The sequence below is a fragment of the Trachypithecus francoisi genome, unplaced genomic scaffold (assembly GCF_009764315.1).
Source record: "Trachypithecus francoisi isolate TF-2019V2 unplaced genomic scaffold, Tfra_2.0 Lachesis_group21, whole genome shotgun sequence".
Lineage (NCBI taxonomy): Eukaryota > Metazoa > Chordata > Mammalia > Primates > Cercopithecidae > Trachypithecus > Trachypithecus francoisi.
Window position 1 is genome coordinate 44,518,104 of NW_022681467.1, and position 127,432 is coordinate 44,645,535.

At 43.9% G+C, this 127,432-nt stretch overlaps 1 protein-coding gene across 3 annotated transcripts; it reads left to right on the forward strand.

The window, feature by feature from the left end:
- The first annotated feature begins 4,002 nt into the window (after positions 1 to 4,002).
- ARFGEF2 (ADP ribosylation factor guanine nucleotide exchange factor 2) lies at positions 4,003 to 118,722 on the forward strand. Of its 3 annotated transcripts, none has more exons than XM_033186676.1 (40): positions 4,003 to 4,313; positions 21,434 to 21,464; positions 22,099 to 22,222; positions 31,828 to 31,974; positions 33,164 to 33,343; positions 34,005 to 34,239; positions 44,231 to 44,299; positions 46,228 to 46,379; positions 49,832 to 49,962; positions 51,489 to 51,723; positions 52,693 to 52,792; positions 53,515 to 53,654; positions 55,498 to 55,606; positions 56,746 to 56,929; positions 65,357 to 65,468; positions 66,008 to 66,213; positions 69,248 to 69,332; positions 69,436 to 69,607; positions 70,227 to 70,378; positions 70,498 to 70,626; positions 72,262 to 72,420; positions 76,328 to 76,475; positions 77,647 to 77,746; positions 80,079 to 80,119; positions 80,222 to 80,391; positions 83,782 to 83,933; positions 89,418 to 89,590; positions 91,450 to 91,610; positions 93,077 to 93,207; positions 93,344 to 93,473; positions 95,774 to 95,909; positions 97,068 to 97,206; positions 97,315 to 97,369; positions 97,522 to 97,545; positions 99,021 to 99,135; positions 104,653 to 104,783; positions 106,579 to 106,747; positions 110,553 to 110,691; positions 113,751 to 113,868; positions 115,055 to 118,722. In XM_033186676.1, the coding sequence occupies exons 1-40, from the start codon at positions 4,193 to 4,195 to the stop codon at positions 115,229 to 115,231; spliced, it is 5,382 nt and encodes a 1,793-aa protein (XP_033042567.1). In that variant the 5' UTR covers positions 4,003 to 4,192; the 3' UTR covers positions 115,232 to 118,722. The 3 variants fall into 3 exon arrangements, with proteins under 3 accessions (XP_033042567.1, XP_033042568.1, XP_033042569.1); XM_033186677.1 differs by having other exon boundaries at positions 46,231 to 46,379; XM_033186678.1 differs by lacking the exon at positions 97,522 to 97,545 and having other exon boundaries at positions 4,014 to 4,313; positions 115,055 to 116,919.
- Positions 118,723 to 127,432: the final 8,710 nt, after the last annotated feature.

Sequence of the window (127,432 nt, forward strand, 5' to 3'; positions counted from 1 at the left end):
TGGGCAACAGAGTGAGACTGTCTCAAAAAAAAAAATTATAAAATTAGCCAGGCATGGTGGCACACATCTGTAATCTCAGCACTTTGGGAGGCAAAGGTGGGAGGATCGCTTGAGCCAGCAGTTCCAGACCAGCAGGGACAACATAGGGAGACCCTCATCTCTACAAAAATATTTTTTCAAATTAGCTGGGCATGGTGTTGCATGCTCCTGTAATCCTAGCTATCCAGGAGACTGAGGTGAGAGGATCACATGAGTCCAGGAGGTCAAGGCTGCAGTGAGCTATGATCACACCACTGCACTCCAGCCTGTGTGATGGAGTGAAACCTTGTCTCAAAATACAGATATATATACACACACACAAACACACACACACATATATTTCCTTTGAATTGCAATGATATTTACATTTCTGGAAAATGTGGTGATGTTAAATCTACACAAGGGCCGGGCATGGTGGCTCACGCCTGTAATCCCAGCACTTTGGGAGGCCGAGGTGGGTGGATCACAAGGTCAGGAGTTCAAGACCAACTTGGCCAACATAGTGAAACCTCGTCTCTACTAAAAATACAAAAAAATTAACCAGGCGTGGTGGCAGGTGCCTGTAATCCCAGCTACTCAGGAGGCTGAGGCAGGAGAATCGCTTGAGCCTGGGAGGCAGAGGTTGCAGTGGGTGGAGATCATGCCACTGCACTTCAGCTTAGGCGACAGTGCGAGACTCCATCTCAAACAAAACAAAACAAAACAAAAAACAACAAAACAACAACAACAACAAAACCTACAGAAAAGAAACACTTTATATGTAAAGCAGATTTAGATTCTAGCCTCAGATCGTTATCAATCAGTTTTTCATCTCCAGGCATGTCCGGCCATGTGGCATACAGTGAATTGTTTGTTATATAGGATTGCTCAGCTCTCTGCAGGATGTGATCTAGCATTCCTGCTCCCTCTATTACGACAACAAAAATATCCCCCCAACAGAATTTCAAAATGCCCCTGGGGGTGGTACTGCCTTCATTGAGAAGCACTGATTAAGAGGGACGGAAACATGTAAGCCAAGCCTTTGATGGGAACAAAAAGGAGCCCAGAGTGGCCAGAGTCCTGAAGAAAAGGAGGAAGGAGATGAGATCAGAGAAAATGGCTGGGTCCCTATCACACCTTATTGGCTACAGTGTGATACTGAACTTGGACTCAATTCCAAGGGCAATAGGGAGCCTCTGTTGGATTTTCAGCAGGGCAGTGACATAGTCTGGCCTTGCTGTGTGTGTGTGTGGTGGGAGGGCAGGTGGGATGGGCTCAAAATGTGTGACTCAGCAGACTGCACTGTACTCTTTCCAGAATTTCATTCATTCATTCATCAACACACAAGGATTGAGGTGTGTTTCAGTGATCTATTGCTGTGTAACAAGCAAGACCCCAAAATGTATTGGCATAAAGTAACAATTTATTGTTTTCTGCTATTCTGTGGGTCAGCTGGGCAATTTTTCTGCTGGTCTCACTAGTCACTCGTGCTGCTGTATTCAGCTGGTGGGTCAGCTGGGAGAGCTGGAATGACTGGGCTCCCTATCTATGTACTCTTTCTTCTGGGGCTGCCACCATTTTGTTGTTGTTATTATTGTTTGAGACAGAGTCTTGCTCTGTCTCCCAGGCTGGAGAGCAGAGGTGCAGTCACGGCTCACTACAGCCTCCACCTCCTGGGCTCAAGCAATCTTCCCATGTCAGCCCTCCAAGTAGCTGGGAGTACAGGCAGGCATCACCACTCCTGGCTAATTTTTTAAATTTTTTGTAGCATCAGGGTCTTGATATGTTGCCCAGGCTGGTCTCGAACTTCTGGGCTCAAGTGATCCTCCCGCCTCAGCCTCCCAGTGTTGGAATTACAGGCATGAGCCACTGATCTGCCCGGGACTCCTTCTGAGTGTCATGCAGCATTCCCAGGCAGCAAAAGAAGAAGTGAGCCAGGGCTGTTGATGCTCTGGAACTTGTGCAGCCTCTTTTGTGTCACATTCTATTGGTCAAGACCAGTCACAAGGTTAGTCCAGGTTTAGGAGAAACAAACTCTACCTCTTGCTGGGAGTGACTGCGAAATCGCATTACAAGCAGTGGAACTTACAGAATTTAAGGCCATGAAACATTTAACGTGACTGTGGACCAGGCCCTGGGGATACAGCCTGCCCTTCTGCAACTGTGCTTCAGTGAGACAAGCAATAGTCAACACGTACAAAAGCTCAGAAAGTACTGTGGAAAACATCAGCTAGGGAGAGAGGGGGCTACTTGAGACAGGACAGGGAAGGCGGCTTCCCATAGACGTCTGAGCTGAGACCTGAGCACTGGAGCATGCCGGCCTGGGATGTCTCTGCCTCTGAAATTTCCAAGAAAGACAACTGTCTTTGCATAAGCCCATGGCTGCCCTTGGGGGAGGCAGGCGAAGGGGTCCAGGGGATACCACTAATCCTTGCTGTGATAGCATCATTGTTGTAGAATGGAGTGGAAGCTGCCTTGGGGCCAGAGTATCTGTCCTCCAACGCTCATTTGCAGGCTGTCTGACACTGGCCATCTGGGTTTCTTCCCCTGACTCCCAAAGCCCAGGTCCAGTTCACTGCACTGTGAGGGTTCACAGGTTTATAATACAATAAACTCCAGAGGGAGGTCAGTGCTTCCTGGTGGCACCATGCACAGCCGCGACATTCAATAAACAGAAGTTCACTGAACTGCAAGGTTACTGCTGCTGTGACAGGTGGGTCATATGGATGTGTGTATCTTGCTAGTGGCTGTGGTGAAACCCTGCTTGTGGAGAAGAGACATAAACACATCTTCTCTCTCTCCCTGTGTCTTCCTTTCACCTCCCCTCTCCCTCCACCCCTTCCATTTCCTCTTCTCCCAGCATGTTCTTTCCATTCTTCCTCACCTCCTTCCCCTTCACCTCCTTCCTACACCATTCCTTTTTCCATCTCTTTCCTCTTTTCCTAACTTCTGTTCCTCTCATCTTTTTCCTTCTTTTCTGCTCTTCCTCTGACAGCTCCCCTTCCTACCTCCTCTCCTTTCACCCTTTCTACTACTTTTACCTTCTCTCATTTCCGCCTCTTTCTTTTTCACTTCCCCTCTCCCTCCTGTCTTTCTCCTCACTTTTTCTTTTACCTTTGTGCCTCCCTCTCACCTCTTCCCACATCACCTCATCTCCTCCGTAACTACCTCACCTCCCTTTTTCTTTTCTTTTCTTTTTTTTTGAGACAGGGTCCCCTTCTGTGGCCCAGGCTGGAGTGCAGTGGTACCATCACAGATCACTGCGGCCTCAACCTCCGAGGCTCAAGTGATCCTCCCACCTCAGCCTCCCGAGTAGCTGGGACCACAAGCAGCGCCAGCAGTCCCGGCTGTTTTACTTTTTATTTTGTAGGGAAAGGGTCTCCCTATGTTGCCCAGGCTGGTCTCGAACACCTGGGCTCAAGCGATGCTCCCGCCTTGGCCTCCGGAAGCGCTGGGATTAGAGGCGTGAGCCGCCGCGCCGGGCCTCCCCCATTCCCCCGCTGCCGCCTTCTCATCTCCTTTCTCCCCCCTGACGCCTCTTACTCCCGATCACCTCTCATTCATTCACCAGCTTCCAGTCCTCGCTCCCTCACCTCTTTTCTTTCCTACTCGCCTTCTCCTCTTACCCCTTTATCATTTCTCCTTGTCAGCGTTCTCTTTTTTGCCAGTCCTCTCGTTCCCCTTCCTTTCCTCCTCCTCATCTCCTCTCTTACCAGGTCATCTCCATTCTCGTGCTCCCCTTCACCTCCTGTTACCCCGCGCTTCTCTCCTCTCATCTCCATCACCACCTCTCCTCCCTTTCACCTTTCTTTAGCCCCCACGTCCCCTATACCCTTCGCCCATGCCCGCTCCCCTTCCCACCTTCTCTTCTTCCCTCCACCCTCGCTTTCTGTCTCTTGCCCACCTGACTCCGCTCCGCCCCCAGCCGTAGGCTCCGCCCCGCTGGGGGTCACGCGGCCGACGGACGCTAGGCGGCCGTAGCGGCCTCGCCAGTCACGTGGTCACGTGACGCGCTCCAACATGGCGGCGCCGTGGGGCCGAGGTGTCGCTTCCTGACGGGGCGGCGGGGACTGACGCGGCCGGTGCCGGCCGGGACGCCGGGCACGCAGCCTAGCTCGCCATCTCGCTCACGCCGCCCGCCCGCGGGGCTGTCAGCCCCCGCTGGGCCGGGGCCATGCAGGAGAGCCAGACCAAGAGCATGTTCGTGTCCCGGGCCCTGGAGAAGATCCTAGCCGACAAGGAGGTGAAGCGGCCCCAGCACTCCCAGCTGCGCAGGGCCTGCCAGGTGGCGCTCGGTGGGTGAGCCCCTCCCGCCCGGCCCCGCGCTGGCCTCAGCACGCCGGCCGTTGCCCTAGCCCCCTCGGCCTTGGCCCGGCCTCCTCGCCTCCGCTTTCCCCCCGATCCCGAATTCCACCCTCCTGGCCTCCTCCTCGTTATACCCCTGGGGGAAGTGTTGCCCGGGCAGCTCGGGACTGGCCCAAGGTCACCTAGCAAGTTGGTGACAACCAGAGCTTGTTCCTCAGGGTTCCAACTCAGGACTTTTGTCACGATTCCTTGTCGCCCTGTTTCCTGATTCCTCCCCTCACCACCTCCAAGTCCTAGAAACAGCCCTTGCCCCAAGTTTTTTCGTTACCTGAGCTCTGCTAATTGGGGTTCCCCTAGGTGAACAGAACATGTAGGAAGAGCCGTCCAATTGGTTTAGGGAAACCTCTGATTCTTGTTTTAGAAGTGCCCGTTGGAAAATATTTTCCTTTCGTTTGGGGAATCTCCCATAGCTCTTTCCCTCAAGGAAGGATTGTAGAGGGTGTTCTCGATCTCCCAGTCATTGTAGTGAGCAAGACATCTGCCTATTCCTAGCAGTCCACTAAAATACAAGGCCTTTAGAGCAAAGATACTTGTCTGACTTATTCATTGCTGTATCCCTGGCGCACAGTAGGTGCTCAATAAATATTTGCTGATTGAATGGACCCTCCGATTATGGAAAGAGAATTCTAACTCATAAAGGCTTGGTAATTGATACCAAAATCACTATCCTATCTTTCAGTTTTAATCGTTTACCAAATATTTATCGAGTGCCCACTGCATACCAGGTACTGAGAATTCTGTGGGAAACAAGACGGACATGGTCCTTACCCCTATGGAGCTTATACTCGAAAAGAGGAGACAAAATAATTAAATAAGACAATAGATGAGGTGTTTTGGAATACTAATAAATACTGTTGTGAAAATAAAAGAGCAAGATGTAATAAAGAGGGCTTGAGGACTGTTTTCCATAGGGTGGTCAGGAAAGTAATCTTTTCCGGGAGGGTGACATTTGAGCTGAGTACTGAAAGGCAAGAACTAGCCACCATGTGGAGTTTCAGAAGAGAGTTCTTGGTGGGAGAATCCATACATTTGACCAGAGCTGTCTTCAACTAATTCACTGCCCCAAGGGCTTTGGTTTGGAATCTATAAAGACCTGTTTTTCCTAACAAATTGAGCAAATGGAAAGTTTGATTTTTAGTCACACAGTTTGAGATTGTTATCACCTTTCTCCCTTAAATTGCTACAAAGTATAGAGTAGTGTTCTTTTGGCATTTAGAAATAGGCTGGTGAACTTTGCACTTCCCTGGGAAGAAGGTCCCTTGCTTTCATCAGATTCTCAGAGGGGCCTAATTTCCCTCAGGGGCCAACTATTGATGCAGAAGTGGCAGTCTAGATAATCTGGAAACAGTTGCTAGTCCGTGAAATTCAGGATCAGTGGAAGGAATTTACTGAGATTTAGATTTTTGAAGCTTTTCTATTCCAATAACCAAGGCTAACTGTTGGGTATTGTTTTATCAGCAATGTGGGATAAGCACGGCAAAGCAGTTTGTTAGTTAGGCAAGAGCCTGGTATTTATAACTCCACGTTGAAATCCGCCTGGACTCTATCCTCTCAATATTGTTGTGGAGGTTTCAAAATAGTTATTTGGCAGAAAAGTTTTTTTCTCTTCAGAAAACTTCTTAACATAAAATTTTTACCAAAGTGTACATCGCATTATTGGAAGCTACTTATAAAAATTTCACCTGGATCATAAAGGGTCGTTAATGCTGAGAATTTAGTAGATATTTTCAGATCGTATCTTTGTTCAGAAGTTCAGATTTTGCTGACACAAGTTGTGGAATGCATGTTTTCAGTTTTTAGTAGTGAATTGTAAGAAATGGCCTAGATAGGAAGTAATTTGACTACAGGTTATATGAATCACAAATTGGGGTTGTGCCAATGGCATAATAGGAACTATCATAAGGGAACCGATGCATAATGTTAAGTGACCATCTTTTCAAAGAGAATAATTGTGTGTCATTGCTGTTAAATAGAAATGACTGCTTTTACTTAGAGTAGAACACATAGCATAATGCCTGGTGCTGTTTCACTCTGCCTCTCAAGACCCAGTCTTGTGCCCAGTAGTCCCATTTAAGAAGAGAAATTTGGGGCCGGGTGCGGTGGCTCACGCCTGTAATCCCAGCACTTTAGGAGGCCGAGGCGGACAGATCACGAGGTCAGGAGATCGAAACCATCCTGGCTAACACAGTGAAACCCCGTCTCTACTAAAAATACAAAAAAAATTAGCTGGGCGTGGTGGCGGGCACCTGTAGTCCCAGCTCCTTGGGAGGCTGAGGCAGGAGAATGGCATGAACCCAGGAGGCGGAGCTTGCAGTGAGCCAAGATTGCGCCACTGCACTCCAGCCTGGGTGACAAAACGAGACTCCGTCTCAAAAAAAAAAAAAGAAAGAGAAATTTGGAAAAATAGCTGAAACGAGCAAGTATATAAGGAGCAGCTATGTGGTATTTTAGAGATTACCATGTGTAGATTGTTGTTAATTGTGATAAGAGGAACTGTAAATGACGGCTCAAAGTTGAAATGCTTGGATGATAAAGAGCATTTACAGGAAACAGCTTCTGTGATATGATTCCGCCAACTGTAGCATATTGGGGGAGGGGATCAGGGCTGCAGGGGCTGTATAATGTAGATGTTAGCTAGAAGTGTATTCTTTGGGACTCTAGACTTCTGTGTTTAAACCTCCTGCCCTCTACTTGCTACCTTTGTGATCTTGGACAAGTTACTTAATCTTATACCTTCCTCATAGGATTATTGTAAAGATTAAGTTAATTGACATGTACAGAAAACTTGGCATGTAGTAGGTGCTCAGTAAATGCTTGCTGCTATTACTATTTGTTTTTTTATTACTATTTTAAGCTGTGACAAACCACAGAAGCTGTAAGTACTCAGGTTTGATGTTCTTTACCTTGGTTCCTCGTTCAGGAATGACTTACTGCTCTATTTGGTTTGTAGATGCAATAAATAAGAATGTGATTACATGATTGAAAGGCTGTGTTGCAGTATTAACTTACTAAACTCAATGAAGACAGGGGTTGTCCATCATAAAAATTGTGATAATCATGATGGAACAGATTTGGAGTAATCTCAATGATTCATCTGCACTATATACCAAAAGCATAGATAGGGACTGTCCAAGTAGGGGATAGTGTCCTTCCAACCTTTATCTGGAGAAATCAGGAGAGCCTGTGAGAGTATTCATCGCCCAAAGGACACTGTTGCTCTTTACCTTGTTAATGAAACTTTGATATATATTAATAATCTTCAACCTTTCAGCCCTCTGTTGGAGAATATAATTACATTCTTAAACCTCCCTTTTATAATTGTCTTATTTAAGACTCTTCTTCTCCCATGATGTCTCTTTAAGTTATATTTCTGCGCTTAAACTATATGAAGTTTGGAGGCTTAATAGGATAATCTATTTTAAAATTTGATATGGAAAAATGTATCTATGACTGGGCACTGTGGCTCATGCCTATAATTCCAGCACTTTAGGAGGCCAAGGTGGGCAGATTGCTTGAGCCCAGGAGTTTGAGACCAGCCTGTGCAACATGGCAAAACCCCATCTTAAAAAAATACAAAAATTACCTGGGGGTGGTAGTGCGTGCCTGTAGTCCCAGCTACTTGGGAGGCTGAGGTGGAGGATGACTTGAGCCTAGGAGGTGGAGGTTGCAGTAAGCTGAGATCATGCCATTGCACTCCAGCCGAGGCAACAGAGTAAGACCCTCACACAAAAGTGCTAAGTAATGGTTAAGTGCTCTATAATTACTAGTTGTCATTATTCTCCGCCATTATCAAGAAAATGTTAAAAGAATAGTAAACATACATATTTTCATATGAAATTGAGTGACTTTTAAAGATCACGTGTTGTATTATATCTGTGTGATATCTACTATGTACTAAGCATTTCTGAGTTCCAGAGACAGTAACATGGGCTTTTCATGCAATTTAGTTCTAATATTATCATCATTTCCACTGAGCCCCAGAGAAGTTAAGTTGGCCAGGGTAACTCAGTAAGTGATGGAACCAGGGTATAAACACAGGCAATCTAGCTCCATAGTCCAAGATCTTAACTGTTAACTACCATGTTTTCTTGCTTCTCCGTATGAAAGTTCTTATGTATAAAATACTCATGGAGTCTTTTAAACAATCAGTATACCGCAGTGGAGTTTCAGAAAAGAGACCGTATGTTCTATAGCTGAATTTTGAGATATATTTGAAAGCTTTGAGTCAAAAAGATAACAGCTCTTCAGGTTTTTACTGCATATATGCTCAGTTTACTTTAATTAGGGGCTAATGGAAAGAAGGAAATGAGAGTAAAGAGCTGATTTCACATAAGCTTCAATTCTTCTTTCTTTTTTTTTTTTTTTTTTGAGACAGGATCTTGCTCTCTGGCCCAGGCTGGGGTGCAGTGGTGGGGTGCGATCTCAGCTCACTGCAACCTCTCCATCCCTGGCTCAGGTGATCCTCCCATTTCAGCCTCCCAAGTAGCTAGGACTACAGGGACGCACCACCCACCCGGCTAATTTTTCTGTTTTTAGTAGAGATGGGGTTTCTCTGTTGCCCAGGCTGGAGTTAATCGGTTTTTCTAATTGATGATATCTCTTCATCAGCAGTAAACTCCCTCTTATTATTCCTTAGTTGTGACCTGTTATTAATTCTGGATTGTGATTCATTTCTTTGGGCACAGCAGGCAATGGGAGACCAAGGCTAAGGAAGAGAGCAGCTTGCCTGTATCCACACAGCTGGGTGGGGAAATGTAGCTGCAGCACATGATGTAGCTTCACATAGATCATAACATCCATTCTTAGATTTGCCCATCCGTTTAATATATGGGATTTAGGATGCGGATGGGTCATTGGTGACCTTAACTTAAGTTGTTTTGGTGCTGTGATGGAGGTGAAAACCAGACTGGCATGGGTCGAGGCGTGGGAGGTGAGGAAACAGATGGTGAGCATAGACAGCTCTCCCAGAGTTTAGTTGTGTTGTAAAGAGAAGGAAGGAGTGGCTCCTGGGAGTTGTTTGTTTATTTAAAGGTAGAAAAGACTTTCACTTTAAATATTGTTAAGGGATCCAGTTAAGGAAGTATATTCCTAAAGCTTAGTTGTATATGGGTGTGTATAAAACATACAAATGGGCATTTATCATATGGACATCTGTGTGTTCAGAAAAATCATTCTCATCATGAGGATTACTGTGAAATTTGAAAAATAAAAAAAACATGGCCAGGCACGGTGGCTCATGCCTGTAATCCCAGCACTTTGGGAGGTCGAGGCGGGCGGATCACTTGAGGCCAGGAGTTCAAGAGCAGCCTGACCAAAATGGCGAAACCCCATCTCTACTAAAAATACAAAAATTAGCTGGGCGTGGTGGCGCACACCTGTAATCCCAGCTACTCGGGGGGTTGAGGCAGGAAAATCGCTTGAACCCGGGAGGTGGAGGTTGCAGTGAGCCGAGATGGCGCCACTGCACTCCAGCCTGGGCAACAGAGCGAGACTCCGTCTCAAAAAAAAATAAAATAAAATAAAATAAATTGACATAACAAGACTTTAAATTGAAATGAAGAAAAAAGCCTTTAATTTTAGCAAATTCTAGTGCTTTGATTACACATTTTGTTTACAAGTGCTGTGTATCATAAAAATTTTGAGAAATAACAGTACTCAGGACCCTGGAAGATTACTTTTTGTTGGAAACCACTATGGATTCTTCAGGAGGAGGTTATCTGTCTAGAAGCAGCGTCAAAAAACTGGATTGTTGTTGATTATTTAAAAGCATTTATATGTAGGATTGGCAGAGAGTTGATTGAGAGTTTGAAACTTTGATTTGCTTATTGATAGTTCAGTGATCCCTTTTTGGGCTGCAGTTTTCCAGGGTGGTAAAGATAATAATAATACCTTCATCACAGAATTATTGCAAAGGTTAAATGAACTATTCATTAAGTAACTGGCACAGTACCTGGCACCTAATAGATGATCTGCTGAAATTCAGAGGCATTGGTGTCGCAATCTTTTTAAATTTAATTTAGTTTAATTTTTTTGAGACAGAGTTTCGCTCTGTCGCCCAGGCTGGAGTGCAGTGGCGAGATCTTGGCTCACTGCAAGCTCCGCCTCCCGAGTTCACGCCATTCTCCTGCCTCAGCCTCCCGAGTAACTGGGACCACAGGCGCCCGCCACAACACCCGGCTAATTTTTTGTATTTTTAGTAGAGACGGGGTTTCACCGTGTTAGCCAGGATGGTTTCCATCTCCTGACCTTGTGATCCGCCCGCCTCAGCCTCCCAAAGTGCTGGGATTACAGGCGTGAGCCACCGCGCCCACCCAGTGTTGCAATCTTTAAAGGAAAAGGAATTGAATGCTTGCCTTTCTCTGCTTCCCCTATTAGTTGGTTTATAGACCTTTTTGCAAGTCTCCAGCATGAGAGAAGCAGTGGTTGGATGGAATGAATTTAGAGTTCTATCCTGTACTTGTAAATCTCAGGGGAGAGTCTGCAAGCAGTGCTAGGGAAAACAGTAAGACCATTCTTCATGAAAAAGAGTGAACTTGTGAAAATGTGTACTTAATCAGCAAGAACATGGAGTATCCTATATAAATAGCTCAGAGCTGTGTTTAGCTCTCACCAGTTTCACCAGGCTTAGGGGGCCTGCCAGGAAAATACTTGACTTTCTTTCCAGCAAGGTTATCCTAGAAAAAATAGTTTTGCATTTGCTGATTCATTTCTGAAATCTTCCAGTGGGAAGCTCGTTTCTGTTTAGTGTCTTGGTTGTAAATAAGCCTTCTGGCTTGATATTTTATTAGGTTTTATACCTTTGTGAGAACAGCCTTGTTGTGCTAGGACACAAAATTCTTTTTTTTTTTTTTTTTTTTTTTGAGACGGAGTCTCGCTGTGTCGCCCAGATTGGAGTGCAGTGGCGCGATCTCGGCTCACTGCAAGCTCCGCCTCCTGGGTTCCCGCCATTCTCCCACCTCAGCCTCCGGGTAGCTGGGACTACAGGCGCCCACCACCGCGCCCGGCTAGTTTTTTGTATTTTTAGTAGAGATGGGGTTTCACCGTGTTAGCCAGGAGGGTCTCGATCTCCTGACCTCATGATCCGCCCGCCTCGGCCTCCCAAAGTGCTGGGATTACAGGCTTGAGCCACCGCGCCCGGCCGACCTAAAATTCTTAAGTTTTCCTTCCGTCCTAGGGAGTGGTCAGTGTATATTTGTTGTTCTGAATATAGTCCTTTTGCCTGTTGACTAAACCAGGCCCAACATTTATTCTGAAGATATTTATTTGGATTACACTCCTGATGTCATGATGTAGAGGGATCAAAACAAACAAGGACCCTGTTCTGAAGGAGTTTGCAGTTGAATGGGGGAGATGGGCATTGTTCAGAGGATATGCCCTCTAGGTCATAATAACAACCCGAGAAGTACGGAAGGAGAGATACCTGGTTCTGCAAGGGCAGTTAACAGAGGGGTGAGGGAAGACTTCCCTGAGGGAGTCTCACTCATCATTCATTGAGAATTAAGTAGTTGGGGGTGGGAGGCATTTCAGCAGAGGAAGCAGCCTGAGTGTAGGCTCTATGGCAGAGAGGAACACAGTTGTTGGGGAAACTGAAAGAGGCCAGTGTGTGGTTGGAACATTACTTGAGCAAAGAGAGTGGAGATGGAGTGAGAGATGTAGGCCAAGACCCCAACATGCAAGACCTGGAGGTCATGGCTAGGAGTTTGATTTTTTAGGTCAGAAGCAGTGAGATGACACGGAGGAGTTTTATTTTTATAATTAATTAATTAATTAATTTTTTGAGACAGAGTCTCGCTTTGTCGCCCAAGCTGGAGTGCAGTGGTGCGATCTTGGCTCACTGCAAGCTCTGCCTCCTGGGTTCACGCTATTCTCCTGCCTCAGCCTCCTGAGTAGCTGGGACTACAGGTGCCCGCCACCACGCCCAGCTAATTTTTTATATTTTTAGTAGAGGATAGGGTTTCACCATGTTAACCAGGATGGTCTCCATCTTCTGGCCTCGTGATTCGCCTGCGTTGGCCTCCCAAAGTGCTGGGATTACAGGTGTGAGCCACCATGCCCGGCTGACACTGAAGAGTTTTAAACCAGAAAGCAGGTGTTAGGATGACCAGGTGTGTTATTTTGGGAAGATCATTTGGACCACTGTGTTCAGAACATCTTAGGGGAAGACCAGAGGGATTGCCAAGGAACCAATGAAGAGACCATCTTAGTCAATTTTGTGCTGCTGTAATAGAATGCTACTCACTGGGCGATTTATAAAGAACAGAAGTTTATTTGGCTCACAGTCCAAGAGCATGGCACTAGCATCTAGCTAGGGTCATCCTATGGCGGAAGGCGAGAGAGGAAATGGGGGTCGAACTCATCCTTTTATCAGAAGCCCACTCGTGCAGTAACATATTAGTCCATTCATGAGGGCAGAGCCCTTGTGACCTAATCACTTCTTAAAGGCGCCACTCTTATACCATCACAGTGGCAATTAATTTGCAGCAGAGTTTTAGTGGGGACATTCAAACCATTACAGGCAGTTACCATTGTTTAGCTGAGAGATACTGGTGGCCTGGACTAGTGGTGACAATAGAAATAGAGCAAAGAAAATGAATTTCCAACCTGGTTAGAAGATGAAGCCAACAAAACCTTGTGATGGAGCGAGTAAGAGCATGGGAAAGAGGATTGATAAGCTTGACTCCCCGATTGCTGACTCACTAAGCTGGGTGGATGCTGCCTCTTTTTAAGATGGGAATGAACTGATACATAGTATGTCAAGGGTGATAAATCCTATGAAAAAAGACTAGAAAGATCCATCAGAGTAAAGTGAGAGAAAAAGCAGGTAAGGAGATACAGGGCGACAAGGGGGTGGCAGTATTAGGTGGTGAGGAAGTCCCGTGAAGAGGACATCGGAGCAGGGATCTGAAGGAAGTGAGGTGGTGAGCCATGGAGATGTCTAGGGGGAGGGAGGGCATTCCCAGGAGCAGGAATAGCTCCTGCAAAGGCCCTGGGACAGAAATGTGCTTGGTGTGTTCGAGCAAGTAGGCCAGGGCCAGGGTGGTAGAAGGCGAGAGCAGAGGTATAGCAGGGGCCAGATCACGTAGAGGTTTGGAGGCCAAGATTTAGAGTTTTAATTTTACGCGGAGTGGGATGGAAAGCTACTGGAGCATTTTGAGCAAAGGAGCGATGTGATCTGAATTACATTTTGAGGGCATCCCTCTGGCTGCTGTTAAGAAAAGCTGTGGGTGGAAGGAAGGATAATTGCTGAAGCATTGAGACCAGTTACAAGACCATTGTGATGGCCCAGGTGGGAGATAACGGTTGCTTGGTCTAGGGTGATGGTGGTGGCCTAGTGTGGTAAGAAGGGATCATCACTGTTCAATCAGGTTCTAGATATTATGGATAGTGTGAAGTTCCTGAGAAGGCAGATAGGGATGGGAGATGACAGAGGTGGAGGGGTTGGACACCCACTTCTTTATAGCAGGAGAGAGCAGAGAGCAGGCCAGAAGTAGGTCAGGTTGTAGGTTTGCTAATAGCAAGCTGAGGGAGTCTCCTTGTGCCCACTTCTAATTTCTGAGTGAAGTAGGAGGCCACTCCATTGGATGTGAGTAAAGAGGATGGCAGCGGAACAGTGATGATCGGAAGGGGAGAGATGGGCCGTTGAGGGTGGAGAAATGTGCAGTAGCCATCGTGGAGAGTGAGAGGTGACCAAATTACTGGGCAGCATGTCAGGTTTCATTCGTGATGGGTAATTGGGGCTCTGTAGGCCTGCCAACCTGCCCTGTTGTCAGAGGTCTGCTTAGGCGGAGACAGGTGAAAAGGGAACACTAGTACAATCTAAGTTTGGGATTTTGCCATAAGTTAAGACTAAAGGTCAGAGAGCGTCCAGGCTGTTGATTGCATGTCATCTGATAATAGCCCTGCTAATGAGATCTACCCTGGAAAATGAGGGAAAAGGAAAGCCAAGAGATTGGCCATCTCAAGGTTTGACAGGCCAGAGACAGGTTCTACCGGGAGCAGTTGAGAGGGTCAGCTGGAAGGAGAGAAGAGGAAGGAGCTGGAAGTGCCCCAGTAATATATGGGGACAAGAGTCAGTGTGACCCGCCTCACCAGGCTGGCTTGGAGTGGAGGAGGACGTGGCAGGTGACTGGGAGCTGAAGGAATTGAGGGGCAGCATTGGTTTCTGTGAGGGGAAGCCTGCTACAGACAGATGTCTGAGGAGGGTTGAAGGGTTACTGTGGGATCTGGGGGCATTGGCCACTGATGGGATTGTTGGGCAGTGCTGGATTTGAGGTTGGTGGTGGTCATTGTTGGACTTGCCTTGGGAGTGGAAGAGAGAATGCAAACCGGTGTCAGAGGTGCTGATGAATGGAGGTGTGTGACCCGAGCGGTAACATCCAGAAAGGATTTCCCGCAAAGACAGCACAGCTTTTCAGCTGCAGCTGCCCCAGCCTGCTCCAGTCTCCCTCATTTCCAGCCTGGAAATTGTTGCTAATTGCCCCATTGGCAGTTGGGAAAGCAACACCTGTTAAGATGTGGAGCAATAAAGTGGAGCAGGTATGCTGTGCCATATACGCCTCTTCCTGCACCGTCCTCCTCCTGTCATCGTTGAGTGGCTCAGGAGTGCAGGCCCTCCAACAGACTGCCTGGGCATGGATCCTGACTGCAGAGTAGCACTTCTGGCTATGATGTGGGCAGGTGGCTTAACCTCCCTGTGCTCAGACTCCTCACCTGTAAAATGGATGATTGTGGATGATTAAGAGTGTTCCTGCCTCCCTGGGTTGTGGTGAGGACTGAATGAGCACCTGCCACTAGGAGGCAATCAATGAGTCAGCTATCATCATCATCATCATCATCATCATTAGGGTTCCACTCATTTTCCTTTTCCCTTGGCTTTGCTTGATCCCACGGATGGCACTAGAGATTTTGCTTTAATACTGACTTATTTTAAAATAAGAGCAAGAGAACTGACATTTATTGACCACCTGCTGTGTGCCAGCCGCCGCCTTAGTCACCGCCAAGACTTCTCTCATTGGCGGTGTCGAGAGAATTATCTGCACTCTCAGTGCCTAGTTATGGTTTCTGGGGCATGTGGGGCCGGTTTTTTTTTAATCACGCCTATTTTTTAGAGTAGGAAATCAAGATTCAGGGAAGTTGGCTGGGCGTGGCAGCTCTGCCTATAATCTCAGCACTTTGGAAGGCCAAGGCGGGTGGGTCACCTGGGGTCAGGAGTTCAAGACCTGCCTGGCCAACATGGCAAAACCCTGTCTCTATTAAAAATATAAAAACTAACCGGGCATGGTGGCGCGTGCCTGTAGTCCCAACTATTTGGGAGGCTGAGGCACGAGAATCGCTTGAACCCAGGAGGTGGAGGTTGCAGTGAGCCAAGATGGCGCCATTGCACTCCAGCCTGGGCGACAGAGTGAGACTTCATTTCAAAAAAAAAAAAGATTCAGGGAAGTTTAATAACCCACCTGTGGCATCATTCAGCTAATAGATGTCCATGCCAGGACTTGAACGCAGCTCTGTCTCACACCTGTATCTTTTCTTTCTGCCACATCAGGCTGTGCCATGCTATCTGTGAGGCACCTGCCACACACACTTTTTCCCTGTTCCTTTTTCTCCCTCCTTTTTTTAAAAAAATTATTTATTACACTTTTAAGTTCTAGGGTACGTGTACAGAACATGGAGGTTTGTTACGTATACACATGTGCCATGGTGGTTTGCTGCACCCATCAACCCGTCATCTAGGTTTTCAGCCCAGCATGCATTTGATATTTGTCCTAATGCTCTCCCTCCCCTCAACAGGCCCCAGTGTGTGATGTTCCCCTCCCTGTTTCCATGTGATCTCATTGTTCAATCCCACTTATGAGTGAGAACATGCGGTGTTTGGTTTTGTGTTCCTATGTTAGTTTGCTGAGAATGATGGCTTCCAGCTTCATCCGTGTCTCTGCAAAGGACATGAACTCATTTTTTTATGGTTGCATAGTATTCCATGGTGTATATGTGCCACATTTTCTTTATCCAGTCTGTCATTAATGGGCATTTGGGTTGGTTCCAAGTCTTTGCTATTGTGAATAGTGCTGCAGTAAACATACATGTGCATGTGTCTTTATAGTAGAATGATTTATAATCTTTTGGGTGTATACCCAGTAATGGGATGGCTGGGTCAAATGGTATTCCTGGTTCTAGATCCTTGAGGAATCACCACACTGTCTTCCACAATGGTTGAACTAATTTACACTCCCACCAACAGTGTAAAAGCGTTTCTATTTCTCCACATCCTCTCCAGCATCTGTTGTTTCCTGACTTGTTAATGATCTCCATTCTAACTGGCCTGAGATGGTATCTGATTGTGGTTTTGATTTGCATTTCTCTCTTTTTTTTTTTTTTTTGAGACGGAGTTTCCCTCTTGTTGCTCAGGCTGGAGTGCATTGGCACGATCTCAGTTCACTGCACCCTCCGCCTCCAGGGTTCAAGTGATTCTCCTGCCTCAGCCTCCTGAGTAGCTGGGACTACAGGCATGCACCACCACACCCAGCTGATTTTTTTGTATTTTTACTAGAGACGGGGTTTCTCCATGTTGGCCAGGCTGGTCTCGAACTCCTGACCTCAGGTAATCTGCCTGCCTCGGCCTCCCAAAGTGCTGGGATTGGAGGCATGAGCCACCACGTCGGGCCTTGATTTCCATTTCTCTAATGACCAGAGATGATGAGCTTTTTTTCATATGTTTTTTGGCCACATAAATGTCTTCTTTTGAGAAGTGTCTGTTCATATCCTTTGCCCACTTTTTGATGGGATTGTTCCTCTTTTAATGGAAAAAAAAAAGATTGCATTATCCAAATATATCAAGAACCCAACTTTTAGGTTGGGCTATGTGAGACTACTGCTATTTGAGCATTTCCAGCCTGGGTGAGAGGCTAAGACTCTGTCTCCAAAACAAAAACAAAAACACAAACAAAAGGTGCCAGTGTGCTTCAGAATATGCCTTCTCTCCACCTGCACAGGCTCTGTCCTGCTCCAAGCCTCCATTGCTGCTAGCCTGGATTATTAGCAGTAACCTCCTGATTGGTTTCCCTGCTTCTGTCCTGGCTACCTTCCTCTTTATCCTCACAGCAGCCAGAGTGATCTGTCCGAGGAAAAGTTGAGTCAGGCCACCCTCTCCAGCCCCTCCATGGGCTTCCTCCCATCCCTTACAAAGATGCCATTATCATCTGGGCCCCTACTGGGCCTAGTGGAGAAGACTTTTCAAGAGTGTCTTTCTTTCTTTCTTTCTCTCTCTCTCTCTTTTTTTTTTTTTTTTTTTAAGATGGAATCTAAGTCTTTTTACCATGTTGCTCAGGTTGGTCTGAGCTCCTGAGCTTAAACTGATCTGTCCGCCTCAGTCTCCTAAAGCGCTGGGATTACAGGCATGAGCCACGGGGACTGGCCTCAAGATTTTTTTTTCTTCAACAAAGAGTAGTTTAGAAAGCGCAACAATTCCTAATTCTTGTGGGAGTACTTAAGGGTAAATTTAGAAAACTAAAGAAAATCTGTGAACATAGGATTTGCAACTGAAGTTTCTTGGGTTTCTGCAGTTACTCTTCCAGGTAGCAACTCTTTCCTGGTCACAGGAGAGGGCTGCTGTCTTCGGTCCCTGTGCCCTGCACTGCTCCTGCTGCCAGTCCTGTCAGCCCTTTCTCATTCCTGTCCCAAAACCGGGTTTTACCTTTGCTGTGGTCATGCCAGGCTGGAAAAGGGGTTTGGGAGATTTCAGAAGGCTTGTAAACTAGCCTTCCCAGCTGGGTGGGTTCACAGAGTAGTAAAACACCAGTGTTTTGAACCATGGTTGTAGCATTCATGGTTGGTATCAGTGCTATGAAAACCACACATTTAAACTCTTCTGCGTTTATAGTTTACAGAGTAATTCAATATGCTTATTTGAGAGTCAAGGTATCCAGGAGAACACAGACTCTGGAGCCTGATTTTCTGGGTTTAAGTCCTATCTCCAGTACTTAATAACTTGTAACCTCTGTGGATCTTGATTTTCATCTATAAAATTTATAATGGAGTTTGGCCTTGAACTTCAGTCCTCTGGCTCTTTAGTTCTTTGTTCTTTGGCTGGACAACATTTTGCTTATAGAAAACTTGATGTTTTGTCCTCATAGCACTGGTCACAGTCCTTAAAAGCCACTTGTATCCCCTGCAGGTACTTTCCTGCCGTCGCTGAAGCACTCTCCCCTCGGCTCTTCTCCATCCCTTAAAGCAGAATTGGCGAGTGGTGGCCTCAGAGCCAGGCAGCTTGCAAGCCAGTCTCATTTCAGCCGTAGTATTTTTTAAATGCATTTTTTATTGATACATGTAGCTGTACATATTTTTCAGGTGCATTGATAATTGGATGCTTTCATATAGTCAAATCAGGGTAACTGGGATATCCATCACTTTAAATATTCATTTTTTCTTTACATTAGGAACATTTGAATTGTTCTTTCCTAGCTATTTTGAAATGTACAGTTTGTTAATGTTAACTATAGTCATCATACCGATCAATCGAACACCAGATCTTATTTTTTCTATTTAATATAATTTAAAAACAATTGAAGGTGTTTGAATTGCAATCAGAGCTTTCACTTAAAATCTAGATTTCGACCTCTGGAAAAATCAGAACAATTAGCACCCGTGGGCTCAGGGACTCTAAAGATTCCAGTCAGCTGGAGCTGAGGAGCTGCCGCACCCCTTCCTGTACTGGGTGGAGAGGGGGTCCTGTCTTTCTTTGATCTTACACCCACCGTGTGTTTTCTTGACATTTCCCACCTGGCCTCCATGGGCCTTTGTAGTTGGTGTAACTTTTGTGTTTGGTTTGTTTTATGGTTGTTTTTTTTTTTGTTTGAGACAGAGTCTTGCTCTGTCGCCCAGGCTGGAGTGCAGTGGCACCATCTCGGCTCACAGTAATTACTGCTTCCCGGGTTCAAGGGATTCTCCTGCCTCAGCTTCCTGAGTAGCGGGGATTACAGGTGTGTGGCACCACGCCCAGCTGATTTTTGTATTTTTAGTAGAGATGGGGTTTCACCATGTTGGTCAGGATGGTCTCAAACTTCTGACCTCGTGATCTGCCCTTCTCGGCCTCCCAAAATGCTGGGATTACAGATGTGAGCCACTGCACCTGGCCTATAGTGGCATTTCAAAACAGATTGTTTTAGAGCTCACAGGCCGGCACCAACTCTCGCGAATACCTCATTGCTTCAGATAGGTTTAGGACTTAAACTTGACTCTAACAAGGTAACAGTGATTGGAAGGAAAACTTACATTTGAGTCTGGGCAGGAGCACCCAGCTGGCATGTCACAGAGTGACATATCTTGTCACCCAAGCAGAGCCTTAGCATTATAGATACAGGTTTCTAAAAGCTGATAGCGTGGCTGCCAGCCTCACGGGCTGGATCTCCCACAACTTCATGGGCCTCTGCTAGTGGAAGCTGGAGCATTTCCTTTGTGAATTCTTTTCCCTGAGGGGCAAGATCCATGCCACACGACTCTCTGACCCTGTGTGTCACAACCCTTATGGTCCATGAGCAAAATGGTTGCTATTAGTTATTTAGGCATTTCTCTTCTGTTTTCTTATGTGTGTAATAAGATATACAAAGTCAGGCTTGAAGGTTAGAAATTGCTACTTCCAGTGAGTCAGTTTACTTGGTTTTCACGTCTTCAAGTTGAGTCTAGAATGGAGTTATCTAAGAAAAGGAAATTTGCAACCTTCAGTACTGTGTCCTGGGGTTGCTAGGATAACTAGTGCCATATCCACACTACTGGCTCTCTAGAGATTGTGTTAAGGAGGGTGGCCTTTTGGAGATGATCTGAATACATGGTATTGAGAACAAACCTTCCCATGCCTGATTTGATAGTACGTGGGTTTGTGGGTCTAACATGTAGAAATACATTCAACTGAGTGGATGTGGGGGAATTCTGTGTATTTAGACAGGGTGTTTTGTTGTTTTAATGGCACAAAACCTTGTTTTCCTGGAAATAAGACTATCTCTGAGTTTGTGATTTCTGAAAAATGATGCTATTCCTGTAACCCTGCCAGTGTAGTTGTAACCTCTGTGGTTAAGATTTTAAAATTAATTTTAATTCAAAAAATTACATGTGCCTTACTTAGCACAATGTGAATGTACTTAATGCCATTCAACTGTAAACTTAAAAGATGGTTAAGATGGTAAATTGTAGGTTATGTATATTTTATTATAATTGTTTTTAGAAGTGCTGATTAAGAAGAAGTATATATGCTTATCATAGAAAATGTCGTAGTAGTAGGTCCCACTACTTAGACAACTTTCAGTATTTTATGCGTTTCAATACTTTGTTATATCGATTTCCGGTCTTCTATGCATATTTGCACACAGTTGAGAAATTGTGATATTACCATGGTATTGTGTCAGCTAACTGTCATGAACATGCATTCTGCAGAACAGGAAACAGGTAAGAACATGGGCTGTAGAGCCAGAAACCCTCGGTTCAAATTCTGGCTCCCCAGTTCTTGATATGCAACAGTAGCCAAGTTACCTAACCCTGCTGTGCCTTGGTTTCCTCATCAGAATCATTGCTTCTCATCAAGAGCAGTTTTGCTCAGGAGACACTTGGCAATGTCTAGAGACATTTTTGGTTTTCAAGATGGCAGAGGGATCAGGGGTGCTTCTGGTATCCAGTGAGTGGAGGGCTCGGATGCTTCTAAACATCCTAGAGTGCACAGGGCAGCCTCATAACAAAGAATTCTTTGTCCCCAAATGTCAGTGGTGCCAAGGCTGAGAAACCCTGCTCTAAATGAGATGGATATTATAATAGTATGGACCTCATAGGATCATTGTAAGGGCTAAATGAGCTAAAACACATACTCACAGTAATGCCTAGCCAGTCACTCCATGTAAGTGTTAGCTATTATTATTGCTCTTACAATTATTTCTTTCACTTCATATCAGCATTTTTGTATTTAAACATCTCCTAACATTCTTTTCAGTGGTCTCCAGATACCTTTTAGTAAAGTTTTCCTTTACATAAATGTTGCGTGTTCCTAATGTGTTTTTTCTTCCTTCCTTACCAGATGAAATTAAAGCAGAAATAGAAAAGCAGAGGTAAGCTATAGCACTACTTCCTTGCTGAGATACTGCGTGAAGGGAGTAGGTAGCAACTGGGGGAGCCCCTTTCTCTGCTTGTTTTCTCATATTTCTAATCCTCAGTGGTGGTACACACTCTGCAAGCATGGTGCTAGGCACACAGCACAACTCTGTATATATTTGAACTGATGCTAGGTTCAGAGGCTACTGCCTCAGTATTTGTATACTTGGAGGGAAGGATCAAGATTGAGGTAATGCTGTTGTATCTTTTCTTGACAGAAGAGGCAAAGCCCTTGTCTCTTGTATGGCATGCTTCCTTAGGCATGAGGACAGCTTGCTCCATGAGTGGCTCCTCCTGATCTTCATAGTAAGGAAGCCGGTTAGTCACATTTCAGAAGTATAGCTCTGGCGTGGCTGCCACCAGGATTTAGTCCAGGATGTTGTTAATTCAGCATGCCAATCAGAGAACTTGCTCTCTGCATGTGGCACTTTCGTGGTGTTTTTCCTAATGTGTGTGTTCAACTTTTAATGTCTAGCCCCAGGATATTGTTTGCAGGCACTTTTAATTAAATGGTTGCAGGTGGAATGGGAAGTTAGAGTAAGGTGTAGAAAATTCATTTCTCCTCCCGACCCTCTCTTGCTTTTCTCCTAGGCTTGGCACTGCTGCACCACCAAAGGCAAACTTCATTGAAGCTGACAAGTATTTTCTTCCATTCGAGCTAGCTTGCCAGTCCAAGTCCCCACGGGTAGTCAGCACATCCCTCGACTGCTTGCAGGTACCATGTTTAAACTTCGTGTTGTCAAGGGGGTTCTCTCCAAGCCACAGTTGGTCCTTACACAGAACTATGCTGGGGACCGCCCTGGCACTCAGTGCTCTCAGAGGCGATACAGAAAGGAGCAGTTTGATGTATTCTTTTTGGAGATCTCATGAGGGAGGGAAAAGAGAAAGGTGTGAGCTCTTCAGCTAAAACCAGAATTGTTTCCCCGAGAAATATCTTATTTGTTCATGTCTTGTGTATGTTTTTCTAAATGAAACTTTTAGCATTAATTGGAATATTTGACACACATGGGCACAAAAGGCGTTTTTATACAGCCTCTGTCTTATTTTTTCCATTTTGTAGAGATGCAGTCTTGCTATGTTGCCCAGGCTGGTCTTAAACTTCTGGCCTCAAGCAGTCCTACCGCCTTGGCTTCCCAAAGTGCTGGGATTACAGGCATGAGCCACCGCACCTGGCTCAACCTCTTTTCTTTTCTTTTCTTTTCCTCCCTTTCCCTTTCCTTTCCTTCTTTTTCCTTTCTTTTCGAGTTTTGCTCTTGTTGCCCAGGCTGGAGTGCAGTGGCGTGATCTCGGCTCACTGCAATGTCTGCCTCCCGGGTTCAAGGGATTATCCTGCCTCCGGGTTCAAGGGATTATCCTGCCTCAGCCTCCCGAGTAGCTGGGATTATATGCACCCGCCACCATGCCTGGCTAATGTTTTGTATCTTTAGTACAGATGGGGTTTCACCATTTTGGTCAGGTTGGTCTCAAAAGACTCTTTCTTAATGGCATTAAAATTCATATCAAATAGAAAGATAGAGACAGTCGAATCTGTTGTTTTTGGTAGTTATGTGCTATAAAGTCACCTCCCATACTGAATTAGCAAACATTGAATCTTTGTTTCTAGAGGAACTACAGGGTTAGGTTCCTGCAAGCCTTTAGTCTTCATGTGGTTCTTTTTAAAGAGACTATCTAATATCTATTGTCGATGCATTAACATTGAACTCAGGGGCTACAGTGCTATAATGCATGCCTGAACAAAGCTCATCTAACACACATAATTTCTCCATGAGGCACATCACTACCTTCTTGCTGTTAGGAACACTGGAAAGCATATCAGCACACACTTGGCGTCCATTGTAAATAGCAAAATCACCAACAAGAAGCACCAAAATGCAAAAAACACAGCACTAAATACACCACTTGAAAGATACTTGTTTGCAGTAGGAGAATGAAACCAGGAGGCATAGTGTTGCCTTGTTTGACCTCAGCTGGGAACATGAACATCAAGTGATTTCAAATTTTTTTCTGCTCTGTGCATGTCTACAAATGACCAGAAAAGCCCCAGAAGTATTGATTTGGGCTTAGAAATAGATTTTAGTGAGTAGGTGCATTTGCAAGTATTGCTGCAAATAATGAGAACTGACTGTATTTAGAGCCACAAGTAACTTTGTTGCAAATTATGTTTTACTGAAGAAGAAGCAAGGGTAGAGAAATTAAGGTGACTTGTCCAGTAATATACAGGTAATACGAGAAACAGGACTATAACTTGGGTTTCTTAATTCCTGGCCCATCATTCTTGTACTTTTGCTCAAGACCTACTCCTTAGGTTTCTGATTACCCCAAGGAACATTTATTCTCTTTTTTGTTTATTTCGAGTCAGGGTCTCACTCTGTTGCCCAGGCTGTAGTGCAGTGCCTTGATCATAGCTCACTAGAGTCTCTCAACTCCCGGGCTCAAACAATCCTCCTGCCTCAGCCTCCCAAGTAGTTGGGATTATAGACATGAACCACCACATCTGGCTCAAAGAACATTTATTCTTGACCTCAGTGGGCAGTCCACATCAGTGAATAAAGTTTAGTAAATTTTAAAAATATATTGAAGTGATCCACAGTTTGCCAGCACTTTCTAGAACAGGAATGGTGACCAGATTCTGTATTCTGATTGCTGTGTAGAAGAGGTGTCTGAAGGCTCATCCAGCTTTTTTGAGAAAGAGTGCTGTGATTGATTGTTTTATCTACCAAGGCACAGGACTGCAAAGTGGCAGTGGGCATGCCATGTTTTTGGCATCTCTGGTCTAATATTTACTCTATTAATCTCTCTTCTTTGTTATGTGTACTTGAGAATTGATGAGAATTTCTTCACAGAAGCAACTCTTCCAAATGCAAAACCATTTTGTTATTTGATGTAATTCTGTACAGATTGTCCTATGTGAGACATACAGTGAGCCAAGAATTGTTAATGGCAGGCTTCAGTCCTACTTCTATCCTAAAATATTTTTTGCTGTGAATGTGTTCTGAGGAAATTTGGCAGAAGTTGAATTTTAGTTCTCTCCCCATGGTAAGGTTTTCTTTTGAAGGGAGTGCTGATAATTAATGTAATTGACATTCTAAGAACAGTGGCTGACATGCATTGAGCTCTTAGCCTGTAGTGGGCCCTGCATGCTTCATCCACTGTACTGTGTGTAGACCCCTTGGCAGCCCTCTGAGGTATTTAACTCTTGTCCTCATTTTAGAATCAAAGAAACTAAGGCTTAGGGAATGAAGTGACCAGCCTAGTCCAAGGTAGGCTGGAGTGCAGTGGCACAATCACAGCTCACTGCAACGTCAAGTGATTCTCCGCGGGCTCAAGTGATTCTCCCACCTCAGCCTGTCAAGTAGCTGGGACCACAGGCATGCACAACCACACCCAGATAATTTTCTTTTTATATTTTTTGTAGAGACAGGGTTTCACCAAGTTGCCTAGGCTGGTCTCGAACTCCTGAGCTCAAGTGATCCTCCTGCCTAGGCCTCCCAAAGTTTGGGGATTACAGACATAAGCCACTGTGCCCAGCGGGTTTCTAGGACTTCTTGACTCTGTGTCTGTGTTCTTAACCAGGGGTCATCAGCTTTGGCCCATGAGCCAAATTTGGCCTACTGTCTGCTTCTGCAAATAAAGTTTTATTGGAACACAGCTGTCTTAATCTGCTTGGGTTGGTGTAACAGAATATCATAGACTGGATATCTTCAACAACAGACATTTATTTGTTACAGTTTTAAAAGCTGGGCAGTATAAGATCAAGGTACTGGCTGATTTGGTTCCAAGTGAGGGTACCCTCTTTCTGGCTGCAGACAGCTGTGTTCTCTTGTGTCATGGAGACAGAGCTAGGTCTCTGGTTTCTTCTTACAGGGCACTAATCCTGTCATGAGGGCCCTACCCTCATGACTGCATCTAAGCCTGATTATTTCCCAAAGGCCCAGTCTCCTAATACCATCACATTGCAGGGTTAAGGCTTCAACATACGAACTTTAGGGGGACACAAACTCTCAGTCCATAGCAACAGCTGTGCCTATTCGTTTATTATCTGTGGCTGCCTTCCTGCTACTGTGACCTAGCGGAGTAGCTGTAATGGAGACCAAATGACCCGCAGAGCCTAAACATTTAGTATGTGGCCCTTTATGGAAAAAGGTTGCTGCTCTTAACTGGCCCCTGCTCTTAACTGTAACTGTGTGGTTCTGGTCTGTTTAATAATAGAAATTGTTTGTTTCTGGGACTCCTTGTATCTGTGTATGATTTCAAATGGAAGCACTGACACCCTGCCTTATTTCAGCCCACTGCGAATCTTTAGTCTTATGGGATATGGTTATCTCTCTTTTTAGTATGGAAGTTCTGGTTGGGTGCGGTGGCTCACACCTGTAATCCCAGCACTTTGAGGCAAGAGGATCACTTGAGGCCAGGTATTTGAGAAGAGCCTGTGCAACATAGTGAGACCCCACCTCTACAAAGTAAAGTAAAAATAAAAAGTTAATTGGGCTGCGTGGTGCACACCTTTAGTCCTCGTTACTCAGAAGGCAGAGGCAGGAGAATTGCTTGGGCCCAGGAGGTTGAGGCTACAGTGAGCCATGATGTTAACACCTAACTCCAGCCTGAGTGACAAAGCAGGACCCTGTCTCTTAAAAAAAAAAAAAAAGAAAAGAAAAAAATACACACAGACAGGAATGGAAGTTCTCTGAGATGTAATAGGTATACTAGAATTTCTTTGTTTAGTATACAAAATGAATCATCCTTTTTATGACATGAGAAAGTGACTCGGTGCTCCCTGGGCTATTGAATGGGAAAAATGTGCTTCCCCTTGGTGGCTGCCCTTGCCAAGCCTGTTTGACTGGCTTTTCCCAGTGTGGGTAAGGTAACCTCTGTCTTGGAAGTGGAAGGGCAGTATCTGGGGGTAAAGTTTGGTTTGGGCAGAATTGAAACCAGCTGCAGATACATCCGTGCTGTGCCCTGCCATTCTTTGAGCTTGGCGCAGCAGTAGGAGTGGCAAAGGTGCTTTTGGGACTGATTTGCCATAAACACAGTTAGCCCAGGCTCCCTCTCCACTGGGAGAAGCCTGGAGACTTCCCCTGTGTCTTGCTTCTACCAAGTGATAAAGATTCTCTCTTCCCTTCCTCCAACATTTGGTCTGCTACACACTTCCCCACAGTCAGGGCTAAGTGTAAGGAGGGTTACGGTCAGTCATGTCTAAGCTAGTAAGTGGTCTCCAAGTTTTTCTGGTAATATATCAGTTATATATATATATATATATATTTGTTTTTGAGAGAGGGTCTCAGGTTTCATTCTGTCAGGCTGGAGTGCAGTGGCATGATCAGGCTCACTGTAAGCCCTACTTCCCCAGGCTCAGGTGATCCTCCCACCTCAACTTCCCAGGTAGCTGGGACCACGTGCTCATTTTTCTATTTTTTGTAAAGGCAAGGTTTTGCCATGTTGTCCAGACTGGTCCTGAACTCTTGAGCTTAAGCCTACCTCGGCTTCCCAAGGTGTTAGGATTACAGGCGTGAGCCACTGTGCCCAGTTTTCTTTTTTTTTTTTTAGAGACAGGGTCTCACTCTGTTGCCCAGACTAGAGTGCAGTGGCTTGATCATAGGTCACTGCAACCTCAAACTCCTGGACTCATGCAGTCCTCCCACCTCAGCCTCTCGAGTAGCTGGGACTACAGGTATGTGCCACCACAGCCAGCTAGTTATTATTTTTACTTTTTGTAGAGACCTGGGTCTCACTTTGTTGTCCAGGCTGGTCTTGAACTCCTGGCCTCAAGTGAATAATAAAACCATTTTTGAGGATATCCTCCCAATATATTAATATTTCTTTAATTTAAAATTATAGGTTAGGGCCGGGTGCGGTAGCTCACTCCTGTAATCCCAGCACTTTGGAAGGCCGAGACGGGTGGATTGCCTGAGCTCAGGAGTTCAGGACCAGCCTGGGCAACATGATGAGACCCTGTCTCTCCTAAAAATACAAAAAATTAGCTGGGTGTGGTAGCACGCACCTATAATCCCAGCTACTTGGGAGGCTGAGGCAGGAGAATCACTTGAACCCAGGAGATGGAGGTTGCAGTGAGCCAGGATTGTGCCACTGCACTCTGCCTCCAAAAAATAAAATAAAGTTATGGGTTGGGCATGATGGTTCACACCTATAATCCCAGTGCTTTGGGAGGCCAAGGTGGAAGGATTGCTTGAGCCCAGGAGTTCGAGACCAGCTTGAACAACATAGGGAGACCTCATTTCTACAAAAAAACTCTTTATTTACACATGTTACTGTTATTAAAGTATATATATGGCCAGGCGCAGTAGTTCACGCCTCTAATCCCAGCACTTTGGGAGGCCGAGACAGGCGAATTGCCTGAGCAATTTAAGACCAGCTTAAGACCAGCCTGGGCAACATGGGGAAACCCCGCCTCTACTAAAAATACAAAAAATTAGCCAGGCATAGTGGCCTGCGCCTGTGGTTCCAACTACTCAGGAGGCTGAGGTGGGAGGATCACTTGAGCCTGGGAGGCAGAGGTTGCAGTGAGCAGAGATCATGCCACTGCATTCCAGCGTGGGTGACAGAATGAGACCCCATCTCAAAATAAATAAGTAAATAAAGTACATATATTGTAAAGCATGCAAAAATATATCTTTGCAAAGGACAATTAGAAAAATATAAATACAATTCTAACATTGTCTTTTTACATCCCAGTGAAGGCTACAGGAAACCATTAATCTAAGCTGCCCTGTTTATACCACAAACATTATCTTTTAGCTCTGATTTTCAGAAAACTTTAGATTTTTTAAATGCACATCGAAAAATCAATTTTTAATTATATAAGTTGTGACTACATTCTCTGTTAAAAAGTTTTTAGGCCGGGCGCGGTGGCTCAAGCCTGTAATCCCAGCACTTTCGGAGGCCAAGACGGGCGGATCACGAGGTCAGGAGATCGAGACCATCCTGGCGAACACTGTGAAACCCCGTCTCTACTAAAAAAAATACAAAAAAACTAGCCGGGCGAGGTGGCGGGCGCCTGTAGTCCCAGCTACTCGGGAGGCTGAGGCAGGAGAATGGCGTGAACCCGGGAGGCGGAGCTTGCAGTGAGCTGAGATCCGGCCACTGCACTCCAGCCCCGGCGACAGAGTGAGACCCCGTCTCAAAAAAAAAAAAAAAAAAGTTTTTAGAACTTTACAGATAAAATGAAGTTCCTTGGGCCACCAGCCCCAAACCCAATTGCCTGTTTAAGTGTATAATTTTCTCTTCTCTTCTCTCTCTTTTTTTTTTTTAAATAAATGATATCACTTTTACAAGTTTCTCTGCAGCTTTTTACATTCAACACTGTTATTAGGCTCTAGCTATATTGCTCCATGTGGATCTAGTGCATTTCTTTTGACTGGCATATGGTGTGTCGTGCCACCATTTCATCTATCGCTCCCGTGTACGGAGGCATTCACACACAGGGTTACAGTGAACATCTCTGTGCAAGCCTCCTTGGAGACATGCCTCAGTTTCTGTGGTCAGAGGTGACTCTTTGGATTCCTATCACTGAGGCAAAATAAATAGAACCAACTTCAGAAGAGACCAGTGAGGTAGAAGATTTAATTTGTACCAAATATATTCATTCATGTGAATGGGATAACTTGTAATATAGCTTACTTACTCCCACCTCTATTTATTACTAACTATGTCCTATTCTGTACCAACAAACCAACCACATGGCATTTTCCTTCATGCAGTGAGTCCTATAAAGGCCTGTTATAGTGGTTTATATTGTCATCATCTTCCCCTCCATGGCAGAATGTCCCTGTATAAGCCCTGATTCATGTGTCAGTGGGCCAGCTGCCCAGAGGCCTCCCTCCCTGTCCCTCTTCCCACTGCTCATGGCGTTAGCAAGGAACAAGGTGGGGACATCTACCTGGGGGACAGTGGGAGATAGGGGGCAGTATCTACAAGTCACACACGGCCCTACAGGTCCCAGTCAGAACTTTGAGCTTTGGTGTGCCTCCCTGGAGAATGTAGACTCTATGAGAAAAATAATTACATTTGTCTTACTGCTGTGTCCCCAGTGCCCAGAACAGGGTCTGTCACAGAGAAGGATGAGAAAGCAGAACCAGAGATCCACAGGATACAGGAACTCTTCTTTCTCCTGGCCTTATCTCACTGCGCAGATGAGAGGGGAAGCCATACTTAAAACTCTTTCTGATTTGAAGGGTAATGTGCCCCTTAAGAAGTCTATAGAGGGGAGGATACTTTCTGTCCTTTTCATACTTTAGTTGAAGTACAAAAGTAGTAATCCATGTCCAGCTTGCTTTGTGGCATCAGTATTGGAGCCCACTTTTCAGCATTCACATTTGAGGAGTTCCTAGACCACCCCACTTGCAGTCCAGTGCACAAAACAGACTTGAGTCTGTTAGATGTAAGAACAAGCAATGTCAAAACCAGAGCTCAATTTCCAGGTAGACAGCTCTGCCCTCCTAGGAAGCCTGCACCAGCAGCAGCAATGTGAGGGGTGAGGTAAAGGGTATCTGGACTTGCCCTTCACAGGCCACACCCTCCACCTGGAGATTTGGGGGTTGGACTTGAGCAGCAGAGTGTGCACAGGCCTCTCTCCTGCTCCTTCAGTCGCTCCATCCAGTAGTATTGCATTTCTACTCTCAGCCACTCTCTCAATCCATTTTTCTTTCTGCTTATTGAGTGGTGACACTTCACTAGCTAAAGAAGGGGAAAAGCCCTTGAGAAACAGTGTCGGACCTCTGCAGAGTGGCCAGTCTTCCTCTCACAGTGGTGGCTGCTCTACAGATAACCTCAGGACCCTGAGTCCCCCTGGTATGGGCAGAAGCATGTGACCAGCTAGAAGCCAAAAGGAGAAAGAACAGAACAGCAATTGTAGGAGTCACCAAGTCACTGGAGGCAGAGAATGCCTTAGAGTTCACATGTATACGTGCCAGATGAGTGATTCTTTTATCTAATCAACCATCAATATAACCTGAATAGCTTGGAGAAAAACACTGATCTCTGGGCTCCACGTGGAAGTTCTACTTCAGTAGGTCTGGGTTGGAGTCCAGGAACCTGTGTTTTTATTGAGCTCCCTCAGGTGATTTTGTTTCTTAGCCAGACTTAGAAATCATCCTCCTGCTGACCTTTGAGGTTCCTTCCAGCTCTGTCCTCCATGCTGACATCCCAGTTGTGGGTGAGGTGGCACAGACCGATCTGTAACCTCTCAGAGAGGGCAGGTTCCAAGCAGCTGCTCGTGGGTGACACACACTACTATTGATGTAGGTGTGAAATGCAGTTATTTTTATGCAGATGAAGTTTTTACTTTAATTTTTGGAATAGAAAATACACTGACACGATTCAACATTGAAAAAAATGAAAAGATGTACTACAGAGTGTCTTAGTCCCACCCCGGGTCACAGCTACTTTGTTCTCCTCCCTCAAGCAATTATGTTATTAGTTTCTTAGGTATCTTTCCATTGAAAGAAGATACATATTCACATAAATATATATAAAAACAGCTTTTTGAGATAAAATTAACATACATACAATTCATCCATTTAAAGTGTAATTCAAGCCAGGCACAGTGGCTCACATCTGTAATCCCAACACTTTGAGATTACAGGCAGGAGGATCGCTTGACCCCAAGAGTTCAGGACCAATCTGAGCAACACAGGAAGACCCCGTCTCTACAAAGAATAAAGAAAAATTAGACTAGCTTGGTGGCATGTGCCTGTGGTTCCAGCTGCTCAAGAGGCTGAGGTAGGAGGATTGCTTGAGCCTGGGAGGTGGAGGCTTCAGTGAGCCATGGCCGTACCACATCACTCCAGCCTAGGTAACAGAGTGAGACCCTGTCTCAAAAAAAAAAAAAAAAAAAAAAAAAAAAATATATATATATATATATAAAATATATATACACACACACACACACGCAATTTCATGGGTTTTACTTTATTGATAGAGTTGTGCAACCATTACCACAACCTAACTTTAGACCATTTTTATATTATCACTGACAATCACTCCCTATGTCTCCCTACGCCGCCCCCCTAACTCGAGACAACCACTAATCTTCTCTCTGTCTTGAGTATGTATAGCTTTTAATTCCTCAGGTTTGTAGAGATGGTTGCATACTGGGGAGCACTCTATATCTTGCATTTTTCGTCAGACACTGTGTCACCATTGCAGGTATCTTTTGCTGTCAGGTGACAGGACGAGGGTTGTGGTCACGGAGCAGAGGACTCTGTAGGAACTGGAAGTGCCTCTCTTTTGCTATTGTGGGCTGCCACGGAAGGCCTCAGTCCTGGCCAAGCAGAAATTTATAATCTCTCTTCTTTCTCTCTTTAGAAACTCATCGCATATGGGCACATCACTGGCAACGCCCCCGACAGTGGAGCCCCTGGGAAGCGGCTGATCGACAGAATTGTTGAAACCATTTGCAATTGTTTTCAGGGCCCTCAGACCGATGAAGGGGTTCAGTTACAAATAATTAAGGTATACCTGTTTGTTTGCCTGTCTGGTTTTTAAATTAGAAAGCAAGTCCCTGTGGGAATCTGGATTTCTAATTTACCATGTATTGTCTCAGGTGGTGCTGAGGTGGACCAGAAAGATTTAAGCATCACTTAGATCTTTTGTTAGGTGTCAGAATTTATTAGCATGGACTGAGACAAGAAAAATGGAACCAGGTGTGTTTTCAAAGTAAATCTTTCAGCTAATAACAATGTAAATTGCTTGTGAACTAAATCGTCTTGAAATCCTCTGGTTAGCCTTGGATTCCCAGTCTGGGTTTCTCAGTGGGTCTTTGTTGATATTCTTATCTCTGACTTGCCTCTGTCCTATTTCCCTGTTCGATTTCTGCTGCCAAGAATGGTTTGGCACAGATAGTACCATCTGCTTGTCTGAGAAAAGGATCAGGACGGGTGTAGCCAAGGATCCAAATCTTAAGTCCTGAAAGTATTAGGATTATGAGGGGAGGGCTCCAGGCTTTCTTAAAGCCTCTTGAAAACCCACCAGGGAATTGGGAAACTAACCACCATCGAAACATGTATTTTCTGATTAATCTGGGTGAGATCACTTTGGAGTGTTATATGTCCTGAGATAATTGTCATATTATTCATTGTAGGTTTTTCAATCAGTATTAAATAAAATTCAGAAGTTTGGCTTTTTTTTTTTTGAGGCAGTCTTGCTCTGTCGCCCAGGCCAGGGTGCAGTGGTGTAATCTCGGCTCACTGCAGACTCCACCTCACAGGTTCAAGCAGTTCTTGTTCCTCATCCTCCTGAGTAGCTGGGACTACAGGCATGCACCACCACTCCTGGATTATTTTTATATTTTTAATAGAGTTCACTTGAACTCCTGACCTCAAGTGAACCACCCTCCCTGGCTAGAAGTTTGGCTTTTGAAAAAGTGAGCCAGTGGAAAGTCTGCTTCAACACAATTTAATCGTTTCAAGTGATTTGGATTTCATAGAATTGTTCGCTGTTTTTCACCTAACAGCCATAGGAGTTGGCTCTTGATAATAATCATCTAGTTTAATTTGCAGAGCCATCTTACAATTTATTTAAAAAAACACACACATACACACAAGAGAAAAACAAAACCAGACCCTCTAGAAAAGTGTGGCCATAGGAGGGCAGGAAGGTGATGTGCGTTCCTGATGGTGAAGGTCGCGGATTTCTGTTTTAGGCTCTTCTGACCGCAGTGACTTCCCCACACATTGAAATTCATGAGGGTACTATCCTGCAGACAGTGAGGACATGTTACAATATCTATTTGGCCAGCAAAAATCTCATCAATCAAACCACTGCCAAGGCTACCCTTACTCAGATGCTGAACGTCATTTTCACCCGCATGGAAAATCAAGTGGTGAGTGACAGCACTTAAGTGCTAGGGGCAAGACATCATTGCTCTCTGAACTGTCATGTGTGACCTCGGTGCCTGTGAAGATTTGCTAGCATTTTAAAGTTACCTCTTCTGCCTGTGGATTCTCTGTACTGTGCTTTTGTTCTTGCTTTAAAAATCAGAGAAACTAACGGGTTTTGAAATTTGTGTTCAGAATTTGTTTGGAGATTGTCAAAGGAATTTATTTCCTTTTAAATATGTTATCCTTGTGGCTGGACTTCTTTCTTTTTTTTTTTTTTTTTGGGGGGGGGAGAGGGTCTTGTTCTGTTGCCCAAGCTGGAGTGCGCTGGCATGATCATGGCTCACTGCAGGCTTGACCTTCCCAGCTCAAGTAATCTTCCCACCTCAACCTCCCAAGTAGCTGGGACTACAGGCATGTCCTACCACACCCAGCTAATTTTTTAATTTTCTGTAGGGACAGAGTTTCACCATATTGCCCAGGCTGGTCTTGAACTCCTGGGCTCAAGAATTCCTGCTGCCTCAGCCTTCCAAAGTGCTGAAATTATAGGTGTTAACCCCCGTGCCCAGCCCAGGAAATTTTTTAAGTAATAGGCTGGCATAATTTTTCTTCCTTACCAAAATGCTGAGACTATTTAGATTGTATCCCTCTTTTGTTGCCTTTTAGTTGCAGGAGGCCAGAGAACTGGAAAAACCAATCCAGTCAAAACCCCAGTCCCCTGTGATCCAAGCTGCAGCAGTATCCCCAAAGTTCGTTCGTTTGAAGCACAGTCAGGCACAAAGCAAACCAACAACTCCCGAAAAAACAGATTTAACCAACGGTGAACATGCCAGGAGTGATTCTGGGAAAGTAAGCACAGAAAATGGAGACGCGCCCAGAGAAAGAGGCTCATCACTGTCAGGTACGGGCTGATACGGTATGGCTCTTTTTCCAAGTGTGAGAGGGAATCAGCCTGTGTGAGGGGCGGAGGAAGCATATGTCATAACATCTGTAGGAAACCTCTGATAACAGCTTGTCTCTTTCTGGGCCTTTCCCTTTGCTTTTCTCTTAGGAAACACAACCAGCGAGGCATGATGTCGAGTGTCCCGTTGTCAGCTGTGCTGTTTTCTCTAACTAGTACTGGAATGTATCTAGCTGCTACTTCTTCATTTCAGCCTCAGTGCAGCAGGTTCAGGTTGGGACACTTACCGTTCAGTAGTTAATTGATTGGGTGATTAGTTATTCAGTGTCCACAGGAGGACAAGGGCTTTGATTCTCATGTCTACACTGGATCTCCATGCCTTGCCGAGTGCCTGGCAGTAGCCACTCATAGATATCCATGGAAGGAGCCAGAAGGTAGCAGGTGGATGGACGGATAGACATGCTCAGATAGCTTTGTTTTCTTCTTCTGGTGACCATGTACATCACTTGTTTTTGTTGGGTTTTTAAGTGAGAGGCTAACCGACCCCTGATTATATTCTTAAAGTAAATGAAATACTGGATTGAGTTGTTATGATACTTCTAACTGTTCATATCTCTCTCTGGGCAGTTTGTAGGAACCAGATCTGAAATTGGTATTTTTTCAGGAATTTCCTTCCCCAAGTGATTCTGTCAAATGCTTCTTCACTCAAGCAGGTTGTTCTTTTTTTTTTTTTTGAGACGGAGTCTCGCTCTTTCGCCTAGGCTGGACTGCAATGGCCAGATCTCAGCTCACTGCAAGCTCCGCCTCCCGGGTTTCTTATGCCATTCTCCTGCCTCAGCTTCTTGAGTAGCTGGGACTACAGGCAGCCGCCACCTCGCCCGGCTAGTTTTTTGTATTTTTTAGTAGAGACGGGGTTTCACCATGTTAGCCAGGATGGTCTCGATCTCCTGACCTTGTGATCCGCCCGTCTCGGCCTCCCAAAGTGCTGGGATTACAGGCTTGAGCCACCGCGCCCGACCTCAAGCAGGTTGTTCTATACAAAATATCTGACCTGTCTTCATAACTGATCTAATTTCTTCTTCAGCCACATTGCTGATAATGATTTCTGTTGGTAGTATGTTCCCTACTGGAGTGCACATATTTGAGCAGGTTTTATTCCTTTATAATTTAACAGACTGCTTGATGTACATGAGAACAGACCAAGTGTTGTTGCTGGAATGTTGTTCGGTATTCGTTTACTCAAGGAAAGCACAAAAGAAAAAATTGCCACCAAGAATGGTGTTTGTCTCAGGGTGAGCACGGAGTTGCCGTCTACTTACTCCTGCTGTCGAGAGTCCCAAGGAAGGTGCTCAGAATCCCCTGGCCCACCCTCTGTATCTGTTGTCATCTTTGCCTTTGTAACTCTCTAGGAAAAGGACCAGGTTTTTACTGTAACCCTTATTAAGGTGTAATCAGTCAATAAATGTTAATATTTAAATGCACTGTAATAAGCATAGCTGTGCAGATATAAAACCAAGTCTCTCTGAGCTGCATAAAAGTGCTTCCACTTTAGCCCATTTTCTGTACAGCAGCCAAAGTGATCTCTTAAACCATGAATTAGAACATGACCCCTGCTTAAACTTTGGTAATTGCCCATCCTGTGCTATTCTGACTGAAATCTATGCCCGTCCTCATAGCTTATACCTCTCTTTCTCTTTTTTGCTACACAATTAACAGGTGCCCTTTCTGGTTATTGAAAGGCTGTCCTTGTTTCTGCCTGAGTGCCTTTGCACTTACTGTCCCTTCCCTGCCTCTGAACCCCCTGTATCTTCAGGTCTCTCAGTTCAGACTGAGAGAGGCTTCCCTGATCAACTTCTGTAGCTCCTCAACATATCTGTCCCATTATCTTTTATTTTTCCATAGTACTTACAATAGTTGAAATTACTGAAGGGTTCTGTTCACTTGTTCCTGGACTGAAGCCTAGGCTGCCCTGCTCACCACCATATTCCCAACACCTAGAATGGTGCCTGGCACACGCAGCAGACATTGAGCAAATACATTTTTTGAATGAATGGGGAGAAAACGTTATTGCTAGAATACAGTTTTGCAGAAACACAGTAACTTGAAGTTCTGTTCTAACAAAGAGAAAATAATTTGCAGTTAGCATGTTGCTGTGGATTTTGTGGCCAATACTTGGTGCATCCTATGAGATTTTTACAGGAACGTGGGAATCAGATTGCCTGGGAGAAGCAAACCCCAGACCTGCAAATAGTGGGTCAGAATGGAGGTGTGCTGTTACTTTTAAAAAGAGCAAGTGGACTGGGCGCCATGTCACACACCTGTATTCCCAGTTACTTGGGAGGTTGAGGCAAGAGGATCACTTGAGGTCAGGAGTTTGAGGCTGCAGTGTGTCTGTGAATAGCCTTCTGTGCTCCAGCCTGGGCAACAAAGCAAGACCCTGTCTCTAATAAATACCCCATCTCTAAATCAATCAATCTTAAAGGAGCAAATGACTTCCAGTTCTCAGGACTAGGCTCCAAAGAAAGAACAGGTCCTTCAGAAGAGGGAGTTGAACAAGGCAGACAAGAGAGACAAGTACCCGGAGTTGGAGTCCAGGCCTCAAGTACCAGTGAAAGGCCTGAGCTCTAGTGCCTCTGTGGCTATTATTTTTACATATTACTAAAGTGCGTGGATGTTGGACACAACCATGGGGCTCTCCCACAGACTGTCCTGTAGTAATCACCATCACATAGCTAACCGTAATGGACACTCAGTGTACTGCTGACTCGGCATTCAACATAATGTTTTCCAATTTAATTAACTGGGAACCCCCCCCCCCACAGCCTTCCTGGGATAATTTGCCTCCCATGTTATTTGTGTAGATGAAGATAATTCACCAGTAGACCTGAACATCTGTGGTGGCTCATGCCTCCAATCCCAGCACTTTGTGAGGCCAAAGCAGGCGGATTACTTGAGGCCAGGAGTTAAAGTTTGTTTTTAGGATTCTGACTTTTAGTTCCCAACATCAGACATCAGTGTGTGTATATTTTTACAGATACTATGTAGAATTACCTATGTGTTTGTGGATTTCTTAGCTCACCTTTTGCATTTTTTTTTTTTTTTTCAGACGGAGTCTGGCTCTGTCTCCCAGGCTGGAGTGCAGTGGCCGGATCTCAGCTCACTGCAAGCTCCACCTCCCGGGTTTACGCCATTCTCCTGCCTCAGCCTCCTAAGTAGCTGGGACTACAGGCGCCCGCCACCTCGCCCGGCTAGTTTTTGTATTTTTAGTAGAGATGGGGTTTCACCGTGTTAGCCAGGATGGTCTCGATCTCCTGACCTTGTGATCCGCCCGTCTCGGCCTCCCAAAGTGCTGGGATTACAGGCTTGAGCCACCGCGCCCGGCCGCATTTTTTTTTTTTTTTAAGACGGAGTCTTGCTCTGCCACCCAGGCTGGAGTGCAGTGACCGGATCTCAGCTCACTGCAAGCTCCGCCTCCCGGGTTTACGCCATTCTCCTGCCTCAGCCTCCCGAGTAGCTGGGACTACAGGCGCCCGCCTCGTCACCCGGCTAGTTTTTTTTTTTTTGTATTTTTAAGTAGAGACGGGGTTTCACCGTATTAGCCAGGATGGTCTCGATCTCCTGACCTCGTGATCCGCCCGTCTCGGCCTCCCGAAGTGCTGGGATTACAGGCTTGAGCCACCGCGCCCGGCCCCTTTTTTTTTTTTGAGACTGAGTCTCGCTGTCTTGCCCAGGCTGTAGTGCAGTGGTGAGATCTTGGCTCACTGCAACCTCTGCCTCCCAGGTTCAAGTGATTCCCCTGCCTCAGCCTCCTGAGTAGCTGGGACCACAGGCTCACACCACCACATCTGGCTAATTTTGTATTTTTTAGCAGAACCAGAGTTTCACCATGTTGGCCAGGCTGATCTCAAACTCCTGACCTCAGGTGATCCACCCATCTCGGCCTCCCAAAGTGATGGGTTTACAGGCATGAGCCACCGTGCCCAACCAGGATCTTTGTTTTAGATAGCGATATGTTCCAAATGCCTGGAACTGTGCGGGACACGTAGACACTCAGTTTGTTGATTGAATGAATCTTACCTCCTCACCATCCCTCATGCTCCCTATTTCACTGGACAGAGAACTCAGACTCCTCCCATTTTTTCCTCATTATTCTTAGCATGTGACTTCTATCCTTAGGGTCATCTGTGGCTCAGGATCCTGTCGTTTTGTTCCAGGTAGGAAGAAAGAGGAAGAGGTAGGCCTAAAGAACTCTGCCAGCTGAGTCACTCCTCTAAAGAGGAGTCTTCTGGAACTTGTTGCCACCCCTGATAACTTATGCTTACCCCTCATTGGCTATAACTTCATCACATGATCGCCCTTTCTGCAAGAAAAGCTGAGAAATGTAGGCACATTCCCTCCCAAAACAAAATTCAGGATCTGTTAGGAAGGATATGAGTTAGGGAACTGGCAGTGCCTACCACAGAGTGTTGTGCAGCTGGCTAGAGAGGGAATGGCAGCAAGGTTTCTCCTGTGTGAACCTAGTCAAGGTGGCCCTCTTATTTTGCTTCAGGACGGAGTCTGAAACAGCTAGGGTCTGGTGCCTAATCAGTAATGGTGGTGACATCCCAGGGAACCAGCAGAACCTGTGTTTTTTGAGTAGATTCTTTGTACCTTTTAAAGATTTGATTTGATTTGCTTATCTAACACTTTCACAGCATGCTTGAAACTTCGATACAACGTACTTAGTAGTGGTTATCACAACATCCAGAAAAGTCTCTTCTGAGACCTATCCAGGGCTGTCATGTCAGCAAGGGAAGCGGTCCACGGTTACTGGGTGGAGTCTTCTGCTTTGGAGCCTCTATTGGGATTTTTCCTTAGCAGCTCCCTCTTCAGGAACCTTCTGCCAGTGTTCGGGCTCTCTGACTCTCCTTAGCCCTTCCTGGCCTGAGAATGTTTTGATTTCGCATAAGTACTATTATGGATCCTGCCTATTAAGGAATATGAGTTATATACTCTATCCCTCCAAAAAATGTTGCTCTTGATGCTGTTTAAATGGAAAAACTGCCATGAGGGAAAGAGGAGACCCGTGCTGACGTGGAATTTTGTTTTTCTCCTTAGGAATGAAAGATAGTGAAGGTTTTAACTAACTGAAACTACTTGCAGTGTGATTCATTGGAAATTTTCATTATGGATTTAGTCTGCACGGCCAGGCACGTGACAGAAATGAGCAGGCTTCTATCATGAGGACAAGCACCTACATATAAACACACAGGCCTAATAAAAAGTAGCATTTGAGAGCTCACTTTTTTCAGGCACTGTTTTAAATGCTTTTTTTGTATCATTCTCACAGGGCTTTGTTTACTGGTAAGGAAACTGAGGCTTTGGGAGGTTAAGTAACTTAAGTCTCCACAGTGGGAAGTGGCAGAGCAGGGACCTGGATCAGACATGCAGGCTCCAGAGCCCTTGCTGTTAATCACCATGCTGAATTCACTTCTACAAGGGAACATTTTTTCTCTGATGTTCTTAAAACACCCTGCCCAGTCAGCCTCCTATTTGCTCTTAACAGACATGTTACTTTCCTGCTTACTGTGTAGTAACAACACTGGTCCAAGTGTGATGGTGCCTCGCATTTGGCCCCAGGGGAAGGGAGTTGATTGGGAGTGGTGAGGACTGAGGCAACAGGGTGTCAGGTGAGTTCGTGCCCTGGCTGAAGAGGGCAGCTTCACCTGGTTCCAGCCAGTTGTGGCCCAGTGTTGCCACAGAGTTGGGTTTTTTAAATAGAAGCCCATTCTGGTTTTTGTGAGTAGTCTCATGGTTTTTAAATGTTGGCAGCTAATTCAAAAGTTTTGAAAAGCAGCAGATAGGCTAAGCAATACATATGTACAGGCAGAGGTACTTATCACCACTTTATAGCCTCTGGTCTAACTCACTGAGCCTGTAGCTTCTCTGATAAAATGAATTGATATTTCTTGGGTGTTGAATGTAAATGAGGTGCTGTGTACTTTGGAATGTATGATACAGATTGGAAACTGTCACCATACTTTTATTAATATCATAGCATCAGAGAAGGTTGGGACTGGAAAAGGAACTTAGAAATATCTATTCATGTTTACCAAATTACAAGAGGTGAGATGTCGTGTAAGTGAACGCTTCCCTCCCTCCCTTCCTCCCTCCTTCCCTCCTTCCCTCCCTCCCTCCCTCCCTCCTTCCTTCCTTCCTTCCTTCCTTCCGACAGGGTCTCACTCTGTCACGCAGGCTGGAGTGCAGTGGTGCAATCTCAAATCACTGCAACCTCTGCCTCTCAGGCTCAGGTGATCCTCCTGTCTCAGCCTCCCGAGGAGCTGGGACTACAGGTGTGTGCCACCACGCCCTGCTAATTTTTATACTTTTTGTAGAAATGGGGTTTTGCTGTGTTGTCCAAGCTAGTCTCAAACTCCTGAGCTCAAGTGATCCTCCCCACCTCAGCCTCCCAAAGTGCTGGGATTACAGGCATGAACCGCCATGCCCCACCAGAACGTTTTATATTTTAAAGGTCATTTATTTTAATATGCATTCAGAAAATGTAACTAACATATGAAAACTGTTATTTTGTGAATTTTATTGCTTAAGGTGAGTTAACTTAAAGAGCACTGGTAAATACTTGCCGTCATGCATTGCTTAACAACAGGGTTATGTTCTGAGAAATGGGTCATAGGCAGTTTCACCTCTAGGCTATAAACCTGTACACTGTGTTATTGTGTTGAATACTATATGCATTGGTAACACAGTGGTAAGGATTTGATAAAGTGCAGTCAAAATGCGGTATAAAAGATAAAAACTGATATACCTGTATAGGGCACTTACCATGGATGGAGCGTGAAGGACTGGAAGTTACTCTGAATGAGTCAGTGAGCAGTGAGTGAATGTGAAGGCCTGAGACATGACCATATCCCACTGCAGGCTTCATAAACACTTAGGCTACCTTAAATTTATAAAAATAATTTTCTTTCTTTCTTTATTTTTTTTTTGGAGACGGAATTTTGCTCTTGTCATCCAGGCTGGAGTGCAGTGGCACGATCTCTGCTCACTGCAATCTCCACCTCCCAGGTTCAAGTGATTTTCCTGCCTCAGCCTCCCGAGTAGCTGGGATTACAGGTGCCCACTACCACGCCTGGCTAATTTTTGTATTTTTGGTAGAGACTGGGTTTCTTTTGTTGACCAGGCTGGTCTCGAACTCCTGACCTCAGGTGATCCACCCGCCTTGGCCTCCTGAAGTGCTGGGATTATAGGCATGAGCCACTGTGCCCAGCCTATAAAATTAATTTTCTTGCCAGGTGCGGTAGCTCACGCCTGTAATCCCAGCATTTTGGGAGGCCGAGGCAGTTGGATCACGAGGTTGAGATTGAGACCATCCTGGCCAACATGGTAAAACCCCATCTCTACTAAAAATACAAAAATTAGCCGGGTGTGGTGGCGCACACCTGTAGTCCGTAGTCCCAGCTACTCAGGAGGCTGAGGCAGGAGAATCACTTGAACCTGGGAGGTGGAGGTTGCCGAGAGCCGAGATTGTGCCACTGCGCTCAAGCCTGGCGACAGAGCGAGACTCCATCTCAACAAATAATAATAATAATTTTCTTTATTCAATAATAAATTAATTTTAGCTTACTGTAACATTTTTACTTCATAAACTTTTTTTTTTTTTAACTTTTGGCTCTTGTAATGGCACCTAGTTTAAAACAAACACATGGCACAGATGCACAAAAATATTTTTTCTTTATATTCTTATTCTATAAACTTTTTTTTTCTATTTCTTAAATTTTTAGGTTTTTAAAACTTTTAAAATATTTTTGTTAAAAACTGAGCCACAAAACACACAGATTAGCCTAGGCCTACACATGGTCAGGATTATTCCTATCACTGTCTTCCACCTCCACATCTTGTCCCCTGGAAGGTCTTCAGCGACAGTGAACATGGAGTTGGTATCTCCTATAATAACAATACTTGCTGCTGGAATGCTTCCTGAACCTGCCTGAGACTTTTTTACAGTTAACTTTTTCTTTTTTAAATAAGTAGAAGGCAATGACAATAAAGAGTATAGTATAGGCTGAGCATGGTGGCTCATGCCTGTAATCCCAACACTTTGGGAGGCTGAGGCAGGCAGATCAGTTGAGGTCAGGAGTTGTAGGCCAGCCTGGCCAACATGGCAAAACTCTGTCTCTACTAAAAGTACAAAAATTATCCGGGCGTGGTGGCACAGGCCTGTAATCCCAGTTACTTGGGAGGCTGAGGCAAGAGAATCGCTTGAACCTGGGAGGCGGAGGTTGCAGTGAGCCAAGATCGTGTCACTGCACTCCAGCCTGGGCAACAGATTGAGACTCTCTCTCAAAAAAAAAAAAAAAAGAAGTATATTATAGTAAATACATAAACTAATAACACACTGGTTTATTACTAATTATTATGTATTATACAGAATTGCATGTACTATTCTTTTATATGACTGGTAGCACAGGTTTGTTCACACCAGCATCACCACAAATATAAGTAATAAGTTGTGCTGCGACATAACAACAGCTGTGATGTCACTAGGCAATAGGAATTTTTCAGCTCCACTGGTAGTCTTCCGGGACCACTATTGTATATGTGGTTCCTCATTGACCAGATGTTGTTATGTGGCGCATAACAGTATATTTAAAATACATAATAATATATAATATTATGGTGGTGCATGAATGTGGCAAAAGTTATGAAGGTGGTTTGAGAATGACTAAAGTTTGAGTAAGAGTGATCTAGTCTAAATCATCCTTTTTAGATAAGAAGTGAGTTTAGCGGATTGTGACTGTTTCTGGGGTTTTCTAACTTCAAGTTCCCTTTGCTTTCTAGGAAAAGCTTATAACATCAATATTTCCCACACAAATTTACTTTGCCACGTAGATAGTTCCAGGGTGTTAAGTGCCCAATGGAAATGAAAATACTTAGCACTGCCCTCCAGGACCTTGTAGAGCAAGCATAGAACTCATAAAAATGGTGGCTGGGTTAAAAATTCTCATTAATACACAGTCAAAGGATTATTTTAGTTTTGCTTTTTTAAGGTGATGGCTTTTTTGGTCAATGTGATGTTTTATAAATGAGTAACGTTCAGCCGGGTGCAATGTCTCATGCTTGTAATCCGAGCATTTTGGGAGGGCAAGGTGGGTGGATCACTTGAGCTCAGGAGTTCAAGACCAGCTTAAGCAACATAGAGAAATCTTGTCTCTACTAAAACTACAAAAATTAGCCGGGCATGGTGAGGTGGGAGGATTGCTTGAGCCAAGGAGGCGGAGGTTGCAGTAAGCTGGGATGGTGCCATTGCACTCCAGCCTGGGCAAGAGAGCAAAACTCTGTCTCAAAAAAAAAAAAAAAAAAGTAATGTTTACTTCTAAACATCTAGTCAAGAGCTGTTTATATAAACTCGTTCCTAGAACTAGTTTTCTGAAGAAAAAAAAAATAAGAGATACCGAACCTCTTCTACTTAAACGGTTAACATATTACAGAATAATTTCATAAAAGTTGAATAAATCCTTAACTATCACATTGGAAATCTCATGCCAGATTCTGGGTTTACAGTGTGGGAAGGCAGAGCAGCAGGAGGCATGTCGTTTACCAAGGCTCGTTAGTCCCCGAGGCTAAGGCACAAGAGAAAGCTCCATTTGTTCTACCAGGAACCCTAGCTGAATAAAATCGAGCTCTTGCCTCCAAGTTGGGGGTGTTGGGGAGGGCCCTGAGCCGAGCCACTGGGACTTAGGAAGGAAGAGAGTAGTACAAGCCACTGGGGTTTTAGTGTTCCACAAAGGGAACCTCAAAAGCAGAACAGATGCTGCCTAAGTTTCCTGATTTCAAGGAAGTTGTCCTTCATTGGCACAATCAGATTTGGCCTTGGGGAGAACTTATTTGCACCCTTTGCCTTCTGAAATGTAACTCCCCATAATCTCCCCTTCTTCCTTTGTTTTTCCTGGAAATGCCCATGTGTGTTTTGTATATTTGGATGTGTGTGTAGGGACTGATGACGGAGCCCAGGAGGTGGTGAAGGACATCTTGGAAGATGTAGTCACATCTGCCATTAAAGGTAAGAACCAAGGACAACCCAGCCTTTCCTCTTCCCTCATTCCGCCAAAAAGTCCTCAGCAAAATGTTTTAGTGGTGGAGTTTCCTCTTCCCTGCCCTAAGAACTGGTGGAGCTCATGGAAACTGAATCTTCCCACATCTGCTCATCTTTTATATGGGATTCAAAAATGACTTGTTTTTACTGACTGATTTTAGTCTCGTTTGGATTGGGTTTAAGAAACATAGTCTGGGCCGGGCACGGTGGCTCACGCCTGTAATCCCAGCACTTTGGGAGGCCAAGGCGGGCGGATCACGAGGTCAGGAATTCGAGACCAGCCTGGCCAATATGGTGAAACCCCATCTCTACTAAAAATACAAAAAGTAGCTGGGCATGGTGACGCGCACCTGTAGTCCCAGCTGTTTGGGAGGCTGAGGCGGCAGAATTGCTTGAACCTGGAAGGTAGAGGTTGCAGTGAGCCGAGATCACGCCACTGCACTTCAGCCTGGGTGGCAGAGCAAGACTCCATCTCAAAAAAAAAGAAACATTGTCTGACTGTGTTAGGCTTAGATGCTCCACATAGAGATGCAGAGGGCCATTCCATATGCCTTGTAGATTAGGGGATGTCCAGGTTTTTCTAGAAGTGGGCTGGAGCCCTGAGATCCATGTCCATTGGAGCTGAGTTTTCATGGCCAGCCATTGATGTGTCAAGGGGACAGTCCACTTGTCAGCAGATATCAGGTGTACGGGGAAGCTTTAGTTTGTTAGGCTTCATTCATAACTGCCTCATGGTATGGTTTCTGCCCAGAATCTCAGGTCAGTGGGTGTATGCTGAACATTTTGTTCCAATGCCAATAAACCATTAATATTTCTAGAAATCAAAATCTTAGTGGGTTTTAATCAGCTTTTTTTTTTTAAATGAAAGAGAGTAAAATGAAACAGAGTACAAATGATCTGACTGTATCACATATAATGTGAAGTATTGTTTCATGAAATGTGTTTCAGTTATTTATGTGCACGTGTCTATACTGGGATACAATTTTATAAATTAATTTCTTACAGAGATCAAGATTTGAAAGCCACTTTTCTAAGCCCTATCTTTTTGTTAAGGTACCACAAAGCTATATACATATTCTATTATTTATTTAATTTCTTATAGAAATGCCTGTAAAATAGAAAAATTTTATTTCATACCTTTAGATTTGTTTCTGGGGTCTATACAAGAAGTCATCAGGTAATGGATGTTTGTCTTGTTTACTTTGTGTCCTCCAGCCACTACTGCAGAGCCTGGCACATAATAGGCACTTGATAAATATTTACTGAATGAAATATGCTTTGTAAAGCTGTTATTGAAAATTGTTCTCATTGTTTCATATCCCTTATGTGTATATAAAGAACCACATTATAAAGTTTTCTTGGAGTTTCATTGCTCTGCTGATCATCAGATATGCTTTCCTTCATTAAATGATGGAATCTATTTAATTCTTTATTTTAATTATTTCCCTTTTTTCACATGGCTGCCAAGAAGCTTAGGTTTACATTTTTTCTCTGACTAAGGTTTTCTGTCATAACTGACTCTTCTCTAATTCTTTTATTAATGGTACTTTTAAAAAATCTGTACCTTTCATGTTTAGCTGCTTCTAATCTTTTTCAAAAGTGAATGGGGGTGAGCAGGGCTGCTGCATTACACAATTCTGGAGGCACCACTGATCTGGAGAGAATCGTATATTGCTGTGGCCCTGGCAGTGGGGCTGCGGATAACAAACACTCATAAAGCTTAAGCATCACTTTGGCCAAGGCTTTTCCAGGATTATGTCGGTCATGGGCTGGTGGCACAGGAAAAGGGGAAAAAACAACAGCTGGGAGGTTCACGAATAACTTCTTTGTGTCAAGCAGCCTTTTAGGGTAAGTACAGTACTAATTTGGCTATGACTTTGTATTTGTGTTTTAAGAAGCAGCGGAAAAGCATGGTCTGACAGAACCTGAGAGAGTTCTAGGTGAACTGGAGTGTCAGGAATGTGCTATTCCCCCAGGAGTTGATGAAAACTCACAGACCAATGGAATAGCCGATGACCGGCAGTCCTTGTCATCAGCAGATAATCTGGTATGTTGGTGATCATCCTCTGGACTCATTGCCATTTTTACTTTTTCAAAAAATGCAGAAGAAAATCTTTCCTCCAAAGAAGCAACTAAAATAAGCAAGCCCTATTCATTTATTAGTCACACAGTTCTGGGCCAATACTCTTTGTATTAGCAGGTTTAGTTCTTAGAATGTGCTAATGTTGCTTGGTATGTAACATCATTATTAAACCCTGTTTACTCAGACTTTTAACACTTAAATTTCTTGCCATTTTTCTTCTCTCTCAAAATAGTATACATTCATTATAGGAAAATAAAATATATAGTTACCTGTCTTTCCTTCTCTGTATTGAAAAGTCAGTGTGTATAGGAAAGCCATCCATAACCCATAGATTGCCCTTGTTAACATCTTACCTATATCCTTCTAGATTTTTCTCCATCTCACATATTTTTCCACTTAAATAAAATAATACAGTGTGTATCCTGTGTTGCAACCTGCTTTTTAAACAATTTATATTATGAACATTCTCTCCGGCCCATAGATATGTCCGCCACATTATTCTTTTTAGTAGCCTTATTGTTCTCTTAAAAATTGCTTTAAAATTAAATATAAGCATTCAAAATAGGAAGTAATATGATGTGACTGTCCCTCAAGACCCCACTTTCTTTGTCTTTTTACCAGTGTTTCTCAACCTTTTTCATTATTGCTCCTTCCTCCAAGAAAACTTTGTAGACATTTTTTCCTAATCATCATCGCCCATTAAGTTGTAATGCCACCAGTAAACTGGATATCCATATGCTACATGTATATCTCTGCTTTGTACATAAAAAGAATAAGGGTTTGTTGTTGTTGTTTATTTGAGACACAATCTCATTCTCACCTAGGCTGGAGTGCAGTGGTGTGGTCTCGACTCACTGCAGCCTTCACTTCCTGGGCTCAAATGATCCTGCCGCCTCAGCCCCCTGAGTATCTGGGGCTACAGGCATGCACCACCGTACCTGGCTAATTTTTTATTATTATTTGTAGAGACAAGGTCTCACTATGTTGACCAGGGTGATCTTGAACTGGGCTCAAGCAATCTGCTCACCTCAGCTTCCCAAAGTGCTGGGTTTACAGGCTTGAACCACTGCATCCGACCAGAATAAGGTGGTTTTTTTGTTTGTTTTTGCTTTTTTTTTTAACCCCCTTGAGGACGCACTTAAATCTATACAAGGGACTCATGTTATATAATAAGTGGCAGTTTGCTTTGTTTACTCAACACTATGTGGTGGGCATCTTCCCCTATCAGTGTATGTAGAACTAACAAAAATTTTTAATGGCCATGTGAAATTCTGTATGGATCACTGTAATCTATTAACCAATTCCCTATTGGGTTTTTAGATTATTCCAGTTTTATCATAGGAAATGCTTCTATAATGAATATCCTTATAGATAACTCTTAATTCCTTCTTAGGAATAAATTCCTGCGAGTAGTATTGATGGTTCAAGAGTTGGAAGTTTTAGCTGAGTGTAATAGCATGCTTCTGTATTCCCAGCTACTCAGGAGGCTGAGGCTGGAGGATCTCTTGAGCCCAGAAGTCCAGCCAGGGGAACATAGCGAGACCCCATCTCATAAATAAATAAATAAATGTAGTGAAATCATGTCTCATAAGTAAATGAATGAAAGAGAGTGGGAGTTGAAAGTTTTAAGGGTTTTGATCCTTAACACCAAGTCAGTCTTCTGGGAAGGTACTGCTTGAATCCCTGACCACCTTTAATCTCTCAATACCCATTTTCCCATTCTCTCATTAAAACTAGGCAGCAGCCTTTATTCAAATCTTTGCTAGTCTGATAGGAGAAAGCTCCTACCCTAATGATGAGTAATAAGGTCACTTATGTTTCTTTATCATTTGCATTTATTGGTACATTGCTTATCCATGTTTTTTTCATATGGGAGGAAGGTTTTCATATTTCCTTAATGAATTATAAGAATTATAAGAACTTTTATATGTGGGGGATATTAATCTTTATTATATGTTAAAAAATTTTTATTTATTTATTTTTTTTGAGATGCAGTCTCGCTCTGTTGCCCAGGCTAGGGTGCAGTGGCGCAATCTCTGCTCACTGCAAGCTCTGCTTCCCGGGTTCACGCCATTCTCCTGCCTCAGCCTCCTGAGTAGCTGGGACTACAGGCACCCACCACCACTCTCAGCTAATTTTTTGTATTTTTAGTAGAGACGAGGTTTCACCATCTTAGCCAGGATGGTCTCGATCTCCCAACCTTGTGATCTGCCCACCTCGGCCTTCCAAAGTGCTGGGATTACAGGCGTGAGCCACTGTGTCTGGCCAAAAAATTTTATTTTTATGTTTTGTTTTTAAATGTAATTTACCTTTTTTTAGGTGAAAAAAGTTTATTTTGTAATACCTATCCTTTGTTACCCATTTATCCTGCAATAGTATTCTTTTTTTTACTTTTTTTTTTTTTTTGCTCACTCAGGCTGGAGTGCAGTGCCGCGATCTTGGCTCACTGCAACCTTTACCTCCCAGGTTCAAGCGATTCTCCTGTCTTAGCCTCCCAAGAAGCTGGGATTAGTAGAGACGAGGTTTCACCATGTTGGCCAAGTTGGTCTGGAACTCCTGACTTCAAGTGATCTGCCTGCCTTGGCCTCCCAGAGTGTTGGGATTACAGGCGTGAGCCATTGCACCTGGCTTACAATAGTATTCTTAGAACTACCTTTCTTACCCAAGCTAATATAATTACCTGTATTAGTTTTGGTTTTTTTTACAGCTTAACTTTTGATCATGTTTCATTTTAAACCACCCATACCAACTCTGAAGAACAAGGAACAAGGTTGTAGAATTGCTGTGATGGCTCCTCCATAGCTCCTATTTTGTCATATCCTCCCCTCCCCCACATCCCTCCTCTCCCTATTAAATAGAAGAATTTTAATTTCCATGAGATAATTACATTTCTTTTTTTTTTTTGAGACGGAGTCTCGCTCTGCCTCCCAGGCTGGAGTGCAGTGGCCGGATCTCAGCTCACTGCAAGCTCCGCCTCCCGGGTTTACGCCATTCTCCTGCCTCAGCCTCCCGAGTAGCTGGGACTACAGGCGCCCGCCACATCGCCCGGCTAGTTTTTTGTATTTTTTAGTAGAGACGGGGTTTCACCGTGTTAGCCAGGATGGTCTCGATCTCCTGACTTCGTGATCCACCCGTCTCGGCCTCCCAAAGTGCTGGGATTACAGGCTTGAGCCACCACGCCTGGCCTCTACATTTCTTATTTTTGATAAGAGTTATGCTTTTGTTTTGTCCTCTCCCTTTTTATTTTTTGAGATACGGTCTTACTATGTTCCCCAGAGTGGAGCGCAGCAGTGCCACATGGCTTATTGCAGCCTTGACCTCTTGGGCTCAATGGATCCTCCTGCCTCAGCCTCCGGAGGAGCTGGGACTACAGGTGCGCGCCACCACACCCTGCTAATGTTTGTTTCTAATCCTAGGAATCGGATGCACAAGGACATCAAGTGGCTGCCAGGTTCTCCCACGTTCTGCAGAAGGATGCCTTCCTTGTGTTCCGCTCCCTGTGCAAGCTGTCCATGAAGCCCCTTGGTGAAGGCCCTCCAGACCCAAAGTAAGCAGACAGCAGTTCTTGGCCATCTTCAATCCAATGATCCAGCAGCACATGGTACTGTGTTTCACACTCCCCTTGTTCCAAGAAGTTTCAGTGTTGTGTCTCTTTGTCAGTGTAAGTGCAGGAATGGTTTTACAACTTTTCAGACTCATGCAGTCTCTATAGTCCTTTCATATTGAATTGTCTCTGTATCCCCACCAACCAAGATTTTGCCCAGTTTTGCTTTTCTTGGCATATGGATGCTAAAAACAGTCTGTTTGTTGAACACATAAAAAGCACATTTTTACTAGCTAGTGGATTGAATCTCCTGATGTGGGGTGGGGAGGGACAGGATACCTGCAAACCTCAGTTCCCTGTTGTGTTTGGAAACCTCTGCTTCATCGATACAGATCTAAGCCCCAGATTGGGACACAGGGAAGCCAAACATTTCTTTGTAGTAAACAAACTACTGCAAGGATGTCAGTGCTATGGAGTGAAGAAAGCAGAGGCTTCAGAGCCAGAAAGAGCTGCATTTAGATCTTGGATCCTCCACCTGAGAGCAATTCCTTTGTTATATGACTTACCAAGCCTTATCTGAAAAATGGGAATATGGAAAATCATCTTACAGGATTGATTAAATGAAATATCTGTGTTGTCCTGAGCATGGGGCCTTGTACTTTATAAATTGTCACTATCATTCCTGTCATTAGTCATTAATAATAATCTTCAATTCATCTATTGTGAATGCTGCTAATACTATGACAGGTATTAGGAAAATAGGCCAGGTGTGGTGGCTCACGCCTATAATCCCAACACTCTGGGAGGCCAAAGTGGGTGGATCACTTGAGGCCAGGAGTTTGAAACCAGCCTGGCCAACAAGACAAAACCCCATCTCTACTAAAAATACAAAAATTAGCTGGGTGTGCTGGTACGCACCTGTATTCGCAGCCACTCAGGAGGCTGAGGCAAGAGAATCGCTTGAACCCAGGAGGCAGAGGTTGCAATGAGCTGAGATCGTGTCACTGAACTCTAGCCTGGGCAACAGAGCAACAATAAATTTTAAAAAATAAAAATAAATGTTAAGAAAATAGTTCATGAAAATGTACCATTTCTTACCATACCTGAACTCAGGGATGGGCAGCAGGGAGGGAGGGCTGTGAGGTAGGTGGATAAAGAGCACTGTCTTCATGGTGTGTGAAGATAGGGTGAGCCAGGTGTCTCAGCCTCCCACAAGTGATGTAAAGTCATTGATTCTCTCAGTGCAGTTGTAGAACCTGCTCTCCAGAATCAGTTGACACTTTGCTCCTGCTGTATTCTCTACTTCGTGATGGAGAGAGATGAAAAGGAATTGGTAGCTCTTGTTCTCAAAGGGCCTGCAATTCCAGAAGGACCCACCTCATGCCATCTGCCCTGATTCTCCTGACATTTAGGTGCTATTAATTCTTTAAACTTCTGCTCATTGGTAGAGGAGCAAGGCCTTCTCAAGAAACATACTGTTTGACATTTTTTCTTTTAGCACTGTTGTGGTTTTTCATTTTCTTTACCAGATCCCATGAGCTGCGTTCCAAGGTGGTTTCCCTGCAGCTGCTCCTCTCTGTGTTACAAAATGCTGGCCCCGTATTTCGGACTCACGAGATGTTCATCAATGCAATCAAGCAATATCTCTGTGTGGCCTTGTCCAAAAACGGCGTCTCTTCAGTGCCTGATGTCTTTGAGCTGTCTCTTGCCATTTTTCTTACTCTTCTTTCAAACTTTAAAATGCACTTGAAAATGCAGATAGAGGTATGGACTCCAAAGTTTTTTCATTTGATTATTTACTATTATTAATAATAATACTCAATGTTGAGAATGCTGCTAATATTATACACTAAGCATTAGGAAAATGGTTCGTGAAAATGTTTCATATCTTACCATCCGGAACTCAGTAGTGGGCAGGGGCAGGGAGGGTAAATGGCATACTCATCAGCTGGCACCCCAGTAAATCAGAACTTTTTAAATGAGTAAGAGAGTATCTTTTTATAAAAAGTTACTACCCTCAGGCTGGGCGCAGTGGCTCATGCCTGTAATCTCAGCACTTTGGGAGGCTGAGGGGGGCAAATCACGAGGTCAGATCGAGATCATCCTGGCTAACATGGTGAAACCCTGTTTTTACTAAAAATACAAAAAAATTAGCCGGGCGAGGTGGCGGGCGCCTGTAGTCCCAGCTACTTGGGAGGCTGAGGCAGGAGAATGGCATGAACCCAGGAGGCAGAGCTTGCAGTGAGCTGAGATTGCGCCACTGCACTCCAGCCTGGGCAACAGAGCGAGACTCCGTCTCAAAAAAAAAAAAAAAAAAAAGTTACTGCCCCCAGATCTTATGTGCCTTTCATTTTAACCAAAGGATGTGGGCTGTATGCTGAGCTCACCCCCTAAATATGTCTTTTGGTCTGTAAATTGTTCGAAATCATTTAGATTAGTTGCCAAATTGAGAAATCCTATTTTACATGAAAATCCAGATTTCTGGTTTCTCTCCAAAAAGTCACAACATGGGTCCTTCATTTCCACTTGGCAGCTCCCCTGATGGCCCCTACCCTGCCAGCCGTCCCCACCAAGGCCAGGGTCCTGACGCTGCCCACCTGGGCGGGCACTCCACTCTCCTGCCCAGGGTGCTTTACTTACTGCAGGATCAGGTTGGCTTCTGAAGACTTTGGAGGTTTTGAGCCCTGGTTGAAACTGTTAATTAGTGTCCTCCTTTGTCTTTATGTCATATAGGTCTTTTTCAAAGAAATTTTCTTGAACATTTTAGAAACATCAACAAGTTCTTTTGAGCACAGGTGGATGGTCATTCAGACTCTGACGAGGATCTGTGCAGGTATTTTCTCCTGGGAACACTCATCCACTGGACTTTTGATGCTTTAATTTGCCAGAGCTTAGATTAAGACTTTTAACTCCTCCTTTTAGAGTTTTAAAGAAGGATTGGAAATAGAGGCTAATTCTAACTTAGTCCTGTCCCACCTCTCCTTTTTTAGAGGATGACCAACTCAGGCTGGTTTGCCAAGGACTTCCTGGTTTTAGCACTAAGTCTCATGTCCCAGAAACCGTTTCCCTAATCTCGTCAAACTGGAACACTTGGTTACATTACCTACAAGCTGAGTACTGTTAATCACAGGACTTAAGATATTGGTGCTGCCAATTTTTGATTGGGTGCTACGGTAAATGTGGATTTATCTTACACTATACAATTGTGTGGCCTCAAAGTAAGCATCCTGCTTGTCTGGCATCAAATGTATTTTTGTAAGAGTGACACAACTTTAAGAGGTGGATCAGGCAATTGTTAGCCCCTTCCTTGATGAGAAAAGTGAGCCTTGGATGGGTGGAATGAACTGCCTGAGATTTCAGTTTGCTCGGAAGCGGGCCTGAAAACAACCTGCTCTCTGCCAGCTTCCTAGTACTTCCGACATGTGTTTCCTGAGTGAGATGCGGCCACCGGAGTCTGTAGTTCACTGGGGAAATTTGTTGGCAACATCTTGTTTGATAAGAAAACATAACTGCTATTTGATCAGAATTTCTGATACTTGTATGTTATTTTCCAAGATGCCCAGTGTGTTGTGGATATTTATGTCAACTACGACTGTGATTTAAATGCTGCTAACATTTTCGAGCGCCTTGTAAATGATTTATCCAAAATTGCTCAGGGAAGAAGTGGACATGAGCTGGGAATGACACCTCTGCAGGTAAAAACACTGTGGACACTCAATTATATTAAAGTTTATTCATTCCAATAAACATTTATTGAGTGCCACCACATGCCAGGCACTGTCCTTGATATAGCAGTGAACAAAACAGGCATACGTATTCACACATTTCCTGCCATCATAAAACAACATAAAACTTCATTAAACTTCATTAAACATCATAAAACTTCAGTAAAGAAGTCAGTTCAGATGATCATAAGGTCTGTAGAGAAGAATAAAGCAGGGACGGCAGAGAGGAAGTGCTGGAGGTGGGGTGCTGTAATTCTTAATGGAGTCATTAGAGTAGTATCCCTTAGAAGGTGACCTTTGAGCTGAGACCCATAGGAAGCAAATTCATTCTCAGTCACCCTTCCAAAGATAGCGTGGAAAACAGGATCCCAGTCTGCAATAGAGGCAAAGGAGATTGGCTAGTAGCAGAATACCTTATTAGAGCACCTACAAAGAAAATAGGATGCTTAACTCTAGGTTTCTGAATGAACTGGTCAGAGGGTCTCCGACCTCCCTGGAATTATGTGTGGAATGTTGGTATATGGACATTTTTCCTAAAAGATGGTCATAGTTGTCATTAGAATCACAGAGATCTGTGCTGTCCGAGATGCTGTTTTGAATCTAAAATATTTGCAGTTTTTTTAGATGATCTGCAACTCATATTCAACTTGTTATTTAAGAATGCTATTTATTTTTGAAAATCAGTATTTTTATTTACTTAAAGGGTGAGCCTTAAAATGGAATGCATTTGTGGGTGTTTAGGGGATACGTTGTATCCAGAGTCACTTGCAGCATAATTCAAGGTTCTTTTCTCCTTTTTTTTCAGAGTCGCTGGTTAAGACCTTGTTATTTGTGTGTGATTTTTTTTTTTTTTTTTGAGACAGAATCTCGCTCTGTCACCCAGGCTGGAGTGTAGTGGCACGATCTCAGCTCACTGCAACGTCCACCTCCCAGGTTCAAGTGATTCTCCTGCCTCAGCCTCCCGAGTGGCAGGGATTACAGGTGGCTGCCACCACACCCGGCCTGTTTTTGTCTTTTTAGTAGAGACGGGGTTTCACCATCTTGTCCAGGCTGGTCTTGAACTCCTTACGTCAGGTGATCCCCCTGCCTCAGCCTCCCGAAGTGCTAGGATTACAGGCGTGAACCACAGCGCCTGGCCAAGACCTTGTTATTAAAAAATAATAATAATTGGCCGGGCGCGGTGGCTCAAGCCTGTAATCCCAGCACTTTGGGAGGCCGAGATGGGCGGATCACGAGGTCAGGAGATCGAGACCATCCTGGCTAACACGGTGAAACCCCGTCTCTACTAAAAAATACAAAAAAACTAGCCGGGCGAGGTGGCGGGCGCCTGTAGTCCCAGCTACTCGGGAGGCTGAGGCAGGAGAATGGCGTGAACCCGGGAGGCGGCACTTGCAGTGAGCTGAGATCCGGCCACTGCACTCCAGCCTGGGCGACAGAGCGAAACTCTGTCTCAAAAAAAAAAAAAAATAATAATAATAATAATAATAAAATTTAAAAAAAATTTTTTAATCGCACAAGCAGTGAATGAAAACTTCTTTTGAAAATCCAAATAACATTGTTCATTTTAGGAAAACACATGTCCCATATTTTTGCTGCTGGGGTGTTTATAATGAGCATCTTTAGAGATGTCCAGGGTTTTCGCAGTGTATCCTTGATACTTGTCACTTCTTAGCTCTGGGTTTGTTTCATCCTTAATAACACTGACTGTCAGTGATTTATCTCATAGCCTCACTGGGGTCCGAGAAAGCCTCGTAGATGTCTGTTCTCTTCGTTTTTCTCTTAAGTCTCTTTCCTGTGTCACTTCGTCCCTTAGGAGCTCAGCCTGAGGAAGAAAGGCCTGGAGTGTCTCGTGTCCATTCTCAAGTGCATGGTGGAGTGGAGCAAAGACCTGTATGTGAATCCCAATCACCAGACCAGCCTTGGTGAGACAGCATTGCTGCCATACCCACTTCCATTCATAATAGGGTCCTGTGACTGCTGGGAACAGTTGTCTTAGTATAGTTGTTTTAGAATTGAAAAAGCCTTTTTAGTTTGCCAAATACCTATATTATTTTGAAAGTTCTGCTTTTTAATGCATCTGGAGTTGTGTGAAGTTATGCTGTAACTTCATTGTTTCAAATGCAGAACCAGTTGCTCCAGTGCCTTTTTAATAGTTGCTCATTCCCTCACTGATTCAAAGCATCACCTTTATGATATACCAAATGTTCCTATGTATGTAAGTCTGTTTCTGGAATTTTAATTTTTTTAAAGAGACAGGGTCTCTTTCCATTACCCAGGCTGGAGTACAGTGGTGCAGTTGTAGCTCACTGCAGCCTTAAACTCCTGGGCTCAAGTGATCCTCCCACCTCAGCCTCCCAAAGCACTGGGATTACAGATGTGACCCATTGTGCCTGGCCTTCTTTCTAGATTTTCTATTCTGTTCTGTTTGTCTGTTTTAATACCAACGCCGCAGTTGTTTTTGTTATCTTGTAGGGCAAGTCCTCCTATTCATTGTTCTTTAAGTTGTCTTGCTCGTTATTTTGCCTTTTTTACGCTTTCATATGAATTTTAGAATTAGCTCATCAAGGCCGGGCGTGGTGGCTCATGCCTGTAACCTCAGCACTTTGGGAGGCCGAGGGTGGTGGATCACGAGATCGGGCATTGAAGACCAGCCTGACCAACATAGTGAAACCCTGTCTCTACTAAAAATACAAAAAATTAGCCGGGTATGGTGGTGGGCGCCTGTAATCCCAGCTACTCTGGAGGCTGAGGCAGGAGAATCACTTGAACCTGCGAGGCGGAGGTTGCAGTGAGCCGAGATTGTGCCGCTGCACTCCAGCCAGGGCGACAGTGCGAGACTCCGTCTCAAAAAAAAAAAAAAAAGAATTAGCTCATCAAGTTCCATGAGGAAACAAGTTTTTAAGTAAAGTATCTGATACTAAGGTTTCGTGCTTATAATCTTTATGGTATAGACTTGTTGCTATTACAGGTCTGGGAAAGGGAGCCATGCAGCCAGACCTAGCTCGGCTATGTCTGTCCCCCACCTGCTTATTTGGCTTCCTTTACTTTTACTTCTCTGTAGGTCAGGAGAGGCTCACGGATCAGGAAATGGGGGATGGGAAAGGCCTTGACATGGCGAGACGGTGTAGTGTGACATCCATGGAGTCCACAGTGTCCTCAGGGACCCAGACAACTGTTCAGGATGACCCCGAGCAATTTGAGGTCATCAAGCAACAAAAAGAAATCATCGAACACGGCATCGAGCTGTGAGTGTGGCTACTGTTAACTAGCAGGGATTCTAGCAAAGCCATATTTTCTCTGGGAACCTGGGACTGATTCCTAAAAAGGAAATGCCTGTTTACAAAAACACTGATGCTGGCACTTGTAGCTGAGCCTGATTGAGCCAGGCAATCAGTGAATGAGCGTATGTGTGTGTGTCTGTGCACAAAGACAGAGAAAATTTTAATACCTTTGTGTAGTTGATGCAGCCTTTTTTCCCCCCCTTTCTAATGAAAATAATAAAACCAATTTGGAAAATACAGAAAAGTATAAAGTAATAATGTAAAAATCACTCATAAAATTACTGCCTGAAATGGCCTGGCACAGTGGCTCATGCCTGTAATCCCAGCACTTTGGGAGGCCAAGGTGGGCGGATCACAGGATCAGAAGATCGAGACCATCCTGGCTAACACGGTGAAACCCCGTCTCTACTAAAAATACAAAAAATTAGCTGGGCGTGGTGGTGGGTGCCTATAGTCCCAGTTACTCAGGAGGCTGAGACAGGAGAATGGCATGAACCCAAGAGGTGAAGCTTGCAGTGAGCTGAGATCGCGCCACTGCACTCCAGCCTGGGCAACAGAGTGAGACTCTGTGTCAAAAAAATTACTGCCTGAGGAAATCACCATTGGTGCATTTTTTTCCAACTATATATTATGAAAAATTTCAACTTAGCAAAAAATTACCGTTTGTCTTATTTGTTTTATTTTTTTTTAGGTGTGTTATTTTTATTTTCTTATATTTTAAGTTCTAGGGTATATATGCACAACTTGCAGGTTTGTTACATAGGTATACATATGCCATGTTGGTTTGCTGCACCCATTAACTCATCATTTACATTAGGTATTTCTAATGCTGTCCCTCCCCCTGCGCCCCACCCAACGACAGGCCCCCCACGTGTGATATTCCCCGCCCTATGTCCAAGTGTTCTCGTTGTTCAGTACCCACCTATCAGTGAAAACATGCAGTGTTTGGTTTTCTGTCCTTGTGATAGTTTGCTCAGAATGATGGTTTCCAGCTTCATCCATGTCCCTGCAAAGGACATGAACTCATCCTTGCTTATAGATGCATAGTATTCCATGGTGTATATGTGCCACATTTTCTTAATCCAGTCTATCATTGATAGACATTTGGGTTGGTTCCAAGTTTTTGCTACTGTGAATAGTGCCGCAATAAACATATGTGTGCGTGTGTCTTTATAGTAGCATGATTTATAATCCTTTGGGTATATACCCAGTAATGGGATCGCCAGGTCAAATGGTATTTCTAGTTCTAGATCCTTGAGGAGTCGCCACACTGTCTTCCACAGTGGTTGGACTAGTTTACACTCCCACCAACAGTGTAAAAGTGTTCCTATTTCTCCACATCCTCTCCAGCATCTGTTGTTTCCTGACTTGTTAATGATTGCCATTCTAACTGGTGTGAGATGGTATCTCGTGATTTGGATTTGCATTTCTCTGATGACCAGTGATGATGAGCATTTTTTCATGTGTCTGTTGGCTGCATAAATGTCTTCTTTTGAGAAGTGTCTGTTCATATCCTTTGCCCACTTCTTGATGGGGTTGCTTGTTTTTTTTCTTGTAAATTTGTTTAAGTTCTTTGTAGATTCTGGATATTAGCCCTTTGTCAGATGGGTAGATTGCAAGAATTTTCCCCCATTCTGTAGGTTGCTTGTTCACTCTGATGGTAGTTTCTTTTGCTGTGCAGAAGCTCTTTAGTTTAAGTAGATCCAATTTGTCTATTTTGGCTTTTGTTGCCATTGCTTTTGGTGTTTTAGTCATGAAGTCCTTGCCTATGCCTATGTCCTGAATGGTATTGCCTAGGTTTTCTTCTAGGGTTTTTACGGTTTTAGGTGTAACATTTAAGTCTTGAATCGATCTTGAATTAATTTTTGTATAAGGTGTAAGGAAGGGATCCAGTTTCAGCTTTCTACATATGGCTAGCCAGTTTTCCCAGCACCATTTATTAAATAGGGAATCCTTTCTCCATTTCTTGTTTTTGTCAGGTTTGTCAAAGATCAGATGGCTGTAGATGTTGGTGTTACTTCTGAGGCCTCTGTTCTGTTCAATTGGTCTATCTCTTTGTTTTGGTACCAATACCACACTGTTTTGGTTACTGTAGCCTTGTAGTATAGTTTGAAGTCAGATAGTGTGATGCCTCCAGCTTTGTTCTTTTTGCTTAGGATTGTCTTGGCAATGCGGGCTCTTTTTCAGTTCCATGTGAATTTTAAAGTAGTTTTCTCCAATTCTGTGAAGAAAGTCATTGGTAGCTTGATGGGGATGGCATTGAATCTATAAATTACCTTGGGCGGTATGGCCATTTTCATGATATTGATTCTTCCTATCCATGAGCATGGAATGTTCTTCTATTTGTTTGTGTCCTCTTTTATTTTGTTGAGCAGTGGTTTGTAGTTCTCCTTGAAGAGGTCCTTCACATTCCTTGTAAGTTGGATTCTTAGGTATTTTATTCTCTTTCTAGCAACTGTGAATGGGAGTTTACTCACGATTTGGCTCTCCGTTTATCTCTTATTGGTGGAAAGGAATGCTTTTGATTTTTGCACATTGATTTTATATCCTAAGACTTTGCTGAAGTTGCTTATCAGCTTAAGGAGATTTTGGGCTGAGACGATGGGGTTTTCTAAACATACAATCATGTTATCTGCAAACTGGGACAATTTGACTTCCTCTTTTCCTAATTGAATACCCTTTATTTCTTTCTCTTACCTGATTGCCCTTTCCAGAACTTCCAACATTATGTTGAATAGGAGTGGTGAGAGAGTGCATCCCTGTCCTGTGCTAGTTTTCAAAGGGAATGCTTCCAGTTTTTGCCCATTCAGTATGATAACTGGCTGTGGGTTTGTCATAAATAGCTCTTATTATTTTGAGATACGTCCCATCGGTACCTAGTTTATTGATAGTTTTTAGCACGAAGGGCTGTTGAATTTTGTTGAAGGCAAAATTTTCTGCATCTATCAAGATGATCATGGTTTTTGTCGTTGGTTCTGTTTATGTGATGGATTACTTTTATTGATTTGCATATGTTGAACTAGCCTTGCATCCCAGGGATGAAGCCGACTTGATCATGGTGGATAAGCTTTTTGATGTGCTGCTGGATTGATTTGCTGGTATTTTATTGAGGATTTTCGCATTGATGTTCATCAGGGATATTCATCTAAAATTCTCTTTTTTTGTTTTGTCTGCCAGGCTGTGGTATCAGGATGATGCTGGCCTCATAAAATGAGTTAGGGAGGATTCCATCTTTTTCTGTTGATTGGAATAGTTTCAGAAGGAATGGTACCAGCTTCTCTTTGTAACTCTGGTAGAATTCGGCTGTGAATCCATCTGGTCTTGCACTTTTTTTGGTTGGTAGGCTATTAATTATTGCCTCAATTTCAGAGCCTGTTATTGGTCTATTCAGAGATTCAGCTTCTTCCTGGTTTAGTCTTGAAATGGTGTATGTGTCTAGGAATTTATCCATTTCTTCTAGATTTTCTAGTTTATTTGCATAGAGTTGTTTATAGTATTCTGTCATGGTAGTTTGTATTTCTGTGGGATCAGTGGTGATATCCCCTTTATCATTTTTTATTGCATCTATTTGATTCTTCTCTCTTTTCTTCTTTATTAGTCTTGCTAGCAGTCTATCAATTTTGTTGATCTTTTTTAAAAAAACAGCTCCTGGATTCACTGATTTTTTTGAAGGGTCTTTGTGTCTCTATCTCTTTTAGTTCTGCTCTGATCTTAGTTATTTCTTGCCTTCTGCTAGCTTTTGAATTTGTTTGCTTTTGCTTCTCTAGTTCTTTTTAACTGTGATGTTAGGGTGTCAATTTTAGATCGTTTCTACTTTCTCTTGTGGGCATTTAGTGCTATAAATTTCCCTCTACACACTGCTTTAAATGTGTCCAGAGACTCTGGTACGTTGTGTCTTTGTTGTCATTGGTTTCAAGTAACATCTTTATTTCTGCCTTCATTTCGTTATTTACCCAGTAGTCATTCAGGAGCAGGTTTTCCAGTTGCCATGTAGTTGTGTGGTTTTGAGTGAGTTTCTTACTCCTGAGTTCTAATTTGATTGCACTGTGGTCTGAGAGACAGTTTGTTGTGATTTCTGTTATTTTACATTTGCCAAGGAGTGCTTTACTTAACAACTATGTGGTCAGTTTTGGAATAAGTGCGATGTGGTGCTGAGAAAAAGGTATATTCTGTTGATTTGGGGTGGAGAGTTCTGTAGGTGTCTGTTAGGTCTGCTTGGTGCAGAGCTGAGTTCAATTCCTGAATATCCTTGTTAATTTTCTGTCTTGTTGGTCTGTCTAATATTGACAGAGGGGTGTTAAAGTCTCTCATTATGATTGTATGGGGGTCTCTTTGTAGTCTCTAAGGACTTGCTTTATGAATTTAGGTACTCCTGTATTGAGTGCATATATATTTAGGATAGTTAGCTCTTCTTGTTAAATTGATCCCTTTACCATTATGTAATGGCCTTCTTTGTCTCTTTTGATCTTTGTTGGTTTAAAGTCTGTTTTATCAGAGACTAGGATTGCAACCCCTGCTTTTTTTTGCCTTCCATTTGCTTGATAGATCTTCCTCCATCCCTATATTTTGAGCCTGTGTGTGTCTCTGCACGTGAGATGGGTCTCCTGAAGATAGTACACTGATGGGTCTTGACTCTATCCAATTTGCCAGTCTGTGCATTTAGCCCACTTACATTTAAGGTTAATATTGTTGTGTGTGAATTTGATCCTGTCATTATGATGTTAGCTGGTTATTTTGCCTGTTAGTTGATGCAGTTTCTTCCTAGTATCTATGGTCTTTACACTTTGGCATGTTTTTGCAGTGACTGGTACCAGTTGTTCCTTTCCATGTTTAGTGCTTCCTTCAGAAGCTCTTGTAAGGCAGGCCTGGTAGTGACAAAATCTTTCAGTGTTTACTTGTCCAAAGGATTTTATTTCTCCTTCACTTATGAAGCTTAGTTTGGCTGGATATGAAATTCTGGGTTGAAAGTTTTTTTCTTTAAGAATGTTGAATATTGGCCCCCACTCTCTTCTGGCTTGTAGAGTTTCTGCCAAGAGATCCGCTATTAGTCTGATGGGGTCCTCTTTGTGGGTAACCCAACCTTTCTCTCTGGCTGCCCTTAACATTTTTTCCTTCATTTCAACCTTGGAGAATCTGACAATTGTGTGTCTTGGAGTGGCTCTTCTCTGGGAGTATCTTTGTGGTGCTCTCTGTATTTCCTGAATTTGAAAGTTGACCTGCCTTGCTAGGTTGGGGAAGTTCTCCTGGATGATATCCTGAAGAGTGTTTTCCAACTTGATTCCATTCTCCCTGTCACTTTCAGGTACACCAATCAAACGTAGATTTGGTCTTTTCACATAGTCCCATATTTCTTGGAGGCTTTGTTTGTTTCTTTTTACTCTTTTTTCTCTAAACTTCTCTTCTCTCCTTATTTCATTAATTTGATCTTCAGTCACTGATACTCTTTCTTCTACTTGATCAAATCAGCTATTGAAGCTTGTACATGCATCACATAGTTCTCATGCCATGCTTTTCAGCTCCATCAAGTCATTTAAGGTCTTCTCTATACTGCTTATTCTAGTTAGCCATTTGTCTAAGCCATTTGAACATCCTCCTTTAGCTCGGAGAAGTTTGTTATTACCGACTTTCTGAAGCCTACTTCTGTCAGCTCGTCAAAGTCGTTTTCCATCCAGCTTTGTTTTGGAACATTGCTGGGGAACAATTGCAATCCTTTGGAGGAAAAGAGGTGTTCTGGTTTTTAGAATTTTCAGCTTTTCTGCTCTGGTTTCTCCCCATCTTTGTGATTTTATCTACCTTCGGTCTTTGATACTGGTGACCTACAGATGGGTTTTTGGTGTGAATGTCCTTTTTGTTGATGTTGATGCTATTCCTTTCTGTTTGTTAGTTTTCCTTCTGACAGTCAGGTCCCTTAGCTGCAGGTCTGTTGGAGTTTGCTGGAGGTCCACTCCAGACCCTGTTTGCCTGGATATCACCAGCAGAGGCTGCAGAACAGCAAATATTGCTGCCTGATCCTTCCTCTGGAAGCTGCGTCCCAGAGGGGCACCCACCTGTATGAGGTGTCAGTCAGCCCCTACTGGGAAGTGTCTCCCAGTTAGGCTACACGGGGGTCAGGGACCCACTTGAGGAGGCAGTCTGTCTGTTCTCAGAGCTCAAACACCATACTTGGAGAACCACTGCTCTCCTCAGAGCTGTCAGACAGGGACGTTTAAGTCTGTAGAAGTTTCTGCTGCCTTTTGTTCAGCTATGTCCTGCCCACAGAGGTAGAGTCTACAGAGGCAGCAGCCCTGCAGAGCTGTGGTGGGCTCCGCCCAGTTCGAGCTTTGCTGGCTGCTTTGTTTACGTACTCAGGCCTCAGTAATGATGGACGACCATCACCCTGCCAGGCTGCTGCCTCACAGGTTGATCTCAGACTGCTGAGCTAGCAGTGAGCAAGGCTCTGTGGGCGTGGGACCTGCTGAGCCAGGCAGGGGATATAATCTCCTGGTGTGCCGTTTGCTAAGACCATTGGAAAAGCGCAGTATTTGGGCGGGAATGTCCCGATATTCCAGGTATGGTCTGTCACAGCTTCCTTTGGCTAGGAACGGGAAATCCCCCAACCCCTGGCGCTTGCTGAGTGAGGCGATGCCCCACCCTGCTTCAGCTCGCCCTCTGTGGGCTGCACCCACTGTCCAACCAGTCCCAGTGAGATGAACCAGGTACCTGAGTTGGAAATGCAGAAATCACTGTCTTCTTCATTGATCATGCTGGGAGCTGCAGACCGGAGGTGTTCCTATTCGGCCATCTTGGAACGGAATCTTGTTTTATTTATGTGTATATTTTTCTGAACCATTTCAAAGTAATTGGTAGCCATCATGAGACCTTAACCAAATCTCTTTGAAAAATAAAGGACATTCTCCCGTATAACCACAGCATCATCATCACAATCATTGGTAAATCTTTATGTGTTTCTTTCCAGTCTTTTACACACATCAACACATACACAATCATATATTCCAACTTGTGAATGATTAGTTAACTTAGTAAATTTAATTTAAGAGTTGAAGTTACAGTACTCACTTATTAACTGACATGTTTCATCTTCTCATTTCTGCTGTCACCACCCCACCTCCCTCCAGTGTGTTCTGCCCACAGCAGTTAATCTTTTTAAAACATAAATCAAATCTTATCACTCTCCTGCCTAAGTCATTCTAGGTTTCCTGTTCCATATCGTGGCCTGACCCAGCCTCTGGCCTGCCTTGCTGATCTCATCTGCCAATTCCCTTGAGTCACACAATGTATTTTCAGTCCCTTGAACACCTCCAGCTCTTTTCACCATGGTGCCTTCTGCTTAAAATTCTCTTGGCTCTTTTTCATCCCTCAGACTTGGTAAAACATCTCTTCCTCAGAGGCCTGTAGCAACTGCACTATCTAAACAGGCCCCAAGTTAATTTCCTTCCTTGCCCCATTCGTGTCTTTCATGACGTTTGCCAGTTTGTGCTTACCCATGAATATCACCCTGCAGCTCAGGCCTGGTAAATAATAAGTTGAGTCTATACATTGGTTAGCTTTGCCTTCCTTTAATAGGAAATAAAAAATGGAATGGGCATGGTGGCTCACACCCGTTATCCCAGCACTTTGGGAGGCCAAGGTGGGAGGATCACTTGGAGTTCCAGACCAGCCTGGTCAACACAGTGAGACCCTGTCTCTTAAATTAAAAAAACAAAAACAAAAGCAAAAAAAGTAGAGAAAGAAAAAAATAAATACAAAATAATATGCTTAACTTTGTATTTCTCCCTCAAGGAAATCCAAAAGCAGACAGTCTAAGGCTGCTACAGTGGCTCTTAAGGACATCATAGATCCAGGCTCCTTTTATCTGTCTGCTTCACCATACTTAGCCAGAGAGGGTGATCTCATGGTATAAGATGACTGCTGGAGTACCAGCCATCCCACAAACATTCTGGAGAAGAGGAGGGAAAGAACAAAAAGAGGAAAGAGCAGACTTCCCACCTGAGTTGGCTTTGTTTAAGGGTCCTTCCTAGAAGTACCCACACCACTTCTGCTCCTGTCTCGCTGGCTGAAAGTTTATTACATGGCCATCCTCTATTTAAGGGAGGCAGGGAAATGTTGTTTTTATTCTACATGGCGGCGTGCGCAACTAAACATGTAGGGTTCTGTTAGTGTTGAGAAGGAGATAGTGGATATGAGGTGACAACCAGCAGACTCTGACCAGGTGTAGCTGGGTCAGAAATTGAAGATGGAATTTGGAAAAGCTGCCAGTACAGACATGACCTTGCTAGCTTATATGTGATGGCATGTTTACAGTATTCTATTATAATTTATCTCAAATACCAGCTTTTGCTGTCCTCCAGATTTTGAAATAAGCAACTTGTGTCCCATCTCTGCTTGAAACAGGTTCAACAAGAAACCCAAGAGGGGGATCCAGTTTCTCCAGGAGCAGGGCATGCTGGGAACGTCAGTTGAAGATATAGCCCAATTCCTGCACCAGGAGGAGCGCCTGGATTCCGTAAGGCTGGGGGTGTAGCACTTGCATGTGAGTTCTGTCAGGTGATTGTGAGCCCTCACCCGTTTTAACCTCAAGATTGGCTGGCCCTGAGTACATTGTCTATTGTCCACCCCTTGGTTACAGCAGTCCTGCGTATCCCTTTGGCTAGTGTTGCAGAAAGCTCTTTGATGGGAATAAACTAGCCTCCCAGCAGGTGGCTGCATATTTGCTGGAAAAGTATCAGAGCTGGAAGTGTTCCTTGACTGCCAGAAACAGTTCTTCTGGCTGCCTGTCTGCAACTAACCTCCTGAGTGTGCCCCATCATTCTCTCCATTTTAAGTCTGTTGTGCCTCCTCCTTTTCCTTCATCCATGCAGGACAGGCTGCTTCTGGAATGGGTGGGTGGGTGGGCAGGTCAGGGAGTTCCCTATCTTTTTTAGCAGTCCAGCCTATTCTGGGCAGTTAGGGCCAGGCTATTCTGACTCCACCCTTTGGCTGCTGGGTTTTGCTGTGGGTTTGTATTTGACAATTTCTAGATATAAGTGAGTGTGTATGTTTTAGACCCAAGTAGGCGATTTTCTGGGAGATAGCACAAGGTTCAACAAGGAGGTGATGTATGCCTACGTGGACCAACTTGACTTCTGTGAAAAAGAATTTGTCTCAGCCCTGCGGACATTCCTAGAAGGTTTCCGCCTACCTGGGGAAGCCCAAAAGATTGACCGATTAATGGAGAAGTTTGCTGCAAGATACATAGAATGCAACCAAGGGTAAGCACTGATTTTGAGTCCCTCCCAGATCATCTGTTTGCCTGCCTCACAACACTAATTTTAATTTGGTTGGGGTTTAATCTTTGTATATCTGTGCCAAGCAACTGAAGCTTTTGTTTACTGTGGGCCAGGCACTGTGCTAAGGGATTATTTCATGTAAGACCTCACAGCAATCTGTTTATGTCCCTATTCTACAGAGAGATTGAGGACCAGAGAGGTTAACTTGCCCAAGATCACGCAGTTAAAGCCCATGCTGTTAGCAACTGTAAAAGAGTAGTTTCATAAGAGGAGTAGTTTCATAAGAGTAGTTTCATTGAGAGGAGACAATTGGGCACCTCTTCCCTAATCAGAAACAGTTCCCCTGACTTAATATATGGGGTAGATCTCAAGGATTTTGGTTTTTCTTTAATTACATACTGATGACAAGGTTACAGAAATAGCTACATAACTAATAAAAACCATCAAAGTGCATGATTTTATCTGGGGACCTTTTCTGATGGGCAGTTTGTGATTTTGTAAGAAGAGGAAATAGGAAGAGGAACAAACCATTATTAAATACCCCCTGTGTATGGGGCATGCCATGGGTTTTACATGCATTTAATTTAATGAATGGCAAGCCCAGGAATAGTATCCCTGTTTTACAGATGAGGAAATTGAGAATCTGAGAGATGAAGCAACCTGTCCAAAATTAATCAGCTAGTAAGGAGCAGAGCCAGGATTGAATATGAATTTCTTTAACTCAGAAGCTCATGTTTGGGCCAGACACAGTGGCTCTCCCCTACAATCCCAGCACTTTGGGAGGCTAGAACGGGCAGATCACTTGAGGTCGGAAGTTTGAGACCAGCCTGGCCAATATGGTGAAACCCCATCTCTTCCAAAAATACAAAAAAAAAATTAGCTGGGTAATCCCAGCTACTCGGAGGCTGAGGCAGGAGAATTGCTTGAACCTGTGAGCCAAGATTGCACCACTGCACACCACCCTGGATGACAGGGGTAGATTCTATCTCAAAGAAATAAACTCATGTTCTCTCCATCGAACATTAAATTAGAAATATGTCGGCTGGGCGCGGTGGCTTACACGTGTAATCCCAGCACTTTGGGAGGCCGAGGCGGGTGGATCACAAGATCAGGAGATCGAGACCATCTTGGCTAACACAATGAAACCCCGTCTCTACTAAAAATACAAAAAAATTAGCTGGGCGTTGTAGTGGGTGCCTGTAGTCCCAGCTACTCGGGATGCTGAGGCAGGAGAATGGCGTGAACCTGGGAGGCGGAGCTTGCAGTGAGCTGAGATCATGCCACTGCACTCCAGCCTGGGCAACAAAGTGAGACTCTGTCTCAAAAAAAAAAAAAACCCAAAGAAAGAAAGAAAGAAATATGTCTGAATATACTGTGACCATGATGTGGAAATTGTTCAGTAGAAACTATTTTTTTTTGAGACAGAGGGTCTTGCTCTCTTGCCCTGGTTGGAGTACAGTGGTGTGATCACAGATCACTGCAGCCTGGATCTCCTGGGCTCGATCAGTCCTCCCACCTCAGCCTCCTGAACTGCTGGGACTACAGGTGCATGCCACTGTGCCTGGCTAATTTTTTCTATCATATTTCTGCAGAGAGAGAGTTTCACTGTGTTGCCCAGTCTGGTCCTGAACGCCTAGCCTCAAGGGATCCCCCTGCCTCGAACTCCCAAAGTGGGGGATTTACAAATGTGAGCTACCACACCTGGTTGAAACATTTTAATAACAGTTTTGCCTCTCCAGTCAACTTTGTTTTCATATTAATTGCTCCCAGTCTTCCAAGTATATGGCAGGCTGTCCCCAGGAGGTGGCAGGATTGGCAAAGGCAGCATATGATCATTTTAACCAAATGGACATTAGAACTCTCTGTGAAGGCATAATTAGATGCTGTTTACTTTAAACGTATCTCTTATGTGGACCTGGAAGCCTTGGTCTGTTTTGCTTAGTCAGTCAATATGTGACCCAGTTTCATCTCATGTTAAAATACCTTTGTTGTGTTCTTCAAAATTTCTACTGTTTCTGTTATGGACAGTTTGGACAGAACAGTTTCTAGCTTCAGCCTCATATTGTATGAGGCTATGCATCCACATATTGCTGTCCTTCTCTTCTTGACTAAGGCAAAAAAGTCAGACTTCACCAGCATATTTTTTAGAACAATATAAATATTTTCCATGGTATTTGTACTGTTCAATGTTATAATGGATAATATAGACTATAACTAACAGCTAAACAGCAGTTTTAGTCATCTTTATATCTCATGTCTAGCACAGTGCATGGCACAAAATAGACGTTCTCAGGAACAGGACAGGATGCAGGGAGGCACTCAAGGCACTTAGTGCATGAAATGTGGTGAGCTGCCCTCTCAGGGTCGGCACCAAGTGTAAGGTCTCCTGACCTGCTCACTTGCCTCTCCCTAGTCTTGGCCCCAGATGCTTCTTAGAGTCTTTTTTAAAAAATTATTTGAAATTGCTTTATTCAAAGAAGGCTAAATTTTAATTATTTGTTTATGTATTTATTTATTTTGAGACCGTCACACTCTGTCACCCAGGTTGGAGTGCAGTAGCATAGTCTCGGCTTACTGCAACCTTCACCTCCCAGGTTCAGACGATTCTCCTGCCTCAGCCTCCTGAATAGCTGGGATTATGGGCAGCTGCCACCACGCCCAGCTAATTTTTGTATTTTTAGTAGAGACAGGGTTTCACCATGTTGGCCAGGCTGGGCTCGAACTCCTGACCTCAGGTAATCCACCCACCTCTGCCTCCCAAAGTGCTGGGATGACAGGCCTGAGCCACCATGCCCTGCCAAAGAAGCCTAAAATTTGATACAGATTGTTGATGAGCTTTTTCTACACTCTGGGTTGCTAAGTCTTGTTCAGTGATGATGAAAGCGTGAAAACTCTTGCCTCATTTGGAATCAAGGGGAGTAATCGGCTGCTTTTCTCATGAAGTGTGTCTCTGTTAGCATTGTACCTTCTAAACCTCATCACCATGAATATTGATATCTCGAATTTTTTTCTCCAGGCAAACTCTGTTTGCTAGTGCTGACACTGCTTATGTCCTAGCATATTCAATTATTATGCTAACTACAGACTTGCACAGTCCTCAGGTAAAGTAGTTCAATGATTTATATGTTGTAGTAGCTAAATAAGTGGCTTTAGTTGGGCAATTGAATGTTTTTGAAATGGTTTTTAATTTTTTTTTAATTACAGGTAAAAAATAAAATGACAAAAGAGCAGTATATTAAAATGAATCGGGGTATCAATGATAGTAAAGATCTGCCAGAAGAGTATCTCTCAAGCATCTATGAAGAGATAGAAGGCAAGAAAATTGCAATGAAAGAAACAAAAGAGCTCACGATTGCAACCAAATCTACTAAGCAGAGTAAGGTCTAATGGCAAATTATTTCTTCTAGTTCTAATTTGTTAGTGTATCAGAATGCATGATTAGATACTCTGGTGATAAATTTAATGTGCATATCTAGATATCTGAATAGGAAATGTGATTGAACTAATTATTGTGATTATGTTGGGTCTTTTATAATGTCACTGTCTTGCTAGATTTCTGATGAGGAGCAGGAAGGAATTTAAAATTAGTAATCTGAGAACTAAATTACTCCCAAAAAGTGTTCCTTAAAACTTTGCTTTAATTCAGTGGTGATTGTGCCCACCTTGATTAGAATTCTATTAGTTATGGCCTCTGGGGAGCTGTCAGTTTCACCGTTTGAGAAGCAGCAAAGGGTAGTGGTTTAGAGTACAGGCTCTAGAGCCACACTGCCTTAGATCAAGTCCCAGCTCCTCTACTTAGTAATTGTATGACCCTGGGCAAGTGACTTACCTGCTCATTTTTCCCATCTGTTAAATGGTAATAATATTTGTAACGGACTCACGAGATGGTTGGGAGGATTTAGGAGTTAATCATTGTGTATCTTTTGAAACAGTGCATGGCATGTAGCCAGCCCTCAGTGATAGCTGGCCACACCTATCGTTCTCTTACTTTATAGATGTAGCTAGTGAAAAGCAGCGGCGGCTCCTGTACAACTTAGAGATGGAGCAAATGGCTAAAACAGCCAAAGCTCTGATGGAGGCTGTGAGCCATGCGAAAGCCCCGTTTACGAGTGCCACTCACCTGGACCACGTCCGCCCAATGTTCAAAGTGAGTATCCTGAGAACTTAACAAGCATGTGGCTAAGCCTGATTCTGAAGCTGGCCAGCTAGAAGTACTCTTTCCACGCTGAAACTCTAGATGTTACTGAAACCTTCCTTCCTTGATAGCTGGTGTGGACGCCACTATTGGCAGCCTACAGCATCGGACTCCAGAACTGTGATGACACTGAAGTGGCCTCCTTGTGTTTGGAAGGTATCCGATGTGCAATCCGAATTGCCTGCATCTTTGGAATGCAGGTGGGTGTTCAGTCAGCAACGCTCCAGAGATACTGGTGGGTTGTGTTCTTTTAGATTTGGCAAAACTTAGAAATGATCAGAAATTTTCAGTTAATCAAGAGTCTTAGCAAACTGCTTACTCATGCCATAGCTTTGTGATGACAGCTCGTTAGGGGCAAAAATGGAGATACGGATTAAAACTGTCTTTAAGAATGGGTAGGCTGGGCACGGTGGCTCACGCCTATAATCCCAGCACTTTGGGAGACCGAGGCAGGCAGATCACCTCAGGTCAGGAGTTCGAGACCAGCCTGACCAACATGGAGAAACCCCCATCTCTACTAAAAATACAAAATTAGCCGGACGTGGTGGTACATGCCTGTAATCGCAGCTATTCGGGAGGCTGAGGCGGGAGACTGGCTTGAACCCAGGAGGTAGAGGTTGCGGTGAGCCAAGATTGCACCATTGTACTCCAGCCTGGGCAACAAGAATGAAACTCCATCTCCAAAAAAAAAAAAAGGATAGGTAGTATCCAAGCTACTTGACTGGATTTGACAAAATAGACTTCCTGTTCATCTGCCTAACTTGCCTGCTTTGGTGCTTAAAAATACTATTTTCTTGTTGTTTTGTTTTGTTTTGTTTTTTTGAGATGGAGTCTCGCTCTGTTGCCCAGGCTGGAGTGCAGTGGCAAGATCTTGGCTCACTGCAAGCTCCGCCTCCCGAGTTCATGCCATTCTCCTGCCTCAGCCTCCCAAGTAGCCGGGACTACAGGCGTCCACCACCATGCCCAGCTAATTTTTTGTATTTTTAGTAGAGGTGGGGTTTCACCGTGTTAGCCAGGATGGTCTCCATCTCCTGACCTCGTGATCCGCCCACCTTGGCCTCCCAAAGTGCTGGGATTATAGGCGTGAGCCACCATACCCAGCCAATAGTATTTTCTTTTTAACATCAGTTTTTATTATAATTTCCCATATTTCCAACTCCTCCCTGAAGAATATGAATATGTCTGTAAACCTTTTGAAACTTGAAAAGTTCAAGCAAATAAATGTAATTCTGAAACTGTTGTGAAATTAGGGGGTTGGCAATCCCATGCATTACTTCATAAGTCAGAAGTTGCACCCCGTTTATTCCTAAAAACTCAATCTTCTGTTCCCATTCATTTTGCAGTTAGACATTTTCTTTTATACCAAGACCACAAGCTTTGAAGTTAGACCATCTAGTTTTCAAAACCCTGCTCTGCCCCTTCTCCAACCATGTGACATTGGCTCAGCTAATGTCTCTCCAAGACACCAATTCACTTCCTCATTTGTAAACTTGAGAAAACAAACCTGCCTGGCAGAATTGTTGCAGATGTCAATGTATATGACAGTCTTAGCATTCAACAGACATCGTGGAACATGGACCAGGTAAGTTGGACTGAAGTCAATGAGAAAGGAGAGAGCTGCTTCTCAAACATGTGGCAGTGCATGGAGAGCCTCTGCAAGATGTTCCAAAAGCAAGAGGGCATTAGCATGGAATAACTGTTGTGCTAATGTGCAGAAAGCTAGTCAATGTGCATACAAAAGGTATCAGAGAAGCCCAGTGTGCCAGCCCTGCAGATGTGAGAATGGCCACACTACGGTTGGAGTCACAGTGTTCTCTCTTGGGCTTCTGTTACAGCTGGAACGAGATGCCTATGTTCAGGCTCTTGCTCGCTTCTCCCTGCTCACAGCCAGCTCCAGCATCACAGAAATGAAGCAGAAAAACATCGACACCATTAAGACACTTATCACAGTGGCTCACACCGATGGCAACTACCTCGGGAATTCCTGGCATGAGGTATGTGTCTCTTTGAATTGCCTTTTCTCAGTTAGGATGACTCCTGGCTTCTTTTATTCATTGTTGATCTCATTTGGTCAGTTCTGTTTTTCTTGAAGTCAAGCCTCACTGTGCCTCATGTATCTGAAAGTCACCCTCTCTGGGGCTGTGAAAGGTGGGGGTGAGTTCAGGTGCACCAGCTCACAGTGAGCACCCTTGCACCCAGCAGCCAGTGTACCCTATGAAGTGTACTTCTGTTGTTGCAACTTTCTTTCCATATTAGCACCACTTTTTTTTGTTTTGTTTTTTAGTCCTTATGGACCTCTTGGGAGCTTGGGAGCTCCTATCATCAATGTGTAATTTTAAAACAAAGCTAGGAGCCTGATTAGAAATGGTTGACAGTCACAATGAGCTGTTAGGGAGAGTGCCAGTGAGTTCACTTATTTTTAAAACAGTATTCTAAGATTCTCACGCAAGGATATAGTTACTTATACATACAACAATGTATTTAAAAGGATATTTGTTGCAGTTTTAGTTTTTCTGGGGAAAAGGGCTAAAAAGAGCTAGATGTCCCAACAATATAAGACATTGCTACTTCTTTAAAAAGGTATGGTACAGCATTTTTTAGAATGTTATGTGGCCATCTAAAATAATGTAGTGGAAAAGAAAGACAGGCAGATAGTGTGTGCTCTCTGATGGAAGTACACAATACTACCTAAGAAATGTTCTAGCCCCAACTCAAATCTAAATTGATTCAAGCCTATATTGCCAGTTTACAGGAAATATAGTGGACAGAGAAGCATGTTAGATATGAGGGTGCAGCTTGGAAATTCTAGGTGTGACAGACCTGCAGAGCAGATGACAAGGTTTTTCAGCAAATAGATTGCAAGAAAAATAAGTGGAAGGGAGGAGGGTTACCTAGGAATTAAAAGAGATTTCAGAAAAGAAGATAAAAGATGGTATTAAAGACTATTGTGGGCCGGGCGCGGTGGCTCAAGCCTGTAATCCCAGCACTTTGGGAGGCCAAGACGGGCGGATCACGAGGTCAGGAGATCGAGACCATCCTGGCTAACACGGTGAAACCCCGTCTCTACTAAAAAAAAAAAAAATACAAAAAAATTAGCCGGGCGAGGTGGTGGGCGCCTGTAGTCTCAGCTACTCGGGAGGCTGAGGCAGGAGAATGGCGTGAACCCGGGAGGCGGAGCTTGCAGTGAGCTGAGATCCGGCCACAGCACTCCAGCCTGGGCGGCAGAGCGAGACTCCGTCTCAAAAAAAAAAAAAAAAAAAAAAAGACTATTGTGGGAAAATGGTCACAGTAAAATTACAAGTTGTTATAAGACATTGTGAGGCATTGTCTCTCATGGCAAAATACACAGAGAATGGAGTTTGAAAGGACAGACCAAAGCGTTAGCATTCTGTCTGAGAGAGAGAATTACGGAAACTTTTGTTCTTTTTTTTTCCCTTAATTTCTAATTTTTTCTACCATCTACATGTATTACTTTTTTGTTTAGAGAGAAAACTGTGAAAGAATAGAGAGGCTATGAAGAACGTAAAGGACAGTTTGACATAGAAAGAAAATTGCTGTCATCCTTCTTCCCCATGTGGACCACATGGCTCAGAGTAAAGGCCCTAGAGCCCCTCAACTGGGGTCCGATTTGGGGCTCTACCTCTTCCTGCCTAGATGGCATAGGCAGGTTACTTAGTCACCGAGTCCCAACTTCTTCATCTCTACAATCTTCATAGGTTGGTTATGAGAATGAACAGGGCTTGGGACTATTTGGCAAGTAGTAAGAATTCAATGGTGTTACCTGCTGTCATCTCTGTGGCACATGGCTTTGCCCCTCTTCACCAGCGTTTCCCCTGTCTGTCACAATTGTGAGTAGTCCATGTTAGAAATAACTGAGTTATAGCTGGGCACAGTGGCTCACACCTGTAATCCCAGCACTTTTGGAGGTTGAGGCAGAAGGATTGCTTGAGGCCAGGAGTTCCAGACCAGCCTGGGCAACATAGCAAGACCCCATATCTTAAAAAAAAAAATTTTTTTTTAAATTAGCTAGGCATGCTGGTGCATGCCTGTAGTCCCAGCTACTCAGGAGGCTGAGGCAGCAGGATTGCTTGAGCCCAGGAGTTCAAAGCTGTAGTGAGCCATGATTGCACCACTGCACTCCAGCCTGGGCAACAGAGCAAGACCTTGTCTCTAAAAGAAAAAAAAAATATTTTGAGTTGTGTGCTTTTTAAAATCATTTCCTGCCTTCTAGGGAGCCATAATACCTAGAGAATCAATGAATAGTTGCTTTTTCTTCAAAAACATTTTTTTAGCCTGGGAGATATTATCAATATGAGGTTTCTGCTGCCTGCCAAGTATATGGCAGAAATCTAGAAATGTTAAAAACTAATTAGCTACCTCTGTGGTTGTCAGAAGCCCTGAGAAATCAGCTTGGAACTATTTTTTTTTTTTTTTTTTGAGGCGGAGTCTCACTCTGTCACCCGGACTGGAGTGCAGTGGCCGGATCTCAGCTCACTGCAAGCTCCGCCTCCTGGGTTTACGCCATTCTCCTGCCTCAGCCTCCCGAGTAGCTGGGACTACAGGCGCCCGCCACCTCGCCCGGCTAGTTTTTGTATTTTTAGTAGAGATGGGGTTTCACGGTGTTAGCCAGGATGGTCTCGATCTCCTGACCTCGTGATCCGCCCGTCTCGGCCTCCCAAAGTGCTGAGATTACAGGCTTGAGCCACCGCGCCCGGCCTCAGCTTGGAACTAATAAGCCCTTGACCTTTCAGTATTGGTGACATACTTGAGATGCCAGCTGTCCCCAGCTTCTGCAAAAGGGAGGGCATTACTAGCTTACTAATAATAATTTAATAGTATCATGCTGTGTGAAGAAATCAGGGGATGATTCTCTTTGGTGGAATTAAGTCTATTTCTCAGTCAAGAGGAAAGCAATTTATAAGTAAAGATACTCGACACTGCTCAGTGGTATAGTGGAGTCTAGTGGAGTCCTGGACCCTGGGACTGAATTGTAAGGTAAGCGTAAAAAGCAACACTGAAGTTCAGTGAGAAGTTCCCATGAAAATTCCTTAGGGTTTCCCTGGAGGTCTACGTGCCATTCCTCAGTAAGTTTCATGTAGCCAGTGTTTCCTTTGACAGAAGTTGGGACCAGTTTCTCTTTCTATGGCTGAGCTTCAGGTGGGAGAGGGCCCGTGTGCAGATGTGCGTCCTCAAGCACCAGAGGCGCCCCTCAGGACCAGGAGATCCAGTGTCATCTCCCACTGCATGCCTGCTGTAGAGCATATTCTCATTCCTTTAGTTAAACCAATTAACGATTGCCAATGATTTTAAGTGCCAGGGACTTAAGTGTTCAGCAGTGAACAAGACAGAGTTAATGTCCTCTTGGCACCTAAGGCAGGAAACAAACAAATAAATATATGGTCTAATGCCAAAAAGTGATACTAAGAAAAAAAGAAGTATGAGCAGTGCATGGTAATGGGAAGGTGCAATCTCACAAGAAAGATCTCTCTGAGAGGGACACATGTGTCTGAGCTGGGAATTGAAGGAGTGAGCCGTGCGGAGACAACATCCCAGGCATAAGGAGCAGTGAGTGCAAAAGCCCTGGGGTAGGACAAGAGATGACAAGTTAAAGGAGCAACACTGAGGCCAATGAGGCTGGTGTCTTGTCATCTCATGAGGAGAGTGGAAAAAGGAGGTGGGGGTGACTAAATGATGTGCCTATTAAGTGGCATGGTGGGAGGAATTCCCCCGCCCCAGTCAAAGGCTTTTTCTCTCTTTATTGAGAGTTGCTAAGTTTGCATAAACATCTATATGGCATAACTCCATTGAACCAACTTTTTTTTAATGACTAACTTAAGATTACAGTGCCCTTTTTCTAGCTGTAAGGTAGGAACTCATTTCTTCATGCCTTCTTTCTCTTAGATCTTGAAATGCATCAGCCAGCTGGAGCTCGCTCAGCTGATAGGAACCGGTGTGAAGACGCGCTACCTGTCTGGATCCGGGCGTGAAAGAGAAGGGAGCCTGAAGGGCCACACATTGGCAGGAGAAGAGTTCATGGGCCTTGGCCTCGGTAAGACACCAGGCCCCCCAGCTGACAGTCACGGATTTGCAAGCTAATGGGGATGAAACCCTTCTTGTCTTGTCAGGACTGTCATGTAAACCATCTCTTCCTTTTGTGCCATCTGACAGTGTATTCATGAATGCAAGTGGACATGCTGCTTCAGCTCCCTTAATTGTGATTAAACTGTTGAGTAGAATGTCTATTTTACCAAAGTCAGTAGGGTGCATTACTTTTCTTTATATACCTGTATTGGGGAGAAAAACTGTTTGCTTTAAAATGACCAAATCTCTAGTGCCTGGCATTAGAGGGGTGTGTATTTGTGTCTCTAGATTTTAAAGAGTAGATTCAACATTTCTTCCATCTTTATTGAGGGGGTTTGTATTCTTTTGCAAGTAGAATTATTTCTCTGGCTATACATTGGATTGAGAGACTCTTCTGATAGATGTAACATAGTAATAATAGTAAATAGGGCAAACAAATGTGCCACGTCATATTCTGAGCACTCAGTTTATATATTTTGACTCATTTCATGCTCGTAACAATCCAGTGAGAACAAGGACTGTTACCTTCCCCATTTTGTAATTGAGAAAACTGAGGCATGGGGTGAAAAAATATAAGCAACATCATACTGCAAAGAAGTGGCAGAGGTAGGATTCAAGCCCCAAGCCATCCAACTACAGAGTGTAGGCTTCTAGGTCCCATTTAATGAATGGAATAGTACACTGTCATGGTTAAAAGTATGGACTGGAAAATGGGGAATTGTAATAGCACGCACTTCTTAGGGTACTCATGAGACTAAGTGGAATGAAATTCTGTGAAGCGCACCAAGCATTCAGCAGGTGTGAGCCATTACATGTTCTAGGAGCTCTGGATTAGTATCAGTTGATTCCAATTTGTTTTCCTAACTATAGGCCTTTAATACGACAAAAAGGTAAAAGATTATAGAGAAAGATAGATGGCTGGTACAAACAAGAAAGCTTATACTAAGGATATGTTTTAAATGCCAGATGCCTAAAACATAACTTTACTTTTATCATCAATGGGTTTTTGTTTGTTTTTTGAACTTGCAGAATCATTCCCATTTATGTCCTGTGTCCCTGCACGTTGACATAACAGGATGCTTTGTTCTAAATACTTGACTGTTTTTGAAGTACTGCTGATGCTGTGCATTGTGTTTCAGGTAATTTGGTGAGTGGTGGAGTGGATAAAAGACAGATGGCTAGCTTCCAAGAATCGGTTGGTGAGACCAGCTCACAGAGTGTGGTTGTAGCTGTGGACAGGTAATGATTTTATTCTTCAGTGACCCTGAACTACCCAGTGGTTTGGTGGCCTCTTTGTAGTTACTGGACATGAATGATTCCTAATTTGTTTAACTGATACAAGTGTTGTTAGCTACAAATTGCTTAAGCGTCACATTTATTTGCATTTTTTTTTTTTTTTTTTTTGAGGCGGTGTCTCGCTCTGTCGCCCGGACTGGAGTGCAGTGGCCGGATCTCAGCTCACTGCAAGCTCCGCCTCCCGGGTTCACGCCATTCTCCTGCCTCAGCCTCCCGAGCAGCTGGGACTACAGGCGCCCGCCACCTCGCCCAGCTAGTTTTTTGTATTTTTAGTAGAGACGGGGTTTCACCGTGTTAGCCAGGATGGTCTCGATCTCCTGACCTCGTGATCCGCCCGTCTTGGCCTCCCAAAGTGCTGGGATTACAGGCTTGAGCCACCGCGCCCGGCCTTATTTGCATTTTGACCTTTTAGAAAAGTTATAACTTTAACATTGTGACAAATTATATCAAAAATAAGAGTTTATGTTGATGTTTAAATTACCTTGTTTCCTTAGTAGAGATTATTTTTTAAAAAATCACAAGAAGAGTTTAGGATTAAAAGCCTACCCGTGCTCACGCCTGTAATCCCAGCACTTTGGGAGGCCGAGGTGGGCGGATCACGAGGTCAGGAAATCGAGACCATCCTGGCCAACATGGTGAAACCCCGTCTCTACTAAAATACAAAAAAAAAAGAAATTAACCGGGCATGGTGGCACATGCCTGTAATCCCAGCTACCGGGGAGGCTGAGGCAGGGGAATATCTTGAACCCAGGAGGCAGAGGTTGTAGTGGGCCGAGATCGTGCCATTGTACTCCAGCCTGGGCGACAGCGTGAGACTCCGTCTCAAAAAAAAAAAAAGAAAAAAAAAGCCTACCCATGAATGAGAGTTGGCTGAGTTGACAGTTTCCTTTTTTTTTCTTTCCCCTCAAAACTTTTCTATTATTTCTCTTTACTCAAAACTTGACCTAAAAGTCCAGGAGAGATATTTCCCATAAAGAAGCTTCGTACTTATTAACAGTCACTCTCCATTTCCTTTTCTTTCCTTCCCCCATTCCTTAGTCACTGTAACCTGATCTACAGATTTGCCTGTTCTGGACATTGTCTCATTGTCCATCTTTCCCTTTTTATTTTATTATTTTAATATTCATCATATTCTATTAACCACGTGGTTTCCTTATACCAACATCTTTCCCTTTAATTCTATCCTTTTTCGACTCATGTATGTTGCCTCTGTTGTTAAGTGCGTATAATGTCATGTCTTTTTTGTTCCCTTCTTCTCCATTATTATGGCCTTCTTTGTGTTAAATAGATATTTTCTAGTATATCATTTTACTTCTGGTCATTTCTTTTACTGTATCTTATGTATGTATTGATTGATTGATTGATTGAGACAGTCTCACTCTGTCACCCAGTCTGGAGTGCAGTGGTGCGATCTTGGCTCACTGCAACTTCTGCCTCCCAGGTTTAAGCGATTCTCCTGCCTCAGCCTCCCAAGTAGCTGGGATTACAGGCATGCACCACCATGCCCAGCTAATTTTTGTATTTTTAGTAGAGACGGGGTTTCGCTGTGTTGGCCAGGCTGGTCTCGAACCCCTGACCTCAAGTGATCTACCCGACTTGGCCTCCCAAAGTGCTGGGATTACAGGCATGAGCCACTGCACCTGGGCTTCCCCGTCTTTTGATGTGTCACTTTCTCTTCTGCTCACTATAGGCTTTTCTGCTTTCAACTCAGTTCACTTTCCTTGACCTGTTCTATACTTCTAATACCACGTCGTTTATTTCAGTGGAGGTGTCAGACCTGATGTTTCCTCTCTGCCTTGTCTGAGAGTTGGAGAAACTTCATCTTCCAAATCTAATTAAAAAGAAAACTGTGTGACCAGAGGTCATCTGGCTTTTATGCCCAGTGCTAAGACAGAAGCAGAATTGCCCTCAGGCTACCAAATCTAATGTTTATTTTTTATTTATTTATTTTTTCTTTTTTGAGACAGAGTCTGGCTCTGTTGCCCAGACTGGAGTGCAGTGGCGCAATCTTGGCTCACTGCAACCTCCGCCTCTGAGGTCAAGCGATTCTTCTGCTTCATCCTCCCAAGTAGCTGGGATTACAGGTGCCCGCCACCATGCCTGGCTAATTTTTTGTATTTTTAGTAGAGACACGGTTTCACCATGTTGGCCAGGCTGGTTTTGAACTCCTGACCTCAAGCGATCCACCCTCCTCGGCCTCCCAAAGTGCTAAGATTACAGGTGTGAGCCACCACACCCGGCCTAATGTTTATTTTGTCTGGAATTATCTTCCTAGAATTTTTACTGGATCTACCAGACTGGATGGAAATGCAATAGGTATGTATTTGACTTACCTGTGACAACTGCAGAAGCCTCATGCTGTGACCGTCTGACTGTTCCTAACGAGGCTTTGCGTGTGTTGTTGGGTCTGGCCTGTAGTTGACTTTGTCCGCTGGCTGTGTGCTGTGTCCATGGATGAACTGGCTTCCCCCCACCATCCTCGCATGTTCAGCTTGCAGAAGATTGTGGAGATATCATACTACAACATGAATCGGATCCGACTGCAGTGGTCTCGAATATGGCATGTGATTGGAGATCACTTCAATAAGGTAACTCTTCAAATTTAAAAACTATTCCTGTTAAAAAAAAAAAAAGTGATAAATAATTTGCCCTGTCTTTTAGATGCCTCTAATTCATTTTCCCTGTGGAGTCAAGGACAGCTTAATAGGAATAGTATCACACTTATATATTGGTAGAATTCATGTAGAATGAATTAAAAATTCAGTGGTATTGAAAATACTTTAATATCCCACATGCCAGATGTTGGCTAAGACCGCAAAGATTATTACAGTCACTGGACAAATACACTGATGCTTGGAAGCATTGGGAAATGAAATCCAGAAAGGCCTTTTAAGTAACCTAATGTTAAGTTACGTTCCAGGTAGTTTCACTCTTCAGCGTCACTGCTTCTTGTATTCTGGCACCCATTGCCACCATTCTTCTGAAACTTTTGTTGAAAAAATTAATATTTGGGCCAGGCGCCGTACCTCACGCCTGTAATCCCAGCACTTTGAGAGGCCAAGATGGGTGGATCACGAGGTCAGGAGTTCGAGACCAGCCTGGCCAACATAGTGAAACCCCGTCTCTACTAAAAATACAAAAAAATTAGCCAGGCATGGTGGTGTCTGCCTATAATCCCAGCTAATAGGCTGAGGCAGGAGAATCGCTTGAACCCGGGAGACAGAAGTTGCAGTGAGTCGAGATTGCACCACTGCACTCCAGCGTGGGCAACAGAGCAAGACTCCATCTCAAAAAAAAAAAAAAATTAATAATTGTTTTTAAATCAGTAACAAGCCAAAGACACATCTGGGTTCTAAAACTGACAGCTATTGGGAATAAACCAGACTGAACTTCTTCCTTGTTATCAGAGGTTTTATTATATACATACAGATACATGCACACATGTTGAATAAATAAAATGTCAGGTATATGTTTTATCACAGCGAAAAAAACTGGGAACAAAGTGATCAAAAGAAATTTACGTGGCTGGGCGCAGTGGCTCACACCTGTAATCCCAGCACTTTGGGAGGCCGAGGCAGGTGGATCACAAGGTCAGGAGATTGAGACCGTCCTAGCTAACACGGTGGAACACCATCTCTACTAAAAGTACAAAAATTTAACCAGGCATGGTGGCGAGCGCCTGTAGTCCCAGCTACTCCGGAAGCTGAGGTAGAAGAATGACGTGAATCTGGGAGGCGGAGCTTGTAGTGAGCCGAGATTGCACCACTGTACTCCAGCCTGGGCGACGGAGCTAGACTCCGTCTCAAAAAAAAAAAAAGAGAAATGTATGTATGTATGTATTTGTGATGTCATTTGCCTCTTAAGGGAAACGTAATAACAGCTTCCTACCAAAACACATTTCATGATCTCAAGAAAATTTTCTCAAGCCTGGAGGTGAAGAGTTATAATACTAATGCTTAAAAATAGTGTTAGTAAAAAAAATCCAGAAATTCTGTACATTGAATAGAGGAAAAAGGTAGTCTCCCATTGAGGTATAGAATAATCAATGGGGTGCTGGTAAATGATTCGTAGCATCTGCCAGTTTCTGCATGTAAATACCCTGCCACAGCCAATTTAAAGTTAGCAGTATGATGTAACTAGGGAAGAGATGGGCACCCCGTCACCTCTTGTAGACAGGTGCTAGCCTGCCACACCACTCCACTAAAATGAAGCATTGTCAAATGTAGACTTGCTTCTAACTTGGTGCATCAGCTAATGAAAGTTCTTTGTTTTTCCATCAGCTCAAATTAAGGCACCTCACAGCACACCGTCTGTTTTACAAAATAATCTGAGTGCTTCATGCTGGGCAGTGAACAGATGAGACCCCTGCCTGCATGGAGCTCACTGATGGGAAAGGATCAAGCGTGTCATATATCAGGGTTATTGAGAAAACATGGTCAGGGAAGGTCCCTCTTTGGAGGTGGCCTTGAGAGGCACAGGAGCCTATGGATGACCCAAAGGAACTATTTGTTGAGTGGATGGTATCACTTTAAAGAATCAACTAACTCAACACCATCTTTCCCACTATTCTGAGTAAACAAATTCCTAATTGGATCAGTTGAAATAATATGAATTTGCTTGAGAAAGAAAATGTGAATCATTGTCATTACTGTACCTTGTATTCTTGTCCAAGCATGTGACAGCTAAGCCAGAGCAAACGCTGCTCATTTATTCCACAAGATCATTTGGCTAGCAACTGTGGAATTCTTTGTTCTCAGAAATTACTAGCCAAAAGTGTTTTGGTAAACGTTTTCCCAACTCTTTATAAAGTCTGCATTTTGTGTTCATTGGGACTTCTGTTTTGGGAGGGGAACATCAGTTTACTCAAGTTACTTTTCCCACCTGTGATTCTGTTGTGATAACTCTTTGTGTGCCAATTCTCAGTATGTATGGACCACTTACAGGCAAGGTTGGGACATAGGGTGGCAGGTGGGAACCAGACATTTCATTGTCGTCAGCTTCATTACAGATATTTATTTGATCAGTGCTGTTAAGCACCAGGTCATGGAAAACTCAGGAACTCTTTTTTTATGAGACAGAGTTTTGCACTGTCGCCAGGCTGGATGGCTATAGCTCGATGTCCTCTTATTGCAACCTCTGCCTTCCGGGTTCAAGCAGTTCTCCTGGGACCACACACGTGCATCACCACACCCAACTAATTTTTGTATTTTTAGTAAAGACAGGGTTTCACCATGTTGGCCAGGCTGATCTGGAACTCCTGACCTCAGGTGATCTGCTCCCCTCAGCCTCCCAAAGTGTTGAGATTACAGGCACGAACCACCACATCCGGCCCTCACTCTGGAACTCTTAACTTTTTCCACCTCCTTGGAAAGATGTTCTTCCTCTTGTGAACTGGGGCACTTAAGAATCTTGTGGATTTGAAGAAGTGTAGATGGGCCGGGCGCGGTGGCTCAAGCCTGTAATCCCAGCACTTTGGGAGGCCGAGACGGGTGGATCACGAGGTCAGGAGATCGAGACCATCCTGGTCTACACGGTGAAACCCCGTCTCTACTAAAAAATACAAAAAAACTAGCCGGGCGAGGTGGCGGGCGCCTGTAGTCCCAGCTACTCGGGAGGCTGAGGCAGGAGAATGGCGTGAACCCGGGAGGCGGAGCTTGCAGTGAGCCGAGATCGCACCACTGCACTCCAGCCCGGGCGACAGAGCGAGACTCCGTCTCAAAAAAAAAAAAAAAAAAAAAAAAAAAGAAAATAGCGCATTTTAAATGCGTGTTTAATTAACTATGCAATACTGATTTTGTCATTACAATTAATTAAAATTGGAGAGATCATAGCCAAGAAACAGCATTTTCTTTTCTCCTTAGGTGTGTTTTCCCTGAATGTTTGTTTTGAAGGTAGGCTGTCCATCTTTGCTGTTGAGAGACCCACATCAGTTGTTATTACACTATACCTGTTTCATATCAGTTCCTGTTCTTGCTCAGGTTGGCTGCAACCCTAACGAAGATGTGGCTATCTTTGCTGTCGACTCATTAAGGCAGCTCTCCATGAAGTTTCTTGAGAAGGGTGAATTAGCCAACTTCCGTTTCCAGAAAGATTTTCTGAGGCCCTTTGAGCATATTATGAAGAAAAACAGGTATGTGTTTTACTCTGGAAGACCTGTGGTCAAATTCCCCGTTGGGGCTCCCTGAAGCCCTCCTAACACTAATCACATGATTAATTCTTTTCCTCCCTTGTCAGTGGAAACAAACAGAATGAATAGACTGTGATTCACATAGATTTTCCTTAAATAAATCTCACTAAAATCTATGTGTAACCTTTCCTAGGAGGACAGATGTCACCCTGCAACTTGTAGAAAATATGTCATGAACCCCTGTTGGGGCTGGTGCTGAGGGAGGTTAAAGAAAGAGCCACTGCAGAAGCATCCTCAAACCAGGATAAGAATGGTGTGACCCAGCACTTCTCCCCCAGGGAGGTCATAAAAGAGGTCAGGACACCGGACCCTGTGAAGCAGCCATACTGTTCATTTATTCACTTGGCCTGTACTTATTGAGGCTTGCCATCTGCTAGGTACTATAAAGAAGACATTTTACAATCCCTGTTTTTGGCTGGGCGTGGTGGCTCATGCCTGTAATCCCAGCACTTTGGGAGGCCAAGGCAGGTGGATCACCTTAGTAGCAGGAGTTCGAGACCAGCTTCGCCAACATGGTGAAAACCCGTCTCTACTAAAAATACAAAAATTAGCCGGATGTGGTGGTGGGCACCTGTAATCCCAGCTACTTGGGAGACTGAGGCAGGAGGATCGCTTGAACCCGGGAGGGAGACTGAGGCAGGAGAATCGCTTGAACCCAGGAGGTGGAGGTTGCAGTGAGCCAAGATCACGCCTTTGCACTCCAGCCTGGGCAACAAGAGCGAAACGTTGTCTCAAAAAACTAAATAAATAAAAATGAAATAAAATAAAATTCCTATTTTCATTCAGCCTCAAACAGTTGCACCTGGGTGTGATGGGCATACGGGAGTTCATTACATATTACTCTACTTTTCTCTGTGTTTTAAACTTTCCATAATAAAATTTTAAAACAAATCTCTGTTTAATTCCAATAGAAAAACAAATAAATATCAGTGGTGGTAATGTGCTCTGGAGGGCAGTATGTATATCAAGTTAAAGGGATAGGGACGGAAGCTCTCTTTTATCCGGGGCAGCCAGCTAACATGTGTTTGGTAAGGGGACCCTCAGGAAAAGGCCTGACGGAAGTCAGGAATAAGCTGAGAGTGGCCATATGCTGCCTTGGCATCAGAATTATGAACAGGGAAGAACAAAAGCAAAAGGCCTGTAGCAGGTAGTGCTTGGCATAGGTAAGGAGGGCAGTGTGGTTTGAATGGAGGGAACAGGGCAGGTAGTAGAAGGTGAAGTCCCTCCCAGTGGTAGCAGTGTGCCTAGCTCACGTAGGAGCTGTCAGCCATTGTCAGCACTTTGGCTTGCTCTCTGTGAAAGGTGGAAGCCATTGGAGGTTTTGTTGTTGTTGTTGTTTTGTTTTGTTTGTTTTTTTGTTTTTGTTTGAGATGGAGTCTCGCTCTGTCACGCAGGCTGGAGTGCAGTGGTGCAATCTCGGCTCACTGCAAGCTCCGCCTCCCAGGTTCACGCCATTCTCCTGCCGCAGCCTCCTGAGTAGCTGGGACTACAGGCACCCACCACCATGCCCGGCTAATTTTTTGTGTTTTTAGTAGAGACAGGGTTTCACCGTGTTAGCCAGGATGGTCTCCATCTCCTGACCTCGTGATCCACCCGCCTCAACCTCCCAAAGTGCTGGGATTACAGGCGTGAGCCACTGCGCCCGGCCTGCCATTGGAGGATTTTAAGCAGAGAACTGAAATGATCTGACGTATTTTAAAGGATCACCCTGAATTTATCCCTGGAAAATGAGGAGCAATAGGATGAGGTAGGAGGCCGTTGTAGTTGTCCAGGTTTGGACCAAGGTGGGAGCAGTGGCAGTGATGGATTAGATTCTGTGCACATTTGGAAAGGGAATCTTACACCATGTGCTGATGAATTGGCCATGGAGCATAAAGGAAGAGATGTCAAGGATGACTTTTGGACCTAATTCCTCTTGTCTGCCACTCCCCTAAAAGTTGTACTTCAGATGAGCCTGGATCTTTTTTTTTTTTGAGATGGAGTTTTGCTCTTGTTGCCCAAGCTGGAGTGCAATGGTACAATCTCGGCTTTGCCTCTCAGTTTCAAACAATTCTTCTGCCTCAGCCTCCCAAGTAGCTGGGATTACAGGCGTATACCACCATGCCCAGCTAGTTTTGTATTTTCAGTAGAAATGGGGTTTCACCATGCTGGTCAGGCTGGTCTCAAACCCCTGACCTCAAGTAATCCACCTGCCTTGGCCTCCCAAAGTGCTGGGATTACAGGCGTGAGCCACCACACCTGGTCTTTTTTTTTTTTTTTTTTTTTTTAAAGAAAATGGAAGCTCCCAAGCTGGATGCCAGAGCAGGCTGTTAGGGTAGTGAATAAAAGGGCACCAGAAAAGTTTCCTTGACGTGTCTCTCTTCTGGTGTCTGTATGTCTGCTTTATTGCTCATTTTAGGAGAACCAAAATTAAACCCATAGTCTGGAATCATCCTTTAGCAAATACACAAAAGTATTTTCCTGCCTTTGGGAACACCGTTGAGAGTGCCTGAGGAGACCGAGTCCTCACATGGCCAAGCCACGTGTGCAAGCCTGATTGCGCGGAAGCCCTCATCTCCTAACTCCAGGCCTTGCCTGCCTGTCCTATTCCCATTTGAAAAGGGGCAGGGTGAGTTTAGAATCACATGTTGTCAGGCACTCTCAGATACTATCAGTGGAACTGTAACTTACTGTAACATTTCCAAAAGCATTTTGGTGATATGTGTCAAGAATCCTGATATTTTTGTGCCCCTTTGACTCAGTAATTCCACACAGAAAATAGTTTTCTAGAAAAAAGCAGAAACTATCTAAATAAACAAGTGTTAAAGTAAATGTTGGTACAGGCACAACATGGAATATCGTTTCACTCTTAAAAATGTTCACAATGGGCCGGGCGCGGTGGCTCAAGCCTGTAATCCCAGCACGTTGGGAGGCCGAGACGGGTGGATCATGAGGTCAGGAGATCGAGACCATCCTGGCTAAAACGGTGAAACCCCGTCTCTACTAAAAAAAATAGAAAAAAACTAGCCGGGCGATGTGGCGGGCGCCTGTAGTCCCAGCTACTCGGGAGGCTGAGGCAGGAGAATGGCGTAAACCCGGGAGGCGGAGCTTGCAGTGAGCTGAGATCTGGCCACTGCACTCCAGCCCGGGCTACAGAGCGAGACTCTGTCTCAAAAAAAAAAAAAAAAAAAAAAAATGTTCACAATGGCCGGGCGCGGTGGCTCACGCCTGTAATCCCAGCACTTTGGGAGGCTGAGACGGGCGGATCACGAGGTCAGGAGATGGAGACCATCCTGGCTAACCCGGTGAAATCCCGTCTCTACTAAAAAAATACAAAAACTAGCCGGGCAAGGTGGCGGGCACCTGTAGTCCCAGCTACTCGGGAGGCTGAGGCAGGAGAATGGCGTAAACCTGGGAGGCGGAGCTTGCAGGGAGCTGAGATCCGGCCACTGCACTCCAGCCTGGGCGACAGAGCGAAACTCCGTCTTAAAAAAAAAAAAAAAATGTTCACAATGTTTGGCCGGGTGGGGTGGCTCACGCCTGTAATCCCAGTACTTTGGGAGGCCGAGGCAAGTGGATCACCTGAAGTCAGGAATTCGAGATCAGCCTGGCCAACATGGTGAAACCCCGTTTCTACTAAAAATATAAAAATTAGCCGGGCGTGGTGGTGCATGCCTGTAATCCCAGCTACTCAGGACGCTGAGGCAGGAGAATCACTTGAACGTGGGAGGTGGCGGTTGCAGTGAGCCAAGATCACGCCGCTGCACTCCAGCCTGGATGATGAGAGAAACTCCATCTCAAAAAAAAAAAAGTTCATAATGTTTATAATGTGGGAAATGACTAATAACAGTTTAGAGAAAAGGACAGGTTGTAGAATTGGACAGACAATATAATAGGGATAGTTAAATGTATCTCTCCTTATGAAATACCATATATCATGTAAAGGATTTTTTTTTTTTTTTTTTTTGAGCTGTCTTGCCCTGGCTGGAGTGCAGTGGTGCAGTCTCGGCTCACTACAATATCTGCCTCTCAGGTTCAAGCTATTTTCCTCCCTCAGCCTCCCAAGTAGCTGGGATTACAGGCGTGCACCGCTATGTCCGCCAAAATTTTGTATTTTTAGTAGAGATGGGGTTTCACCATGGTTGGCCAGGCTGGTATTGAACTTCTGACCTCAAGCGATCCACCTGCTTCGGCCTCCCGAAGTGCTGGGATTACAGGTGTGAACCCCCGCGCCCAGGCAAATTTTTTTTTATCATCCTTTTTCTACATTTTTTTTTTACTTTTACTATCATCCTATCTTACTTTTAACAATCAAGCAAAAAACATAATAAATATAGTTTTGTCAAAAAGTTGCTTTATTCTCCATGGGGAGACAACCATGAATTCATTTTTATTATATATGGAAGTGACTTACGTTGTATAGTCAGTCCTTTGTTATCTGCAGGTGACATGTTTACTTTGTGAACTTTCAGCTAATTTTTAACTGTTTTGACTTTCTCCTTGCCTTCTCTACATGGCCTTTCCTATTATTGGTTAGTGTGAGCCTGGAAGACAAACATGAATGTCATTCTAAGCCAGATAAAATTTGAAAGTCATGAGCCTGGGAGACAGAGGTTGCAGAGTCGAGCTCGCTCTACTGCATTCCAGCCTGGGCAACAGAATAAGACCTTGTTTCAAAAAAAAAAAATCGAAAGTCAAACCTGCAATCCCAAGGCTACTGTACTGATTTTTAAAACTAGTACTATTGAAGTTATAGGCTTATATAGCTTTCCTTCTTGCTGTTTGTGAGATAATAAGGTTCCTCCATAATTGTATGTCTTTAAAGGTTGTGAGACAATTGCAGCTGTTCCAGAAAATCAGCCATTTTCTCTGTCTTCAAGTTTTGCTTTATAATAATTTAGGCAAACATTGCACCTTAAATTATATATGTATGCTCCAGTCCACATACATGCGTTTATCATATAGGTATATCCCTGCCCCAAAATCTAAGAAGATACACACAAGAATTTAGTAATGATTATCTCTAGGTGGTAGAATTATATTATTTGAAATGTTTATGGCCAGAAAAACTAACCAGCAGTGACTTAAACTGCAAGGCTATTTATTGTTTTCGTAACAAGAAAGAAGTCAGAGGCAAGCATTCAACTTTGGTTCCATGGCCTGGATAGGGACTATTTGAGACCCAGACCTTTTCCTTTTGTTCTTCCATTCAGAGGGTCACCTTTTCAACCTTGAGTTTATTGTTTTGTGATTGCAGGATGGTGGTTGTAGCTCTATGCAGCATGCTAGGTTTGAAATGGAAGTCAGAGGAAACGGGGCAGAGCCCAAATGTGGATTGCTGTGTGCTATAAGAAATGTTTAAGTGCTGCTTCTAAGGGATGAGCTATGTTCATTTCTCTTCCCATTCTGCAAAGTACAGATGATATGGCCATCCCGTTCCTTCCTCAGGTCTCCCACCATCCGGGACATGGTGATCCGCTGCATTGCCCAGATGGTGAACTCCCAGGCAGCCAACATCCGTTCAGGCTGGAAGAACATCTTTGCCGTGTTCCACCAGGCAGCCTCTGATCATGACGGGAACATTGTGGAGCTGGCCTTCCAGACCACTTGCCACATTGTCAGTAAGTGGCTCTGTTCCCTCCCTACTAATGTCCCACCTGCACGTCTAGAAGGGTGTCACTTACTTGCTGTCTATTTTACTACCTACAGGGGCTTCCCTACCTTGGCTCTACTGTGATATAGTAATGTGCCAGGCAGTGTTATAAGCACTTGATGTATATTAATCCTCATCTTAACTCTGTTTTGACTTTCTCCTTGCCTTCTCTAAATATTTGGCCTTTACTGTTATCAGTCAGTTTGGGTCCAGCAGATAAACGTGAATGTTATTTCAAGCCAGATGAAATTTGAAAGTCAAATCAATCCCAAGGCCACAGTAAAGACTATAAAAGAAGTACAGTCAGTCCTCATTATTGGTGGATTCCGTGTATGTACTCACTAAAATGTATATACATTAATAACTCCACAGCCAGTACTCATGGTGCTTTTGTGGTCATTTGCCAACATGTGCATGCATAGAACAGCAAAAACTTGAGTCACCCAAGGCGCACATTCCCTGTTGTGGTAGAAGAAGGTGGTGCCCTGCCTTCTTGTTTGAGCTGTCATGACATAAACAAGTGTGCTTTCTGTGGCCTATCGAGTACCATGTTTTTTTACATTTTTGTGCTTTTTGTTGGTGATTTATTTCACTGTTTAAAATGTCCCCCAAGCATAGTGCTGAATGCTGGGTAGTGTTCTACGTGCAGAAAGACTGTGATGTGTCTTATGGAAAAAATACGTGTGTTAGATGAGCTTCCTTTAAGAATGAGTTACAGTGCTATTAGCCGTGAGTTCAGTGTTAATGAATCAACAATATCTATTAAATAAGGTGTCTTTTTTTTTTTTTTTTTTTTTTTTGAGATGGAGTCTCGCTCTGTCACCCAGGCTGGAGTGCTGTGGCCGGATCTCAGCTCACTGCAAGCTCCACCTCCCGGGTTCACGCCATTCTCCCACCTCAGCCTCCCGGGTAGCTGGGACTACAGGCGCCCGCCACCACGCCCAGCTAGTTTTTTTTTGTAGTTTTTAGTAGAGACGGGGTTTCACCGTGTTAGCCAGGATGGTCTCGATCTCCTGACCTCATGATCCGCCTGTCTCGGCCTCCCAAAGTGCTGGGATTACAGGCTTGAGCCACCGCGCCCGGCCAAATAAGGTGTCTTTTTAGCAGGAACACACATACAACAAGGTTATGTCTTGATCGGCTGATGAAAATGTTCTGACCAGAGACTTGCAGGCATCCAGCTCCCTATCTCCATGTTTTCCCTAAGAGCCATGGTTCAGTATTCTTGAATTCAGTGTTTATGGCAACTTTATAGAATGTAACTCTCATGAATAATTAGAACACACTATCCCATTATTTCCCCCATGTTACTAAAGAGGAAATTGAGGCACAGAAAAATAAATATAACAACTTGCCTGAGGACACACAGTTTGGATGTAGTGGAACCAGGACTTGCACTCGGGCAGTCCAGCCCAGCGTTAGTGCAGTGTCCCCTCCTCTGGACTGACCAGGAGTCCTGGGTTCTGCCTGCGAGCATGTAACAAGATGTTTACTTCATCTCTATGGAAATTTGTAGGCATCGACTTGTCTTTGCACAGAGTTGGCATTCAATAAATGTTGAATGAATGGATATTTGGGCCTTTACATCATTGCTTGAGCTCAGGAAGATTGTCTAGCCCAGGCTATACCCAGTGCATTCATTCCTGAGTAATTTAATAAGAAAAACTGTCTTCCAAAGATACTGACATGCTTTCCTTAGATTTTCACAGTTAATTATCTCTGATATATGTGTGTATGTGTTTGTGCGCGCGTGCGTGCGCACGTGCATGTTTTCATCCCCATTTCTAAATCCTGGTCTTACGATAAATGTGCCTTGTGTTCCCCCAGCAACTATTTTCCAGCACCATTTTCCTGCAGCCATCGATTCCTTTCAGGATGCTGTGAAGTGCTTATCAGAGTTCGCCTGCAACGCCGCTTTCCCTGACACGAGCATGGAAGCGATTCGGCTCATCCGCTTCTGTGGCAAATACGTCTCTGAGAGGCCTCGGGTTCGTTTTTCCCCACCTTACTCAGATGGGCAGTGAAGGGAAAAGGTCATGAAGCAGAAATTCTTGCTCCTAACAAAGAGCTTTCCAGCTGCTCTTTTAGAAATGTATGTTTGCCCTAAATTAGGTGTTTATTTCAAAATGCTGCCATGGCAGGGAGTTAGGCCTTTTCATTATCTGGTATATGTGAAATTCTGTATTTTATTCATACTGAACCTATGGTATTCTACAAATTGTTTTTGTAGAAGTTAGTTGTATTTTAGCTTTTGTATTTTGGCAAAGCACAAGAAGCTAGACCTTTCTATTTGAAAGAAAACAAACCTCCCTTTTAGGAAATGGCATTATGTCTTTGTAATGTGCCTGAGAAATCATATTTAAAAATCACCTTTTGTTTTCCCCTGAAAATCATGGGTTTTTTTTTTTTTTTTTGATGTGTCTCATCTTTCTGAAGAGGCCTATTTGGTTTAAATGAAAGAGTCCCAAAACATTGAAATAGGGTGAAAACAAGTCCGTCTAAACTATGATGTCCTGTGTAGATCTCTACTTAAGTATCCTTTACAGAAAGAGCTATAAACCTCTAAGGTGATATGTCTCATCCCTTACAACAGCTCACTAAGATGTGATGATAATGGGAGCCAGTGTTGATTGAGCACTTAGTACTTGTTGGGCACCATTCTAGATATTTTCTGTATGTTGATTCATTTAGTCCCCACCTCAGACCTATGAGACGTAATTATATCCCATTGTACAGGAGAGTTAACCAAAGCACAGAGAGAAATTGCGTAACATTAGATAACGAGAGTTGCTAAAGAAATTTCAGTACCACTTCAAGAGTGGTTACAGAGCAGAGGAGTCAAAATCCCAGAAATAGGGCAGAGAGTAGGTCTGTACATGCAGACTGTAGAAAGACTGCCAGGTCCTAGCTGCATGACCTTGAGCAGCTTCCTGAAGCTCTTGATGCCTCACTTAATTCATCTATAACCCAGGACCATTGTTTCTACCTGCCACTTGGAATCCTTGTGAGAATGTTAATCCGTGAAAAGAACTTTTAACAGTGCCTGGCACATAGCAAGCACTCAGTCCAATAGTAGCTGCGGGTGTTATTTTAAGTAATATGTATTACAGTAACATTCCAGAAAGACCTAAGATAATGAATTATCCTGGATATTTTGTCAATACCATTTGACCTTTAGAGCTCTTCTTAGTATAACACCCTCCACCCCCAGGACTCTTGTGATCTGCCCCCTTCAACTTGTTCTAAAACCCGCAGAGGTCCATAGGTTTGTACTGGGAAGCTGCTCATATGCCCTTTGGGACAGATAATGTCTTTGTGCAGTCTGTTCCCACTGTACCCTTGCTGAATGGAGATTTTTGGGAGAGAAAAATGTGTGGGGCCTTAATCGGTGTATAGTTCCCTTTCAGTTCCTTCCTTTCGCATGATTACACCTGAGATGTGATTTTCATCATAGGTGCTACAAGAATACACAAGTGATGACATGAATGTAGCTCCTGGTGACAGAGTCTGGGTCCGAGGCTGGTTCCCCATCTTATTCGAACTCTCCTGCATCATTAATAGATGCAAGTTAGATGTACGAACAAGGTAACCATGTTCCCGTGTGGTGGCCCCTTACATCACTGAAATGAACCTCAGTCACTTGCTTACCTGACCCCACTCTTTTCTCTGTTGTTCTCTTCTCCACCATTCTCTCTTCTGTGCCTGACTTTGTTTCCTCCAGGGGACTCACAGTCATGTTTGAGATCATGAAGAGCTATGGCCACACCTTTGAAAAACACTGGTGGCAAGATCTGTTCAGAATTGTGTTTCGGATTTTTGACAATATGAAACTCCCTGAGCAACAGTCAGAGGTGGGTGAAAACTACAGCACTGCCCTGGGTATAATGGAGAGGAAAGCCTTTCTGGCCTATATTTGCCTCTAGGGGCTGCGTCATCGTCTACCCAGAGTTCTTAAATACTGAGCAACTTAAGGTTTTAAAAATGGAAACACCTTTCTGATATTCTCCTACCAATATCAGCTAGTCCTGAGTGACTCTTCCCCTTGTTCAGAAGAATGAGAGGAAACACATCTCTGTGGTCTGCCGCTTGGCCCTCAGGCATTGCACCTTCCAGTTCAGCAGGGCTCGTGACTGGTCATTGTAGTTGTTTTGTTCATATCAACCTCTGAGCAGTCAGAAAGTGGAATGTCTCTGCTCCCTTAAGGGTTTTTAATGAAGTTGCATTTGGAGATGATGTTGAATATTAGGCCTTTTTATTAAAAGGATGTTTGATTCCTGTAGGTGTTTTTATTTGTCCCTTAGAGGTTCAGGGATAGCGAAAGGGTATTCTAGGCTCAAGATTTTTAGATGGAAAAGTATCTTTTTTATTTCTTTTGGGAACAACATTCCTTCCCTCACCCCAACATAAAAGTGACATATGCTTAATATGGAATATTAGGCAAATACAAAAAAATTATTCCTTTTACCATCCAAAATTAGAATTAATGTTTTTGCAAATTTTTCTCAGTCTTCTGCATGGTTTAAATATGGTTCAGAGGCCAGACACAGTGACTCATGCCTATAATCCCAGCATTTTGGGAAGGTGAGGTGGGAGGATTACTTGAGGCCAGGAGTTTGAGACCAACTTAGGCAACATAGTGAGACCCAGTCTCTTAAATAAATAAATACGGTTGAGGTCATAGTGTAGATGGAGTTTTCTAATCTTTTTAAATTTAAATATGTTTTTCCTCATTATAAAACCATTAGAACTACAGAACACAGACAAAAAGAAAGAAAAATGTAAACACCCACAGTTGCAGTTTTTCATAGGCAGCAACTGTTAAGACTTTCATCTGTGTGTCCACCCACACATGTATTTTGTGATCCACCTTTTTTTCTTCTATGAAAATAGAATTCCAACACACATATGTAAACTACTTCTTAAACTTAATACATGAGTATTTTTCCATAGCCATAACTTTTCTTCTAGAATGGTTTGTTTGTTTGTTTGTTTATTTGTTCCTTTGTTTTGTTTCATTTTTTTGAGGCAGAGTCTTGCTCTGTTGCCCAGGCTGGAGCACAGTGGTGCAATCTCAGCTTACTGCAACCTCCGTCTCCTAAGTTAAGCAATTCTCCTGCCTCAGCCTTCCAAGTAGCTGGGACTACAGGCTCATGCCACCATACCCAGCTAATTTTTGTAATTTAAGTAGAGACAGGATTTCACCATGTTGGCCAGGTTGGTCTCAAACTCCTGACCTCAAGTGATCCACCCGCCTCAGCCTCCAAAGTGCAGGGATTACAAGTGTGAGCCACCACACCCAGCCATTCTTCTACAATGTTGTTTTAATAATGGCTACAAAAGAGTCTTAGCTGTGGCTATTCCACAGCTCATGAACATTTAGGCTGCTTCCAGTTTTTCTGGACAGCACTGAAATGAACATTTTTTGCAGCCACACTTGTACTTGTGTTTCCTCTTTAAAGACAAGTGGCCAGGTTTGGGGCCTGCATATTACTAAGCCTTTTGATACGTACCACTAAGCTGACCTGCAAATATCTCTGTAGCCATTTATACTTCTGTCAGCAATGCAGGAGAGTTCCTGTTTCTCCATATTCATTCCAGGTCTTCTCATTTTAATTTGTTTTAGTCATTGCTAATTTGATAAGCCAAATGTATCACATTGAAAAAGTGTTTCAAACTGCTAGTGAGGTGGCATATTTGCTCTCATAGGATTGATCATTCTTAAGAGTTGCCTTTTATGAATTCTTCTTTTGTGAATTACTCTTAGCTCATCTAGTAGGTTATTCATCTTTCACCTATTGATTTATGCATTTTTAAATATATAAGTAATGTAGCATATGCTTACATGAGTTGCAGATGATTTGCCCACTTTATTATTTTTATTTCCTTTTCATTTTGGAAAATTTAGCTTCTAAGTAACCAAATCTATCCATTTTTTTTTTCACTTCTGGCTTCCACTTTTGGCATCATTACCATAATTTTATAAATATCCCTGTGTATATCCTCTGTGCATATGATTGTGTTAACATTTTTAAGATGTCTTATTGATACATATCACCAAATTGCTTTCTACAACAGTTTTCCCAGGAGTACAAGAGTGCCCATCTCACTGCAGGGAGAATAGCTTTTAAGTGTTATCTTTTTGTTTTCCCAGAAATCTGAGTGGATGACAACAACCTGCAATCACGCACTTTATGCTATTTGTGATGTTTTTACCCAGTTTTATGAAGCTTTGAATGAAGTTCTTCTTTCTGATGTTTTTGCACAATTGCAGTGGTGCGTAAAACAAGGTACTCTTTAAGCCTCTAGGCATCATTTTTCTTACATAGTCCTTAACGAGAGGTTAGTTTTTTCAGTATTTAAAAGAATGGATGTAGTGCCAAGGAGTACAATGTATAATTTAGTTGGTGAAATGTGTGTGTTTTAATTACAATATAAAAACAGTCCCCCCTAAGTCAGTTCATAAAGCATTTCTTAAAAGATGGGATATAGTTATTTTTGCATTCTACAAGATGTACCTTCATGTATTATACTGTTCTTTTTGCTTTTGTATGTTTGAAATTTTCTCCAGTAAAATGTTTTTAAAATGTACTGTTTCAGTCAAGATCAACAGCTTCATCAAGAGACATTTTTCTTTTTTTTTTTTGAGACGGAGTCTTGCTCTGTCGCCCGGGCTGGAGTGCAGTGGCTAGATCTCAGCTCACTGCAAGCTCCGCCTCGCGGGTTTACGCCATTCTCCTGCCTCAGCCTCCTGAGTAGCTGGGACTACAGGCACCAGCCACCTCGCCCGGCTAGCTTTTTGTATTTTTTAGTAGAGACGGGATTTCACCGTGTTAGCCAGGATAGTCTCGAACTCCTGACCTCGTGATCCGCCCGTCTCGGCCTCCCAAAGTGCTGGGATTACAGGCTTGAGCCACCGTGCCCAGCCAAGAGACATTTTTCATTTGAGTAGTTGTGTGTTTATTTTAGAGTTTGTCAGGAAGAATACCCAGCTGGCACATTAGACCTGGATTCCATAGGTAATTTTGGCTTAGGGCAAGGCTAAATTTAGTTACACTTTTGAAAAAGTGACTTAATTTTAAAATAAATGACAAAGTATTTGATATTGTTCAAATGGCAAAAATTGGAAATACAGTGTATGAGTGACTAAATTTTTGAAAACCTGGTCTAGTATTTTCTCTCTTCTATTATCATTTTTCATACATGAGCCACTTAAAGTAGCAAAATGTTGACCTTCTTTCTTTAGCAATAAAACTATGATAAACAATTTTATCTCTTCAAAAAATTTTTAATGAAAAATTTAATACTGTCTGTAGCATGGCTTCATTAATTAAAAGCCTAGAAACTCACCAGTTGCTGTCTCCAACTCACAATATACAGTATTTGAGACCTGGTTGGCATCAAAATAGCAGTAGAAGTTTAATGATAGATACTGCTTTATTTTACAGATAACGAGCAGTTGGCGCGATCAGGTACAAATTGCTTAGAAAACTTAGTAATATCCAATGGAGAGAAATTCAGTCCTGAAGTCTGGGATGAAACCTGCAACTGTATGTTGGATATTTTCAAAACAACCATCCCACATGTGTAAGTGTTCATGCAGTTGTTCCCGTTTATCTCCGTGTGCATTGGATGTCTTAAAGCTCCTGATTGCCTTTCACATTGATTATTTTTTTTCTCTTTCTTTTTCTTAAGTTTGCTGACATGGAGACCTGTAGGAATGGAGGAAGATTCATCAGAAAAGCATTTGGTAGGATTTGGGATTCTTCTTTAGTTGTCTTTTCTTTGTTCTATCTTAGTAAAAGATCAGTAAGCCTGTATAGTTTGTACTTTTTTTAATGGGAAGTGAGTAAAAAAGTTATAAGATCTAAAAATAATATATATTCATAATATATTTTTTAGAAAATCCAGAAAAGCATTAAGCAAGTAAGTAATCTCGCCAAGTAAAAAGCAGTTTACATTTCTAGCTGCCGCTTTGTGTGACTGTGCCTGCCTAGGAAAGCCAGCCACATTTGAAATGAGGGATCATTTAGCATATACCAACATGTAAGTGTTTTTCCATATTTTAAACTATTCTTTGAGAGCAGCCTTTTCCGTGGCTGCATAGTATTATAATTTCTTTACTTCTCCCTTACCAGACTCTCAGGTTAGTTCTAGGATTTCAACATTGTAAACAGTGCTTTGGTGTAACTGTGCTTGTTTGTTGCCCTCCTAAGTTAATAGTGCTTTCCTCTTCACCAAAGAAGTGGTAGTTCTTACTTTTTGTGTGAGTCCACATAAAGAAGTTCTAATTCAAATCTCACTTTTAAATACTTTGGTTTACAGAGAGGAGTTGTATTATTAACTTTTATTCCTAAATGACTCTAAGACCATTAGATTTTTTTTTTTTTTTTTTTTTTTTTTGAGACGGAGTCTCGCTCTGTAGCCCAGGCTGGAGTGCAGTGGCCGGATCTCAGCTCATTGCAACCTCTGCCTCCCGGGTTTACGCCATTCTCCTGCCTCAGCCTCCGGAGTAGCTGGGACTACAGGCGCCCGCCACCTCGCCCGGCTAGATTTTTGTATTTTTTTAGTAGAGACGGGGTTTCACCGTGTTAGCCAGGATGGTCTCGATCTCCTGACCTCGTGATCCGCCCGTCTCGGCCTCCCAAAGTGCTGGGATTACAGGCTTGAGCCACCGCGCCCGGCCGACCATTAGATTTTAAAAAGCATTTGGGATACAGCAACTGTCTTCTGCTGTTAAGTTTTTTATTTTTTTATTTTATTTTATTTTTGTCGAGATGTCTCTCTGTCCCCAGGCTGGAGTGCAGCAGCCCAATCTCAGCTCACTGCAACCTCTGTCTCCTGGGTTCAAGTGATTCTCATGCCTCAGCCTCCTGCCAAGTAGCTGGGATTCCAGGTGCCCGCCACCATGCCCAGCTAATTTTTGTATTTTTAGCAGAGATGGGGTTTCGCCATGTTGACCAGGCTGGTCTTGAACTCCTGACCTCAGGTGATCCACCTGCCTCGACCTCCCAAAGTGCTGGGATTACAGGCATGAGCCACCGTGCCTGGCCTGCTGTCAACTTTTTAAAAAACTAGTTACTGCACTAGTAATTTATCTTTGAACTTGATCGCATAAAAAATTTGTCACTCTTATTGTTAAATCCTAATATGTAGAGAAATGTCCTCTGGGTTGGAATAGGAAAATACGAAATTTTAATGGGAGGAGAAGTAATTTAAATTCTTAATCTCTCCATTGCAGCCTGTGAGGCATGCTACATTAAGCATGTGGTATAATTTTATTTTGAGCTAAGCAAGGCACTTAAATACAGGCTGGACCAGCTGTATTAAAACAGGCACATCTCTGCCCAAATTATGATGAAGAAAAGTGAGCATTGTTTTTCCCTCTGGTTTACGTTTAGGATGTGGATCTGGACCGCCAGTCTTTAAGCAGCATAGATAAAAATCCCTCTGAGAGAGGCCAGAGCCAGCTCTCTAACCCAACAGATGACAGCTGGAAGGGTAGACCATACGCAAGTAAGGCCACTTTTTAATTTGTTTTAAATAAATAACATGTTTATGTGATTCATATATTCAGAAGACACAAAAGGGTAAAAACATCAAAAGCCACCTTCTGCCCTATGCCTCAGTCTGCCAGTTCTCTGCAGCAGCCAAGGTTACCTGTTTCTCTGTACCTTTCCAGAGTCATTTTATCCATATGCAGGCAAGTACATACACATATACATTCACATACTTACATACATAGTACATATGAATTTTCTCCTTTTACAAATTATGGTATACTATGCCTTATTCTTTTTTCAGTTAATATATTTTAGAGATCATTCAAAATCAATACATAAGGAGCTTTCACATTCTTTTACACTGTTGTCTATTATTCCAGTTTGTAGACATGCTTTTATTGCTTGAGTTGCTCTTAACTGACATTTATATTATTTCTAATCTTTTGCTGTTAGGAGCGATACTGCATTGAATAACCCAATACGTATGTCATTTGTGAATTTATGTAATAAATTCCTAAAAATGTACTGGAGTCAGTGGATAAGTGAATTTGCCATTTTTAAATATTTCCACATTGCTATCTATTAAATTTGTAGCTGTTTACATGATCTTTTTAGATGAAATACAACTTTGGACTAATTTTAACTTGGAATTTTCAAATTACGAGTCAAATTGAATAGTTTTTCATACGTTAAAGCACCACTTCTGTTTTCTTCTCTATGAACTCCATAATCGTTGCTCATTTTCTGTTGATTGTTGGCCCCTTTTGTATTGGTTTGGAGGAGCTCTTATGTACTAGAAACCCTTTTTCTGATATAAGTTTCAAATTATTTTTGCCAAATTGTCTCTTAATGTTGCTTATGGTGTGTTCTACTATGATTTAAAAAAATTAGTTTCAACAGCTGTGAGTACCAGGCACTGTACTGTGTGTTTCATGCGCGTTGTTTTATGTAATCCTCATACTAGCCTTTGAAGAGGTACTGTCTTATATTTGAGGCAGCTGGGGCTTAGACAGATGAGAGAACTGGACAACATGTAGTAGAGTGGGGATTCAGACACATTTTGGCAGCCTGAGGAATGGGAACTTGTGAAGGTTGTTCTGGTCCTTTGAAAGTTGTGTACCCATGGGCCGGGCGCGGTGGCTCAAGCCTGTAATCCCAGCACTTTGGGAGGCCGAGACGGGCGGATCACGAGGTCAGGAGATCGAGACCATCCTGGCTAACACGGTGAAACCCTGTCTCTACTAAAAAAAAAATACAAAAAACTAGCCGGGCGAGGTGGCGGGCGCCTGTAGTCCCAGCTACTCCGGAGGCTGAGGCAGGAGAATGGCGTAAACCCGGGAGGCGGAGCTTGCAGTGAGCTGAGATCCGGCCACTGCACTCCAGCCTGGGCGAAAGAGCTAGACTCCGTCTCAAAAAAAAAAAAAACAAAAACAAACAAAAAAAAAAGAAAGTTGTGTGCCCCATTGTTTGCCTTTATAGCAGTCCCACCCTGTCCTCAACATGCTAGGCTGCAGCTGTTAACATTGAAGCTAACTTCTGAAGCAGCACATTTGACCAAAACAGTGTGCGGTCGTCATTTTCTTTAGAAGGAATAAAAGTAGTCACCCTTGAAATTCATCAAAGAGGTACCATGTTGGGACTGGCATGCTCTCTTTCACTAACTGCTGCAGCCAGCTTCTCTCCAATGCCCAGTGATAGAATGATATATTTTCCTTTTTTTCTTTTTTCTTTTTTGGAGACAGGGTCATACTCTATCTCCCAAGCTGGAATACACTGGTGCAATCATAGCTCATTGCAGCCTTGAACTCCTGGGCTCAAGCAATCCTCCTGCCTCAGTCTCCTGAGTAGCTGGGACTATAGGCGTGTGCCACCACACCCGGCTAATTATTTTATTTTTTTAGAGATGGAGTCTCACTTTGTTGCCCAGGCTGGTCTTGAATTCTTGGACTCAAGCCATCCTCCTGCCTTGGCCTCCCAAAGTGTGGGGATTACATGCATGAGCCACCATGCCCAGCCTCTTTTTCTTCACGAGCTCCAGATAAAGTACTTTCTGTGTGGAGGCCAAGTGTACATTTCTTTCAATAAAAGAAGCACTCAGTGCAGCGAGGGTCTACACTCTGAGAAGTACCTAGGACTCAAGCCACCTCCCATTCCCCCAGGGAACAGTGCCTTTACTGCTCCCAGTCTCCCAGTTCAGCCATAAGCTCAGGCAGACAAAATATTTGCACTATTATTATCATTTACTTCTTTTTATTTTTGGTCCAAAATGCTTTAATTGACTTGGCATAAGTTGAATGTACATCTGCTGGAACTCCACTGTATTTTAAAAATAAATAAATAAAACATTCAACATGGAGAATTGTTACATGTTGGGCTGGGCGCGGTGGCTCACACCTGTAATCCCAGCACTCTGGGATGCCAAGGCGTCTGGATAACCTGAGGTCGGGAGTTGGAGACCAGCTTGACCAACATGGAGAAACCCCGTCTCTACTAAAAATACAAAATTAGCCGAGCGTGATGGCGCACGCCTGTAATCCCAGCTACTCGGGAGGCTGAGGCAGGAGAATTGCTTCAAACCAGGAGACGGAGGTTGCGGTGAGCCGAGGTCGTGCCATTGCACTCCAGCCTGGGCAACAAGAGCGGAACTCTGTCTCAAAAAAAAAAAAAAAAAAGAATTGTTACGTGTTTTTATAATTTCACAACTGGCCAGGTACATTGGCTCACACCTATAATCCCAGCACTTTGGGAGACCAAGACCAATGGATTGCTTGAGCCCAGGATTTCGAGACCAGCCTGGGCAACATGGCGAGACGCCATCTCTGTGACAAAAAAAAAAAAAAATTTTTTTAATGAACGGAATGAAAAAATAATTTCATAGCCACTTTTAAAAACTTGAAGATGACTCAATCTCCTTGTTTTCTATCATTGAAATATTTAATGTTTTCAACATTCCGATTTTATAACAATAAGTTGGGAAAGGAAATCTCTGCTGTTCCTGTAGTCAAACCAGTGAACACTTATGATGTATTTGACATGGGCAACCCTTGGGCCCTCAGGGATTGAGAACACAAAGAGAATGTAGTTAGTCTACTCAGTAAGCAGAAATCACACTGCTAATTTGAACAGGGAAAATTCAATATAAAGAATTGTTGGGGCTGGGCGTGGTGGCTCACACCTGCAATCCTAACACTTTGGGAGGCTGAGGCAGGCAGATCATGAGGTCAGGAGTTCAAGACCAGCCTGGCCAACATAGTGAAACCCCATCTCTACTAAAAGTACAAAAAAAGTTAGCCAGGTGTGGGCCGGGCGCGGTGGCTCACGCCTGTAATCCTAGCACTTTGGGAGGCTGAGGTGGGTGGATCACGAGGTCGTGAGATCCAGACCATCCTGGCTAAGACGGTGAAACCCCGTCTCTACTAAAAATACAAAAAAATTAGCCGGGTGTGGTGGTGGGTGCCTGTAGTCCCAACTACTCGGGAGGCTGAGGCAGGAGAATGGTGTGAACCCGGCAGGCGGAGTGTGCAGTGAGCTGAGATTGCGTCACTGCACTCCAGCCTGGGCGACAAAGTGAGACTCCCTCTCAAAAGAAAAAAAGAAAAATTAGCCGGGTGTTGTGGCGGGCGCCTGTAGTCCCGGCTACTTGGGAGGCTGAGGCAGGAGAATCACTTGAACCTGGAGGAGCCAAGATCGTGCCACTGCACTCCAGCCTGGGCAACACAGTGAGACTCTGTCTCAAAAAAAAAGAAAAAAAAAAAAAGAATTGTTGGCCGGGCACAGGGGCTCATGCCTATAATCCCAGCACTTTGGGAGGCTGAGGCGGGCAGATTACCTGAAGTCAGGAGTTTGAGACCAGCCTGGCTAAGATGGCGAAACCCCTTCTCTACTAAAATTACAAAAAACTAGCTGACACAATGGCACGCATCTGTAATCCCAGCTACTAGCTACTCAGGAGGCTGAGGCAGGAGAATCGCTTGAACACAGGAGGCAGAGGTTGCAGTGAGCCGAGATCATGCTACTGCATTCCAGCCTGGGTGACAGAGCGAGACTCCGTCTCAAAAAAAAAAAAGAGTTGATAACTACTCAAAAGTTGTTAACCACTAAAAGGAATAAAAGACCACTCTTACTCTTGAGGGATACAGAAGTAGAAAATGCAGAAAGTAGCCGGGCGCGGTGGCTCAAGCCTGTAATCCCAGCACTTTGGGTGGCTGAGATGGGCGGATCACGAGGTCAGGAGATCGAGACCATCCTGGCTAACACGGTGAAACTCCATCTCTACTAAAAATACAAAAAACTAGCCGGGCGAGGTGGCGGACGCCTCTAGTCCCAGCTACTCGGGAGGCTGAGGCAGAAGAATGGCGTAAACCTGGGAGGCGGAGGCAGAAGAATGGCGTAAACCTGGGAGGCGGAGCTTGCAGTGAGCTGAGATCTGGCCACTGCACTCCAGCCCGGACGACAGAGCAAGACTCTGTCTCAACAAAAAAAAAAAAAAAAAAAAAAGAAAATGCAGAAAGCAGCAAAACTAGCACTTTGGAAGGCCGAGGCAGGCAGACCACTTGATGTTGTGGCGCAGGAGTTCAAGACCAGCCTGGGCAACATGAGGAAATCCCATCTGTATTTAAAAGGCTTCTGGCCTCTTCAGAGAGGCTGGCTATTGCAGGAACCTGAAACCTCCTATGGTTAGGGCATAGTCCAGTGGTGGTCTTTAGGAGTAGCCCACTGGGTAGCAGAGAAACTTGCTGGAGGACACAGAACCTGCATAGCTCACTTTCTTCAGGTCTTTGCTCATCACATTTTCTTTCTTTTTTTTTTTTTTTTGAGACAGAGTCTCGCTCTATCGCCCAGGCTGGAGTGCAGTAGTGAGATCTCGGCTCGCTGCAAGCTCCGCCTCCTGGGTTCACACCATTCTCCTGCCTCAGCCTCTCAAGTGGCTAGGACTATAGGCAGCTGCCACCACGCGTGGCTAATTTTTTTGTATTTTTAGTAAAGACGGGGTTTCATCATGTTATCCAGGATGGTCTCGATCTCCTGACCTTGTGATCTGCCTGCCTCAGCCTCCCAAAGTGCTGAGATTACAGGTGTGAGCAACCACACCCAGCCTCAGATATCACATTTTCATAGAGATTTTCCTGACTAGTTTGCTTAAACTTGTAATCCTACCCTGACACTTTATATCCCTGTCTCTACCTATCATCAATATTTGACATACAATATCTTATCCTTAAAATATTTCATTTATTGTCTGTCAACACCATGGGAGCAGAGATTGTTTTTGTCCAGTTTATTCATTGCTGTGCCACAACATTAAGAATTGTGCCTTAACTGGGTGCACTGGCTCATGCTGTAATCCCAGCACTTCGGGAGGCTGAAGTGGGAGGATCACTTGAAGCCAGGAGTTCAAGACCAGCCTGGACAACATAGACCCCATGTCTTAAAAAAATAAATCACTCCTTGTACATAGTAGGAGCTCAGTGGATATTTCTTCAGTATTGGCTGAATCATTATTAGGGTTAATCTTTATCATCTAACATAGATCAGAAACTGTTTGCCAGCCTCCTCATCAAGTGTGTGGTGCAGTTGGAATTGATACAGACCATTGACAACATTGTGTTCTACCCTGCAACGAGCAAAAAGGAGGATGCAGAGCACATGGTTGCGGCCCAGGTAAGAACAGGAGGCCTTGGGAAGAGCATCCCTGTCCATAGGGAGGCTGCTTTGATGTAGTGGTGTGCGGGAGCCAGCTCATACTGGCTTTCCAGAGCCCGTTATGCTCGTATCTTTCCAACCTCACAGTCAGTGATGGCATGTTGATGCTTAAAATTGGCCTTAATGGGAGTTATTTACATCAGAAAAAAACAGCAAAGACTAAACATCAGGGCTTCATTTTTTTTATGTATATACCCCATACCCCAGAGAGTGGGTCTATCAACATACCACTGCTCAGATGCCACCTCACTAGTGTTAGTTATCACAGGAACTAGTCCCCATAATTGATAATAGAGTTTAATCACAAATAAGTGAGAAGGAAAAATATATATAAAGATCCCAGTTTTTCCTTCAAAAATTTCATTTTTTGTTTTGTATATGCAACTTTCTACATATGAGATTCTTCTTTTGTTGTTGTTGTTGTTGTTTTGTTTTTTTGGTGAGACAAAGTCTCACTCTGTCACCCAGGCTGGAGTGCAGTGGTGCAATCACAGGTCACTGGGGCTTCAACCTCCCAGGCTCAGGTGATTCTGCCATCTCAGCCTCTTAAGTAGCTGGGACTACAGGCACATGCTGCCATGCCTAGTTAATTTTTTACATTTTTTTTTGTAGAGATGGGGTTTTGCCATGTTGTCCAGCCTGGTCTCAAACTCTTGGACTCAAGCGATCTGCCCACCTCAGCCTCCCAAAGTGTTGGGATTGCAGGCATGCACCACCATGCCCAGCCTACATATCAGATTCTTGAAAACATAGAGAATTGAGTGTCCAAAAGTTGGACAGTAATCCTACACCATGGGTAACAAATGTCAGTGCTTCAGGGGCTAGCAGATCCTGTGAGAGTGAGTGAGTGAGTAAGCGAGTGAGGCAGGCTGGGTAGGGACTGCGGTAAACCAGAAATCTCTAGCCCAGTCAAAGCCCCTGCCACCTCTCAGCTGTAGCGCCCAGTTAGCATCCAAGTGGGTTAAGTTGTGACAGTTTCTAGTGTTTCAAGAGTAGCCAAAATCAAGATTTTTTTTCATAGAGGAAGTCATGTTTTAAATAGTAGCAAAAAATAATGTAAATTTTATTACTGCTGGAAATAAACAGCAGTGAGTATCCTTTTTGATTTTTAAATTTCAGTCACCTTGTTCAATAAAGTTTCCTAGCATTTCATACATGTTTCAAAAATGCATTCCTGGGCCGGGCACGGTGGCTCACACCTGTAATCCCACCACTTTGGGAGGCCGATGCAGGCAGATCACAAGATTGAGTTTGAGATCAGTCTGACCAACATGGTGAAACCCCATCTCTACTAAAAATACAAAAATTAGCCGGGCGTGGTGGCGGGCACCTGTAATCCCAGCTACGCAGGAGGCTGAAGCAGGAGAATCACTTGAACCCAGGAGGCAGAGGTTGCAGTGAGCCAAGATTGAGCCACTGCACTCCAGCCTGGGTGGCAGAGAGAGACTGTCTCAAAAAAAGCATTCCTGTAATGAAATAATTGGAGACACACACACTCCTGTTTATGCAATGGAGGCAGCACTGGTGAAACTGAAACTCTGGCCAGCCAAGCCTGGTATCATGGAACAGCTCAGTGTGTTCCTTCACCAGCCCGTGAGCAGTCTAAATGGAAATGTTTCAGGGTGTTGGGGAATAAAGTGTGTCTTATAGAGAGGATGACTTTGGGAGAGGATGACTGCCATTGTCTGCAATCACAATGCCAGAGCATTCCATCTTCTTCACTAGCTCTTCTATCCTCTGTCCTGTCCTCTAGCAAGACACGCTGGATGCAGATATCCACATAGAGACGGAGGATCAGGGCATGTATAAGTACATGTCTTCCCAGCACCTCTTCAAGCTGTTGGACTGTTTGCAGGAATCCCATTCATTCTCAAAGGCCTTCAACTCCAATTATGAGCAGCGGACTGTCCTGTGGCGAGCAGGTAAGGCCATACAGCAGATAAAATAGATGGCCACACTGGTCACCATCCTACAACATTATAGTGTTTGGAAAATGTGCAAAATTTTAAACATAGCTATAATAACTTAACAGATATTTTCATGCTTGAGGGGGAGAGAAGGGAAATATTGGATAGGTTTCATCCCAGTACATGGTAGATTCTCAGTATGTATTTGATGAAAAGACAAATTGAGGCCGGGTGCGGTGGTTCACGCCTGTAATACCAACACTTTGGGAGGCTGAGGCAGGCAGATCACTTGAGGCCAGGAGTTCGAGACCAGCCTGGCCAACATGGTGAAACCCCATCTCTACTAAAAATATAAAAATTAGCCAGGCGTGGTGGTGCATACCCATAATCCCAGCTACTTGGGAGGCTGAGGCAGGAGAATCGCTTGTACCCGGGAGGCAGAGGTTGCAGTGAGCCAATATTACGCCACTGCGCTCCAGCATGGGCAACAGAGCAAGAGTCCATCTCAAAAAAAAAAAAAAGACAAATTGAAAGTTGGAGAATTGAATTGATTTAACAAGTCAAGAAATTTTATGACTGGGTGTGGTGGCTCACGCCTGTAATCCCAGCACTCTGGGAGGCTGAGGCAGGCGGATCACTTGAGCCCAGGAGTTCAAGACCAACCTGGGCAACATAGCAAAACCCCATCTCTACCCAAAAAAACTATATGAAAATTAGCTGGGCATTGTGGCACACACCATACTCAGGAGGCTGAGGTGGGAGGATCACTTGAGCCTAGGAGATGGAGGTTGCAGTGAGCCAAGATTGCACACTGCACTGCAGCCTGGGCAGCAGGGGGAGACCCTGTCTCAAAAAAAAAAAAAAATTTACATTAAATTAAAAGTTAAATATGACATAAAAAATGTGGCAGTCTAAGAAAAACAGAAACCATTCATCAGTTTTCCAAGCCTTTTAGGGGTTTATTCACTTTCCTACCTCCAAAAGTAAATACATAAACCCTGGAGGTAAATAATATTTTTTTCCAGGATGTTGGTGGGAAAAACGTTCATTATTTTGAACATTGCATACAAGTGATACTTTATATAATTTTTGTATTGTTACCATTACTTCTTGTTGTTGTTGTTGTTGTTGTTGTTGTTGTTGTTGTTGAGACAGAGTCTTACTCTGTTGCTCAGGCTGGAGTGCAGTGGTGCGATCTCGGCTCACTGCAGTCTGTACCTCCCAGGTTCAAGCAGTTCTTATGCCCCAGCCTTCCAAGTAGTTGGGTTTACAGGCAGGTGCCACCATGCCCGGCTAATTTTTATATTTTTAGTAGAAACAGGGTTTCAGGGTCAGGCGCGGTGGCTCCAGCCTGTAATCCCAGCACTTTGGGAGGCCGAGACAGGCGGATCACGAGGTCAGGAGATCGAGACCATCCTGGCTAACACGGTGAAACGCCGTCTCTACTAAAAACTACAAAAAACTAGCCAGGCGAGGTGGCGGCACCTGTAGTCCCAGCTACTCCGGAGGCTGAGGCAGGAGAATGGCGTGAACCCAGGAGGTGGAGCTTGCAGTGAGCTGAGATCCGGCCATAGCACTCCAGCCTGGGTGACAGAGCGAGACTCCGTCTCAAAAAAAAAAAAAAGAAAAAAAGAAAAAGAAACAGGGTTTCAGCATGTTGGGCTGGCTGGTCTTGAACTCCTGACCTCAAGTAATCCACCCATCTCAGCCTCCCAGAGTTCTATGATTACAGGCATGAGCTACTGCACCTGGCCTTGTTACCATTACTTTTTGTCCCCAAATATTTATTTTAACCCACAGTTAAAGAATGTCATTTTTCTCTACAGCCTTAAAATATCCAGCTGTTTTATGTCTTTGCCTATAATAAGGTTTTGCTGATGAGAGTGGTTTGCACATCTCTAAAGATGTATATGTATTTACTGATGTATATGTATTTGCTGATTGGTACTACTTTGTTTTTAAGAATGTGTTTTTATTTTTTTGTTTATTTATTTATATTTTTTGGGGGGGAGACGGAGTCTCACTCTGTCACCAGGCTGGAGTGCAGTGGCGCGATCTTGGCTCACGCAACCTATGCCTTCTGGATTTAAGCAGTTCTCCTGCCCCAACCTCCTGAGTAGCTGGAACTACAGGCACGCGCCACCACGCCCAACTAATTTTTGTATTTTTAGTAGAGATGGGGTTTCACCATGTTGGCCAAGATGGTCTCTCTCTCTTGACCTCGTGATCCACCCGCCTCGGCCTCCCAAGGTGCTAGGATTACAGGCGTGAGCCGCCGTGCCCAGCCTAGAATTCTTAAGAGCTGTTACATTTGAGAAGCCAAAACTAATGGCTTCACCAGCCAATAAGCAAAGTCTAAATGAAGAGCAGGCCAGGCAAGGTGGTTCATACCTATAATCCCAGCACTTTGGAAGGCTGAGGTGGGTGGATCACTTGAGGTCAGGGGTTCGAGACAACATGGCGAAACCTCGTCTCTACAAAAAATACAAAAATTAGTGAGGCGTGGTGGCATGCACTTGTAGTCCCAGCTAGGCAGGAGGCTGAGGCGGGAGGGTAACTTGAGCCTGGGAGGTTGAGGTTGCAGTGAGCCTAGATTGTGTGCTGCACTCCAGCCTGGATGACAGAGTGAGACTCTGTCTCAAAATAAAATAAAATAAAATACCAATAAATAAATGGAGAACAGTACAAGGCATTGAAAAATGAAGTTCTTATACAGAGGATGACTTTTGGGGAGTCGTAACTGCCTTCATCTGGTATCACAATCAATCTGTATTAAGAATATATATAAAATGTTTCAGGCCAGGCTTAGTGGCTCATTTCTGTAATCCCATCCCTTTGGAAAGCTAAGACAGGAAGATTGCTTGAGTCCAGGAATTTGAAACTAGCCAGGGCCACATAGTAAAACCCTGTCTGTACAAACAAACTCTAAAAAATTGGCTGGGCGTGGTGGCTCACATAATCCCAGCACTTTGGGAGGCCGAGGCAGGCAGATCATCTGAGGTCAGGAATTCGAGACCAGCCTGACCAACATGGAGAAACCCTGTCTCTACTAAAAATACAAAAATTAGGCCGGGCGCGGTGGCTCAAGCCTGTAATCCCAGCACTTTGGGAGGCCGAGACGGGCGGATCACGAGGTCAGGAGATCGAGACCCTCCTGGCTAACACGGTGAAACCCCGTCTCTACTAAAAAAAAAATACAAAAAAAAAAAAAAAAAAACTAGCCGGGCAACGTGGCGGGCGCCTGTAGCCCCAGCTACTCGGGAGGCTGAGGCAGGAGAATGGTTTAAACCCGGGAGGCGGAGCTTGCAGTGAGCTGAGATCCGGCCACTGCACTCCAGCCTGGGCGACAGAGCGAGACTCCGTCTCAAAAAAAAAAAAAAAAATTAGCCCGGTGTGGTGGTGTGCGCCTGTAATCCCAGCTAGTCAGGAGGCTGAGGCAGGAGAATCGCTTGAACCTGGGAGGCGGAGGTTGTGGTGAGCCGAGATCGCGCCATTGCACTGCAGCCTGGGCAACAAGAGTGAAACTCTGTCAAATAAATAAATAAATAAGCCAGGCATGGTGGCACACATCTATGGTCCTGGCTACTCAGGAGGCTGAGGCAGGAGGATCATTGAGCCCAAGAATTGGAGGCTGCAGTGAGCTATGATCATGCCACTGCACTCCAGCCAAGGTGACAGAGCGAGACTGTGTCAAGAAAAGAAAAAAAAAAAAAAACAGATGTTTCAATATTTCATGAAGTAACTAGATTTCTAGTTCATAACACAGTTATCAGCATTATCGTAGAAATGTGCACTAATTATATGAATGTCTGATGTCTAGGTTTTAAGGGCAAGTCTAAACCCAATCTTCTAAAACAAGAAACCAGCAGCCTGGCCTGTTGTTTGAGGATCCTGTTTCGAATGTATGTTGATGAGAACCGCAGGGATTCCTGGGAAGAAATACAGCAGAGACTTTTAACGTAAGAAAAATAGTTTCTGATTAGATTTCTACCTGCCATATACAAAATGTGTCACAGCAATACTGTGGATTGAAAAGAGTGGGAGAAAAATACATGCTGACACTCTGACAAATTATTTTCCTTTTTATTTTTTCTATTTGGTGACTCTCCCATTTCACTTTTCTTAATGCCCTGAAGAGGGCAGAGCCTTATCTGTTTCACTGATAAGTCCTTGCTCGAGCCCAGGAGTTGAAGGGTGCTGGGAACTACGCATAGAAACATGGACAGTGAAAACTGCTTCTAGCAGTGAGCAGGCTAGATGGAAGTCCTGACTGTGGCTGGAGCCTTGTGGTCTTAGGCAGGTTACTATCCCTCTTGGGACCAGGTCCTCTTTAGAACTGTTGTCAGCAATAACATCCCATCATTCCGTCTTTCCAAGAAGAATGTGATTTAAATAATATAACTAGGATGTGCCTACAAAATTATCCAGAAATGCACCAATGGGGAGAGAGTGGAATACTGATGAGGAAGCCGCAGCCAGAAAAGTAGGTCTTTGCCACTCAGCTTCCTGGGCATCAGTAGGATTCTGATGCCTGAGCTTTCTTTTTCTCCTGTAACATTTAGAAACAGTAACACACAGTGCTGGCAAATGTGTGGTGAGAATGCACTCTCCTGTATAGCTCGTTGGAGTGTACAGTGGCATGATCTTTCTGGAAAGTAGGTGGGATACCAGGAGCCCTAAAGTGTTCATTCTCTGTGAGTCAGTCATTCCACTGTTACAGAATCTGCTTCAGAAAATATTTTAGAAATAGGAACCAGGAATACCACACAGAATATTCACTGAAGATGTATCAGGAGAAAAAAATTTAAGCAGCTCAACTAAGCTATGATATGTCCTAAATTACGATATTATGAAATATACCCATTAAAAGTGCATTTTTTTTTTTTTTTTGGAGATGGAGTCTCGCTCTGTTGCCCAGGCTGGAGTGCAGTGGCACAGTCTTAGCTCACTGCAACCTCCGCCTCCTGGTTTCAAGCATTCTCCTGCCCCAGCCTCCTGAGTAGCTGGAACTACAGGCACGCGCCACCACGCCCAGCTAATTTTTGTATTTTTAGTAGAGACAAGATTTCACCATATTGGCCAGGCTGGTCTTGAACCCCTGACCTCGTGATCCCCCCACCTTGGCCTCCCAAAGTGCAGGGATTACAGGCGTGAGCCACTGCGCCTGGCCTAAAAGTGAAATTTTTAAGAAATAATTTTACTTAATGTGCGAACTTGTTCATAATACAATAAATTTTACCCCCAAAAAGAAGCTGCAAAAGTGTTTTTACTTGCAATTTTCAGCAATTGGGGCATTTTATTTGTTTTTTAGAGTCAGGGTCTCGCTATGTTGCCCAGGCTGGTCTTGAACTCCTGGGCTTATGAGCTCTTCCTGCCTCAGCCTCCTGAGTAGCTGGGACTACAGGTGAGCAATTTTTCTTTTGAAATCTTAGCAGAAAAAAAAAAAAAACTGGAAGGAAATCTGGCAAAATATTGTCATATATCCCTTAGAATGATGTAACTGTTTTTTCTTCTTTATAATTTTTTCTTTTATAATTTTTTACACTTATCAGTTACCTTACAATGAGAATAAATAACAAGTCATATAGTGAAAAGAGAATTAATTAACTAAAGGAGGCACTAATGGCTTATTTCAACTTTAGCCCAAAAGAGAAATACCTACAGTCTTATAAAGTTTCTGTAAAGGAGATATGTAAGGCCAGGCGCGGTGGCTCACTCCTGTAATCTCAGCACTTTGGGAGGCCAAGCCAGGTGGATCACAAGGTCAGGAGTTTCAGACCAGCCTGGCCAACATGGCCCTGTCTCTACTAAAATTACAAAATTAGCCGGGCATAGTGGCGGGTGCCTGTAATCCCAGCTACTCAGGAGGCTGAGACAGGAGAATCACTTGAACCTAGCAGGTAGAGGTTGCAAAGAGCCGAGATTGTGCCATTGCACTCTAGCCTGGGCAACAAGAGCAAGACTCTGTCTCAAAATAAAAAAAAGAGATATGTAAATGTCAAGTTTTTGGCATAACATGTTTTATTTTAAAAAAAGCAATTAAATGTGATTGTGAGGAGAGAAGGGCAGTTATATAATTGTGAGTAATAAGCTCCTATGCTACAGACATTGATTGAGCTCAGCCCTAGCCATGTGCCAGGACTGAACCAAGTTATCACTTAACATATTTATTTCATGTAATCCTCACAACATCCCCTTGAGTTTGAACTTTTTTTTTTTTTTTTTTTTTGAGACAGTCTCACTCTGTCGCCCAGGGTGGAGTACAGTGGTGCGAGCTCAGTTTACTGCAACCTCCAGCTCCCGAGTTCAAGCGATTCTCGTGCCTCAGCCACCTGGGTAGCTGGGATTACAGATATGCACCACCACTCCCAACTAATTTTTCTATTTTTAGTAGAGATGGGGTTTTGCTACATTGGCCAGACTGGTCTCAAACTCCTGGCTTCAAGTGATCTGCCTGTGTTGGCCTCCCAGAGTGCTGGGATTATAGGCATGAGCCACTGCATCCAGCCAATTCTTTATCTCCATTTTATAGCCGAAGAAACTAAGGCTCAGTGATTTGCCCCAGATAGCACAGCCAGAGAGGGTGCTCAGTGGTTACTGCAGTGGCTGAGCTCAGAGGCTCAAGCTTACATCTATAATTCCAGCACTCTGGGACACCAAGGCAGGCAGATTGCTCAGCCCAGGAGTTCAAGACCAGCCTGAGCAACATGGTGAAACCCCATCTCTACTAAAAATAAAAAAAGCCAGGAGTGGTGGCACAAGCATGTAGTCTTAGCTGCTTGGGAGGCCGAGGTTGGGAGGATCAGCTTGAGCCCGAGGAGGTCAAGGCTACAGTGAACCATGGTCACGCCACTGCACTCCAGCTTGGGCGGCACAGCAAGACCCTGTCTCAAAAAAAAAGTAATTAAAAAAACATGTTAAAAGAATTTAAAAAATAGCACGAGAATGAATAGTTCTCCCCTGAATGTGAGATGTTAATAAATTGTTTGATATGCCCTCACCTCTCTAATTCTTCTAGTGTTTGCAGTGAAGCTCTTGCCTATTTCATCACCGTGAATTCTGAAAGCCATCGGGAGGCCTGGACAAGTCTCCTGTTGTTACTTCTAACCAAAACTCTCAAAATAAATGATGAAAAGGTATGAACAAGTAAACTCTGACATTTCCACTAGGACATAAAGTTTGGGTTGGCTTTTCATTCAAGAGTTTGCAGTAACTGTTTTCTCAGTTCTCCCAAGGATGGTTACATGACTAGCACCATTCTAGATGCATTGGAGAGAAATTAATTCATTACAGAAAATGGGTGCCACAGGATATTAGGGCTTTTTCCCTGGAAGAACCCTAGTTGAAAAGGCTGAAATTTAGACCTCATGTGTTGCTGTTAGGAATGGTATGGTGATTTTCAGTGCAGGAAGAGAGGGTTAAGATTGTGAAGTACTGGTTTTGACCTAGGAACCTGCTTTACAAAGTAAAAGAGCTGGCCGGGCGCGGTGGCTCAAGCCTGTAATCCCAGTACTTTGGGAGGCCGAGGCGGGCGGATCACGAGGTCAGGAGATCGAGACCATCCTGGCTAACACGGTGAAAACCCGTCTCTACTAAAAAAAAAAAAATACAAAAAAACACTAGCTGGGCGAGGTGGCGGGCGCCGGTAGTCCCAGCTACTCGGGAGGCTGAGGCAGGAGAATGGCGTGAACCCGGCAGGCGGAGCTTGCAGTGAGCTGAGATCTGGCCACTGCACTCCAGCCCGGGCGACAGAGCGAGACTCCTTCTCAAAAAAAAAAAAAAAAAAAAAAAACAAAGTAAAAGAGCTGTTGACTTTTGGCAGCAAGACTATCCAAATTTAATTAAAGTTAAATATAACTGAAAGAAGCTTTAATTTGCAAGGTTTTCTTTCAACTTCTTTTTTTTTTTTTTTTTGAGACAGAGTCTTGCTTTGTCATACAGGCCGGAATGCAGTGGCGTGATCGAGCTCACTGCAACCTCTGCCTCCCAGGCTCAAGCCATCCTCCCACCTCAGCCTCCTGAGTAGCTGGGACCACAGACACACGCCACCACGCCCGGCTAAGTTTTTGTATTTTTGGTAGAGACGGGGTTTCACCATGTTGCCCAGGCTGGTCTCAAATTCCTGAGCTCAAGCGATCCACCTGCCTCGGCCTCCCCAAGTGCTGGGATTACAGACGTGAGTCACTGTGCCCGGCCCCAACTTTCTAATAGCAAGCAAAACACCAATATTGTAATAAGTTTCAGGGTGAGATTAACACTTCTGAAAAACTGGTGGCCCCCAGAAAAACTGTCTAATTTTATCTGTTTCTCTCCCACCTCAAGTTCAAAGCACATGCTTCAATGTACTACCCCTACTTGTGTGAAATTATGCAGTTTGACTTGATCCCTGAGCTCCGAGCAGTTCTGCGGAAGTTCTTCCTACGGATAGGTGTTGTGTATAAGATATGGATTCCAGAAGAGCCATCACAGGTACCAGCAGCACTGTCACCAGTGTGGTAGCCCTGGCCACCCAGGCCACTGCTGCAGCTCTGCAGAATGTTCAGCATGCCATCTCTGACTGGCACATCTCGTTGAAGGGTCATAGAAACAAGGAGTTGGCATCTTGGATATCAGAATGACCGGATACGGATGGCCTCTACGCTGCTCCATCACAGTCCCTAACTAAGGCTTATGGTATTTCATTAAACCGTTGCATACCCAGTTAGCACAGTAGGTGGGGAGTCTGCTTCATCTCTATCATTCCATTTTTCTGATTAAACTGTCAAATCTGTCATCGCATATGCCATCATTTTCTAGCAAAATCCCATGATTGGCCATAAACGTTTTGTAAGAAGAAGTCACTCTCCTTGAAAATACTGAACATAGCTGTATAGGTTTGTGATTATTAGAGAGTATGTTAATAAAACTTCTTGTAACGGCTAACTGCCACCTAAAATATGCTGGGTTTTCTGTTGTTGTTTGAGTGTGTTAGAGAAATTTGAGTGTTTTTGTCAGTTATGAGTCAGCCGTAATTAGATTAGTTTAGGGACAGGTTGGGATTAGAGAAGAGTTGTTTTTTTGTGTTTTGTTAATGTCTGAGTGATTTTAAAAGTATTTTACAAAAAGATATTGGAAATTTGGTTGAAGGCAGAGTTTAGTAATTAAGTTAGAATTAAGAGTTTTGCGAGGTTAAAAAAATGTGCCTCGTGGATCTCCCTGTTTTAGTAACATGGCAAGAAAAAATCTACAGGAAAAAGTGAACAATTTAATGAAGATGATTATTAGCCTTCCTTGAAGTATTTGTGGATGGGTGTTAAATTAAAATTTCCAGAATACACTGTCCATCTCACACACTCTGAAATCTAATATATGAAGTAGTAATGAAAATGAAGTAGTAATTTAACCAGAGTTCATTTATCCTTGAATAAACCTTTTTATTTTTACCTCAGAAAAGTGAGTATACTGGCGGTTAGTGTCACTGCTTTGCACAGTCCCCATTAGACCCTCCAGAGAGGGACAGTAACTGTGCATGAGAAGCCACTCCCATGAGCCTCCTCGGCCTCATGTCATGGGTGGAACTGGAGCTGTGTCGGGGCCAGCACAGCTGAACTGTGACAATGGCAGGAGGTAGCATGTGCCCAGCACTTCCATTAATCTGAGCCTAGGAGTTGAATTCTTTGGCAAGGTTAGATTCTGAGGTCCTTATTATGTTAATGATAGTGCAATACTCTCACCTGCAGTAGAACTGAGTTCTGATGCAGCTTGTGTAAAAGCAGGCAGTACACAAGTACGACCCAAAGCCTGCGAACAGTATACATGGATGCTCACCCATGAGAAGGAGCACACACGCCTCATTCTCTGCCCTCACCCACTGCTCACCTAGAGCATCGCTGAGCATTAGACAAAGTGTTACACGGAGTGATTAAAACATTCAGACGTCTACCTACGCTCTTTAGTCCTGTAAATTGGGTTGTATTGATGTCAACTCTGGTGCCTTAGAAGTTAGTAGTTTGGGAACCTATATGTAAAATCGGATGTTTTTTCTTTGTAGAGAAGGATTTCTGGTGCTTTTGCTTACTAAGAGACCGATATTCTTAAGTTGTTTTCTTGTTTTAATAGCCTTGAGAAATGTTTAGTTTTTGGCCAGCAGAATTCTTATCTATTTTTTTCTTTCCCAAAAAGTGTTAATTTCTCTACCAAAGAAAAAATGAGCAGGTTTAGGTTTTTACATGACTTACATACATTAGATAAAAGGAGCTATATAATTTAGCAGGAAAGGACTACGGGAGAATACTTTATTGTGAGTGGAAAATGTTGGCACATTTGACTGGCTTGCCCTGGAATCCACTGCACTGTGAAACCTACGCTCCCTGGTATCATAGCGCGTTGCCACCTCAACAAGTCAGTTGCCTCCATTGATATTTGTACTAAAGGTATACATGGGGAACACGTGTTCATTCATTAAGTTCATCTTGCATGCAGCTATATCCCTGATTGGTTATTTTCCTTTCCTTCTGAGGTTCTCATGTCATTTTCTTCATTGAATGTGACTAAAATCTTTCCGGTGTCTTCCTGCCCTCTCTTTATTTTTGCCTCTTGCAGGGTAGCAGATGTGTCAGTGCATTTTATTACTTGCTGAAGACATTCCGGCTTAAATTTCTTATTAGTTTAGTATTTTAAAAGAATTAATTTTCTGAATGAGGCATTTGAATTGTACCAGCAATGGACTTTTAAAAAACTGGATGTAAAACCATTCAGGGTAATTTTTCTTATCAGTGGACAGTGACGAACAGAGGAAATCCCTTACCTCCAATAATAAGCCATTCAGCCTAAATTCATTTTTATGAGTAAATCTATTCTTTCTCATGGTAAATGTGGCCTGTGCCACTCAAACACTAGTGAAAGGGTATGTACAACCGCAACATCAGGCCAGAACACCATTTATTTATCCGAGTAATGTAGGAGAGTGAAACATTTTCCAAGGCCTTATTTCTTTTTCAGAATGCTTTAAGTGTTGATTATATGTGCTAGGTCTCTCGAGAAGTTTTTATTTGTTACAATACTGCTGCTTTGAGCAATTTTGTTTCTCTTCATCGTCTGTTAGGGAAATCACCAGCTTTGGCATCTTAACAACAAACAGTGGATAGGTAATTTTTATTTCTGATACGCATCTTTAGAGTCAAATATATCTTTTCCCTGTACTCCTTATGTACAACCAAAGAACATATATTATGAAAATTGTATTATAATATTTGGAAACACAACATTTTGCTCTGACAGATGACTTTTGTACAAAATGAGGAAAAAAAAACCCCTGTACTTTTTTTGTTGTTCTTTTGTGATTAAGGGTATATACATTTTAGTAGTCTTTGTTATTAAAGGAACCTGCTGGTAAGTACAAGTGTGACCATCTCATTCAGATGTTTGTTGTTATGATGCAAATGGATATTGGTTTCAATAGAAGCTGGATCCTTAATACTGCATTTTCTGAATTCTGTTTTAATATTTTTGTTAAAGTAGACATAGCTGAACTCACATGAAATCTTGGAATTTTGTTATCAGCAGCTTTGCAGTTTGGGAAACAAAGAAACCAAAGCTGAGTCTTTTAAGGAATGAACATATCTGGAAATCCTTGCTCTCAAAACAAAACAATGTAATCTATCAAAGGTGTTGTTTTACTCAGTGTTCTAATTTTTAAAAAATTTTATCTGCATATTTGCATCAAATATTTCTTTATGTGCAAAATGTATGTTTTACCTCTTTAAAATGCCTAAAAGTTAGTTAATAGTTACTTTGGTTTAATCTATACACAATGATTAAGTGCATTTAATATTGGTAATTTAATGAAAACCATTCCTTGCCCAATGGATGTATAAATTTTTGAAAGAATAAGCAGAATTATATAATATGAAATGCTATGTAAAGTTTTCTATGTAAAAATATTATGTATAATACTATTAAAATATCCCATGCTTTGATCAGGTGGTAAATCAATAAAATTTTAAAAAGTATAGCTGTTTATAATGTAGTAATTTTAAAAACATATATCAAGCAATAGTTTTGGGTCAGTTTATGTCCCTCACCAATCAAAGGGGGAAAATTCCAGTCATGAGAAGATTCTTTATATACCTCTTGAATCTATTAACTTTGTTTGTTGTTGCTAGTTACAAAATTTAATTGTACAAGCAGTACTATTGGTTGTACAAGCAGTAGCTATTGGTTGAACCAATACACACTGACAGCTTTGAAACGTTCAGATGCTAATGTATTTATTTATTTATTTTTGGGACAGGGTCTTGCCCTGTAGCCCAGGCTGAGAGCAGTGGTGCAGTCACAGCTCACTGCAGCCTTGACCTTCTGGGCTCAAGTAATCCTCCCACCTCAGCTTCCTGATTAGCCAGAACTACAGGGCCAGTAGTGAGACACCTTGCCCGGCTAATTTTTGTATTTTTTTTGTAGAGATGGGGTTTCACCATGTTGCCCAGGCTGGTCTGGAATTCCTGACCTCAGCGATCCTCCCATCTTGGCCTCCCAAAGTGCTGAAATTACAGGCGTGAGTACCACGCCAGCTGAGATGCCAATTTTTAAGTCAGTGTGACAAATACTAATCAGATTCTCATACCAGTGTTTAGGATCTACATAAATTCGATTCTGGACATAGTTCCATACACAAGAGTAAGAGACTAACAGTATAATTCCCCAATAGTTTAACTAAAGGTATAATTTTCCAAATCACTTATAGTAACAATAAATTCTAACTTTTTTAAAAAATAGAGATGGGGGTCTCTCACTATGTTGGCCACATTGGTCTTCAGCTCCTGGGCTCAAGTGATCCTCCCACCTCAACCTACCAATGTATTGGGATTACAGGCGTAAGCCACTACATCCAGCCAATTCTAACTTTTTAAGTCTAGGGTCTGGCATGGTGGGAGGATTGCTAGAAGCCAGGAGTTTGAGACCAGTCTGGGGAATGTAGTGAGACCCTATCTTTACAAATAATAATAATAATAATAGCCAAGTGTGGTGGCACATGCCTGTAGTCCCAGCTACCCAGGAGACTGAGGTGGGAGGATTGGTTGAGCCCAGGAGGTCGAGGCTACAGTGAGCTGTGTTTGTGCCACTGCACTCCAGCATGGGTGACAGTCTGTCTCAAAAACACAGAAACCAAAAAAACTTCTGGCCACAAAGCAAAAAGTTGCATAGCCACAGTAAAGATTTAGTTGGTTATAAAGTTGTGGTATTGCCAATTTAAGCTAATACTTCGTTTTGGAGCTTTTATACACAGTATTTTTGTTAGGGATCACAATTCTGCAACCTCTGCTCCAAAAAGAATAGAATGAGTTTTCTTAAAGGGAGCTTAGCTTCTGAACTCTTAATGATTCATATCTGTGCATAGAGTCTGTGATCCCACATCCCAGGTGGAAAGAAAGCAATCTTTCCACCTCAGCCTCCCAAAATGCTGGGATTACAGGCACATGCCACCATGCCCAGCTAGGTTTTTGCTGAGGTAACAACCTCTTATCTCTTGTCCCTCCCTCCACCACAAAAACCAACAACAACACTTCTAACAGCTTCCTTCTTCATGGCTGTCTTTGGCAATGTTTCCAATTTTTTTTTTAAGAGACGTGATCTTGCTTTGTCACCCAGGCTGGGGTGAATGGCCTCATTGCAGCTGACTGCAGCCTCAATTTCTCGTGCCCAAGCCACCCGAAGTTCTTTGTTCTATTACGTGGACAGACACAAAGGGCACGGCATTTATTAAGTTCTGTTAAAGTCTTCTCAGCCTCTCTCGTGTCTGTATTTATGTGGCCCATATCTTCTGTGTGGTTGAGTTGTTCCCCTTGTTTGTCCAGTATTGTGATGATCTTGATTCCTGCATCCTGAGACTCAATGGCTAAACTGAGGATTCTCCTTGTACTTTCTAGAGACTCAGCAGCAACTTGGTGAACCCTCAGATGAATTCTCTTTGGATTCAGGATCTTGCTGTGGCTCCCAGGCTGGAGTGCATTGGCAGTGGCACCATCATAGCTTACTGCAGCCTCAAACTCTTGGGCTCAAGCAATCTTCCTGCCTCAGCCTCCCCAGTAGCTGGGACTACAGGCACACCTCACTATGCCCAGCTAATTTTTAAAAATTTATTTGTACAGACAGGGTCTTGCTACGTTGTCCCAGCTGGTCTCAAACTCCTAGGCCCAAGTCATCTTCCCACTCCAGCCTCCTAAAGTGTTGGAATTTACAGGTGTGAGCCACTGGGCTCAGCTCTGAATTTCTTCTAATGACAGATTATCCATGATGAATCAAAACTATCAGGCATGGGCCAGGTGTGGTAGCTTACACCTGTAATCCTAGCACTTTGGGAGGCTGAGGCAGGCAGATCACTAGAGGTCAAGAGTTCGTAGCCAGCCTGACCAACGTGGCAAAACCCTGTCTCTACTGAAAATACAAAAATTAGCTGGACACGGTGACACACACCTGTAGTCCCAGCTACTTGGAAGGCTAAGGAATAAAGAATCACTTGAACCTGGGAGGCCGAGGTTGCAGTGAGCTGAGATCACACCACTGCACTCCAGCCTGGGCGACAGAGCAAGACTCCTCAAAAAAAAAAAAAAAAATTACTTGGCTAATTTTTTATTTTTTTTATTTTTTTTATTTTATTTTATTTTATTTTTTTTTTTTTTGAGGCGGAGTCTCGCTCTGTTGCCCGGACTGGAGTGCAGTGGCCAGATCTCAGCTCACTGCAAGCTCCGCCTCCCGGGTTTACACCATTCTCCTGCCTCAGCCTCCCAAGTAGCTGGGACTACAGGTGCCCGCCACCTCGCCCGGCTAGTTTTTGTATTTTTAGTAGAGACGGGGTTTCACTGTGTTAGCCAGGATGGTCTCGATCTCCTGACCTCGTGATCCGCCCGTCTCGGCCTCCCAAAGTGCTGGGATTACAGGCTTGAGCCACCGCGCCCGGCCTAATTTTTGTATTTTTAGTAGAGACTGGATTTCAGCATGTTGGCCAGGCTGGTCTCAAACTCCTGACCTCAGGTGATTTGCCCGCCTCTGCCTCCCAAAGTGCTGGGTTTACAGACATGAGACACTGTGCCCAGCCTCTGAAGACCCACTTCTACTGCATACCTGTCCTAGGCAGAAAGCAGCCCTAGGTTCCTGCTGCCCTCTGAGAGAGTCCTGGAAGGTACTCTGTCCTTGACCTTTGGGCCACATTCCATGGACTCCTGGTAAAGTCTCACTTCTCCCTTCCCTTCCACCAAAAGAGGAAAGGAGAACTTAATGGCTAGGCACAGTGGCTCATGCCTATAATCCCAACACTTTGGGAGGCTAAGGCAGGAGGATCACTTGAGGCCAGAAGTTTGAGACCAGCCTGGGAAACAGTGAGACCCCATCTGTCCCCCTCCCCATCTCCCCACCAATGAACTTTCTCCTGCTAGCTTTCTATATTGATCATTTTTTGACTTGCTATTTCAACCATTCTTCAGCCTTTAATTCTCACAATAACCCGCATAAAGTAGGTACTATTATCATCACCACCAACATCCCTCCTTTTTATAGAGAGGTATGGGCTCAGAGAGGTTGACGAACTTGACTTAGGCCACTCAGCTGGATTCGAAGCCCTGCAGCCTGGCTCTAGAGCCCGCCTCTTAAACACTGCTCAGATCTAGCCTGGTACCATGCTTCACACCTGTAACCCCAGCTCTCTGGGAAGCCAAGGCAGGCAGATTGCTTCAGCCCAAGAGTTTGAGACCAGCCTGGGCAACACAGTGACACTTTGTCTCTATTTATTTATTTATATATTTTTTTAGATGGAGTCTGGCTCTGTCCCCCAGGCTGGAATGCAGTAGTGCAATCTTGGCTCACTGCAACCTTGGCCTCCCAGGTTCAAGCAATTGTGCCTCAGCCTCCTGAGTAGCTGAGACTACAGGTGCGTGTCACTATGCCCAGCTAATTTTTGTAGTTTTAGTAGAGATGGGATTTCGCCATGTTGACCAGGCTGGTCTCGAACTCCTGACCTCAGGTGATCTACCCACCTTGGCCTCCTAAAGTGCTGGGATTACAGGAGTGAGCCACCACATTCAGCCTTGTCTCTATTTAAATAAATAAATAAATAAATAAATAACTGCCCTGCTCCACTTCCAATGTATTTCTTCCACTTCAACCTTGATGCTCTTTTCAGTCTTGCCCTGGAGAGGAAGGGCTGCTCTGATGTGCTGGAGAGCAGATGGACAGTGGTAGATAATATGGGGCCCTGGCTCCTGTGTACAGAGAACACACTTAGCACAGGACTAACATTTGCAGGCTCTAGGGCAGAAATACAAATGTCAGCTCAGATGCTCTGAGGGTCAACATTTAAAAGCTCTATGTAAAGCTTTTGAATAAGACATTCTATCTTCCTTCCTTTATAAATGTACCTTTGAAAAGATCTGGAAGAGCAGGTCAAAGATGGAATTCTCAGGCTCCTCAGAGCTCCACACCAGAAAGCAGCAGCACCGGGTGGCTGGCCCAAGACCGGCACCCTGCTCTCTCCACCTCAGGTTTCACCCTGCACCACAAGGCTTTGCATGTGTGCATGAATGCCCAGCCCTGTCCAAACCCCCTGCAAACCCCTTTTTGACCCAAGTCACCCTTCCAGCATGGGAGTGCTCACAAGCTGCTGTACAGCCCCCCCTGAAGAAGTGACCCAGGCAAGGGTCTCCACAGGCCAGGGGCCTATGGGTCGGGAATTCCAGGGCCCTGTGCAACAGCAGCGTGGTCTCAAAGGGAGTGGCATATGTTCTAGATGTGCACACCCATTCGGCTCACAGACAGGAGGGAGCCGTCTAAAGCAGGGGCACGGCAAAGGTCTGCAGGCTTGCCCAGGTCTAAGGCAGGTCTAAAAATCCCACTTCAAGAGATGGAAAAAATATAATTTCCCATCAAGAAGCATGAAAAATACACTTCTAGGTCAGGCGTAGTGCCTCACACCTGTAATCCCAGCACTTTGGGAGGCAGAGGCGGGTGGATCACCTGAGCTAAGGAGTTCAAGACCAGCTTGACCAACATGGTGAAACCCCGTCTCTACTAATAAAGTACAAAAATTAGCTGGGTGTGGTGGCACATGGCCTGTAGTCCCAACTATTTAGGAGGCTGAGGCAGGAGAATTGCTTGAACCTGGGAGGCGGAGGTTGCAGTGAGCCACTGTAATCCCAGCAATTTGGGAGGCCAAGGTGGGTGGATCACTTAAGCCCAGAGGTTTGAAACCATCCTGGGCAACACAGAGAGACCCTATCTCTACACAAAAAATTTAAATATATACATTTAAAATTGTTTTAATTAAAAATATATAAAATAAGGAAATAGAGGACATAAATAATATATTAGCTACAACTTATATCCTAATAAAGGAGATTTCCTCTTTTGTATGAGCAGATTTTTTTTGTTTTTTTGAGACGGAGTCTCACTCTGTCGCTCAGTTGGAGTGCAATGGCGCAATCTTGGCTCACTGCAACCTCTGCCTCCTGGGTTCAAGCAATTCTCCTGCCTCAGCCTCCTGAGTAGCTGGGATTACAGGTACATGCTACCACGCCCAGCTAATTTTCATATTTTTAGTAGAGACGGGGTTTCACCACGTTGGTCAGGCTAGTCTCAAACGTGTAGATTTTTGTAACATATATTTAAACAGAAATAGGCCAGGCGTGGTGGCTCACGCCTGTAATCCCAGCACTTTCAGAGGCCGAGGCGGGCGGATCACCTGAGGTCAGGAGTTTCAGACCAGCCTGGCTGACAGGGTGAAACAATTTCTACTAAAAATACAAAAATTAGCTGAGCATGGTAGTCGGCGCCTGTAGTTCCAGCTACTTGGGAGGCTGAAGCAGGAGAATTGCTTGAACCCGGGAGGTGGAGGTTGTAGTGAGCCAAAATCGCGCCACTATACTCCAGCCTGGGTGACAGAGTGACACTCCATCTCGGAAGAAAAAGAACAAAACAAATTAAAGTGCCTCCATTTTAAGAAAGGTAAGAAACAACAATCAGATACTTCTTAATGTTTAGCTGTTAACACTCTTATGCATCTCAGTTGGGCTTTAAAAGTGAGATTGAGACATAAGACTTGTTCTTTCCCAGCATAACCAAATGTGTCCATGCCTTTCTGGATCCAAATAAAATGAAAAGTTATCTTCCTCAAGGAGCACATCATAGACAATGTGTCTTTTCAGAATGTCTTACATTAGACAGATTGGGATTTTTTTTTGTTTTTTTGGTGGGGGTGGGGTTCAGAATCTCGCTTTGTCTTCCAGGCTGGAATACAGTGGCACAACCTCAGCTCACTGCAACCTCTACCTCCCAGGTTCAAGTGATTCTCCTGCCTCAGCCTCTCAAGTAGCTGGGATTACAGGCACCCGCCACCACACCCAGCTAATTTTTGTATTTTTAGTAGAGATGGGGTTTCACCATGTTGGCCAGACTGGTCTCGAACTCCTGACCTCAGGTGACCCATCCTGTCCTCCCAAAGTGCTGAGATTACAGGCATGAGCCACCGCACCCGACCTAGCCAGATTGTTTTATAAGGGTTTGGAAAGAAAGGAAACTACATGAATGAGTACTTAGTCTCCTGCTCCTTGAAGTGGATGAATTGTTTTCTTTGGTTTCCAACACAGTCTGATAAGAGTTGTAGCAAACCCCAAGAGTATGTGTACGTAGTGGAGCTGGGGTGGGGAGGATTCCCAAGGGAATCTTTAGCTATCACCATGCAGAGCAGACAAGGAAGACACTCAGCCTTTCCGTGGCTCTCACTTGCATCATTCTTCCAGTGGCTGCAAAGGGTGATAGGCATTAGGCGAAGACACTCCCTGACACCAAGAGCTGTGTCCACAGACATGATTGTCTTGGCACAGCTCAAGGGTTTTCTACAGAAACTGGCAGAGATGCTAGACAGACACAAGATGCCAGCCAGCCTCGTTTGTGACTGGCTCTTTTTTTTTTTTTTTGAGACGGAGTCTCGCACTGTCGTCCAGGCTGGAGTACAGTGGCCCGATCTCTGCTCACTGCAAGCTCCGCCTCCGGGTTCACACCATTCTCCTGCCTCAGCCTCCCGAGTAGCTGGGACTACAGGTGCCCGCCACCACACCCAGCTAATTTTTGTATTTTTAGTAGAGACGGGGTTTCGCCGTGTTAGCCAGGATGGTCTTTTTTTTTTTTTTTTTTTTTTTTTGAGGCGGAGTCTCGCTCTGTCGCCGGGACTGGAGTGCAGTGGCCAGATCTCAGCTCACTGCAAGCTCCGCCTCCCAGGTTTATGCCATTCTCCTGCCTCAGCCTCCCGAGTAGCTGGGACTACAGGCGCCCGCCACCTTGCCCGGCTAGTTTTTGTATTTTTTAGTAGAGACGGGGTTTCACCGTGTTAGCCAGGATGGTCTCGATCTCCTGACCTCGTGATCCTCCCGTCTCCGCCTCCCAAAGTGCTGGGATTACAGGCTTGAGCCACCGCGCCCGGCCCAGGATGGTCTTGATCTCCTGACCTCATGCTCCACCCGCCTTGGCCTCCCAAAGTGCTGGGATTACAGGTGTGAGCCACCACGCCCGGCTGTGACTGGCTCTTAGAGGTGGAAAATAGTAAAGTCATCAGGCTCATTCTCCCTAGGACTAGAGGAACATGTTAATTATATTAAAGCATATTAGTGGGCTGGCGCTGGTGGCTCACACCTGTAATCCCAGCACTTTGGGAGGCCGAGGCGGGTGGATCATGAAGTCAGGAGATCAAGACCATCCTGGCTAACATGGTGAAACCCCGTCTCTCCTAAGAACACAAAAAATTAGCCGGGCGTGGTGGTGGGTGCCTGTAGTCTCAGCTGCTCAGGAGGCTGAGGCAGGAGAATGGTGTGAACCTGGGAGATGGAGCTTGCAGTGAGCCGAGATCGCACCACTGCACTCCAGCCTGGGTGACAGTGCGAGACTCCGTCTCAAAAAAAAAAAAAAAAAAAGCAGATTAGAATGATTAAGATGATTACTGGTACTATTGCTGCAATAGTAAAAATACATCTTTTTCACCAATGTCTTTCACTCATGTACCTTTCTCCATGGACTTTACTTATTTATATATGGTATTTCATTTAACATGCAACAAACATTTATTGAGCAGCTACTGTGTGCCTAGTGCTGGGGGTACAGCTGTGAAGACCATCAATACGGGGTTGGTGTGGTGGCTCACCCCTGTAATCCCGGTGCTTTTTTTTTTTGAGATGGAGTTTCGCTCGTGTTGCCCAGGCTGGAGTGCAATGGCGCGATCTCAGCTCACTGCAACCTCTGCCTCCTGAGTTCAAATGATTCTTCTGCCTCAGTCTCCCAAGTAGCTGGGATTACAGGCATGCGCCACCATGCCCGGCTAATTTTGTGTTTTTAGTAGAGATGGGATTTCTCCATGTTGGTCAGGTCTCAAACTCCCAACCTCAGGTGATCTGTGCGCCTTAGCCCCCCAGTGCTGGGATTATGGGCATGAGCCACCACGCCCGGCCCTATCCCAGTGCTTTAGGAGGCTGAGGTGGGAGGATCACTTGAGGCCAGGAGTTTGCCTGGGCAACATAGTGAGAGCGCATCTCTACAAAAAAAATTCAAAATTAGCCGGGCGTGGTGGCAGGCGCCTGTAGTCCTAGCTACTCAGGAGGCTGAGGTGGGAGGATTGCTTTAGCCCAGGAGGTCCAGGCTGCAATGAGCTATGATTGTGCCATTGCACTGCAGCCTGGGTGACAGAGC

Bases quoted from the DNA above. Each gene is read 5' to 3' on its own strand.
- ARFGEF2 (XM_033186676.1), top strand. From the start codon at position 4,193: ATGCAGGAGAGCCAGACCAAGAGCATGTTCGTGTCCCGGGCCCTGGAG. The intron at 4,314-21,433 runs GTGGGTGAGCCC...CTTCCTTACCAG, and splicing joins GGCCTGCCAGGTGGCGCTCG to ATGAAATTAAAGCAGAAATA. The intron at 31,975-33,163 runs GTATACCTGTTT...TTTCTGTTTTAG, and splicing joins TTCAGTTACAAATAATTAAG to GCTCTTCTGACCGCAGTGAC.